The 124,038-nt window shown below is 45.2% G+C and overlaps 23 protein-coding genes across 23 annotated transcripts; 13 read left to right on the top strand and 10 right to left on the bottom strand.

Moving 5' to 3' along the window:
• Positions 1-17,622: 17,622 nt before the first annotated feature.
• On the top strand, positions 17,623-18,108 carry INS49_011372 (uncharacterized protein; the record flags this gene model as incomplete). The annotated part of the gene is made up of 3 exons (XM_043172090.1): positions 17,623-17,655; positions 17,724-17,979; positions 18,029-18,108. The coding sequence occupies 3 exons, from the start codon at positions 17,623-17,625 to the stop codon at positions 18,106-18,108; spliced, it is 369 nt and encodes a 122-aa protein (XP_043023835.1).
• A 383-nt stretch (positions 18,109-18,491) lies between these two features.
• Positions 18,492-19,459, top strand: INS49_011371 (uncharacterized protein; the record flags this gene model as incomplete). Its single annotated transcript, XM_043172089.1, has 2 exons — positions 18,492-18,527; positions 18,620-19,459. The coding sequence occupies 2 exons, from the start codon at positions 18,492-18,494 to the stop codon at positions 19,457-19,459; spliced, it is 876 nt and encodes a 291-aa protein (XP_043023834.1).
• A 1,005-nt stretch (positions 19,460-20,464) lies between these two features.
• INS49_011370 (uncharacterized protein) lies at positions 20,465-22,913 on the bottom strand (the record flags this gene model as incomplete). Its single annotated transcript, XM_043172088.1, has 5 exons — positions 20,465-20,862; positions 20,925-21,637; positions 21,690-22,172; positions 22,243-22,320; positions 22,396-22,913. 5 exons carry the CDS (start codon positions 22,911-22,913, stop codon positions 20,465-20,467), a joined length of 2,190 nt encoding a protein of 729 aa, XP_043023833.1.
• A 4,625-nt stretch (positions 22,914-27,538) lies between these two features.
• INS49_011369 (uncharacterized protein) lies at positions 27,539-28,617 on the top strand (the record flags this gene model as incomplete). The annotated part of the gene is made up of 3 exons (XM_043172087.1): positions 27,539-27,786; positions 27,980-28,206; positions 28,262-28,617. 3 exons carry the CDS (start codon positions 27,539-27,541, stop codon positions 28,615-28,617), a joined length of 831 nt encoding a protein of 276 aa, XP_043023832.1.
• Positions 28,618-29,817: 1,200 nt separating this feature from the next.
• INS49_011368 (uncharacterized protein) lies at positions 29,818-31,447 on the top strand (the record flags this gene model as incomplete). The annotated part of the gene is made up of 2 exons (XM_043172086.1): positions 29,818-30,452; positions 30,517-31,447. 2 exons carry the CDS (start codon positions 29,818-29,820, stop codon positions 31,445-31,447), a joined length of 1,566 nt encoding a protein of 521 aa, XP_043023831.1.
• Positions 31,448-31,839: 392 nt separating this feature from the next.
• On the bottom strand, positions 31,840-33,114 carry INS49_011367 (uncharacterized protein; the record flags this gene model as incomplete). The annotated part of the gene is made up of 1 exon (XM_043172085.1): positions 31,840-33,114. One exon carries the CDS (start codon positions 33,112-33,114, stop codon positions 31,840-31,842), a length of 1,275 nt encoding a protein of 424 aa, XP_043023830.1.
• Positions 33,115-34,060: 946 nt separating this feature from the next.
• INS49_011366 (uncharacterized protein) lies at positions 34,061-34,935 on the top strand (the record flags this gene model as incomplete). Its single annotated transcript, XM_043172084.1, has 2 exons — positions 34,061-34,101; positions 34,179-34,935. 2 exons carry the CDS (start codon positions 34,061-34,063, stop codon positions 34,933-34,935), a joined length of 798 nt encoding a protein of 265 aa, XP_043023829.1.
• Positions 34,936-35,234: 299 nt separating this feature from the next.
• INS49_011365 (uncharacterized protein) lies at positions 35,235-35,494 on the bottom strand (the record flags this gene model as incomplete). Its single annotated transcript, XM_043172083.1, has 2 exons — positions 35,235-35,258; positions 35,345-35,494. The coding sequence occupies 2 exons, from the start codon at positions 35,492-35,494 to the stop codon at positions 35,235-35,237; spliced, it is 174 nt and encodes a 57-aa protein (XP_043023828.1).
• A 440-nt stretch (positions 35,495-35,934) lies between these two features.
• Positions 35,935-36,683, top strand: INS49_011364 (uncharacterized protein; the record flags this gene model as incomplete). The annotated part of the gene is made up of 3 exons (XM_043172082.1): positions 35,935-35,997; positions 36,200-36,536; positions 36,676-36,683. The coding sequence occupies 3 exons, from the start codon at positions 35,935-35,937 to the stop codon at positions 36,681-36,683; spliced, it is 408 nt and encodes a 135-aa protein (XP_043023827.1).
• A 1,132-nt stretch (positions 36,684-37,815) lies between these two features.
• On the bottom strand, positions 37,816-39,237 carry INS49_011363 (uncharacterized protein; the record flags this gene model as incomplete). The annotated part of the gene is made up of 4 exons (XM_043172081.1): positions 37,816-38,205; positions 38,268-38,899; positions 38,969-39,036; positions 39,101-39,237. The coding sequence occupies 4 exons, from the start codon at positions 39,235-39,237 to the stop codon at positions 37,816-37,818; spliced, it is 1,227 nt and encodes a 408-aa protein (XP_043023826.1).
• A 4,072-nt stretch (positions 39,238-43,309) lies between these two features.
• Positions 43,310-45,161, top strand: INS49_011362 (uncharacterized protein; the record flags this gene model as incomplete). The annotated part of the gene is made up of 6 exons (XM_043172080.1): positions 43,310-43,320; positions 43,410-43,479; positions 43,552-43,632; positions 43,694-44,041; positions 44,098-44,523; positions 44,580-45,161. The coding sequence occupies 6 exons, from the start codon at positions 43,310-43,312 to the stop codon at positions 45,159-45,161; spliced, it is 1,518 nt and encodes a 505-aa protein (XP_043023825.1).
• A 1,312-nt stretch (positions 45,162-46,473) lies between these two features.
• INS49_011361 (uncharacterized protein) lies at positions 46,474-55,665 on the bottom strand (the record flags this gene model as incomplete). The annotated part of the gene is made up of 11 exons (XM_043172079.1): positions 46,474-46,881; positions 46,950-48,758; positions 49,025-51,124; positions 51,179-51,264; positions 51,324-51,581; positions 51,732-51,823; positions 52,070-52,541; positions 52,596-54,568; positions 54,662-54,970; positions 55,227-55,248; positions 55,647-55,665. The coding sequence occupies 11 exons, from the start codon at positions 55,663-55,665 to the stop codon at positions 46,474-46,476; spliced, it is 7,548 nt and encodes a 2,515-aa protein (XP_043023824.1).
• Positions 55,666-56,369: 704 nt separating this feature from the next.
• On the top strand, positions 56,370-59,395 carry INS49_011360 (uncharacterized protein; the record flags this gene model as incomplete). The annotated part of the gene is made up of 5 exons (XM_043172078.1): positions 56,370-56,396; positions 56,641-56,890; positions 56,962-57,338; positions 57,394-57,798; positions 57,854-59,395. The coding sequence occupies 5 exons, from the start codon at positions 56,370-56,372 to the stop codon at positions 59,393-59,395; spliced, it is 2,601 nt and encodes an 866-aa protein (XP_043023823.1).
• A 2,684-nt stretch (positions 59,396-62,079) lies between these two features.
• On the top strand, positions 62,080-65,389 carry INS49_011359 (uncharacterized protein; the record flags this gene model as incomplete). The annotated part of the gene is made up of 3 exons (XM_043172077.1): positions 62,080-63,677; positions 63,753-64,965; positions 65,024-65,389. The coding sequence occupies 3 exons, from the start codon at positions 62,080-62,082 to the stop codon at positions 65,387-65,389; spliced, it is 3,177 nt and encodes a 1,058-aa protein (XP_043023822.1).
• Positions 65,390-69,648: 4,259 nt separating this feature from the next.
• Positions 69,649-70,527, bottom strand: INS49_011358 (uncharacterized protein; the record flags this gene model as incomplete). The annotated part of the gene is made up of 1 exon (XM_043172076.1): positions 69,649-70,527. The coding sequence occupies one exon, from the start codon at positions 70,525-70,527 to the stop codon at positions 69,649-69,651; it is 879 nt and encodes a 292-aa protein (XP_043023821.1).
• Positions 70,528-73,492: 2,965 nt separating this feature from the next.
• Positions 73,493-74,044, bottom strand: INS49_011357 (uncharacterized protein; the record flags this gene model as incomplete). The annotated part of the gene is made up of 1 exon (XM_043172075.1): positions 73,493-74,044. One exon carries the CDS (start codon positions 74,042-74,044, stop codon positions 73,493-73,495), a length of 552 nt encoding a protein of 183 aa, XP_043023820.1.
• A 5,251-nt stretch (positions 74,045-79,295) lies between these two features.
• Positions 79,296-80,467, bottom strand: INS49_011356 (uncharacterized protein; the record flags this gene model as incomplete). The annotated part of the gene is made up of 3 exons (XM_043172074.1): positions 79,296-79,857; positions 79,910-80,268; positions 80,423-80,467. 3 exons carry the CDS (start codon positions 80,465-80,467, stop codon positions 79,296-79,298), a joined length of 966 nt encoding a protein of 321 aa, XP_043023819.1.
• A 1,080-nt stretch (positions 80,468-81,547) lies between these two features.
• On the top strand, positions 81,548-82,567 carry INS49_011355 (uncharacterized protein; the record flags this gene model as incomplete). Its single annotated transcript, XM_043172073.1, has 3 exons — positions 81,548-81,683; positions 81,761-82,030; positions 82,218-82,567. 3 exons carry the CDS (start codon positions 81,548-81,550, stop codon positions 82,565-82,567), a joined length of 756 nt encoding a protein of 251 aa, XP_043023818.1.
• Positions 82,568-88,720: 6,153 nt separating this feature from the next.
• Positions 88,721-94,859, top strand: INS49_011354 (uncharacterized protein; the record flags this gene model as incomplete). Its single annotated transcript, XM_043172072.1, has 3 exons — positions 88,721-89,213; positions 89,333-94,581; positions 94,641-94,859. The coding sequence occupies 3 exons, from the start codon at positions 88,721-88,723 to the stop codon at positions 94,857-94,859; spliced, it is 5,961 nt and encodes a 1,986-aa protein (XP_043023817.1).
• A 1,406-nt stretch (positions 94,860-96,265) lies between these two features.
• On the bottom strand, positions 96,266-98,118 carry INS49_011353 (uncharacterized protein; the record flags this gene model as incomplete). The annotated part of the gene is made up of 3 exons (XM_043172071.1): positions 96,266-97,449; positions 97,527-97,982; positions 98,064-98,118. The coding sequence occupies 3 exons, from the start codon at positions 98,116-98,118 to the stop codon at positions 96,266-96,268; spliced, it is 1,695 nt and encodes a 564-aa protein (XP_043023816.1).
• A 2,475-nt stretch (positions 98,119-100,593) lies between these two features.
• INS49_011352 (uncharacterized protein) lies at positions 100,594-101,244 on the top strand (the record flags this gene model as incomplete). Its single annotated transcript, XM_043172070.1, has 1 exon — positions 100,594-101,244. The coding sequence occupies one exon, from the start codon at positions 100,594-100,596 to the stop codon at positions 101,242-101,244; it is 651 nt and encodes a 216-aa protein (XP_043023815.1).
• Positions 101,245-101,492: 248 nt separating this feature from the next.
• INS49_011351 (uncharacterized protein) lies at positions 101,493-103,512 on the bottom strand (the record flags this gene model as incomplete). Its single annotated transcript, XM_043172069.1, has 6 exons — positions 101,493-101,579; positions 101,676-102,313; positions 102,377-102,967; positions 103,036-103,244; positions 103,337-103,403; positions 103,488-103,512. The coding sequence occupies 6 exons, from the start codon at positions 103,510-103,512 to the stop codon at positions 101,493-101,495; spliced, it is 1,617 nt and encodes a 538-aa protein (XP_043023814.1).
• A 1,389-nt stretch (positions 103,513-104,901) lies between these two features.
• On the top strand, positions 104,902-106,051 carry INS49_011350 (uncharacterized protein; the record flags this gene model as incomplete). The annotated part of the gene is made up of 3 exons (XM_043172068.1): positions 104,902-105,031; positions 105,100-105,491; positions 105,620-106,051. 3 exons carry the CDS (start codon positions 104,902-104,904, stop codon positions 106,049-106,051), a joined length of 954 nt encoding a protein of 317 aa, XP_043023813.1.
• Positions 106,052-124,038: the final 17,987 nt, after the last annotated feature.

Below are 124,038 nucleotides of genomic sequence, written 5' to 3'. Positions count from 1 at the left end.
TAATAGCTTTAATAAAATATATAATTAAATTTATAACTTTATTAATGCTTTAATTAATAAAATAATATTAAGAATTTCCTAAATATTATTATTTAAATATTTAATATAAATAATAATAAGTTTTAATATAATCTTTATTATAAAGATAAGCTAGCTATTAAAGATTATTTCTTTATAAATAATAAGCTAAAAGCTATAAAAAAAGAGATTTTTATTATAAAAAATAGCTTAACTTATAAGATGCTTAACTTAAATAAAGAAATTAATAAGCTAATTACTTTAACATTAAAAAATAGTTATTATTTTATTAATAAACTAAACTTATATAACTTAATAAAAATAAGCTTTAATACTTACTTTATTAATATTAACTTATACTTAAATAAATACCCTTATTTTAATTTTAACTAAGTATATTATAAGTATAATACTGCTTATATATTAAAATTATTACTTAAGAAGTACTTAAAAGCTTATTTAGCAATAAACTTTTATATATTTATTTATAAAGCAATTTAAAGTAAGTTAATATTATATATAAGCCAGCTATTAAAAGTCTTATTATTATGCAGCAAATTATATACTTATACTTATATATAAACTTAAAAAGCTATAAATAAATCATTATTTACAGCTTATTATAATATTAAAGCCTTAAGATATACTATTTTTTAAGATTACTTAAAGTACTTTTTATAAGCTATAGTAAATTAAGCTATAAAAGCTAATATTTAAGGAATAAGTTATATTAAAGCTATTAATTAAGCTAAATTTAATATATTTCATTAAGTTATTATAAAGGCTGCTTAATAATTATTATTATATATATTAAAGTATAAGTATTTAATTACTTAAATATTAACTTATTAATAAGCTAAGAGTTTATAATCCCTTATTAAGTTAATATTTTAAACTTAAAAGGAAAAGTTACCTTTAAATGCTTTAATAGCTTATTTATAAACATTATAATTTTTATTAAAGCCTTTAAATAAATATATATAATTAAGATTAATATAAACATTATAATCCCGCTATATTTATATTAAATTATATTAATATTTATTATAAAATTAAAAAAAATATAACCTTTTTATTTTAACTTAAATAAAAAGGTTAAATTAATAACTTAATAAGTTATAATTTTATAAGTATTATTATAATAAATTAATTGCTATACCTTATATATATTTATTAAAACTTTTATTTAAAAGTAATTACTTTTTTTATTTATAATAATATAAAACTCTTTAACTAAAAAACTAAAGTATAAGCCTTTATATATATAATGCTAATTACTTAAAATAAATCCTTTTTTCAATATTTAACCTTTTTTAATTCCATTAATTTTCTTAATAACTTAAATTAAAGTTTAAATAATAAATTTATATAAGATTAAAAAGCTTAAGCAATATCTTTATTAAATAATTTTCTTAAAAAACTATTATAAAAGAATTTTTTAAAGTTTTAAAAGCAGCTTTATATAAATAGCAAGCTAAGGATATTTAAATTTAAGAATTTACTTAAAGTTAAGTTATTAAATAATATTTATATTTATTAATCTTTTAAATCCTTTATTTATAAAGCTAAAAAGTTAATTTATAAATATTAATAAATCTTTAAAAATAATAGCTTTATTTTAATTCCTAAAAATTAATAAATAAAAATACCCTTAATAAATAATTAATAAAATTAAAAGATTAATAAACATTTATATTATTTAAATAAAAAGGATTAAAAGATAATAAATAAGCTTATAAATAACCTTTATTAAAAAGGAAAAGCTAAATAAATAACTTTAACTATTTCCTTTAAATTACTTATCTTTATTATTTAATAAATAATTTATAGTTAATATAAAGGTTAAATAATAATAAACTTATAAGCATTAAATAAAATTATTATTTTTAATACCTATTTTTTATCTTTTTAATTTAAGGTTATATAAAGAATATATAGCAAAAGCTACTTATTTATAATAAATATTAATACTTTTTTTTATTAATTTATAATTTATAAATTTTATTAAAATAAATATATTATTATAAGTTATTATAAATAAAAATAATTTAAGGTAGCAATAATAGGTGTTTATAATTCCTTAATTTATATTTAAAAATATATAAATTATACTTTATAGCCTTATAACTTTTTTATTATTATTTTTATAAATAATATTATTATATTTCTTAACTTAGCTATAAAATACTTATAATATTTATAAGTAATCTTTAATTTATTTAAAATTAAGAATTTAATACTTTTTCTTAAAAAATCCTTTTTAAAATATTTATTTATAAAACTATTTAGCTTTTATATTAATAAACTAAAAATATATAATATTATTAATTAAATTTAAATTATTATAAAGTTATAATTCCCTTTTACCTTATAATAACTAAAAAAATTTATTAAGCTTATAAAATATCTTTAATACTTAATTTTATGCTTTAATTAAAGAATTAACTTATTATAATATAAAAAATCTTAAATATTAATTATTATAAGAGCTAAAGGTAAGCTATTTAAAAGCAACTTTAAAAAATAATATATATAAAAAGCTAACTTTAACCTTATTATAAAAGATTTCCATGCCTTTTATAATCTTTAAAATGCTTTAATTAGCCTAAATGCTTTCTTTTATTATAATCTTATTAAGCCGCTATTTATTTAACTAAATACTTTAAAGAAAGTAAGTTTCTTAAGTATTTGCTTTTAACTTATTAATAAATAAAAATAAAATAAATACTTATTAATATTAAAAACATAGGTATAATTAATAATATATTTAAATAAAATTATTAATATAATTAAAAAGAAATATTAATTAATTAAGCTAAAAATAGCATGCTTTATATAGCTAATTTAAAAGCTTTAAATAATAATTAAGTTTAATTGCTTATAATTAATTTATATCTTAATTAATTATATTATAATTATTAATATTATTAATTATACCTTTATAAAGATAATAAATAAAATAAAGATAAATCTTAAGCTTACTTTAACTTTAAAATACCTTAATTAATACCAACTTATAATGCATTACATATTAAGAATAATTAATATTATTATTAATATATTATTATAGCTATTAATATATTAGCTAGCTATTAATAATAAAGAAGTTTTAAATAAACTTCTTAATTTAGCTATTTAAACCTTATTTAAAACTTAGCTTAACTTAAAATTTAAGAATAATATACTTTAAGTTTACTTTAATAATAAGAAATAGTTTAAAATTTAAAGCTAACTTTAATAATTAAATATTTATGCTAACTTATTATTTAAACTAAATATAAATAATTTCCTTTACTTTAAGAAATATTATAAAAAATATTAATTATATATTTTCTTAAAGGTAGCTAACTTTATTATAGCTAATGCTTATAACTTTAAGCATTATTTTAATAAAGAAAATATTTATTAAAAATTAAAAAACTTATTTATTATTAAGAATTATTAGCATAAAGTATATAAATATATAAATACTTACCTTATATATATTATAAATTAAAATAATAATTAAAAACTATTAAGTAAAATGCAATTTATACTTTTACCTTTAATTTTATTTTATATTATTATAATAAATTTTATTATTAATTTCTTAAAAGTATTAATAATATATATATTATAAGAAATATTATAAGCTTCCTTTTTTAACTCTTTTTTATTTATTATTAATAAATATATTAAAATTATGCTTATTATCTTAAGAAATATTATATATATAGTAAAGAATTAAATAAAAGTTTTATTAAAAACCTTTTATTTTAGTAATTAAGGAATCTTAAAATGCATTATCTTTAATTAAAATTATAAGTTTTTTTTTAAGTTTTAATAAAAATTTTAAAAAAACTTAAACTTAAAACTCCTTTTTTTTATTATATAATATTTATAAATTAATAGCTAATTTAAAGTTAAAAACTAAATAATTAAATTAATTATATAAATAATAGCTATTACTTACTTAAATTATAAATAAATAAATTTAATATTAATATTATAATTTAACCTTAATAATGCTTATAATAAATTAATAAAGTACTTTATTAATTAAATATTATATAAATTTAACCCCTTTATATTATTATTATTAATAAATTAAAAGCCCGCTTAACTTTAAAAACTTTATTAAAAAAAGGCTTAACTTATAATTATTAAAGCTTAAATAATTATTAAGCAATAATATAATAAGAAATATTATTAAATATAATTCCAACCAAAGAATTAAATATATATATCTTTAAGAAAAGAATATAACTTACTTAAAAAGCCATTATATAAGTTTTCTTAATAATAAATAAGCTTATTTAAAATTTAAGAAAAAGTAAATAAGCTAGCTTATTAATTAATAATTTTACCATACTTAAATATATATATAATAATTATAATTACTTAGCTATCCCTAGCTTAATTATTAAGCTTTAACCTATATAAGCATAATCCTTTATTAATAAATATAATAAATATTATTAAAAATAAAGCTAAAAGCCTTAAAGCTTTTAAATATTATAAAATAAAAAAAATTATTTAAAAGCAAGATTATAAAGTAAGCTAAGGCTTAGCAATTACTAAATACTTTATTAAATAAGTAAATTATTTAAATTATTATAATATATAAATATTAATTAGCTATTTATAAATTAAAAAGCTAATTAATAACTTTAAAATATAAAAAGTTAAAATAAAGGCTTTTTATTAATAAGCTAAGCATAATGCCGCGATAAACCCTTTACTTTTTAAGTTAAGAAATATCCTTTAGCTAAACTTATTAGCAAGGCAAGAAAAACTATTAAATAAAAAAGCTAAAAGCAGCTTAAATATTATAATATTATTATATATTAAGCTAAACTTACTTATAAAGCAAGGAAAACTATTAAATAAAAAAATTAATATTAGCTTAGCTATTATAACTTTATTATATTAATATAATATATAAATTACTTAAAGAGTAATTACTTAAGTATAAATAATTTATTATAAATTTATAATAAATTAATATACTTAATTACCTTTTTTATTAATTTACTTTATTTATTTATAAATATATAATATATTTTTTTAACTTTCCTTAATATTATTTATTACTAAGCTTAAATAGCTATTTTACTTATAAATTATTTATACATTACCTTAAAAGCCATTATTAATTTCATTATATAATAATATTTATTATCCTTAGCAATTTAATATTATTATAATTATAAACTTATTAAAATTAATAATCCCATTATGCTAAACTTTTATATAGTTTTATATTTAATAAGTTAAAACCTTAATATAATGCACTTATAATAAAGTTATATATTAAAATATTATTACCTTATAGCTAAGCTATGTAAGGTTAATAAGTTATTAATAGTAAGTTATTATTAAGCTATATACTTATATAATAAAGAAATATATATATTTCTTTATATATATATTATTATAAATTATTATAATAATTTACTTACCTATTATTAAGGTAATTATATATTATAAGCTAGCCTTGGGTTGTTTGCCATAAGGTGTTTAAATAGGGTTTATATTTAAAGTGCAAAGAAAAAGGTTTACTCCTTATTTATACTTATGCTAAAGCTTATTTTTATAAAGCTAAAGCCTATTAATTAATTATAATAAGTAAAGCCTAAATTATAATATATCCTCCTTTTCTAAGTTTTTATAATAAGCCTTAAAGAGCAACTATATAATAAAAAAATAAAAAACATTATAATTTAATTATAAATTAAATATTGCTTTTTACTTAATTATTTAATTATACCTTAATGCCTTTTAATTATATTAAAGGCCTAGCTTATTATTTATAATTAACATACCTTAATCCTTATAATTTAATATATTAATTAAAGCAAGCTAATAAAAAATAATTATTTAAGTATAAGCTAATAGTTAAATTAATAGCATTTTTATAATCCTTTAATATAAGCTTTTTATATAAGCTTTTTTACTTAAAACTTTAAAATTATAAATTTATTATATAATTTATAATTAATTAATACTTAATTAAAAGTAATTTACTTTATTAATAAGAATTTCTTAAATTTTAAGCATTTTTATAATGCTAAATTAATTAATATGTAATTAATTTACTTTAAGCCTAAGTTAGCATTACTTTTAAGCCCTACCTTATAAAAAAAATTTTATACCCCCTTAAATAAACTCCTTTCCTTTATTAACCTTAATTAATAAAAGCTATATCCTTATTTTTTTATAGCAATTAAGATAATTATACTTATAATAGCTAAATTAGCTATATGCAAAATACTTAACTTTACTTATTAAAACTACTATAATATTAATATTTATTACTTTGCTATTTTAAAGTTAAGTATTATTTTTTCTTATTATAATGCTAAAAATACCCTTATATTATTATAAAGCAAAGCAAAAAGCCTTAAATATATTTAGCTATTTTTTATAATTAAGCCAAGCTTTTATTATAAAGGTTAAGCTATTAACTATTAATAATATTTTATACTTATTTAGTTAACTTTAAGCCTTTGCTATATAAATTAATTAATTAAATTAAGCAAGAAATTTTATTATTTCCTTTTTATAGCGCTATTATAATATAATTAAACTAAGCCTAGCATGCCTTTGCTTAAAAGGGTTTTTAAGCACAAGGCAAACCTTTTTTAAGAAGCTTTTTAGCTGCCCCTTAAATATTTTTATAAAATTAATATAAAATAAAAATTAATTATAAAAAGTTTTTAGCTAATTAAATATATAAAAAAATTAAGCTTTTTTAGCATTAATTACCTTCCTATTTATTGCAAACTTAGCCCTTATTTTTATTAATTAAATTGCTAAGTATTCTTAAAATAAAAGTTCCTTTAAATAAAAAAGGGCTTAATAAGCTATTATTATTCTTTTTAAGTCTTATTATATTAAGTTTTATATAATTGCATTATAAGTTTATAATATAAAAGGACTTTAAATATATATTATAAGCTAGCCTTAAGTTATTTACCGTAAGGTATTTAAATAAAGTTTATATTTAAAGTATAAAAGAAAAGGTTTACTTCCTATTTATACTTACATTAAAGCTTATTCTTATAAGGCTAAAGCTTATTAATTAATTATAATGGGCAAAGCTTAAATCATAACATTATAATGCTTTTTAATAAACTTTTTATAAAGAAAAGTATAATAACCTTTTTAATTATAATATTAAGTATAATATCTTTATCCCTTATAACTTTTTACTTAATCTTTTTATTAAGCATTTTATTATTAAGGCATAAGCTAAGTTTATAATTAACTTATACCTTATTTTATATTAAATTAATTATAATTACCCGCTTTACTATAATTAAAACCTTTATAATTTTATATAAAAAGGTAAATAAATATTAAAGAATTTAAAATTAATGAAAAAAGATAAGCAAAAGCATATAATTAACTTTCTTATCTTTAATTAATATATAAACTTATTAAGCTTATATTTATATAACCCTTTTCTTAATAATTAATATTAAGTTACTTTAAGAAATTATTAATTTAACATGCCTTTTAAAAATTAAGTTTGCAATTTATATAGCTAATTTATTTATTAAGATAAAAAGGTTTTAATTATTATTAAAAAGGCTATTATTATAATTTTCATTATTATTACCCTTATTTATATAGCAAAAAACCTAAGTATATACTTAGCTAAGTAAATTATAAGCATTAAAATAAATAAAGCTGCTATTTTAACTTTAGCTATTAAGATTAGCTAAATTTTTAATAAGGCTTAAAAGCCTTAATTTCCCATTAATATTTTTTATTACCTTAACCTTAATCCTAGCCTAGCTATCCTTAATTATAAATATAAAGCAATTATTAACTTCCTTAATAATAATAAAAAGAATGCTAAATTTATATACTTAATTACTTTTAAGTTTAATTATAATAATTTATTTACCTTACTTATAAAGAAAAAAGTTAATGCTACTTAATTTAAAAAGGCTAACTTAGCTATTATTATTACTTTTTTAAAGATAAAGAACTTTTATATAAATATTATTATATTTATAAGTAAGTTTAATAAGATTATTAATCTTAAGTTTAACTTATATTACCTTATTATTATTAACTTAATTAATAGCCATTTTACTTAATATAATAATATACTTAATATTAAGAAATAATATATTATTATTATTATTGGTTGGGTTAACGTACGTTGGTTGATAATAGATTAGTTGTATTTAAATCGGCTATATAGAAGGAAGGAGGGTTGCGGCCGTAAGCTGCAGAACCTCCCTCTGGCTATAAACTATCTTGGGGTGGTTACGTGCTGCCGCACGTAACCCTTGCCTGCCGGTGCTTTAGTGCTAATTGCCCATAGTGCCTATCGTGCCCAGTGCTGCTATCCCCTTATGGCACGTCCATAACCACAATTATCTTTATTTATAATAAGTATATTATAATAACCTTAATTTTATATATTTTTTTTATTAATTTATATAAGGCTATTAATATTTTATAATTTTTTAACTTAAATAATAAGATTAATTACATTTTAATTAACTTTATTTTATATAATTTATTATATATAAATTATAACTTTAGCATAATTAAAACTTATTATATTAATAAAAATAAAATTAACTAAATTAATATTATTTATATTTAAAAAATTAAGTATAATAAGTTCTTAATTATTACTAGCTAAAACGCTATGCATTATTATATAGCTAGCTTAATTAATTATATTAAGATTTATAGCATAATAAAATATTATATATTAATTAATAATAAGATTAATTTAATAGCTAATAGCATTAGCAATAAGGCAATAAATGCAATTTAAAGAGCCGTAAGTAACTTTTACATTAATGGCAATGCCGCTAATATTAATTAAGTAATGCATAATGCAATAGCCTTTATAACTATATAATTATATTTATATTTTATTAAAAAAATATATAAGCCTTATAGATTTAAATAATATGCATTAAATAAAGAAGAGATAGCTATAAAGTATTTTAGCCTTATTTTATTAATTCTTTATAAATAAGAAAAGTTATTTTAAGAATTCCCTTTAGCAGCTAATATATTTATTATTAATAAATTAATAATTTTATAATAATATAAATATATTTCTATAAAAAAGGAAATATATTAATAGCAATAATATTTATATAATTACTTAATTAGCCTATAAATATATAATTATATTAGCCGCGCTACTAACTTAAATCCTTAAGCTATACTTTATAACTTTATAATAAATTTATAATTATATATTAAAGTTTATAAACTTTTACTATTTACATAAATTAAACCCAAAACCTTGCTACCTTTTAATATTACTTACTGCGTAATAATACTCTTTATATGCATTTTAAAATAAATTAATTTATAATTATTTGCTTTTATAAATCCGCTTTATATAATTTATATTATTACTCATTAAGCATAATAAAAATAAATTAAATTCCACCAATATATTAAGTTAAAATATATACCTCTATTTACTTAAAAATAATAATTAGCTTATAGTATTATCTATAAGAAAACCCTTTAATATTACCATTATTTTGCTTTTATTATATTAAATACGCTGGCTAAACTATAATAATATAATTATATATTTAATATCCCTTTAAATTAAGTATTTATAATAATAAACATTAATATATCGCGGCTATTATATAATAATGCAATTAATGCTAATTTATTTACCATTCTTCTTTAACTTATTTACCTTTATTATCCTAAATCCCTTTAATTTATATTAATTACTTTAACGCCTAAGAAATTATATTAAAAGCAAATTATTAGCTAAGGGGAATTTAATATAGTATAAATAAGCAATAATAAATTTTAAATACATTTATTATAAATTTACTATAAATTATAAATTCATAATATTTTTACGGTAAATTCACAGTGAATTTATTATGAATTCACTATATATATAAATATATAGGTAGATTCCCTATGTATTCCCCTGGAATTCACAGGGGCATTGAATTTCATACCTTTGCAACCATTATTTATTAAGGTGTTTTATTTTATAGTTTTTTGCTTAATTATTATAATATATTATTATAATTATTAAGATTTAATAAAGAGTTTTTACTTAGTTTTTATTAAGATTATTTTAAGTTTTTTTTTAAAAATTTTAAATATAAGCTTATTAAGGATTTTATTATATTTTATCTCCTTTATTTAATGTTTTATATTAACTTTATTTTTATTTTATTAATTATTTGCTTTAATATTATAAGCTTTTTCTTTATAATATTTATAATAGCGGCTTTATGCTAAGCTAATATTGCTTTTATTTATTATTATTAAAATTGCCCTTATATTATTATTATAAGAATTTATAGCTATTGCAATAAGGTTAAATTAATTATATTAAGATAAATTTTGCCGTTAAAATATAATTTTAAAGTATTGTGCAAGTAGTAGGGCGGACTTTAAGTAAAATTAACTTTTATAGCATTATTAAGTTTAATATATATTAATAAATAATATATTATAAATATTATTATAAAGAATTAAGTATAATTATTTTTACTTATACTTTATACTTTTTTATCTTAAATAATAATATAAATAATTTTAACATTATAATTATATAAATAAATAATACTTTTTTTATTATTATTTTAATATTTTTAATAATAAAAAAAAAGAAAATTAAAAAAATAAATATTTAATATAAGCTAAAGATAATATTTATTTTTAAAATAATATTTAACTTTAATAATATAAAAATTATTATTATAAAGAATAACATTATTAATATATATTAAAAGGGTTAAAATATAAAAATTACCCTTATTTAAATTACTTTTTTTAATTAAAAATAATAATATATTAAGTAATAAACTTATAATATTTATTTAACTTTTATTTATTAATTAAAAGCTATATTTAACTTATTTATAATTATTTAAATTATTAATTTAAATAAAGAAAATTATATTAAGCTTAATAAAAAGCTTTAATAATAAGCTAATTATCTTAAATATAATATATAATATATACCGCTTAATTTAATTATAATTAAATTGCTTATCTTTATTAATAGTTTTTTTATTAATAATTAAGATCTTAGCTTTTAAATAAGCTTTATTATTACTTTTATTAATAAAACTTAAGGTAATAGCTTTATAAAATTAAATATTTATAATAATATTATTTATTAATCCTTTATTAAATATAAGAAAGTTATTAAAAGCATTTTAACTTTTAAGATTTATAATATAGTTTATAAATTTAATATAAGTATTATTTTAATAGCTACTTTATATTAAATTATAACTTATCTTAATATTAATATTATTTCTTTTATAATTTATATAAATTTATATTCTTTATATAAATATTGAATTAAGCTTAATATAATTAAAAAGAAATGCTTTATAATTAATTTAATAATATTTTAATAGTTATATAAGAAATATAAGATTTTTAAAATTTAATAAATTATTAATAATTATAATTTAATAAATATCTTTATAAAAAATATATTAAATAAAACTCTTAAATAGCTTATAAATATTAATAAATTTAAAATTAAAGTATAAAATTATATTAATTAAGGGTAGTTATTTATTTAAATAAAAAACAAAGCTAAATTAAAACTTAAACTTAAAATTATTATTTTTATTTATATAATAATTAATAACTTAAGGCTATATTAATCTTATATATAATATAAAATAAAAATATTATATTATTATTATATTATTTAATAAGTTATAAATATAATTTTATTTTTTATTTTTAAGATTAAGAAATATATTATTATAAAAGTTAATAAAAAAAGGTAATAAATTAACTTAATTATAATAAGATTATAAAGAAAAGATTATTAAAGTAATTTAATTTTTATATTTATTAATAAAAAGTATATTAAATTAATAAGAATTTAATTTCCATTTATTAATTACTTATAAATTACCTTATAAAATAATATAATTAGCTAACTTTTAATTATATTTTTTTTAAAAATAATACTTTATATTTAAAATTTTAATAATATTTATATATTAAAAGTTTTATCTTTAAAGGTAATAATATAAGCTATTTTTCTTATAAATACTTAAGTTATTAACTTATATTTAATAAGTATTTTTAATTAAATTTTATAATTTAATATTTATATATTAATTTTATAGGAATAATATATATAAGCATTATATATAGCATGCTTATATAATGGGTGCGCTATAAGCAATGCATAAATTTAAAGGTGCAAGGTTTAAATTAGTCTTATTAATAGCAGCTGCCAGCTAGCGCCAGCTGGCTATTAGCTAGTAATTACGTGCCTTGCGCATAAACTACCATAGCTAGCTTATAGCTAAATAAGGAAAGGCTATAACTTTACTGCAACTTACTCTTTATATTATAACTAAATTAATTATATACTTTATTTATTTATTATTAATTATATAAAAGCCAAACTAATATTAATTAATGCTTACTTAATAAGCATAAATAATTAAGTTTTTAAAAGTTATTTATAAGTATTTATAAATAATATAACTTATAATTTTAAGAAAGTTATTTATAAGCATTTATAAGTATAAAACCCTTATAAAAAAGCTATTTATAAGCATTTATAAGTATAAAAAAATAACCTTTAACCCCTTTAATAAATATACTTAAAAACAATATATTAAAAAAGCCTTCCTTATAATATCCTTAATTCCTTGCAACCTTCCTAAGTAAATGCAATTATATATTATTAAGAACCTTCTTTTTAAGCCATTTATAAGCATTTACAAAACCTTAAGTTAATTAATAAAGTTATCCATAGGTATTTATAGGCGCGTGGTAAAAAAAAATCATTTATAATTAATGCATAGCCTTAAAAAGCTTAAAAAGCCCTCCTTGCAATATTTTTAATTACTAACACCTTTACTTGCAATTAGCATATTAAAAAGCCCTCTTTACAATACTTTTAAAAGCCCTTTATAAGGCACCCTTAATTGTTAACGCCCTTGCTTATAACTGCCTTAAGAAGCCCTTATTTGCAATTAACGCCCCTTAAGGCACTCATATAATACCCTTAAGGCCTATAATTTTTTAAAAACCCCCTAAGTACTTAACAAAGCATAAGGCGCTTAAATACTTTAAAGTATTAATAAATAATGTTTCTTTTAAGCGATTTACATATTTAATTAATACGCTTAATTAAATACTTTAAAGTGTTAATTAATAAAAATAAGCGATTAATGTAATTATCTTATTTACTTAGTTAGCTTAAAATTATTAAAGGGAATAATTAAGATTTACTACAAGTTTAATTATATAAATAACTTAATTAAACCTTTAAAATATTTACCTTTTAATAATAATTAATATTTAATTAATAAGCATAATCTTCCCTTTTTTTAATGCCTTTTTTATTAACGCCCTTAAATAAAATCTTAAGCATAAATTGCCTTAAAATTAATATAAGTTAATTTATTAAGTAGTAATAACATTTAAGCGTTATTATTTATAAATAAATAGTTTAAAAGCTAGTTATTAGCTTATAAGCATAGCAAAAAAATATTTTCTTTCTCCTTTCCTTTCTTTACCTTATAATTAATCTTTATAAGATTTACCTTAATAATAATAATGATAAATACCTGCTATTGGCTGTAAGAAAGCCCTTACCCCTTAGCTATTTAACTCTTCCTTAAAACCCTTTAAAAGCAACTACCTTTAAGCGGTATTTATAAGCATTTATAAATCCTTAAGTTATTATAATAATAAAGTTATTTATAAAAGCTATAAATGCATAGTGTAAAAACGTTGTTTGCTAATAATATAATTTAATATTTAAGTTAAAGCATAAGCTAAAGGCATATATTTTTAATACTTATTACAATAAATTAACAAGCAACGCTAATAATGTTAATGTTAATAATCTTAACATTTTTTTTTAATTAATACCTCCTCTTCCTTTTTAATAATTATAACCTCCTTCTTAGCTGGTAATGCTCTTAATGCAAGCCTTATAGCAATAACCTTTTCCGTAATAATAATAACCTCCTCCTTATTAAAAGATATAATGGCAATAGCTACTATTAATTTAAGCTTAATTTATCCCTTAAGCACCTTAGCTAACTTAATAATAAAAAGAAAGAAGCTATTAAAGTAATAATTAATTAATTAAAGCACGGCATTTAAATACTTTAAAGTTTTAAAATATTAACAATTAAACAATTTAATTAAGCGATTTAAGTAATTTAAGCACTTAAAACGTTTAGGTATATTTGCACTTAAATACTTGCACTTAAATACTCGCACTTAAATACTTACACTTAACTTATTAAAGTAATAGCTATAAAGTACTTAGCCCCTTATAGCCCTTTAAAGAATAAGATATTTATATTAACTAAGCAATTTAATTAGCTAAGCAATGATTTAAAGGAAAAACATAATTTTAAAGTGTTTGCATATATATATATAAAAGATTGCTAATATAAAAATAATATATATAAGCATTATATGCAATATGCTTATGCAATAAATGCATTGCAAGCAATGCATAAATTTAAAGATATAAGGTTTAAACTAGTTTTATTAATAATAGCTATTAATTAACGCCAATTAATTACCAGCTAGTAATTACATGCCTTGCATATAAATTATTATAATTAGCTTATAATTAAATAAGGAAAGGTTGTAACTTTGCTATAACTTACCCTTTATACCATAGCTAAATTAATTATATATTTTATTTATTTATTACCAACTATATAAAAGCTAAATTAATAAATTTTATATATATTTTTATTTATTAACTTAATTAATATTAAATAATTTCTTAATAATTCCTTATATTTAACTTTTCTTTTTTATTTAAATACTTTATTTATTAATCTTTATAATTTATTTTATTTATTTTTCTTTTATAATTAATTAATCTTTATTTAATTATAAAGATTAAATAAAATTAAGCTTAAGTTAAATTAAATTAAGGTATATTATAAGCTAGAAATTAAATAATAATATTATTAATTTAAGGATTTAATTTAATCATTATTTAACTTAAGCATTATAAATAATAAAAGCATAAGTTTATAAAATATATTATAAATAAAATATTTATATAATAAAAATAATAATTTATATTTTATTAATTAACGTAATTAAGATAATTTATTATATATAATTATTAAAATAATTAACCTTTAACCCCTTAATAATAACTTAAGCTTTTTTATATACTTACTTTTTATAAGTATTTAATATAATTAAATAAATGCATACCTTTAATTAATTTCATTAATTAATAAATTTAAACTTAATAATTTTATGTTTAATTTAACTTCTTTTTCTTATATACTTTTTAAAAACATATATTAATTACTTAATTAAAGATTATTAATATAATTATAAATATATTATAAAGAAATAATAATATTAAATATAATAAATATTATAAGTAATTAACATTAAAGCATTAATAAGCAAGGGTTATATATAATAATATATAATTACTTTTAAATAATTTATAGCTAAAGAAAGATTTTATAGCTTATAATTATAACTTTCTTTCCTTTTAAATAGCTAATTTAAATATAATTAATTTATTATTAATTAATATACGTTAATTTAATTAATAATATTTATATTTATATTTATATTTATATTTATATTTATATTTATATTTATATTTATATTTATATTTATATTTATTTATATTTATATTTATATTTATATTTATATTTATATATTATATTTATATTTATATTTATTTATATTTATATTTATATTTATATTTATATTTATATTTATATTTATATTTATATTTATATTTATATTTATATTTATATTTATATTTATTTATATTTATATTTATATTTATATTTATATTTATATTTATATTTATATTTATATTTATATTTTATTTTATATTTATATTATATTTTATTTTTATATTTATTATATATTATATTTAATATTTATATTTAATATTATATTTATATTTATATTATTATTTTAATATTTATATTTAATTTATATTTTATAATTTTAATTATTTTAAAATAAAATAAAAATATTAATTATATATAAAAAATAATATATAATTAAATAAAATTTTATATTAGTAATTATTTATTTTTTATATATAATATTAATTATTTAATATAAATATTATAATTTAATTATAATAATTTTTTTATTAATAATTATTATTATTTATAATAATAATATAAATTTATTATTTACTTATTTTATTATTTATAATTATTTATAAATAATTATTATTAATATTAATTAAATTAATATATATTAATTATAATAATAAATTAATTATATTTAAATTAATTATATAAAAAAATTATTAATTATAAATTATAAAACTTTTTTTAATTATAAAATATTTAAAAATAATTATATATATTATATATAATTTTTTATTTATTATTATTATTATTATTATTATTATATTATATATATTATTATTATTATTATTATTATTATTATTATTATTATTATTATTATTATTATTATTATTATTATTATATTATTATTATTATTATATTATTATTATTATTATTATTATTATTATTATTATTATTATTATTATTATTATTATTATTATTATTATTATTATTATTATTATTATATTATATTATTATTATTATTTATTATTATTATTATTATTATTATTATTATTATTATTATTTATATTATTATTATTATTATTATATATTATTATTATTATTATTATTTATTATTATTATTATTATTATTATTATTATTATTATTATTATTATTATTATTATTATTATTATTATTTATTATTATTATTATTATTATTATTATTATTATTATTATTATTAAATAATTATTAATATTTTATTTTATTTAAAGTTTATATAATTCTTTTATTATTATAATTAATATTAATTAAATTAAAAAGCTTAAATATATAATAATTAAAGTTATTTAAATAAAAAATATTTAATTAAATCTTTTTTATTTAAATTTATAATTAAAATATTAAATTTTAATTATTTAAATATATAATTATATATATAATTATAAAAAAATATTATAAAAATAAAAAAATTATAAAATAATTAACTTTTATATATTTTTTATTATTTTAATAAAGTTATATAAAGTAATAAAATATATTTAATAATATAAATATTTTTATTATTTTATAAAAATTAAATTATTTTTAATAAAAAAATTTAAGAAATATATATTTTTATATATAAATAATTAATTTTAAATAATTATAAGTATTATAAATATTATAAAAAAGGGAAAAAAAGAATATTAAAATATTAAATAATTTTTTTTATTAAAAAAAAGTAAGTTTTACTTTTATTTTTATATTTTAAATAATTAGCTCCTTTACACTTATTTATATGCATTTACAGGGGCGTTAATTAATTAATCGTGTATTATTTCATTATTAACTATTTAGGTATGTGATTTAGTGGTATGCCCGTAGGGGTGCAGGGGGTTTTTGGAAAGTCGGCGTTATCGCGCACCATAACCTCGGTGCACAGGCCACCTGCTCCCGTGAGTTTGCTGTAGCGCGAGCTCACTCAACCCACGGCGAGGCCCTTCACCAGCGACTTGTTTTGTGTTTTAATCCTGCGTGTTAGTCATCGAAGTGTTGCCTCAATCCTCCCGTAAGAGGAACAAGCGATGCCTCCGCCAATCGAGGAAGAAGAAGAGATTGTATGCTGCTTCTAGAAATGCACCCTTGATTTACATAGAGCAAATGCCTTGGCTGACCGTCGCGTCAGGATCCGGACGAGGGTTCTTCTTCCGATCAGTTGGCCAGTGATGAGACTGTCCTCAACAATGCAGACGTTTTGATTGATCCATCACGAAGTGTTCAGAGCAGAGTGTCCCCTGAACGTGTCGTCAGTGATATCCCTCTTGTCACCAGCGATATTCAACCAACCAAGGTGACTGCCCCCGCATCCGTATCCCAGGAACTGAGTCGCCGGGAAACTGGCATTAAAACGCAAATCACCTCCAAAGAGGTCCAACTACGGCGTAAGTACCGTCTTCGTTTAATATAGGGATTGCGCTGAACTCGGTGTAGGTGGCGGCGAAACGGAGGAGGGGCAATCCAAGAGTTCTGCCTTGCGTCTACTGCGCTCGTCGACTGGCAAACGATCCTAAATGGGCATGCCACGATGCACTTGGTATGGAACGGCAATTTCTTTGTTTGCCTAATTGGCCAATATGAAATGTGGCCGGTTCTGGTGGTCGTGGGTTATGTAGAAACTCGTGTCTGATCGAAACTCTTGTCTACCAGTTTCTCAAGACGGGAGGCCTGGATATACTGGTAGCAGGTGAATCATTCCAACCATTATTTGTGGTGATTGAGAGCATACTGACATGGCGATGGCTCTAGATGCAGCGAGTGTGTTGGATCACACGTGTCATGCTGCCTTGTGAGTGAACCCCGGAGAGATAATCCCGTATATATAGCTAGAAGGACATATAGCTCATTTGACGTGGACTAGGTACCGCCCAAGGCCGTGGGGCCAGTCAAGGCTCTCATGAGAGCTGCTGAGGAAGTGAACAACCACGATGGCGTGAGTAACCAGAGCAGGGCGGCCGGGCTGGCCGTTGTCCTGCCGCCAAAGGAACATATATCAACATCAGCTAACCACTTCACAATCTCCAGAGTCAGAACATCGCCGTGCTGGCTGCGTATGAAGCGGCCATTGGCCCAGCGCTTCGCGCCATGGTCGGTATTGGTCTGCAATCCCCAGCAAAAGTCAATGAACCGAAGAAGAGGAGCCGGCTGCCGACAAACAAGAAAAAAGACAGCGACAGTAGAGACCACAGCAAGGGACATGGGGCAGCACATGGGACGCTGGCACAAGCATCCGGCAATAAGCCTAATTTGAGGGAGAGCAGTGCGCGGATTGTGGCTGACCACGAGAGTAACGGCCCTCAACGCGTAAATCCGGACCCGGAACGACTCACTAGCCCGTTACGAACAGATCAAGGGCGAGAGACTCCAAGTCTGGATTCCGATGCCTTTTTGAAGAAGGAAAGACAGGCTCTTCGACGGCGGAAAGTCGAGGCGCTCGAGTCTTTGGCACACACAGCGGCACTGTTTCTAGCAGAGTTCATGGATTTCAGACAGGGACGACAGGATCCGCCAGCGACCACATCACCGCCACCGGAACCACAGCAGCACCAAGATGATCCTGGGGCAGGAGAGGCATACGCGGCAGCTGCAGCAGCAGGGATAGCTGCGAGCCTTTTCCGGCCCCTGAGTGAGGAAATCGACCGCGCCGGCTACAACAGCAGCGGGAGCGAGATGGAGCAGCTTAGTAGCAGATACGACAGCAATGATGATGATGATGGCCCGGGAAAGATACCCGGCGAACCAGAAGGTGGTATGGACATGGACAATAGGGAAAGTCACGGGACGCCTTCCGACCCGCTTGCTAGCTTGAGGAATGGAGCGGATGCGGATGCTAGCGAGCCTGGAGTTAAAGTTGAAGAGCATTGAGAGGAAAGATATCAGCAGTCTAGTCTGCTGCCAGGGGAATCCTGAAAATACCTACGCATTTTGGATGTTGAAATCATAGGAGCGCAGGCAACAGCAAGAACATGATGCTTGACTTATTCAATCGTGTACCAAATCCAAACTATAGGACACCCCTATCACTGCATACAGCTCATACAATACCGAAGTAGGTCTCGGTATACCCATCTCCTGACTGACCACGCCAAGACCCATTCTTCCCGAAATGTCCTCACCTACTTTGTGACACTGACTACCCTACCCATTCCTTCCTTGCATTTTTGATATGACAATCATTCCAACATAGGAACAACACCGTTCTGGTGATACAGGAGAACATACCTGGCAAGCACCCAGTTGAGCAATGGATGTTAGGGCTATGACTTGCGTCATCTGGACAAGAGACCCGGTAAGAACTTCGCAGAAGGAAAACACGCGATGTGGCTTGTCGCGGGCAGATGTCCCGCGGATAGTTGTCATGAAAGTGGGTGCACACTTGAGTTGGAGGGCCCAGCTCTACTTTGGACAACATGATCCCAGCGCCTTTCAAGGTCGATCACAGCTTTGTGCACGAGCAAGCAAATCACATCCATATATGCCGTCTGCTCCCTGAGAACCGGTGACTTGAACTATCAACACACGTACTACTGAAGTGACCAGCAGCACCATTTTCTACATCACCAAGCGCCCTATTCTTGAATGAAAACATTTGAATATTGACATTGCGTACAACGCACGCACAGCACGCGTGTGCCTTCTTTGCGCGCTCACATCACCCAATGAGATTCTCGAGAAAGAAGAAAAGCATAACAACCCGTTCGTCGCGTCTCTGTTCCCTTCTAGTATGCAATATGTCTAAAACCGCGACTTGCCGTCTTTCTGCCCGTATTCTGCAAAAGTTTATCGCCGCGTCCCCAAGTATACATGATGATATGTTTCCCAGCCATCTCAGCTTCGCCCATTGTAAATGGTCGTCTCGCACAGACACCCTCAGTCATCCTGGTTGCCCAGCGGCTGATACCTCCCGCTTCTGTTGGACACGCTGCCCGACCGCGCGCGGGACTGCGAACGGCCGACGACCCTCGACAGCCAGCCGGCCACGCCGCCCTCCGCCTGCCCGGACTCGTACTGAGGCCGTCCGTTGACAAAGTTGACTGCTGGGGGGTCAACATCCAGGCCGGGGAACGGTTGCTCATCCGCCAGGAGCGGCCGGCCGCGCATGTCGAGGGACGGCACAGGGGAGCCCGCGCGCACATGAGAGCCATCGACCGGCCCGAATGCTGGGGTACCTGCCGAGGCAGGGGTGCCGATCGTCGTCGTCGCGTCGCCGAAGATGGAGTTCATGTCCTCGAGGCGGACGCCGCTGGTCTCGGGGTAAATGAAGTATACTGTGGTGTCGAGTTAGCATCAAATTTGGGCGGGCCATGGGGCTCGCAGCAGGGCTCCTTACCAATGACAAAACTGGCGGCGCAGAAGAACGCGTGCACGAGGTAGAGACGCCATTGAATCCACTCCTGCAGGACGGGAGTCATCTCTCCTACTAGCCAGTTAAACGCCCAGTTGGTCGCAGTCGAGAGTGACGCGCCCTTGGACCGGATGCTCAGCGGCAGGATTTCAGGCGGGTAGAGCCAAGGGATTGGGCCCCACGAATAGCCAAACGCAGCATTGTAGATCATGACAAAGATCACGACCAAGGTGGGCGTCGCCCTGATATCAAGGAAGATGAAATACGAGATCAATGACAGAGATATCGTCATGGCAACCGCGCCAGAGAGCAGGATGACCCGACGACCCCATGTGTCGACAATGTACCACGGTGGGATTGTGGACAGGAAATAGGTGATGCCGTTGATACCAGTCATGAGCACTGCATCGTGACCAATCCACCCGGCAGATTCAAACACGTAGGGCGCATAGTACGAAATGACGTTGATGCCGTTGAGCTGGGCCAGACCCTGCGCGGACATGGCGATGAACACACGGGTCTTGTAGCGGCGGAACATATCGCTGTACGTCCTCTCGCCCTCCTGGCGCTGGAGCAGGACGTTCATCTTGATCTCACGGAATTCGTCGCGGGCCTTGGGGTTGTGTATGTCACCGCCGCCGTAGAGGTTGGCGATGACCACAATACCCTCCTCGTCGTGGTCGTTGTCGAGAAGCCATCTGAGTTGTGTTAGCAAGACGCAGCGAGTGGGGGCATTGGGGTCCACAGTACCTTGGGGATTCGACAATGACGAGACTTCCAATCCCGAGCAGGCCACCCATGACGCACTGCATGAACAGAGGCACTCGCCACGAGGCGTCACTCTCTATGAAGCCACAGAAGTAATCAACCCACACAGACGTCGTGTACCCAATGATGTTCCCTGAGAACTCTATGCACGCCAGCTTTCCGCGGTTGTGGGGCGGCGAGATCTCGGATTGGTAGACTGGTACGATGGTCGACAGAGAGCCAACGCCCAAACCAGCAATGATTCTGCCCAGCATCATCATAGGCATGCCTGTCGCGAAAGTCTGCAGGGCGCCACCAATGAAGAAGACTATGGACCCGTAGAGGATCGTCCGTCGACGGCCGATAATATCTCCGATCTTGCCCACCAGCAGCGACGATATCAGCGCACCGATCTCGAGGATGGCGACCATGGTGCCTATCTCGCCTCTCGAGGGCTGGTGAAAGTAATCACGGAAGTACGGGCCCCTGGGGGAGAAGACGCCGGTCAGCTACGAGGCTTGGAGGAGGGGGGGGGATGTGGGAGATAAGGTCCTACGTGATAATGCCCGACATCACGCCTTGGTCATATCCAAAGAGGAACACGCCTAATGATACGAATATACTCGTGAAGTAACTGGCAAGTTTGGATCGTCAGCATTCTGGGTCATATCACAGGCATGGCACGCGCGAGGGCGCGGCGAGGACCTACATCAGGGGCTTCCCCGTGAAGCCCTTTGAGCTAGGCATGATGGTAGAGATAAGGCGTGCGGCCCTGGACGGTCTGCGGGAGATGGGCTCGGGGATCTCTATTGCCTCCTTATTAACGACGCCAGCCTGCCCCGAGGAGTGGCGGTGGGAGCGGCGTTGGTGGTGGTTGGGGTCCTCGTGGATGCGGACGTGCTTCTTCTCCTTGTGGGGGTGGTTCCTTGGGAGGTGCTTCAGGCCGGCGAGGGCGGATTCATCGAGGGTGTCGTTGAGCCTGGCGCGCAGAGGGTCCTCGGCGTCGATCTGCTCGCCAATGTCGCCGGTCGAGACCCAGCTCTCGGTGTCGTCGTCCGAGTCGGAGCCGGGCTTGTCAACGCGGTGGCCGGAGTGGTGGGCTCCCAGGAATGACGTCGATTCGTCTTGGTTGTGTCGCGAGGCGGAGCCGGAGGAGGACTCAGCGAGGGTGCGGAGGGGGATGTTAGACGACGGGCGGGTATTTGTCCTTGAGGTTGAGAAAGGCATACGGCATGACCCTCTTTTGTCAACAAAATAAAAAAACCGGCTGGATGCTGGATTGGGGGGTTGGGCGAGAGGAGCGAACGAATGACACAGCAAAGGCGAGAGAGGCTAGCTCGGCGTCTGACTCTGGACGGGGCCGTACAGTGGCATGTACTATGCTATCAGATCAAATCGGGTCGGATCAGACCAGGAAAAGTTGCAGTTGCCGTACGGGAAGTCCTGAGGGAAGGGGGGCGGGTGCAAGGGCAAAGTGCAATGCTATCGGCGTTGCAGCGGAGGTGCAGTGTTGCGGTTGCGGTGAACAATCGTACGTAGCTTCTTCTCAGCTGTCCAAGATCCCCCCGGACCCTATTGACTTGACACGCCCGTCTTCTGAAGGTTCAAGGATGCTCGCCCAGAGCCAGAGGGTTTTGGGCCCATAATAGTGCATGGCAATCCGCCGATCTCACAGCCGGTTCGATACAGAGGTACGCCGATCCACCGCCTGAGCCCGGTGCGCCCCCATGTAGCTTTGATCATTTCCACCCGCGCACACTCTATTTGCAGTACAGTACTAAATGAGACGAGGTGCATTTCCTTCGACCCCCTTTTCTTCCAACAGGCCGAGAGCAGAGGCCACTGAGGAGTCCTTTCAGCCTCATCAAGGTCCCTGGACTGACCGTGTGCGGCTGTTTAACCAAAAAAAAAGAGAGAGACCTGGCCTGGCCCGGCCCTGCTTGACCCGGTTGTCCACACGTCTAATCGTGAAAGCTGTTGGCCCTGGCATCGATCCTTTGTCTACCGTGCTGCGCATCCATCCAAAACCTGGCCCACCCGTCCGTCCAGTTGTCCCGTACCTAGAGCTGTGTGGTGCTGTCATCGCTCCACAGTACTCTCTCATCTTATCTTTTGGGCCGAGGGCCTGTAGGCCCAGTCCTGGAGCACTGCACAGTACCGGTTAGACATCCTACCTAGGTATCCATGCTGATGGGGGAAAATCCACCATCGTGGCGCCCTCCCAGCGCAGGGGATCGCGCGAACAGAGTTTGCACCGGCCGTCCTGTTTGTGCGGTACCTCGACGGTTCCTCGCGGCGTTCCAGGCGAACAACTGACTGACTGCTCATCGGGCTGGCTGGCTTCACTGTGTGCTGCATGTGGAGTCTCGCATGCCCAAGAGTCAGGCAGATGACCTCGAGTCCGGGGAAATGTGTAAGAGCGGCTGCCCACGAGACCCTTTTTTTACTCCATCTCCCCTCTTTCTTGCCGGCAATGGGCCTGTTGCGTTCGAGATCACAGGTTGGCAGCGCCGTCAACCCCAGACCCAATGACGCCACCCCGCATTCAACCCTTCAGGGTCCAGGCTGCTTCGGGCTCGATTCTCGTCGAAAAATAAAAAAAAACCCACCCCGTCCTAACCCACCTTGCCGCCTTGCTGGGACATCACGCACGATGCATCGCCTCGCATCGCCAAAGATCTCGAAGGAACCATCACGATCCTTCCGCGGTTACGGCGCTGAACCGAGGGAAAAAATATCCGTCCACAGGACTTACGAGCGAGTGAGATCTTGCGTGTAGTACCTGCCACACTTTGAGTCGTGATACGGGCCTCCGTTGCTCAGCTGAGGGTAGACACAGCCTAGTGAACAGGGCCAGTACTGCCGCAGCTGACTTTGGAGCCTTGCGCCCTGCAGCTTGAGTGCGCGCACACCACACCTGGCGATGAGATGAACTGTCGCGTGAGATCCGATGGGACGGACAGAGACTCGGGTCTTACTAAGACAGCGAACTTCCTCCAGTTTCACACTCACGAAGCTGCGTCTTCAATCCAAGCCACAATATTGATACTCTACCGCCAACTTCAGCCATTGGTGCTGACAAACTGTGTTGCGCTGAAAAGTATGATTCTCGTATGCTCTTAATTTTTTGGATAATCGATGCCCTTTCGCCCCAGCGAAAAAGCACTCCTGGAGTTCACGGGATATTGCTAGGCAAATCACCTATCTTCAATGGGCACACTATGCCAAAGCGTCCAGTGTGAGGCCGAGGGTAAACGAGCAGAGTGTCCCAGCCCGAATCGGGAAATCCGAGAGCTGGGCGTGCTGTGTAAGGCAGCTATATCACGAAGGACCGGATGCTGATCTCCCTCAACCTTCTTCAGCAAGTCTCTGGAATGTCTGGCCATGTGCTCTCATTTCGACGTGAGTATTTCGACGCCTGCATGACATCTGTCTGCCATATCTTAAGTGTCGTCAACACGCACGACTTGCACAAGGACCTGCGGTCTACGTTCTTGGTTCCGTTTTCGCTGCCAGGAGGAAATCTGCGGCCGTCCCCTACACACCAAACAATTCAAGGACCATCTACGCAACAGAAGCCGGTTGTGAACTGCACTATCGCGGTGAATGCCAACCGTTGAGTCGTCCTCGGGTAGGCGCGCCGTTCAGAAGGGGGGCTAGCCTCGGGTCGGAGCCAAAGACTCGAGATGGGCGTCGCGGAATGGGAGTCCTCGGAACGGCAGCCAGCTAGGGACTAGCACACCGCCCCAGGGGACGCGTTCACCACCTAGATAGAGCGAGCTTCATCTCGGCCGTTGCGTTGAAAGATGAATAGCATGTGGCAAACGGCTAGGCCCGCGCCTGCAATAACACCAGTGGTGAGGAGACGAGCGAGCATTGTCTTCAGCTTGGACGGGCTCTGCAGCCGTGCAGTGATCAGCAGCCAGCAAAGTCGCCAGAAGGCAACGAGTGGTTGCGAAGGCACGGGACCTCTCGAGCCAAAACAGGATTCAGCGCCCAGCCAACGCAGCCGAGAGCGAAAGTGCGCGCCGTCGTGGCAGGCGTAGGTGCGTGTGGCTGTGGCTGAAACGACACGGCGGCCCTGCGGCCCCAGATTCGGGCTGCAGGTTGGCAGGCCTGGCAGGTTGGCTGCATGCGCCTAAGCTATATTTGCGTGCGTGACTAGCGGGAGGGAAGAAGAAGCTCGGACGAGGGATTCGGCCATCAGACTGGGCCTTGTGTTGGTGCCTGTCGGGGTGACGGATGGCAACATGAAGGGAGATGCTATAAAGGGCAGCGGGGGTGAGACGAGCCCCGAGGCTAGGGCAAACCAAGGGTTTAAATATCCGACGTGGGACAGGGTGCAGTATCCCCATCTCTGCGGGTGCTCGATGTGCGACAGTAAATGATAATTCCAAGGTGAAGGTGGCGGTCCTTGACGGGATCTTGGCGCCACCGTCCCTTGCTTCTGTCAGCCGGAGTCGAGGGGCAGGTAGTTGGCTTCCGAGACACTTCGAGCCCGAGCTGGGAATGCCGTGATCGAGTCTGACTGAGGCTGAGGAGCTCCCTTGGCTTGCACGGGGCCACGCGGAGGGTCGAACATGAGCATGGTGAGGCACAAAATACCTGCTTGCCCTTGCTGCCTCCCATCACGGGAAGGTAACATCGGCGAGTGCAGTGTGAGTACCGACGGGCAGGGCGGTCATCGAGTCGGAGAAGGAGAAGGACGGTCGTCCAAACTCGGCACAAGTCAAGGTCAAGATGTGCCCAGGGATGGTGTCGCGGGCGCTGTCCAGCCTCACGGCCATTTCAACCAGCTCATCATGCATGAAGGTCAAATCAAATCAATGGTCAGTGCTTCTGTCGGCCGCGGGATGCTCAGTCATGCTGGATATTATGCTGCTTGCCAGGCATTAATACCGTAGTTATAGTTAGATCGCCAACCCAAATCCGGGATGGGCGAGCGACGAGCGCACACCTGCGAAGGCCCATCGATCCCGTCGCATCGCTGCTGTTAGCGCTGGCAGAGCACACAGTCAGTCTGCTGTTTCAAACTTGCTTATATCTAATCAGGTACCCACCTGCCGCCCGCCCGCTCCCTCACCACGCCTCTCCAGCCATCGTCGACTGCATTCCAAGGCTGGCAGCCGTCCAAAACAAAACGCCCGTCCCTCCCGCCGGTGCGCACTGATGTCAGTGTCACTCGCGACACAGGATCGTCAACCCACACACCATTGCCATCCAGCCAGGCGCCACTGGTTGTCCAGAGTCTTGCTAGGCCCAGCATAATCTTAAATTCTTATTTCCACAACCAAGGTCAATCCCCCGACGACGACCTCCGCGTGCAACTCGCCAGGCCCCCGTCGGCCCTCCAGCGGCCCAATCACGCCACCCGGAATCCGCCCAGGTAACCTTGGTGGTGGAGCCCCCAAGCTCCTGCCACTAAAAACACAACAACCTGCCCAGTAAAAAGAAGGAAGGCGCCTCCTGTTGTAGGTTCCTTCCAGCCTTCCCGCGACCCACCCCCCAGTTGACGGGCAAGGACACTCTCCCACCGCCTTGCTCGGGCCAAAAGAACGACTATTCCACCTGGTTATTCTACTGTGCACACTCAAGCCAACGTTCGACTAGGAGATTTTCCGGTTATCGCAGTGGCCACAACCAGTCAGGAGGTAACCGATTGATCATACTATTGTCAACAAATCGGTTCGGAGGTGTCTGGTGATCCCGCCTTCGACCCGCGATTACGAGATCACCTGGTTATTCCCACTCACCGCCGGGCAAAACGAGGATACCGACCTTCTCGCCGTCGCGACAACATCCCATCCACCGCCAATCGCCCTCCTGGCTGACCGACCTCGAGAACCGACGCAATGGGCTCGACGCAATTTGGGAATTTCGGCAATTTCTGTCGCGATTCCACGCTCCCGGTGTGCAACTTGCTCACCAACAGCCACGACCAGACCGGAGGATGGGGCGGCTGCGAACTCACGGGCATTCCACTGAGCGGCGGGAGAAGGCTGGGAAACCTGGGGTCGATACTACTATGTGGCATCGCAATTGCTACGGCCATCTACCTAATTCTGCGCTCTGAGCGCAAAAAGGCGGCTGTCGGAAGGAGGTACGTTGATTGTCCGGGTAGAATTTCAGAGAATGGCAGAAACGAGGGTAGGAGAAGGCAGGAGGGTAGAGGCATCAGACTGAAAGAGTTCCAACTCGGATTCAGTCTCTGCACTCCTGCCAAACTCCTAACTCCCTCCGTTGGCCCTCTCGCTTCCCTCTCTGCAGGTTCGCGTTACTGACATCGATTCTAGGGAAATGCAATTATTCCTCGTCGGTTATATCGTAATTTCAATCTGCGAAATCTTCACGGTCGGAGAGTTCCCGCTAAGCTCGACGGTTCGGATAGCCTTCACTGGTATCCACATCGGCTTCATCATTGCGACCACCTGGATGCTGATGCTCAACGCCGTCGTCGGGTACCAAATTCATCGACGACGGTACGCCACTGTCGCTCGGCCTCATCCTGGCATCTGCAACCGTGCTGCTGATTGGCACGGGCTACATTGCTCTCGACACGGGATTCAATTGGACAGGCAAGTTCCAGTCGAGCTACGAAGGCCCCAATTACCGAAACATTGCGCTGTACGTGCTGTACCAGCTGGCACCATTGATATTCCTCGTCGCCTTCTACGTCCTCGAAACCGTCCTGGTCTTACGAGTGCTGGGCGAGACAAGGCCCATGGTCTACCTCACTCTGGCCGCTGTCCTCTTTGCACTTGGCCAAATCTTCAACTACGCGATTAGCCCGCACATCTGCAACGGAACCGACGGCAAGATCGATGGCGCATTGTTCCAGACCCTCTTTACTCTACTTTCGGTGGTCATGGTCTGGGTTTTCTGGTCCTCTATCACGGAAGATGACTGGCCCATGCCTGCCAGCTATCCATAGACAATGTGTCGTGATGCGACAAATTTGGAAGAGTTGAGCGAAGCCACTCACCTAATAACATAATGTCGAAATGAGTTCTTTTTTTTTTTTTTTTTAGATAGCACATGACAGCAGCATACCCATGATGAAATTTGGCGATAGCACTCGAAATGATACACCGTTCAACAATATGATACGGGCCAACTCAAACGTGGAGTTACCTCGTGCAAAACATTTCTCAAAATGCAGCATGACCTCCCGAAGACTCGCAGTAACATCGAAGAGCATCGAAGAGCTCTTCCGAGGCGCAGGGTCGTGCCCATGCACTTCTACGCAATTTGTGATGACATGAATCCCAACCGATAACCCAAGGATACACACGGGTGAGAGGAATTCGAATCTTTTGCACATGGGAGGGTATCCTATGACAGACTATCCCAGGGGAAGATATCCTACGGCAGCATATCTCGTAGCAGTCTATCGTACAGGAGGATGGATGTCCTGTGGCGAGTGATACCACAGGATGCCTATTCACTGCAGGTCGTGACCAGGGAGGTTGTCTTTCAAGCAATTGATTCAATGTTACCCTCGCCTCTAAGTATGCTCTGCTCATTGTGAACATCTCCAAAGATACGTGTAGGTTCCAACAGGACTGGCGTGAGGTACGACAACGATCAAGATGCTGTTGAAGGCAGGTACTGAGCCTATCATTCAGATTTACCCCGGAGAAGAAAGTCTGGATTAAAAAGGACAACTTAAAAGTCTTGTAGCAGAACTGACACTGCCCATGTACACAAGAGAGCATGTGTTCCTCCCTTTGGGTGAAGCCGTTCATAAAAAGTAGGGGCTTTTATTTGGGTGAGACGTCATTGGCCGTCGTTGACTTATCCGTCTAAAATGTGCAGTTCGTAGTGCTGTATGGTACCGGGTACATCCCGCCCCACTTGCAAGCAACCGCCTCCAGGGCCGATCTTCTCGCAGCTCGTCCATGTGCACGCCCGCAACCTTCCTCAACATCGCCGGCGTCGTTCTTTTTTAGCACTTTCCTTGATTCTCTGCTTTTGATTACTAAGACTGGAGCGTTCAGTGATCGGTCCCCTACGATGGAAGATTCAGAGACGGTCTAGACAGCCGCCTCAAACCCCGCGGAAACCACTCCCTCCACCGTGTGCGCGCCAGCACGCGCCCTTGCGACTGCGACACCCCTTACCCAGCGGCGACATGGCCGACGATAGCGACGGCGAATACATCGAGGGCCTCTCTGATGATGACTTTGCCGATCACCAAGTAACGAGCGGCCAAGGCCACACCCACGGCGCTGGTCCCAGCGACGCCAGATCCCAACGGGGCGCTGCCGCCGCCTCCCGTAGCGGCCGCGGCCAACGACAACGTGGGCACAAGAGCAAGCACGGGAAGCGCGCGGCTTGGGAGGAAGGGAAGTTCACATGGGACGTCCCAGAGGATGATGAGGGCAACGTCTCCCTCACTGCCCTTCTCGAGGCCGAGAAGCGACGCCGCCTGCTGCGCGACACGACCCCCTTCCAGCGCGGCATCATACGGCACATGGTCTTGGTCCTGGATATGTCCTTTGCCATGCTCGAGAAGGATCTGCTCCCGAATCGGTACATACTCATGATGCACTACGCCGTGGACTTCGTGAGGGAGTACTTCGAGCAGAACCCCATCTCGCAGCTGGGCATCATTGCCATGCGCGACGGTGTCGCCGTGCACATTAGCGAGATGAGCGGCAACCCGGCAGACCACATCGACTGGCTGAGGCACTGGGAGAAAAAGTTCGAGCCTAGAGGCAACCCGAGCTTGCAGAATGCCCTGGAGATGTGTCGGGGCGATCTTTTGTAGGTTCCATGTTCGTCTTACCCTGGTCTAGAGGTTCCCAACTGACATGCTGGGTCTATCTAGTCACGCGCCCTCCCACGGAACTCGCGAAGTCCTCATCGTCTACGGCGCTCTTCTCTCCAGTGACCCTGGTGACATACACGACACCATCGAAAGCCTGATAGCAGACCAGATACGGGTGTCCGTCGTCGGCCTCGCTGCGCAGGTAGCCGTCTGCGCCGATCTGTGCTCAAAGACCAACGGAGGCGATGCCAGTTGTTACTCAGTCGCGATGCACGAGCAGCACTTTCGTGAATTATTCCTGGCCAGTACCACCCCACCGGTGACCCGACAGACGGAGAAGAGCAATGCCAGCTTGCTGATGATGGGGTTCCCTTCACGCACGAAAGCCGAATACTATAAAGGATCTGCCGACGCAGCCAAAACAAGTGGAGGCCCGAAGGATGGCGTGGACGGCGCTGGGCGTACCCCCAGCGAGAAGAAAGACGCGATTAGCTTATGCGCCTGTCACAACAAGCCCTGCCGAGATGGGTACCTCTGCACGCGATGTTCAACGAAAGTGTGCCGTCTGCCAGCGGAGTGTCCCGCGTGCGGCCTAACGCTGATTCTCTCGACCCATCTGGCACGATCCTACCACCATCTCTTCCCCCTGCGGAACTGGGTCGAAGTCCCGTGGAGCGAAGCCGACAAGTCCGTCGCGTGTTATGCCTGCTTGACGCATTTCCCCGAGGCACCGAAATCGAGAGGCAAGGGCAGGGAGCTTCCAGAGAAGACTGCAGGCGACAAGGTCAAGGGCATCAGCGAGAGCGGCCGATACGCTTGTGAGGTGTGCGGCAACCACTTCTGCATCGACTGCGACGTATTTGCGCACGAGATTGTCCACAACTGCCCTGGGTGCCAGAGCGACACCCGAGCAGCAGCTCAGATGGAGGCAGAAATGGATGCAGCCGAGAATGGCGTCACGCATGCCAACGGAAACATGATCTTGGATTAGAGACCGAGGAAGAAGAGAGAAAGAAAAAGAAGACTCCAGTGCGGGTTCCCGAGGAACAGAGAATATTTTGATACCATTTTGTAAGATACAGGTATAGGAGTCTGGATCATATCCCTCGGCGTTCTGGGCGAAGCAAAACCCGACTACTTCACGAGGCGCTGGATAGAGCCTGCTTTTGATGCTCCGGGGTCACGATGTTGTAATCATACATGAGAGGGCAGGTCTAATGGATAGACGAAGGACGAGCGGAAAACGGTTTTTGAAAATGGACTAGGTCCAAATTGAAAAGAATGAACTATTAAAAAAAAAGCTGGTGTGTGCTTCAATCTCGCTACTGCTGTATGCTACTGCGTGTGCTGCCACGCATGGGATCAAGATCATTCGCGTCAAAATCACAAATTTCCCCTGTCCGCCTGCTCACGCTCGATCGCCTCGAACAAGCTCCTGAAGTTGCCCGCTCCGAAGCCGTCGAAGGAGTTGCGCTGGATGATTTCGATGAACACGGTGGGCCGGTCCATCAGCGGCTTCGTGAACAACTGCAGCAGGTACCCGCCCTCGTCGTAGTCGATCAGGATGTTCAGCCTCTGGATGGCCTCGAAGTCCTCCTGCAGCTCCCAGCTCCTCTTCTCCGTCTTGAGCCTCATGCAGACCGTCTCGTAGTACGTGGCGGGCACGTCGATGAACTGCACGCCGCGTGCCCTCAGGGCGGACACGGTGGACAGGATGTCGGGCGTCTGGATGGCGATGTGCTGGACGCCCGCGCCCGAGTTGAAGATGACGTACTCCTCGATCTGCGACCTCTTCTTGCCGAGTGCCGGCTCGTTGATCGGCATCTTGACGACCTCGTTGGAGCTCGACATGACGATGCTCTTGAGCGCAGAGAACTCGGTGCAGATCTGGCTGTCATCGACGGACCAGAACCGGTGGAAGCTCAGGCACCGCTCGTAGAACTCGCACGCCGCCACCATGGCGTCCCAGTCCTGGTTGCCGACGCAGTGATCGATGCGGGCCATCTGGACGTCCGGCAGGGCGACCGTGGCAGTGGGCAGCTTCGCCTCACGGAATCCGGGGAGGAAGATGCCCTTGTAGCCGTTTCGGCTGACGAGCGTGTGCGTCGTGTCGCCGTATGTGCGAATCACCGCAGTGGTCACGGAGCCGGCGTCGCCCTTGTCACTCAGGACAACCGGGGGCTGGACGGACTCGGCGCCCTGAGCCACGGCGCGGCTGTACACGCCTTCCACGGAATCGACCTCGAAGGCGACGTCCTTGACGGCATCGCCGTGTCGCTCCAGATGAGCGTGCATCTCGACGAGGAGGGCCTTCTCGGCCTTTGAGATGGGCTCATCCTCGGGGAGGTGGACGGCCGAACGGATTGGGGACGTGAACACAAAGCGCACGTCGCCATTGCCGACGACGTGGGATGTGAAATACCGGCTCCCCGTCTCAAGGCCTCGGTAGGCTATCGGCTTCATGCCGAAGAGAGTTGAGTAGTATGCGGCGGCCTGTTTAGCGTTGCCTACCCACCAGGTCACATGGTCGTAGCCATTGAAGCTGGGGAGGGGATGGCGGACAGCATAGTCCGCATCTGTGTGTGTTGACGTAGCGCTACCATTGTTATGGTAGGCTACCGAGTTTCGTGGGCTGTCATTGATGGCAGACGGGCTCATTATCACTCAGAGTGGTTCTCTGTAATATGCCCGATATCAATCAAGGTAGATAGATGTTTGTAGTTGGCAGGGGAAGAGTGAGGAACAAAGGAGCCAAACCAAGTTTAGCTGCTGAGATGAACACTTGTGGAAGCTTGATGGAATAGAACAATGGCCGCAGATGTCCAGGCCAGGTAGTGGGTGAAGAGCAGCACGTATATATTCCTAAGCGATGGTAGGCCCGGGAAGCTGGCAGCAGCTGTGAGCGCTCGCCCGCCCGGCCTGGCCATCATAAGCCGACGTTTCGAGTCCGGTATACCCGCGAGCGGCATAGTCCAAGGACTCACGCCCTGTGACTATGACGACTCAACGGCTTGCATTCAAACAAACTCTATCGAGTTGCTCGACACTTACAGGCCGTTCCGTCCTTTGACGCGGAGCGCGGAACTGGCCCGACAGGCGAGGGTGCCCTGCAGCAGCCGTCGCAAAGCGAGCTATCCGACGGTTGCCGCGCTCGGAATGTCCAATCGGCCCCTCCAACTCCAACTCCTAGCTGGTCGGATTACTGCAGCGAGAGCAACACTCGCCTCCCAGGACACGCCGGAAGTTTAACGAGTAGTCTGTCCGTCTTGAATAAGTTCTGGAACAAGGAGAGTGGAGCAGGCGTGCTGTCCAGATCGACTTATCTGCGATTATTCGACTGCAAATAAGCTGAACATTCCACTTAACCGTTGTTTCCAGTCATTGATCGCTGCCATTGCTGAGCGGTCACCACGTTCCTGACGTCTCCAGTCCTTCAATACTGAGTCGAGCTCTCAAGATCGCCGCATCCATCTTGTATCGCACAGATAGAGCTATCGTTCGAGGTGTTGCGGATCTGCTTATGCTCAACTTGACGAAACCTGCTCTGCAAGGTGCCCCGGAGTGAAGTCCCAAATTAACCGTCTGCTGGGAACCGCTTGCCACGATGGCTTCTGTTTCCCTAAGCACTCGAGATCTCAACATTCTGTAAGCTGTGCTGGATAGCTCGCCGAGCTTTCCCACTGATCAAGTCATATAAGAGGCTGACCGCGACAAAACAACAGGGAGAAGATCCAGGACCCCGAATTTGACCCTTCCCAAGTGGTCCAGGTGGACGAGACCCTGCCCAAAGATCCTCATATCACCGATGTTACTGAATATGAGCGGATCGCGACGGAAGAACGGCGGTTGATATTGACAGTCCAGCAAGCAGAGATCCAGCTTGCTGGGCCGGGACCAAAGACCGGTCTTGATTTCCTGAAGACGTATGAAGAGTGCGTTGCTGGCTTGAGTGAGCTGGTGTCGACAAATCCGTCATACGCCAGCGCCAGGAACAACCGGGCACAGGCGACTCGTCGCCTACATGGTGATGGCATGCTCGTGTCGGGTCTAGAACCATCCGACAGTCCCCTTGTTGTTGATTGTGACTCAGATGAGAGACGGTCTGCGGCTCGACGAACACTTTGGGACCTTGACACCTGCATCTCGCTCCTCACCCCGAGCGGCTCTTATCCACGCTTGTCCCGGCAAGCAGCACGAACCTTGTCATCAGCACACACACAGAGGGCGGCAATCTACCACCAGACATCGAAGATGTTGGCCAAGGGCGGTGTGCTGAATGTCGACCAGGAAAGGGCCGAGGCTGGCTGGGAGAAGATAGATTTCGAAGAGGCCGCTTCGCGGGACTTCGCTTTGGGCGGCAGATATGGCAACGAAGTGGCCAAAGGTCTTGCGGTCAGCACAAACCCCACGGCTAAGCTCTGCGGGCAGATGGTGCGGGAGGCGATGAAGAAAGAGTATGGCCCAGCCTTCAGCGGATGAGGCAAGCAGATCCACAGGCACCCAGGCACAGACCAAGCTGGAGTGCAAACCAGCCAAGTAAGGACTGTTCTCTCGAGGCTCAAGCGTATCGAAAAGGGGTAGTGATTTGCCGAATGATAGTTAAAACGTGGGCGTATGCGCCTCGATAACTGGCGTCTTCGTCGACGGTGTCACTGGTGTAAGACGTTGCGCATCTCATCTGAGACGATCAAGCCCAGATCTCCCTCGTACGAGGATGTCAGTCCTGACTCATGAAAGAGGCCAGAATGAATCGATCCCAGCGTTGAGTGGTTTATGAATTATGCTTGGATAGACCCGTTCTCCTGTACAGGGTCAGAATGTGATTATAGCACATGTGAATTTCAACGGGGCATGGCGAGCCGGGAGTCATCATGAGGAGAAAGCACACATGCCTCAGACCAGCGTTGATTGTCTCAGACGTCGACCTGCCCTTGTCCTTCTCCTCGCGGTTGATCCTCGTTGCTGCTGCAGACAACCCAATGAAGAGAGCAAAGATCGGGTCAGCGACCTTGCCGATGATGTAGGTCGGAGCCGGCATTGTTGGTGATGTAGTCTTGAGTGATGAATGCGTGTGTTCTTGGGAAAATTGCCCTCGAGGTATCATTCCCAGAAAGGTGCTCGTCGATATACCCAGGTTTTGGGGTAGTGGTTGCGCCGGTTGATGGACTACGAGATCGTGCAGACAGTGGGTGTGGGTGGTATGGACGAACACAACTGAATGAGAAGCTTTCCCCCATCTCTCCATACAGAGCTCCGGAGCCTCAAAGCTGCAGCGGCAGGGGCTTGGCCCAGGGTCGAGTTGCCCAGTCACCCACTTTTCCTGACTAAGAAATCACGGGACCTGGGTGTCTTGGCGCCATTCAGCCCACAACCGCTGAATTTTCTCGCCTAGACTCCAGCGCCCGTCAAGATTCCGTTATCGACGACCAGCAACCATCCACACTTCATACCCCCGTTGACGACCCGACCGACGCCAAAATGAAGTTCCTCAAGGTTGGCCGTGTTGCCATCATCACCCGTGGCCGCTACGCCGGAAAGAAGGTGAGAAACTCGACACCCCGATTTGTTTGGCGCGAACAACGATGCGGAGCGACGGGGCTTGGGAAATATGGTGGGGATAGGAGGATATGGGAGCCGCGATGACCTCAGGAGCTTGGGACCGGCGCAATTGGGACATGCGGTACACGTCCAGTCCGGTAGTAGCAGAAGGCTGACTTAGGTTCTTTTCTTTCCCGCAATCCAGGTCGTGATCATCCAGCCCGTCGACACCGGCAACAAGGCGCACCCCTACGGCCACGCCCTGGTCGCCGGCATCGAGCGCTACCCCAGCAAGATCACCCGCCGCATGTCAAAGGCACGACAGGAGAAGCGGTCCAAGATCAAGCCCTTCGTCAAGGTTGTCAACTACAACCACCTGATGCCCACCCGTTACACCCTGGAGCTCGAGGGCCTCAAGGGCGCCATCACCTCCGACACCTTCAAGGAGGTCAGCCAGCGCGAGGATGCTAAGAAGACGGTCAAGAAGACCCTGGAGGAGCGGTACACGAGCGGCAAGAACCGATGGTTCTTCACCCCTCTGAGTATGTCAAACCCACACCGAGACGGAGTACCAGCCCGGGACCCCCTAAACACTTGGGCGGGAGCGAGAACGCCACGACACGATGAGGGACAAGGACAAGACGGCAGCGAGTACGATGCTAACGCGGACTTTATCAACAGGATTCTAGATTATTTCTTCCTTGATTTCGGCTGGGCGGGGGCGAAATGGTATGGATGTACACAGCATCAAATCAAAATTCGACGGCATTTGAAAAACTGCACTGCGCTTTACGACCCGAGTCTCATGATGACCACACGGAAAGAAAGGTCGACTTCGTCCCTTTTTGGCGTTCTTCTTGTCGGGGGAAAAGACAAGTGTGACGGCCCCGTCATATCACCATGGAGTGTGTGGATGGAAAGGTTGTCCGTGGCTAGCCACGAGTCGTAGTCAAAAAGAATAATAACTACGGCGTCTGGCTCATGACATACGTTTTTGACCCGTTGCAAGCGAGGACGCAAGTGAGGCAGCCAAGAGAGCGGGAGTCCGGCTGGGGCCACCTCTGGCCCGAGAAGCGGCCACCAAACCTACGAAGAGATCATGTGAAGATACGAGTCTAAGCCTCCTTGAAAACGCAAAACAACACAGTTTCTTCCTGCCGAGTGTGAACATGTCGACCCGGGACTGTTGCGCTCCCACGGCAGTTGTGACTCCTCCAGGGCGAAGCCTATTGGCCACAACACCAGCTGCCGAACGCTCTTTTGCTGTGGATCTGCCGAGCCCAAAAGACGTCAAGTACGTTCGAGACGACTTGGCCCAACCGAGTAATGTGCTCTAGGTATGTCACTGTGGAATTCATGAAGTGATTTTCGGACTATTCCGCACAAGCCACTTTCCAGGAGCCAGGTAGTAGATTTCAATCATTACCTTTTCAATTAAGTCGTCTTGCTATGCTATTCATAGCTTCTATTGAGTTCATGGAGCAAGCCAGCACCCGGAAGAGTCCGCGTCTAGGTACCACATGAACGAAGCTTGTCTTTTATGCGATAGATGACCAGTCTACGACCGTCCTCCGCCCGGATCAAATGCCACCAGATCCAACCAGGTGTGAGACATATACGACCCTCCTTTAGACTCCCATTTGTAATTTGCCCAGAGATGATGACAGAACGAATGAATGGCAAATATGTACGTGAGAAGCTTTGCTTCCGTCGACAAGCCGGCAGGAAGACGCGTGAAGCGCGAGTTTGTAGACGTGAGCATTAAAACTTTTAAGGTTGTACTCGAAAAGAGCTACCCGTGGAGGCGGCGATTGGAGCGTTTTATGAGCCCAGCGAGCTCACCTTGTTGGCAGCCGCGCTCCAGAGCTCGTTCGCGCTTGGAACGTCTGGGACGTAGCCCGGGGCGTACGTTGGGGCCAGGCCGCCAAACAGCACGAAGATCAAAGTAACCGCAGACGCAATGACAATGATCTTGCGAAGCGCCGGTCGGTTGTTTCCGAACTCGGCCCACTGGCGACCGGCCTCGTCGGCGTAACCCTTGAGCTGGTCGTATCCCAGCTTGTAGTAGACCATGCCAGCAAGAGCAATGCTGTAGCCGAAGAACTGAAGGCCGGTAACTTGGGTTCCCCAGATCGCAATAGAGGCGCACACGAGCAGGATGTCCTTGAGGACACCGCAGAGGGTAAGGACCAAGGAAGAGGTCTTGCCAATCTGTGGACGTGTATCAGTGAGCCGCCAGCTGATTGAGGGGCCAGTGGGTGCGATGAACTTACCAGGAACACAACGGAAACGTTGAGGAGGAATGCGACCAGACCGTTCAGGAAGAGGGTGAAAAGACCAACGTGGTAGACCTCTTCCATGGACACCTTGGGGACCTCCCAGAAAATAGCGACCAGGAAGTTCATCACGGCGCACACTGGGGCGAAGTAGTAGAGCGAGACGAGAGGGTCCATCTTGTACTCGGCAGAGCTCAGGAGCCGCTGGACCATCGTGAGACGCATGGCCTCGAAGATGATACCCGCGATCTGGAGCAAGAAACCGAACATGACGAACTTGATCTCGCCAATCGAGGCAATGATGACACCGACGACGATAGCGGATACGTTTAGGAAGACCTTCAAGCTGGGCTGGCTGATGCCCATGGACCAGCTGCAGAGCAGGACAGCCACAGGGGTGGTGGCCTTGAGCATCTGGATGAAGGCGACTGACAGGTAGAGGTAGGTCAGGTTGCCGCAGATCAAGCTCAAGCTGAACATCAGGCCGATTGGCACGATTGCCCTAAGGTAAACCCGACCCGTCATCTTGACAGTCTTGCGCCCATCGAGAAGCGTGGTGTATCGGGCCAGAATTTGCGTCATAAGCGTCGCAAAGGTCAGATGGTAGGTTGTGAGGATCACAGGGTAGTCTGCAGAGTCTCAGAGTCAGCCATACGGACCAGGGAGCTGTCAAGGTTCGTTATCATGATGTGACCTACGGAACTCCAATGTGTCCAGGATCCATTTGTTGAACAGAATGACCGAGGAACTCAAGCTGATCCAGACACTACGGCCATCTGCCCGTCAGCCTCGTTACTTGAGCGAGCGTGTCCAGTGGTGGCTCAACCTACACGACATAGAGCGCTGGGTGGATGGCGGCCTTTGCCGGCTCCGACTTTTGCGCCTCGGGATTGACAGTCGGCAGGACGGGAGAGTCTTGCTCTCGCGTCACCTCGCCCGAGACGCGCGTCTTCTCGTCGACACCCATCTTGGTGGACTGAGCGACCTTTGGAACGGAATAGTAGAGAAAAGGGGGTGTCTGGTCAAGTTGCGGTGTCGCTGTTGCAGAGAGACGGCGTCACAGTACAAGGTCGAGACCACGACAGGCAGAAAGAAGAGAAGTTTGTGTAACGAGGGGGACTGGTTTGGTCAGATGTGAGACCGGGAGAGGAAACCCTCGAGCTGCGAGACAAGGTGGCCGGTCGGAAGATAAACTTCAACAGTCGGGTACGGAGCCGTGCAAGGTCAATGCGCTCGCAACTTGGCTGGGTGAGGCTGATGGAGGAGACCTGGAAATAGGAGGATGGGAATGTGGACGCGGACGTGGGAAGAGGAGGGTCGGAGGCACAGGCGCAGATGAGGGCGAAGGATGATACCGATAAGGCTCATAAAGTTTAGCCTGGGGTGGCCCCAATCAAGCTGGCGGGCGGGTAGGCTGGTAGCGTCGCAGCACCATAATAAGCTGCCAAGAGGGTGAATCTTGCGGCGATCTGGCCAACGAGGCCAACCTTGGAAAGGCAGGAAAAGGGCGGGAAAAAGGGGCTGGCCGCAACAGGGATGGCTCCATTGTTTTTCCCACCACGGCCCCATGCTGAACTTGACTGGCAGAATGGCCACGGAGATGGCAGCCAATGCGATGCAGCGGTCAGCATATTGCCTCTCCTCTCCTTCCCTATCACACGCGTACAGCATAGTACACACACACACACCCCACCCGCAAGCAGAAGATCAACGTGCAAATTGCTTGCCACATGGGGCTTGAGGCCTCAGGGGAGACGAGCACAGCCCCGGGCATTCCCATCCAACGCCCGGCCCTGCAGCCGAATTCACGTCAATGGCGGAGTGTAGTCCACCATGTACAAGTTACCTCACTCCAGCGACAAGCAACACGGCCCTCGTGTGTGCGCGCGCTCGCGGCGTGGCCATGCTGGCAGTCGACCAGAATAGCTACCCCGGGGGGGCCTGGATTATTTTTGCTGTCTACGCTCGTATCGTGGTGGTGTGCCATCACCGGCATACACCAAAACTGGGCTGTCCAGCCATACCAGCCCACATTATACTGCAATGCTTCCAAGGTTGAGGCGACGACGTCCCAATCTAAAATCCTAAAGCTCGGATTCCCGTTGCCAAGAGCATCACGACGATGTGGGTTACCTGAAGTAACACCTGCTGGCCGTGTAGCGATCTGTGCTGAGCCTTGGGCCCCGTGAGCCTGGCCAGCCATCGGCTCCGAAGGCTGCGTGGACGTGCCGCATTGGGGACCGCGGCCCATGGAAGCTTCTTCGGCTTCGTGATGACCAGCTCCCTTCCCACGATGGCGGCGCCGCATGGGACGGGAGAACGCCAAGTTTCGGGAAGACCCTGACTTCACCGACCGGGCCGTCGTGTGTAACCGCCGCAAACAGCAAGCTACACCACCACCTACGCTACCTACATACACCACCAGCCCTCCCGTACTTGGCCACCGGGCCACCTGGCCGGCCTCGCGACAAGTTTCGGCCTCGTATTTATTCCTGCTTTCTCTGATGGCTGCCACTTCCGGCCTTCTAGACCAGATCCAGCGAGACAATGCCATACGTCAGCACCATGTAGCGCAGCGCCCCGGCGGGTGCACAGACTGTGTCTTGCAGGAACATCAAATTGGTCGAATCTGACAGGCCACCCTGCCGACCAAGCCAGACGCATGATCTGCCCACGTTTTGGCCAGATTTAGATGTTCCACGGTAGAACGCCGTGTTTCCATAATACAAGAAAGACATCGGCACCGCTGTCATACCACCCGGACTATCTAGTATGCATGCGGCACACACAATTCGGAAGCAAAAGGGTGCCATCGCCTGGGTGTGTTGCAGCATATGATTAGCACCCTCGAACCAATACCGGCTGAGTCGTACCTGGTCTAAATTGTCCGAGTCATGGGCCGGGAGTTGGCCAAGTTCCAACTTCACCACGAATCATTGCTTGGGTGTGGCACGCATTGTTGTCGCCGCCGTCGACATCTGGGTTCAGCAACCCGCAGCACCACCAGGACCAGCACCCACCACTTCCGTATTCCACCTCGACGAGAACACGAGGGCCACTCGCCACTGCCACTGCCACGGACAATGTGAATAAGAGATTCTGTGACTGAGCGCTGAGCGACTGAGCGCGCCCTGGTGAGCTTTGGTGGAAGTGCATGGTTCCTCGCCACCGGGTCTCGGAGCTGTGAGAGGTAGATGAGGCTGTCTTTGCCTTTTCCATCATTTCATCTCCTGCCGCCTGTCAGGCCAAGGCGGGTGATTACCACGAACGGTTTACCCTCATTTACTGTTATCTCGAGCCGGCACTACCACGATACTATTACAGCAGGCCCTGCTGGCCATGCCACTCACTTCCGCGCATTGCTGTTCCAATGTGGAATTCGGCATTGCCCACGCGCTCGCTGATCGTCGATGGTGAAACGAGATCAGCAAAGTGACTCGCCCCGTCGCCAGGGATGTCCATCTGCTCCTGGTGGGAGAAAAATTAATGACCGCTTCATCACTGCAACCCACATCTTCCTGGCGTCCTACCTGCCTGCCTACCAGACACTGCAATACTGGACCATGTAGCCTCCTGTGTGTGACACAGAGCACAACATGCAGAAAACAATATGTGCCTGTCTGGAAATCCCATCAACCAGCAACCGCCCTGTCGGCATGCTTGCCAAGAACACGTTGCACTCCATGGAAGTGTTGTTTTCTAGAAAGCCACAATTCGACTGCCACAGACCAGGCTATACTCGAGGCATACCCGTCTGCAGTGGGCCATGCCCCTCCGGCGACACCACCGAAGCCATGTCGGCCGGCCGGCCGTGTCTGACTTTTTTTTAGTTGCTTGTGACACGTTCATCCCATCTGATCTTCCCGGCCAAATTGTGCTCGACCTTCCAAGTCTGCAGTGCTCATTTCATGGAGGAAATTGGACAGCCGGGAAGATATCACCAGAGGTTACACCTAGAAAATTTGCAAACTGACGAATCCAACCACGGCGTGCTGGCAGGCTTGATGGAGGAAATTAAAAATTGGGCCCGTTAGCCACGTCGACTATCGCCATCGGTCCTAACTCGACGTGCGTGCTTGCCTAGCACCAGTGCGGACAGCAATATCTTTCTTTTTTGGTATCGTTCCTATCATCTTTGTGAGACTTCGAACGGACGAGTTCTCTTGTAACAACGACTCGCATCCAAACATGTCTCGTGTCGGAATACTTGGCCCAAGCTTTGAACCTTTCGCCAGCGTCGGCTTTCCAGGACCATGTGTTTGTATGTAGTGTAGGTGTGGTGCGGAAGGGGGAGCAGGAGCAGATGGCATGCACGGCACTGCAGGCAGAGTATCACGGGCGTGTTACCGCAGCCAATCCAGCACACACAGTAGCGGACCACGGAGGCGGTGTCGACCACGCATCAAATGCAGAGTTCAAGATCATCGCTGCCGAGCCAGATGGATGGAGCCGCCGTGGGCCTCGAGCACGGCAGACTCTCTGCAGTAATTGGCCTGCCAGCGCCGCCCTCAGGGTCTGGGGCCCAGGGGAGAGCCCCCCATCCCGACAGCAATGCCAAGTTGCAGGCTCATGGCCCCTGGTCTTCGCGGCAGCTCGGGGGGCCCAGGCACAAATTAGCGTGGTCAAGAGATGGTGGGGACCCCAAATCCCTGGCCCATTCATTTTACCGATGTGCAGCAGCTAGACTACCTGCTGTACTGATGTACCCTCACCCCTCCTACCCACCAGAGGTACCTGAGTACGTACCAGCCTACCTACCCAGCTAGGGAAAAAAAAAAGGGGACCTGTTCTTGGTGGTGGTCTGGAAAGGGGGGGAGGAGGGGGACAACCGTCATTTACCAAAGAAAACTGTCCAGATCCCAAGAAGATTTCTTGCGCGTCGCCGGCTACTAGCACCGACCTTGACCTTTACTGTCCTTCGCAGCCTTCGTCTTCAACGCCAACGCCTGCTTCGCATCGCACCCTAAGCTGCGAGCAGTACTAAAGAGTCCTCCTCCTCCTCTTCACGAAACACTCAGTGTCTCTATCCAGCTTTCACAATGGCTGACACGTATGTGTTGTCCTCCCTGACCCCTCCACCAGCTTCCTGCCCGGTCTCGACCACCCGGAGAGAGCTACATACTGACAGCACAACCGCAGCAACGTTGATGTTCTCGTCATTGGCATGGGCCCAACGGGTCTGGGTGCCGCCAAGCGTCTCAACCACATCGTACGCTCCCTTCTTCTCCAATGCCTCGTCGTCGCGATTCCAAGTGACCGCCTACTGACAAACAATGCGTAGAACGGTCCCTCGTGGCTGATTGTCGACTCTGGCAACAAGGCTGGTGGTCTCGCCGCCACGGATGTTACTCCTGAAGGCTTCGTAAGTTGCCCCTTGACTATTCTCCCGCAACAAGACAACCGGGCTAACGATGATGCACCAGCTGTACGATGTGGGCGGCCACGTCATTTTCTCCCACTACAAGTTCGATGACTGCATCGAGGAGGCCCTCCCCAAGGAGGACGACTGGTTCGACCACCAGCGTATCTCCTACGTCCGCTACAAGGGCCTCTGGGTCCCTTACCCCTTCCAGAACAACATCTCCATGCTGCCCAAGGAGGACCAGGTCGCTGCCATCGATGGCCTCATCGACGCTGCTATGGAGAGCGCCGTCACCAAGTCAAAGCCCAAGAACTTTGACGAGTGGATTGTGCGCCAGATGGGTGACCACATTGCCAACATCTTCATGCGCCCCTACAACTACAAAGTCTGGGCCGTCCCCACCAAGGATGTAAGTCACAACTGTGCCTCGCGCGTCTTCGGAATCAAGACTAATTGGACAACCAGATGGGAAGTGACTGGCTCGGCGAGCGTGTAGCTGCCCCCAACGTCAAGCTCGTCGCCAAGAACGTTATCCTGAACAAGACTGCTGGTAACTGGGGCCCTAACGCCACCTTCCGTTTCCCTGCCCGGGACGGTACCGGTGGTATCTGGATCGCCGTTGCCAACACGCTGCCCAAGGAGAAGAAGCGCTTCGGAAAGTCAGGTGAGGTCGCCAAGGTCGACGCCGACAACAAGGTCGTCACCATGGGCGATGGCTCCAAGATTGGCTACAAGAAGCTCATCTCCACCATGAACGTCGACCAGCTCGTCGAGAAGATGGGCAGCCAGGAGCTCGTCAGCATCTCTAAGGGTCTCTACTACTCCTCGACACACGTTATCGGCGTTGGTCTCCGTGGAAGCCGCCCTGACCGCATTGGTGACAAGTGCTGGGTGAGTCAATCCTCAGACTCCTGCCAACAAAGCTTTTGCTAACCAAGATTGCTCAGCTGTACTTCCCCGAGGACAACTGCCCCTTCTACCGGGCCACCATCTTCTCCAACTACTCCCCTTACAACCAGCCTCAGTCGGACGTCAAGCTGCCGACCCTGTACAAGGCCAATGGCAGCAAGGCGGACTCGAGCGAGGCCAAGGAGGGTCCTTACTGGTCCATCATGCTCGAGGTGTCCCAATCCACCAAGAAGCCCGTTGACGAGGCGAACATCCTCAAGGACTGCATTCAGGGCTTGATCAACACTGAGATGATCCTGCCCGATGACGATATCGTGTCCACGTACCACCGCAAGTTCGACCACGGATACCCCACACCCGCCCTGGAGCGTGATGGCGTCCTGAAGGAGCTCCTGCCCAAGCTGCAGGCCAAGGACATCTTCTCCCGTGGTCGTTTCGGCAGCTGGAAGTACGAGGTCGGCAACCAGGACCACTCCTTCATGCTAGGTGTCGAGGCCGCCGACCACATCGTCAACGGCGCCGTCGAGCTGACGCTCAACTACCCTGACTTCGTCAACAGCCGCGCCAACACCGAGCGCCGCCTTGAGCAGTCGTACGCATTCTTCCAGCCCCCCAACTAAAAGACAAAGGGAGTCGGTGCGTGCGCATGTATTACGGAACATATGGGCGGATTTTGCTAGATTCAGGCTAGGAGTTGCATGGAAATTACAAGACGGATACTTGGTTGACATTGCGATGGGATTTCCACTAAGATGCAGTCCCGGGTAGACAGAACGTGGAAGAAAGACCACTCCGTGGCATGCCTCCTCGTCACCCTCGCAAAGCGAGGCGGTGAGAGGATTGAGGGCCTGTATAGAAAGAGATACAGGGAACCTGACCCTGCCTTTGGTACATGGCTCCTATGATTCGATAGACATAGAGATTTTACACCATCCATACCACTTTGCCCTAGTGGCATTTGCCTTCTGAAAATGCCGCCTACCCCGTCTTTTTTTGGTGACCAGAGCCCCTCACAGGCTACCGACGTGTTTGATGAGAGCTCACACTACCATTTCTGATTCCGTGCGATCAACCCCTCAGGTCATCTTAATCCTCTCTTCACTTTCCGCGTCAAAATGCCGCAGGTCCTACTAGTGCGTGACGTCATCGAGCCCAAAGAGCTGGCACATGCGACAGCTTTGTGAATTGTGGCCTCTGAGTCGAGGCTCCATCTTTGGGGGGGGGGGGAGAGGGCCGGCCCACAGTCGGCCCTCCCCGGTTGAGCTTGGAGGGGGCGGTGACCACACGAGGGCCCATGCTGTTGTCGTGGTCGCACGGCCTCGGGAGGATGGATCTCCGAGTCAGGCGGACCGGTCGTTGCAGTCCTGCCAGACTATGCGGAATTAGTACTGTATCTACTTGACTGTATTTCAACGATCGAGATTCTTGTGTGCCATCCAGGTCGTCAGCCCTGCTACAATTTTTCAATGTTCGCACCGACACCCGTCGCTCCAAACGGTGCAAAGATGTCCAAAGACCCTAGTGTTGGTTAGTCGGTAATCTGATTTGTGTGTCTGTCTGTGTGTGTCTCTGTCTCTCTTCTTTGAACCTCCGCTCATGAAAAATATAGACCCCGTCGCCCTCGACGCGCTATGAAGCCCAACAAAACATGCAAGAATGGATACCGTGAACACGTAGCAATGCAAGAGCTGCCCGCTCAGACATCATCCCCCAATTCCATTTCGTGTAGAAACAACTTCCAATCGCTTGTCGTGGGTAGAATAGGAAAATATGGTATTTGTTGACGTCCAGTAAAAAGACGTGCCCGTGGTACCCCAGAAACCCTCCCCTCCCGAGGAGTTACCCTGTTCTCTTTTCACATAATTCAGAATCCCTGCCGTGTGACCTATCTCCTTTTCTCCGTGTCGTTAAGTTCGTGTCGCTTTGGCCACTTCACTGCTGCTCATTCGGATCAACGCTGAGGCTCTCCCTCCTGTCCTGCGGGTTCTTCTTCTTCAATACCGCCTTGGCCTTCTCTTTCTCTTTTCCTTTGCTTTCAGCAGTTCCAGATGCATCTAGGCTCAGCCGGTTCTTCGTCAACTTGTTCCGAACTTTGCCTGCCGCACTTTCTATTGAGCCAGTATCAGACAGTCGGTTGTCACTCGAGGTCCTGCTGGGAGGACCGGGAATGTCTTGTTTGCTCTTCTGGTTGTGGTCGGCGCCGCTGGACAGTAGCTGTTTATTCTCTTTCACCGGAACCAAAGATCCGTTGTGCTCGAGCAGAGACGGAGGCGGACTTGTCGCGGTGGCTGACTGGACACTAGCTACGGATACATCGCTGACTTTACGGTCGGGAGGTGCCTATCCTCAGCTCGTATTAGTACAACATCGCATTTGGATATTGGAGTTCATAATTAGCCATCACGTACCTGACCACCAACGTAGGTGTCCAGTTTCTTTTTGAGCACGTCGGATCTCACAGGCTTCGCCAGATAGTCATTCATGCCAGCAGCCAGGCACTTCTCCCTGTCGCCTTGTATTGCACTTGCCGTCATCGCAATCACCAGGATCTTGCGGACCGCCTCGAGTGAGTCCTTACGGAGGAGCTTAGTCGCGTCATAGCCATCCATCACTGGCATCTGTACATCCATCAGGATGACGTGGTAAGGTTCTCCTTCCAGAGCCTTCTGGCGCAGGCCCTCAACTGCCTTCAACCCGTTATCGTAAGCATCCACATGTTTGTACCCTAGCCTTTGGATGTACTGAATGGCAATCTTCTGGTTGATGGCGTTGTCCTCGGCTATACAGACGCGAAGTGATTCCTTGGGTACCTGTGACAGATCCAGGTAGGGGTTGGGCGACGGCTCCCGATTGACGTTATCAGAGGACCTCCGCGAAAATGTTTCGGGCAGGGCGCGGGGGTCGCCTGCTGTCACATCGGGATTTGCTTTGTCAAATGTGACTGTGAACCACGCAGTGGTCCCAATATTCTGCTGGCTGTCCAGCTCGATCTTGCCCTTCATCATCGTTTCGATCAAGCTCCTACAGATGGACAAACCCAAACCACTGCCGCCGTATTTTCGAGCCGTACTCGTGTCAGCCTGGCTGAAGGGTTGGAAAAGCTTGGCCTTCTGCTCTGCTGAGATCCCAATGCCGGTATCTTTGACCCAGAAAGTCAACGTTGCCTTGTCCTTAGTCTCAGAATCCAAGCGGGACCCAATGGTCACCGACCCGTCTTCCGTAAACTTCAGACTATTCGAGATCAAGTTGCCGAGCACCTGATGGAGACGGATCGGGTCGCCGTAGATGAGCATTGGCGGTAAGTTGATGTCCTTGATTATTTTGACGTTCTGCCGTGTTGTCTTCTCCCGATTACTATATGACTGAGCTCGGACAACCTCGCGGACCATCTCCTCCGGGTTGAAGGCAGTGATGTAAAGCTTCATCTTGTCGGCTTCCATCTTGGAAAAATCCAGGATGTCATTGATGACGGTGAGAAGTAGGTCAGCAGAGACCCTGATTGAGTCGGCCATCTCGAGCTGCTCCTTGGACAGATCCGAGTCCTTCAAGAGCTCCGAGTTTCCGATGACACCATTGAGCGGAGTTCGGAGCTCGTGTGAGACGTTGGCAAGGAAAATGGACTTTGCCTTTGCCGCCTCTTCGGCTCGCTTCTCGTTGCGCCTGGCCTCTGCTTCAGCAGCCTTGGCCTTCGTCTCGGCCTCCTGAGCCTTCAACAAGGCACGCTGCTGCGATTCGATCATGCTAGCATTTTCGCTCGAGACCTTTTCAATGGCCTTCAGTGACAGCGCGTTCGAGAAGCTGATGCCGATCTGGTTAACGAGGAGCTGCAGGACTGTGACATTTCTATCCGTGAACGAATTGGGGTTGCCCTCAAGGTAGAGGACGCCAAGAAGAGGGTTCGACCCATGAGAGATGGGATAAGCGATGATGGCTCTGCCCTGGGGATTCTTCTGGAGCCACTGCTCACTGACGCCGAATCTTTCATCGCTGATGATATCAGCGCTGAAGACCGCCTCCCTGAACCGAGTACAATACAACACCACGTTCTCAGCGACCAGGTGCTGAGAAGCGCTCAAGGGTATTCCGGGCTTGTGGGCCTGTGCTCCCTTTTCGGGGTCCCCGCTGGCGGCAACGCACCACTGACTCTTGTCGTCCACAATGATGGCCGCTAAGGTGGCGGTGCCTCCACAACAGCGCAATACCACGTCCGCCATGGTCTGTGTTTATCAGGTTAACGCTGGGTGCCATGGTAGAATGAGTGTATAAATACAAAAAGGCTGCGCAGAGGCATTGACAGGTATCAGGAAGTCGGGGTCTACGTGGGCTGGGGGAACGATAAGTTCATAGAGTGGGAAATCTCCGAGGTCAGGTCATCGCACGTGGTTTGCCTCCGAGGAAGTAGGAGGGGAAAGCGTGGGACTGAGACTCGAAGGCAAAATGATCATTGATGAGTGCAGGTGAGGTTGAGGTCAGAATAACATACCTTGAGGAGCTCTTGGACGTCCAGGATGGATGAAATCACCTGCGACGATACTAAAATGGCATGCAGATCGATCATGTCCAAAGCAGGCAGGCCGGCGCCGGCCTCAGGTTGGTGCATGGAGCCTCGCCAGGCCCCTATCCTATTCTCTTGAAGCTCGCCCATGGCGACTTGGGTTGGTTGGCCGGGCTCCTCTGCCTCTCCGTCTACATGATGGAACTGTACTGGTGCTGCGTCGCCTGCGAAGTCGGTCTGCGCAGAAGCCTCAGCCGTCCGAGGATTGCGGGTAGGCCCGTGAAGCAGGAGACTGTGTTCCTCTTCAATTCTATCGGCCAGGCCCGTGGCACCCATTAATCGGAAAAGGCCGACAGCGTCCCTGAGTGCAGATTTGGCTGATCTCCGTGCGCCGCGTCTAATGAAGACACCTGCCATGAGATAATTGCCGAGTGCTTCCTCGAACACCAGATTCTGCTCGGATGCATGATCCAGAGCATCCTCATATGCGCGGATGGCTGAGCCATGTTCGCTTCTGAGCTCGTGTATCTGTGCCTGAAGAAAAGTGGACCAGGGCAGATAATTGACATCGGATACAACCTCCCAATCTGTGATCTTCCTGCGTAGCATCACCAGAGTTTCGACCGTCGCTTCGACTTGCTCGTCTATATCGTTGTCCTTGGTGCGCGGGTCCTCGAATTTGCGGAAGAGAAGGCCCGCGAGAGACAAGCCATAGAACAGCATGGCACCCCTCGTGTTTCGGGCAGACCAGATGATGTGTTCGTTGGCAACGCAGTGTTTGCCTAGTTGTGCCGCTTTCTCGTAATGAGAAAACAGGAAAAGGGGTATTATTTCCATGGTCTCGTACCATATCAAAGACCGACCGCCGTTTTTCGCGTTCGCCTCTAGCCATGCTTTGTAGGATGCAGAACTGTGGGAAGTTTGGGTATCATTCATAACCTCATCAGCAATCAAATTTCGTGTCTTTCCTTGTAGTGCTCGAGCAACCTGCCTCACTGCAATGAGGAGGGTTCCGCCCCTCGTGTCCTGGTGCCAATTTGGCACATCTTCACAGCCGTATTGACAGAAAGCTTCAAGGTCGGCACAGTTTTCACTGGCAAAGAATTTGAGCTGGGCCAAGAGTCCAAAGCTCAGGATTGTCGACGTTCGGTCGCCCGCGACGGTTGCGTATTCCACGGCACCTTCGACTTGGTTGACTGCGACGCTCAGAGGGTAATGGATATGACCAACAAAATTGGCGTAAAGCATGTATCCACGAGCCATGGAGAAGGCGTCACGATACTTGTCTAGCAAGTCGAGACAAATCGAGCCCAGGTCGAGGGCCAGCTCTGTCAGACTGTGTCTGCTGAGAGCGACCATAGAAACGTGGAGGAATGCCATCCCGGAACTCGGGAATGCGCCACGACTCAAGTGGACATCTACCATCACCAGTGAGAGATGGTAAAACATGAGGCAATTGCTCCACCAGGCTGAGCTGATGGCATCAGCGAGCACCGCGCCTATAGACGCCAAATTTGAGTCGACCGTGTGGCGCGGGTTGATGATCTCGCTGCGCTCCATCGAGCGGATCTTCGCTGCCAATCTCTCAAACTCCGCATCGCACTTCTCGTATGTCGGATTATCGTCAAATGGTACCCCAAGTTCCCTGAGGGATTGCAACAGACACGCCAGTGCCTCTTCAGCGTCACCTGCCTGCGCGAATATCCTAGATCGCAGCACAGAGGCGGGCGCCTTGTCAAAGGCTGATCGTGCGGACAGGAAGATTGTTCCCAGGAGAGCGTTAGCGGCACCGTGATTACCCATGTAAAGGTAGCACTCTGCCGCCCGGAGGTATAGCTGATTGGTCTCTTCGTAAGACACGTCTTCGGCTTCATCGTTCCACGGGTCGGGCTGCAACAGAGCAACGGCGTTAGTGTAAAACTTCGCAGCAGTCGGTCGAGCACCCCGTTCTGTGCTGAGCTTCGCACAATCGAACAGTAGCTGCCGGTACGGTCGCCTTGTTTTAACTCGTTGTCTGATGATGTCCACGGACTCGCAGATATGGGAAGCAATGTTGTCTTTCGATTTCCCGTCTTCCGCATAATATTTCTGAGCACAGCAGTGTTAGCATTGATCCATGCTGGAGGCTGTAAGGGCAAATACCATGAGGACTTGGGCCACGGTGAAGTGCATTGTACGAGCCTCGCATATTTTCAATTGTCTGGAGGCCTGGGCTAGGTGATCATGGGCTGCACGTTCTGTCAGTCTACCGCGTTGTACACATGCCCGGGACCTGAAGGGAGGTTACCGAATCGAAAGCGATCGTCTACGTCGCCCGGAACAATGATATATGCCTGTATAGCAGCTTGCAATCCTGCCACCGCCTCCTCCTGCGTGTAGGTCTTGTGAATGTGCTCTGCGGGAGACTGCCCACAGGCATCTTGGCATTCGCCGCTGAGGAGGTGACAGATGAGCTCGAATGAGAAGGAATGGCCTAGCAAGGCCGCCCAGGCCAGGAGACACTTCGAAGCCTCTGGCATCTCGTTAAGCCGCCGCGTGATGAAGTCTTTGATACTCGGGTCAGCGAGTTCTCACCAAATGCCTCCGGGACTTATATCTCAGACGTAAGAACTTCGGGAGCGTCCAGGCTCCTAATTCCCTGGTCGACCACGGAAACTGGCTCGTGAAACGCAAAGTGCAGTGAGAAGCTACTTACTGGTGTCCAGCACATCGTAGTTTTGTTTGCCTTGGAACTCCTCAAAGAGCTGGTCAAGAGAAAATTCCCACTGGTTTGTCTTGTAGTCGTACCTGCGCAGCCAGTCAATACTTTAAAAGTCGCTAGAAATTCTTGAAGTGGCGTATGAAAACGATAGAAACAACGTAGCAAATCGACATGAAATATTCCCATATCTTCTGAAGCGGTACGGTGAACCTCAGGTTTACTTTTCAGGTTGGCCGTATGGCGCGAGGAAAAGTGGTAATCCTCAGAGCAATCATGTCCGACTCCTTGAAATAGAAGAGGAAGGGGTCGCCACTTCAAAAATCTAAACTTACCAAATGCACCGTTTCCGGTGGCATGCAGAAAGCATTTCCCGCATGTAAAACGGGTTCCCGCCAGATTTGGACTGGATGACAAGGGCAAGTGGCAGAATCTCCTCTTTGGGTTTGCATAGCGTGGTCGAAACGTATTGGACGATTTCCTCCTCTCCTAAAGGCGATAAAGGTATCCGCGTAACGATTGGTGATCCGAACTTCGGCAGATCCTCGGATTCAGGCGGTGATATGATGTTGTTGACCTTGTCAGGGGACATCTCGTCAGAACGGTAGGTTATGATAATGGCAAGCCTGAGCCTTGCGCTGATTATCTGGGTGATAAGCTCTATCGACTCATCGTCGGCAAAGTGGAGGTCCTCCAGCACGAAGCAGATGAACTTGTGTTGGGAAAACATCCGTAGGACGTCAAGAAAGGTGTTCATGAGCCGAAGGCTTTTGGTCGAAGCACCAGTGCGCAGGAAATCCTGAGAGCCTGATGTGGACATAGTTGAACCTCGATACGAAGATCTCGGGGGGGTCGACGTACCTCCCGGAGATGAACCTCGTCGTCTGAGGGCTCCCGGAGCCCGATTTCTCTGTATCGTGGCGCCCGAAGAATTCGACATCGACCTAGAAACTGTCGCATCGACGGGCCCGATCAGGAACTCGGGAAGGCCAAGGAGCTTGTGCAACATGGGCCAGACTGGGCGGATATACGTCTTCAGGGTCTGGTGGAATTGGGTCTCAGTATTCCGCTCGCCCCACACCTGACGGAAGAGTGAGGAAAGCAGCTTGAGCAAAGGCCCAAATGCAGTCCTCCTAGCCGTGTCGAATTTTGCCGTTGCGCAGTACCCACTCCGCCTAACATCCGCAAGGACAGAGTGCACGAGGCAGCTTTTCCCCAGCCCGCCAGCTCCTTCAATGGTGACAATCTCACACTGTCCCCGCCTCCTGAACTTGGCCGAACCCAACTGCTTGGAAAGACTTGAGGACGAATCCGGGTTTGGTCGCTCTTCTCCTAGACTGTTGACCAAACTCCTCGTTTCGAAAGGGATCGACTGATGCCTCTCCCACGCTCTTGACGCTGTGCGAGTCTGCGGGGTGGAGTTGCCCAAAGACACAGCGTCCCCACCAGGCAGAGGTTGGGATTCAGTCGAATAGAATGAATGGATCATGCTGCTACGAGACTTGGGGTCTGTCATCGTAGTGTAAGAACCGCTCTGCCTGTTTCCACCCTCCGAGCTGGCGCCTTCACTAGATACGTCCCCTCCATCGAGCATGTCGTTCGACCAGGTCGATCCGTCAGAGAATCGGTTTGATCCCTTCTGGCTCATTGCGTGGGATTTTGCGACGCGCTCCACAACCCTCAAGAGCTCTGCCCGTTCCTTTTGCCGCCCGATCATCATGGATGGCAGCATGAAGAATGAGCTAACATCTCGGGACGCTATACGCCACTCTTTGAGTGCCAGCCAGTCATTGTCGTATAGAAACCCCTGCACCTTGACCAGATCGTGACGGAGGCCGCTAGCCGAGTGATACCGGTCTCCCACGTTCTTGGCCGTACATTTCTGGATGATTCTCCCCAGCACATCAGGCACATCAAGTCGAATGGTGGACACATTAGGGACTCTCTTGCCAAGCACGCCTTGTACGATATCCAGCGGAGTGTCACCATCAAAGACAGGGCTCTGCGTCAGCAACATCCAGAACAACACGCCAAGCGAGTAGATATCAGTGCGCGTGTCTGGCTCTGCGGGCATGCGACCCGTCTGCTCGGGACTGATGTGAAGGAGCTTGTGCTTGGCCCCAAGTTCCCTCGAAAGGCTTGACCATCCCGTGCTGGTGAGACCATGCTCGAACGACCGCAGCCCAGAACCGAACGTGATGAGTTTCACCTTATTCGTTTCTTCGTTGTAATGGAAGGAGTCACCGCGGAGTTCACCGTGTATGATCCCAAGACCGTGATGGATCATCTCGAGGCATTGCGTCGCGCCGATTGCGAAATCGAGGAAGAGATTCAGGCTGATGGGCGGGCCCAATTGGTGATTGTCATGTGTGCTTGACACCCATTTATCCTCGACCTTCCTACACATATAGAATGCAGGACCCAGGTCCATTATCTTGGGCAACAAACTCTGTCCTGGTGACTGATATATTGAAACGATAATCTGGCCCCGATCGCCAGGCTGAGGCGCAAGCCTGATCAGATCGAGGGGCATGATAGTGTGATCCTGATTCGGGTCTGCGGTCTGAATTAAATTCTTCATCATGTGAAACGCGCGCTCCTCTCGGAGGACGTGATAAGAGACCCTCGCGACAACGGCCTCTTCGACCACTGCTCCTGCCGTAGAGTCGTCGTTCATGCTGCCTTCGCTCAGGGGTCCATTGGAGGCCGAAGAGGGCGGCTCGCCGGGAGACATGCGGCTCGAAGTCGAGGGAGGGCTCCTGGCAAAGGATGTCGGGCTCGTAGCATGATGGTTACTAGAGTATCTAGGGGCGAAACGGACACCAAATACGTGCCTGTTCATCGTGCCAGCGGTCAGCCTTCTAGCAGCAGGCGTGGGGGCTTCTAGTCTGTTGCCACGATGGGAGCGACGGTGGAGTTACACGTACCAGTTGTCATAGCTCGAATGCGTGAGCGCGGCGGACTCATCCCACGTGTACCCAGCGATCTGGGAGAGGCGCTCAAAGATCCGGGGCGGGGGATCGAGAGTCGAGTCGAGCTGCTCATCTTGGATAGCCGACCCCTCCATGATCGTGTGGAGGGCCGAGCCGGCGAAGCTTGCGTGATCGAGAGACACAGGTCTCAGGTTCTTGATCTCGGTCTCAGCCTGCTTGGACACATGGCTTGGTGGTGGTACCAAGTTGTGAGTCTGTCGGATAATGGCTGCGAGGTCGGTCGCTCGGTGGCTCGCTTGTCCGCTGCACTCGTGGGTAGCGGTGGTCTTGGTGGCGGCGCACGCGTGTATTGATTTGGACGACGTAGACTATGTGGTAGGGATGATGCTGCCGCGGCACAGAGCGCTTGCTATGCCTAGAGCTCCCTTGCAAACGAACGGCGCGGGTAAAGAACGTGGGTGGGTAGTCGGTCTGCTTCCAGAACCCGGACGCGGGGCTTGTTGGGTGCGAGAGGTAAATGTCAGGGCGCAAGGCCGTCTTGATGCCCGTGGTAACTGACTGACTGATGTCTGTATGTCTGTCTGGCGGTTTTTGTTAGTAATCGGGATGTCGGGACTGTGTGTTGTATGTTGTATGTCGTCGGGCTCAGATTGCGCCTTGCGGCTCCCAGGCAAGAAGAAGCAACGAGGTGCACGCGCGGAGACCACGGCAACTGGGCAAGTTCCACATAGACTACAGTCGAGACAGAAGTGGAGAGAGGTTCGTCACCGAAAGATCTGGTAGATGCATACTGTATGGTAATAAATACGGGTGACAAACAAATACCTGGGCCTGGATCTCGGATGGGACTTCGACGATTCCAAGGTTGTTGAAGCAACCCTTGTTAGGCCTAGTACAGCCGTAGAATCCTAGCAGCTTGACACTTCTCTGAGAGGTTTTTTTTTTTTTTTTTTTTTTTTTTTTTTTTTTTTCTCCTCACCTTGTCTCTCCTTCGACATCCGTGCAAAGCCGTATGGTCAATCTGCCAGGGCAAGGAGCGCAGATCTCCATCTTTTTTTTTGGTCGTCATGAGAGCAGACACCAAGGTGCGAGTGGCTCCTGATCGGCCAAGTTGCCCGAGAAAGAGCTTCTTCGCTGGCGCCTTCCGGGTGCTCAGAGATAGGCACAGCAGGAACGCGGGCCAGAACGGCTGAGATGGGTCTTCAGTGTTCTCGACATGCAAAAGACTGCACCCCTGCGGCATTGGCGACAAGAGCTCGATGACACACACCCACATCAACCATGCCAGCCTGCATGGAAGTAGGATGGATATCAGCCCACAACAATACTGAGTGCAAACTAGGTACTAGTCTACCAGGCATGCTGCTGTCACAGCACTCCAGCCCGGCCACCACTAACGAGCGCAACGGGCAGACTGCTCTGCTGGGTGGGTGTAGACTGTGTAGATAGGTAGGCATGCGAATTGATCCCCCACCCTGTTGCATACATATTATAACTCGTTGAACATATCCATGACCTGAGCTTTGAGCGGCATTGTATATTGCTTGGGCCCGGGTATACTATTATCTAGTCCCCAGTACTTACCAGATAGCTAGGTGGCCAGTCAACCCCCCGGTACTCTGGTACCTTGGTACCCAGCACAGCGAACCCTGCCTCTAGGGGGGGGGGAGGGGACGCACGTCACTGCTGACAAGCTGTCCAAATGGCCCGTGCAGCCCCGCTGTCGAAAGTGCTCCTGGGCAGGCTGGCAGGGCGGTGCAGTGCGACAGGGGCGGTCGAGCTGGACAAGGGGTCGAGAGACCACCCACAGGAGGTACCGACAACCACATATTCCAACGCAGCGACAGCACTCCACAGTCCCCCACGGCAGCTCGTCGACAACCTGCTTCTCCTCCAGCTGCACTGGGTGTACCAGCAAAGCCTCCAAACTTCCATCAAGCAATGACCTGATGCTCGAACCCAGCAAGAGATAGGCTCCCTCAAACTCGTCATCGGACATCCCGGACGACCCCGCCACCACCTCCCGCGGACCACGAGACTCCCGATCCGAGATGGACTTTGAGCCTTCGACCGGAGGGCCTTGCAGTCCTTTCGAGGACGATGTCGGCGGCGGAGGCGGCGAGAGGCCAAAGGTCCTGCCGGCGGACTTGCCCACCTCCCTCGATGATAGGCGCATGCCCAGGGAGCCGGTCCCCGAGACAGAGATGTACGACGGTTGGCAAGGTTTGCGGCAACTCCCTTCCTCGCCCGACTGACCTAGGGGCTTTGGATCGCTGATACGTAGCACTGTCAAGGACAATCTCAATTCCTGACCTCTCCGGTCGTTGCGAAGCCTCTCAAATTTAGCGACCTCTCCCTAGACGACAAGAATTACGACGAAGATCTCACAAGGGGCGTCTCTGACAGTGACACGCGGCTGATGGAGATGCTGGCAGCCCAGGCGGCCCACTCATCCGGCCCCGGCTTCGAAGATGAGGCAGCCATCGCGGCGAACGAGGAGCTTTCGGAGGACGAGAAGAAGAAGATGCTGCAGAAAGCCTTGAACATGGCAGCGAGTAATGGCAATGTGACTCAGGTCAACCGGATGTTAGCTGGCAAGGCCAAGGAATACGTGGATATCAACGCTCCAGACGAGGACGGCACTCCTCCACTGATATATGCCAGTTGTTTTGTACGTCTTCTCACCCCAGGAAGCTGACATGACCCGTGGGCTGATGCGGCATCAGGGCCATGAAGCTGTCGTAGAAGCTCTGATCGCAGCTGGAGCCGATATTGACAAACAGGACCGCAACCGTTGGAGCGCCCTCATGTGGGCCATGACCAATCGCCACAAGCAGATTGCAAAGGTTCTTCTAGACAATGGGGCATCTTCAGACGCGAAGACCACTTCTGGCCGTACCGCTGCTGATTTCGTTGCCCCTGATAGCGACATGTCCTTCTACCTACATAGTAACGGGTACAACATTGGCAGTGCTGGTATCGGCGACGATGATTTCTACAAGCCCGGCTTCTCGCAAGACAAGTTTGAGGAGGAGTTGATGGAGAGCGAACTGCGGAGGCGTATGATGATGGAAAGCGCGCGAGACTTGGAAGTTGACCTAGGCAACGTTGGAATAGACGATCAACCAGAGGTGCGCCCCGCCGCCGTCTACTTGTGCCGCGACCGCCACGTGCTAACTTGTCTAGGTCGACGATGAATTCGAGGAGGAGCAACAGGAGTTTGACTGGGCAAGATGCCTCCACGACCAGATGTTTGTGTTCCAAGAAGGCGACTTGGACCGCATTCTGGACATCATCGTCACCAACATGACGCCACAGAGATCAGCTGCTCAAAAGCCAGTCCCCGCGAACATGATCTTCTTGAGCGCGAGATATGCCCATTACCATGCAAGCTCTGACCTCTTGGCAAAGCTACTCATCAAGGCCATGGATAGGATAAATGAGGTTGTCGAGGATCACCAGTGGGACATGACTATCCTGGCGTTCTGGATCTCGAATGCCACTTTACTGCTTCATTATTTGAAGAAAGATGCTGGTCTTGTTGAGGCCACTGTTAACTTTCAGGCCCAGCTTGCTGAACTAATCAACGAGATTTTCATTCTCATCGTCCGTGACGCGGAAAGGCGGCTGGACAAGGTCCTTGATGCAGCAATGCTAGACCACGAGACAATACCAGGTTTTGAGGGCATAACCTTCCAAAACGAGTGGAAGATATTCAAGACCAAAAAGAAGGTCAAGGAAGAACCGCCGGAGCGGAAATATCGGCCACCATCGCCCAAGCAGAGGGCAAAGCCGGCACCCAGGAACGTCACCTCTCTCCTCTCTTCGACACTATTCGTGCTCGACCTCTACGACGTGCATTCGGTCATCACTGCGCAGATCATTGCGCAACTGCTATATTGGCTGGGAGCCGAACTGTTCAACCGGGTAATGTCCAACAGGAAATACCTGGCTCGCACAAAAGCGATGCAGATACGCATGAATGTCTCGGTGCTGGAGGACTGGGCGCGCACCAACAACAGACAACCTGAGCACTACGAGTACGGCGACATGCAGGCTCACGGCGACAACACCATAGAGTCAGCCAGGAGGCATATGAGCCCCATCATCCAACTTCTACAGTGGCTACAGTGTTTCTCGTCGCTTGGGGCTGATGACCTGGAGGCGCTGATTGATACTTTGCAGCAGCTCAAGTCTCTCACCCCACAGCAGCTCATCCATGCTGCGAACCACTACCGCGCCGAGGTCGGCGAAAAAGGCCTCCCCAAGAGCGCGATGAAATACCTCGCGGCGATACAGAAGGAAACGGAGGTGCGAAGGGAGAAGGAGAAAAGCAATCGTCGCAGCGTGGCGGCCTCGCTCTCGTCTCCAACACGTAGCGTAGCCCCCGAGAGCGCGCCCTCCACGCCTCAGCGGAACGCCAAGAAACCTGCGAATGGCGGTGCAGAGCCACAGACGCCCGGGGATGACGACGAGGAGGAGGACGCGCCCGAGAACCTCCTGATGGACCCGGCATACATGCTCCCATTCACACTGCCGTCGGTCACGGACATGCTGGTGTGCTTCGGGGCCGGCTTCGGCGGCGTCAACCGAGAGCGCGAGAGGAAATACATACCGACGGTGCCGCCTGAGTTTTTGGCAAAGCTGGAGGTCGTCGGAGGCGGGAGTAGCAATGCGAGGCGACCTATGTACGGCGAGCAAGACTGGGACTCGAACGAGGAAGTCTAGGGGACACACCTCCACCGGAGACTGTGCTGATGGCGAGCAGCAAGGGATCGGGCGAGACTCGTAGGCCGTCTGTGACTGGCAATACTGGAGGCTGGGATGACAACTTTGAAGGGAGCATTAGCGTCACTATTATTGGTGAGCGTTGTACAGCAATTAATATCGTCTTCAATGCCTTGCGTCGGCCACTGGGCAATTGCCGGCATGTATGAGCAACGTAGCGAATAGAGATCCCCGACATTGTACACCGAGACTGGTGAGTATTCAAGATGTCCGCAGCTGCTGGTCACACCCGGCTGGTATACTTGCGTCACTGGGCGAGCGAGCGATGCGGTGAGACCTGACCTCTTGGGGGACGCAGACATTGTTCCCTACTTTCCTCATCCCCATTGTGGGGACCATTCTGGCATTTTTCCCAGTGTGGCCCCACGACCCGCGCCCGGCAGGTATGATCCTCGGTACTTCAAGAAACCTAAGGGTCTGTCTCTTCCTGCGTGGCCGGCCTGTTCTAACTCAGACCGGCCGACCTCCGGACGCTAGCGGAGGAGCACTTCCGCGGGCGGGTGTCGCGCAGTGGTGATAGGGCCGACCGGTGTCATGCTGGCAGCATTATTGCCGGAGGTGTGAGGCAGGCCGTTCTTCAAATCTGACTGTCCGGATAGATGGGGACTCTTGCAGGTAGCCGGACGGGTTTCGCGAATGATCTTTTGACTCTTCAAGTTGGGCGACGCCGGAAAGTCGGGGACAGACCGTATCTGTTTTCGTTGACTACGTACGTGACCACGACTGCGCCCAGCCTTTTTGTCCTTGTATCATCCTGCTACTGCCCTGCAATTTTTGTTTTATCTTTTACTCGTGGTTTCATCCGCCTCTGCCGGGGCACGCTGTGTATTCACTTTCGCGCGGTGCCGAGCGACCAAGCTACTCGCCCGGATGGCAAAGGGAAATGGCAGAGACAGAACTCGTTCTAGAAGCTCCTCTACGAAGAAGCTTGGGCGACTCTAGCACAGCAGCCTCGTCCCGTGACACAACGATCGATAGGCCGTCAGGCAGTCGGGTAAACTCAAAAAGTAAAGCTAGTCACGAAAAGCTCTCTATCCGGAAACGTACGGTGGTCCCCAGGAGTCTCGAATGGGTCAAGAGAATCGAGCAAAGGGCGTCCCACAATGGAGTCAGGAAAACGAACACGCACAGATTTCGTGACGAATGCGGAGCACATCCTTAACCACAGGTGGTGTGGGGGTGGGCGTCGATCAGGGAAGACCCTTTGAGGGCGTTTGCTTGGCTCTTGCCCGAAGCGGGAGGCGGAGGATGTCGCATCCAGCGCACCAGGCCCCCGGCTGCTCGGTTCGCTGGAGGGCGGAATGGTAAGCCAAGAGATCTTGACGGGCACGACTGCCGCAGACGAGACCCTCCAATCGGGACGCTCCGACAGAGTCTCTGTTCGGGAACACATCCTCCGCACCCCCCCAAGGTCACGCACCCACGACTGACGGCGCTGATCACGGCGCGGCCCATTTCTTCCTGACTGCTAAGAGCGTTCGAGTGACAGCAATGGGTGCTGTCGAGGGTGGCGTTTTGACGCCCCAGTGGTAGGCGATGGGAGAACGGACCGGGTTCGAGTCACGTTGGTTTTCTTTGCGGGCGAGGTGAAGGTGCCATGCACCATGGAAAATCGGCCGGGTGTTGGCATCCCTCGGCGGTGTGTGACAAGTCAGAGATACCCGTCTGCAGGAGATGCTGGCGGGGCAAGGCTGGCAGCATGAGGCCACGTAAGTGCGCCAGTGGGAATTTTCCCTGGTGGCTCTGGCAATATCCGTTGTCTATCCATGGCGGGCTGTGTTTTGTGTGCAGCGTGTTGCGTTGCGTTGCGCTGCGCTGCGTTGCGTTGCTTCTTCTGGCCGGTGCTGAGCGAGTGGTTTGTCTCGGAGCACAGATGACGGTGCAAGGTCGGGCCAGTCACGACGGCACGCCTGCCACCAAGCTTGAGACCGTGTCTCTGTGTCCTCGAATTTGATGCAGAGGACACATCGGCCGTTTCCACCTGTCTCTGATGGCTAGTGCTGTCCGGTGAAGGTCGAGTGGCTAAGAGGGGAAGGGTGACGGGGACCTGGGCTCCTAGGCCCGGGAGGAGGGGAGGTGGTGGTGATGTGGAGCTGGTGTGCAGGAGCTTCTAAAATCTACCTAGGAAGGTAGTCACGTCGGAAGCAGAGCTTAAGCTTGCCAAGTGCCGGCACGCTGAATCGTGGCCAACCTTTTTGTGTCTCATGTATTGTGTAGTAGATCTACCGACTTTCTCTGCCTGGTGGGCGGCGTCCGCCCCGCGCCGGGCAAAAGGTGTGTTTGTTATCTATCTACCTTGGTAGATGTGTGGGTGGACGGGAGAATTTGCTCGGTATATGTAATGAGGGCCATTTCCGCTGCTTCCAGTTCTTCCTTCTCCCGGTCTCTTGGTTTCCGTTATTATTTTTTTTGAAACGCGTTGCGAACAGATTGGGCTCGTCATTGAGCTTGTGCTACCACCCCGTCCAACTGAAGCCGTTGGTATCATCTCGTCACCAACTTCACAATCTCATATATGCACACAGCCAGGGCCCCAAGCAAGAGTGGACTGAACGAGGGCCTCTGACTGATGGTCCAGTTGGTATCGGGCAGGTTCAGCAAAATCATTGTAGGACTGGGCGAGAATGGCACCACAACGATTTCCCAGCCTGCGGTCCGGGAGTACTGGGAGGCCCAGGAGCGAGACGGCGACTGCGACGGGCCCGCACTACATTCCACACACTCCCGTCACTACCACCACCACCACCAATGCCACCCTAGACTCTCAGCCTGAGCCTGCACCTGCACCTGCACCTGCACCTGCACCTGGCCTGATTGCCCTGCCTTACGAGCAGACGGCCCAGGCCCAGCCCCCGATTCTCCTTCCTCCGCCTCGCAACCCCCTTCGAGCCAGCCGCCGCCCGCCTGCCTCGTCCGCCCAGCTCCCTTCCTCACCTGCGCCGCCAGAAATCACCACCGCGACAACCCGAACCAAAACCACAACCACCTCAGACCTGCACGTTGTGCCCCCGCCTGTTCCTGCCCGGGAGCAGCATTTGGGGCAGGCTGACGTTGAGCATCCGCGTCTTCATCTGCGTCTGCATCTGCCTGTGCATCCCGCTGTTCGACGCCAATGCCAGAGCAATCACTCACCTGCATCCTCAACCTCAACCACCGCCTCGACAGCAGCATCCTCCGTCTGCGCCGACTGGAGACGGGATTCGCTCTTGGGCACGCTGTCTTCTGCCTCAGCCACCCTGCACGAAGAGGATGAAGAGGAGGACGACGAAGACGCTTTTCGCTACGACTACCACGTCAAGCTGCATGTAGTAGACACCCCATCCATCTACTCCACCGACGAACCCACCCCGGCCCTGTCCTCTGATGAGCCCTGCACCCCCCAGCACACCTCTCGCCCCTCATTTCAGAGCCGCTGGTCCGTCACCGACTCCGACACGTCGGAAATCGCCTCGGTCAACTTGCCCAGGGACACAGCAACAAAGAGGCTCGTCAAGGGCCTCAGCCTCAAGCTGCCCCCGCCGCCCATGAAGCGCCTGAGGAAGAAGAGCCTGACCGAGGGCGCTGTCGCACCCACTCCTCCGCACTCTCCCCAGTCTCACCACTCAGGCCTGTCCCAGCCATCTCCAGCGCCCCATTTATCCCCCTCGCCTAACGCCCCCGATTCGGTACGTGACAGTCGCCAAGAGATCCGTCATTTTGACAGCCACATCCAATCTCCAAATCCGAGCGGCCCCAGACCCCTATCTGAGCGCCCCCAGCCGCCGCCGCAAAGTGATTTCCACCCCATCAACACAAGCATCCCCGAGGGCCGCTTCCTCGATGACATCGACAGCCTCAACTTCTCCAAGAGGGGAAGCATCTTGTTTGGAGGCAAGCGCGCCGTAAGCCCCCCGAACCCTGCACTTGGCCCCTCCGCGATGCAGATGTCTCCCACGCGCGCGGCGCCAGCGCCCGTGCCGGCTGCCTCCTCGGCCGACGGCGCCCCGGATTCCAAGCCCGCCGCCGCCAGCCTGCAGCCAACACCGAGGGACTCTGCGAGGAAGCTGTCGTTGCCCAACATACGAGTCATGTCAGTAGATACAGAGAGGGAGTCACAAAAGGTGAGATCGCTCTATGAATCTGGCGACTTCGTCAATTGGCAAGATGGGGCTCCTGGGTCACCCTCTGGTGAGCCCGCCGAGTCGGGGGATCAGCTCCCTCCCGATGGAGAAGATATTGTCGCGTATGGTTTTCCTTCGGTACTCCACTCTATGCATGTCCAATGTGTCCGCTAACGCTCAACGTCTCACCCCCGCAGAGAAAGAAGAAGGCGGCAAAGCGTCCGAGCTTTGTACCTCTGTCCCAATACTCCGCTGTCGGCCACTTCGCTGCCGTCGCCACAAGGTAACACACGCCGGAGCGAGTATGAGCTTGCAGGCGGCATCGAAGACTGGGAAAACGTCCAAGTGGACGACGTCGATCGCTACGGTTTCATACACTTCCAAAGACCAAAATCGCGACGGAGCATTCCGGCAGAAACACACTCGCTACACTCTACGGTCGGGAGGCGCAACGGCCGAAATGTGCTGACTAAGAGGACGGATGGGCCGTCGTCGCCGCCCGGGCTGAGCCGGATACCCAGCAGGAAGGTGTCGGCCCGGTCGCTAAACACGCAAACCTCGGGGGTCTCCACATCATCGAGGTTTACAGTCAGATCGGGTATCCGAACTGCAGCGAACCTGCTTCCACACAACCGAGACAGGAAGGTTATTGACGAGGCGGGGGAGATGCTTGGGCTCCCGCCTGGATTGGTGGACATCGAAGAGGAACAAAAGAGTGAGCAGGCCTTGAAAGACGCCCATGAGAGGGAGGTCAAAAGGACCGAGAAGTGGAGGAAGATGGCCAAGACTTTCATCAAGGGCAGGGACGACAAGGGCGTGATGTTCGCCGTGGAGGACATAGCTAAGGTCAAGAGGAGCAAAGGCAGCGAGCATCATTTCGAAATTTTAGGCACGGTGATCGAGTTCGATGTCAAGAGCCCGAAACTGATTGAGAGGACATGGAAAGGCATACCGGACTGCTGGCGCGGAGCGGCTTGGTACTCCTTCCTCTCGGCCAGCGCCCAGAAGGCGAAATCCGACACCACGGAAGAACAGCTCTTCGCCGAGTTCCACCGCCTACAGGATGTGAGCTCCCCGGACGACACACAGATCGACCTCGATGTGCCCAGGACTATCAACAAGCATATAATGTTTCGCAAGCGGTATCGCGGTGGCCAGCGGCTGCTTTTCCGCGTGCTCCACGCAATGTCTCTCTATTTCCCCGACACTGGCTACGTTCAGGGCATGGCCGGTCTTGCAGCGACCATGCTGTGCTATTACGACGAGGAGAGATGTTTTGTGATGCTTGTCCGGCTATGGCAGTTCCGGGGTCTGGAGAGGCTTTACCAGCCCGGTTTCGCCGGCCTGATGTTGGCATTAAAGGACCTCGAGAACCACTGGCTGCACGGAAAAGCAGCAGCCCAGAAGCTGGTAAGTCCGAAGCAGTCCGGTCTTGACTCGCACCTCGCAGCTAACCTTAACTGTAAAGAACGAGATGGGCATTGATCCCACGGCATATGGAACACGATGGTATCTGACGCTCTTCAACCTATCAATACCGTTCGCGGCACAGCTACGGGTGTGGGACGTCTTCATGTTGCTGGGGGACTCATCGCCGTCCCCGGACCCGAGCGCGGCCAAAGAGAAGGAAGCCGAAGCGACATTCAACGGGCTGGAAATACTCCATTCCACCAGCGCTGCGCTCATTGATGGGCAAAAGGAGCTCATCATAGACGCAGACTTCGAGAATGTCATGAAAGCTTTGACATCGGCACAGCCAGTGAAGGACGAGGACAGGTTTATGAACGTGGTGCGGGCGGAGTGGAACATGCACCGGAAGAAAAGGAGAAGCTAGGAGCAATCTTTGGCTTTGGGTAGCCTGTGGAAAGGTGAGGACGACACAGTGTTGTCGGTGGAAACTGGCTCTACAGTTATTGGGAGCGGTGCGTCACGGAGCTGGACCGGGCAGCGTTAGGGGCGGCGAGGCGGCGACAGAGCTGCTCACCGCTGCCTGTCGCTGCCCTGGCAGCTACGTGTGATGCCGTCAGGTTTCTTTTGTCATCAGCAATCGTTGCCTCGTTCGGGGCGAGGCAGCAGGGAGAGTTTTGGTTATTCGGGGTGCATTTGATCAGGACTGTTCGTTATATACCCGCGTTGGCGACCCGGACCGACACTCACCACCCAACCGACCCTCTTCTTATCCGGCGGTGGGACGGACATTGGTTTTCTCCTTCCCCCCCCCCCCCCCCATATTCAGCACGGCATGGTACGCAGTGTCGGGTGCACAAAATAGTAATAGAAATCCTAATGACAACAAAGGGCTTTCCTCTGAGAAACCGGAATAAGACCGTCCCGTGTTTTTCATCCCTGTAAAAAGTGTTTGTTATGCGTTCTAGGTCCATTCCAACTCAGCCACGTGTCGAAGATCGGATGTTAAGGGGATGGTCGGACGAAACCATGCCACTAGCTGACGCTTTGCATCTCGGGCCGTCGAAACTGTCCCGGCCGATGTCCCGTGGATTCATGCGCGAGACACTCGAGGTGAACTGTGGCTGAGGAAGAACCGAACCCGTGCACACACATTGGCAGGCTGGCAGGTTTCAAGTACGACTTGTCGTTTTTCTGTGGTTTGGTGCTAGACTCCTTTCAGGCCCATGGTGGTTTCGTTTGCCCTCTCTTTCCATGGATGGCGCCTGCGTGAGATCCTGCACCCCCGGCCCGGAGGTGGCGTGCCAATCAGCAGGGAGGGATGCCCACGGACCCCCCGGCTCGGCTCGGAGCGGACCGGCCCGCTCCCCTTGGTCTCGGTGCCCCGAGTGTGCCGGGGACTCAAAATTCGGCCGGGGGGAGCCTCGGCTGTTGCATGTAACGGGTTCATGAAGGCGGGTGAGTTCTGGGTATCGTTTTGGGTCCGGCCTGAGCCTGGTTTGCCGCGGTAGGGTAGGCAAGTTCGGGTCCCGGGACTTGGGGCTGGGGCTGGATGTCCTCTCGCCTGATTGTGGTAACTGAGAGCGCGATGGCACTCCAAGTACGTAGTGTGGCGCACGGTCCGGCCCCCATTTTGATCAAGTCCCTCCGGCCCCCGCAGGATGAGGATGGGGGTAGTGGAGAGGCCAGGAGTCAGATCGTTCGCAGGTTACAGCCGTGCGGGTGTGGTTACCCTCTCCCTCCCTCCCTACCTTGGGCCCGAAAGGGAGCTCGACACAGAGCCGAGCCGCAGCGCGACATCAAGCGGGCCGGCTCAGCATTCACCCACACTTCTGCCACGGCACTTATCTACGTCCCCCTCTCCCCCCCCCCCCCACAAAACCTACAGGCCCTCCCCATTAGGCAAGGACCTTGGATGCGGAGCCGCTGGTGGGCTCTGTTTAGCTTTTGTTGGTCCCGGGCTTTATTTCCAAGAGTGTCGTCATGGCATGTCACCAGGAAAAGTATGTCGAAGCAAGCCGGGCCGCCCGGCCTCACCATCCCGCCCTCGGGGGCTGGCTTGCCCACGGTCCCTGCCTGGCGGGAGAGGATTGTTAGGCGCACACAATAGGCCCCCATCTAGTCCTGGGCCCATGCTCAAGTTTTTTTCAAGGTCATTAGAGTACCTGCCGGCGTTGAAACGGGCACAGACGTCCCCGCACGGGGCAACGGGTTGATTTCATGCAGGCCTTTCGTACCCGGCTGCCCCCCCCCCCAAATCCCCCGTCGGAATGTTTTTCTATGTAACACGGAGGGGGGCCGGGCTGAAAGTCGCCGAATGACTTGTGAATTATCCACCCATAATAAATCGAAAACAACCCGTGCTTGGGCGCGCGTGTCTGGCCTCCCGGCCTTGGGTTTTCTCGCCTGAGACAAGCGTGTTCTGCTTTGGGCACTGACAGATTCGCCCGAACGGCATTGGTGATGCCGACTTACAAACACGAGTAATAGATTGGACGAGACGGTGTTGGGGGCCGGAGATCTGACCTTTTTTTTTTTTTTTTGAGTTTGGGTTGGCCGCGCGACTAATTTCTTGTTCGCGCCCATAACTACGTAATAACCCCCCAGACGCGACGTTTCCCCCCCCCCCAGACGGTGGTAGCAGCAGCACATCATTAGAGCTTGTCAAGCTTTCGCAGCGCACGGGGACAGAAATAGGACAAGAAGAGCCTGCCTGGCACGGTGCCGAAAAAGAAACCGAGGGCTCAGCGAGAGCCAGCGTATCCCAGCCGCCGGGGCGTGATTGGCCCTGCGCGAAACAAAGCTTCTTCTTGCCCAGCAACCGGGGGGGGGAGCATGAGCTGGTTGCCGGATCCGGAACCCCAACCAGAGCAAGGGCGCATCTTGCCCTCTATCAGCTGATTTCAGTATTTAGACTATAAGCCTACTACGGGTTCTATTACAGGAGCAATTGGGCCGGGAGCTTACATCAGCGGGCGGGAAAAAGTTTGGCGCAGAAGTCATTACACAATGTCACCGTTTACGTAAATCACGAACAGACTCTGCAGTGTTGGGCGCGTCTCACTGTTTCCGCGGGGCCAGCCGTGGAGCAAGCAAAGGCGCACGTCTGTCCCAGTCTTGAAAGCATGGTCACTGAACACTAGTTGCCGGTCGGTTTGATAGTATATTGTGCAAGAAAGCTTGAGCCTCATGGTGGCTGTAGCCACTGGGTTGTGATATACATTCAGCCCACGCCGGGGGTATCTTAGGTACATGAGTACAGAAGAAGAGCTCCTCAGCAACAAGAGCGGCCTTGCTCGACGTTGCCAGTCCACGATAACCGGGATGCCCAAGTTCATCCAGAAGGACCACCTTCCCAGCCTCTGCCTCGTCCGCGCCAAGACAGTCTGGCTTAGCTCTCTGTTTCCCGTTGTTTTCGTCCTTTTTTCGTTTTCATTTTGCCTCTGTGTGCAATTCTTTCGTAGCATCCTTGCTTTCCCCATGTATGCCTCCGCATTCTGTATATACAAGTAGAAGAGAAAATGGTACAAAACAAACATGCTCGGTCCGGTGCGGGTACCCAAAATGTCGCTGTGTGAGAATGAAGCGGGGAATTGAACCAAAGTTTACCATCCCTATGCCTCGCCATTCATGGCCCGAAGTGAAGTTCCCTAGGAATGAAGAATGAAGGGTGAAGAAGAATGATCAAGGTTGAAGTTGAAGAATAGCGAAGAAGAGTAGAACTGCTCCTATCCCTAGGATGTGCGACGCTCAAGTGGCGCGCAGAAGAATCAGAATGTAAAGAATAACGGAGTGGCCGAAGGGAGAGTTCGCGTAGGCCAGCTGTAATGTTGGCTTCTCCGCAGAGTATCGCTCAGCTGGTGGGCAGGGGTTCGATGAAGATCGTCGGTCGCGCATGCTCAAATAGTCCAGGAGAAATGAAGCCCCAGTCCCTTTCGGCTGAGGGAGACTTCACAGAACACATCCACCCTCGCCTACTCAAAATTCGCGCGGAGCATGCCACAGACTGGGTCTCTTCTGGAAAGCAGCGTTGCTGCACTGCTCGAGTCGCACGTCCAAATCCAGGGGTGCACACCCTCCCTCGAACCCCTCCCAAAAAAGAATATCAAATTTCGTTCATTGCCTCGTTCCCGCGGAGTCGTGGATCCTGCGCCTCCGACTTTGTGCGTCCCTCTGACGAGTGCGGGGAGTTCTGTCGTGAACCCTCTTTGCGTTGCTGACCTCTCGTTTCTGCCACTGGGGCAGTCGGATAGTGGGCCGCTTGCGGCGGATGGTCATCTGAAGAAAGTAGGGATGAAACTGAATGCGCTGCGATTCGCGTCTGCGTCGCTTGCGGCTGCGAATGTGAAGATGGCTCTGCCGATCCACCACCTCTCTCTGTTGCTGTACCGGGGCCTGGGGCAGTCATCGGCGACATACCACGGGTCGATCCAATGGTCTCAGCCCGGCCACGTCCTCTGTATGTCGACGCGTCGCTCCTCTGGCGCGAGTGGCCTCTTCTGCGCCCTGGCGGAGGGTTCGAGATCGTCGAGCCCGTGCTGTGGGAGAACGGGGGAGACCTGAATCTCTGTTGCGTGTTCGGTGGAGGTGCAGCTGGCTGTGGCCCCGTCGCTTTCCGCTTGCGTGGCGATTCCCCTACTGCTTGTTGCAAGCCACGTTAGTCCCCCGACTGTCTCTTTCCCCTTGTTAAGACCGATGTTTGGATTTGGACGCACCGGAAGGTGTTGCCGGCTGATTGGAGCCGGACTGGCTGGCCTGGCTCGTCGGGGGTTGCCACATATGGAAGTATATCGACGGGGACTGCTGCGTTTCCTGCTGCTGCTGCTGCTGCTGCGCCGAGGCGACGCCTGGGTGTGTCTGCGCTGCAGACGCGCCACCTGAGCTTGGGAGCACGCTCGTGTTCAGGCTGGATAGGCCGGGCCCCCCTCCGAGCGGACGGCTGCCAGAGCTTGGCATGCTGTAGCCTCGAGCACGTGGTGAAGAGTTTGGGTGCGTCCCAACAAAGCTGCCATGGGCACCCTGAGCAGATCCGGGAGTGGACGGAACACCACCAGAGCCGGAATAGTGCCCATAGGCTTGCGCTTGAGAGTCACGGCGGTACTCTGGCGAAGCTGGGCCGGGCAGAAGATGCTGCGGAGGCCCACCTTGCGCCTGGGAGTACATGAACTGCTGGGCCCATTCCAGCGCTGCTGGCGGCAGGTTACCACCTCCCATACCAGCAAACACGACCGGGACCAGGGGCGGTGGGACGCCACCCTGTAACGACGTTCGCAGAATGTCGTACTCGGTTCGTCGTTGCTCGAGGCGAAGCCGTTCCTGGCTGGTCCTCTCCTCTTCTTGCTTCCTCTTGTCCTCTTCCGCCTTCGCATGCAACCACGCTCGCATGGAGTCTTCCGAGCCCTGCCACCCTGGTGGCGGCGGGGGTAGTTGGCCCAGATGCTGGCTTTGCTGCTGACCCTGGGATGGCGGAGGCGGAGGCGGAGGTGGACCCTGCCCGAGTGAGGATGCATGAGTTGGGGGAGGATGAGATGCAACTCCGGAAGGCAACGGCTGGCCGAGTCCCATCGCCGATGGAGGGGGCAAGCCACGGTGAGAGCCAGACATGAGTCGATCCGGCGGACTGTGGCTTCGAGGAACAGCGGGTATTGCTCTGTGTGAGGAATCCTGGTACATCAATGGAGGCGAGGGTCGGGATGTGCTGGGCGGCGTCGGTAAATCATGGATCGACCTGTAGCCGTAATGAACTGGCTGCTTGATGGTGAGCATCGTCGTCTACATGCGAGCGACCGAGCTAGTTACAGTGTGGACGCGGGACAGGGTCAATGCCCGGGTACGAGAAGGAAACGATGGAACGGAAAACCTCACAAGGAGGAAAGAGGGCTGAGAAGAGAACAAAAAGAAATGGGACATCCAAAGCCAATTGCGAGGTGAGGATGTGTGGACGGGGTAGAAGGAGAAGAAGGAAGTAGAATTAACCTTTTTGCAAGGAAGCTGGGAGTGGCGGCCAGCCTGGTAAAGAATGGTGAGGACGCAGGCGGGGCGTGTGGTGATGAAACGTCGAAATGAGCCAGCCCAGCCTCATTTGGACATTGCAACCCGGTGAGATATGCTGCGTGGTAAGTACTGTCCGAAGAAGGGAAATGGTCGACCCAGTCGTCTGTTATTTTTCTCCCACAAGCCCAACGGGCCCAGACCCGTGCAAGGTGGAGTGAAGCCGCGTGTGGAGGACGGGGGAGGGGGGCCGACCCTTGTCGAGATCTGCTGCCTTGCTCGCTCCAGAAGAGGAGATTTGATGAGTCTCGAAGTGACTGGGCTGACAGGGTAGGCTACGGGAGGTAATGGCAGCGGATACTATTAGCCAAGGGTAAGGTGAGGAAATTAGACGTGGACCCGATGGACGAAGGACGACTTAGATTCGTTCCTGGCCGGTTTAGGCAAGTAACGGAGGGGAAGAGCACAGCCGGTGGAGCAGACGGGACTTTTTGTTATTTCTTGTGGAAACAGTCTGTATCAGAAGAGATTGACGCCAGGGTTGGATGAAGATCAAGCCTTGGAAGGCGATATCAACCTTGGAAGTATCAGGGTTCTTGCGAATGAGACGAATTTAGCCTTGACCCGCAGTGCAGGACAGCATAGCACTGGACCACGCGACATTGGACGACACCCCAAGTAGCGATAAACGGGCCTCAGACGACAAGTGACAAGGCCGATACCAGGGCAGAGGATGTGTACGTAGAGAGGATGCGGCTTGCGTGCGAGTCTTGACTAGATCGGGCGGTATGCCCTGCCATACCCTGACAGCCACGCAAAAGTAGGGTACATTGTGTCCCCAGCCATGCTCGAGCGGCAGGGGGATAGGGGATGTGGGACGGGGGGGGGGATGAGAGCAGACGCGTGCTGACACCCAGCACGGAGACAACAAGCAAAGCTGTTTGCACAAGACGACGACCGCCTGAGTGCAAAGGATAGGGGATGGAACTCTAGTGCGAGCTGGGGAAGCCGAGTAGAGCAGGAGAAGGAGCAGGGTCACAGCTGCTGTGGCGCGTGAGTTGCCTAAACGAGTTAAGGTTTCCCTTCCGACAGCTCGCAGAGAAGCATCAATCTGTGCGAGATAGGTTCTCCCCGGTCCAGAACGCCTGCGTGTTGTGCTAGCTGTCGAGGCGGACTTAAAGCAGTGCGTTGCCATCCCGAAATTGTTCAGAAGCCCTGGGCGTTCTCGGGGCCCCCTGCGAGACATTTCCTGATTCTGGTGCTGTTTCCATTATCGCTTCCCCCTTCGTCCAATTCCCGGCAGGGAGATGAGGGAGGGCGGGGCCACACGCTGGGGTGGGTTCCCTAGACGCAGGGTAGATCCCTAGACAAGCGAACGGCGAGATGGACCAATGTCGGCGAATGAATCCGCCGGAAGGCGTCTTGACAGTATCCATACGTGCATTCGTGCTGTCCATGATTGCGGCCAGACCAACCCCCCCCCCCGGTGCTTACCACGTGTACAGCACAGTATAGCACGGTATAGCACAGCACAACACATATCAGCGTGGTAATTGCGAAGCGGGGCCTGACATCAGCCCGGTACGCCAGAGCCAAAGCTTAGCTGGCAGATGCAGAGGAGTCGATGATGCTGGGCGATATGCTGTCAGGAGGATGCGACTGTGGAGGTGTTGTACATTCTCGAATCGGAAACAAGCAAGGGGCTAGACGACATCATCTCAAAAAGATGTCGATCGCCTGCGAGAAGCTCGGATCAAGAATGGCTGGCCCAGGCCAGTGTCATCCTGGCAGCAGCCTCAACGTGAGCCTGTGCTGTTGCCTTGCATGCTTTGCCCGTGGGCGGGGTCCTGACTTAGACTTTCCGCCAAGCGCAGCGAGCTCCGTGGCGTCACATCCGTCAAGGTGGAGTAGGTGAGGGCAGCTCTAGAATGTGCTTGATCTGGCGCATCGGTATCATTATGAGCTGAGTGGGAGGGGGGGAGGGAGTGGTGCTGTTGGAGCACGGCCGGCAAGCTGCTGTGTACACCTGCACGGAATACCTTCCCGGTAGAAATTGGTGCGGCGCAGGACGTATAATGCGGTAATGAGAAGTGGGCCTGGGTCGGTGGCAGCACTCTGATTCCTGCATGTGATGGAGAGGGCCTGTGAGAGGGTACATGGTTTGGTATTGTCAGGGGAGAAGACAGCCTGGGCTGACTGGCTGGCTTGCTGGCCGGCCGGCTGGCTGGCTGACTTGATAGACATTATTTCCACCATAGGGCGATGTGCGATGTGCCGTGTGGTAGTGCTACACGGCCGGCAGAGGACTCTGGACCACTACTGTGCGCGTGGTGGGGCATCTGGCCAAGGCGATCTTGCGATCAGTCCGAAGTCGAGATGAATGTTTCCTCCGCGCCCGAGAAGGTGAGGTCCAGAGTCTGGGTCCAGGTCTGGATCTGGCGGCACGCGCTACCCAGGCTAGAGCAGCTAAAGGTAGTTAGCTTAGGAAGGTATTCTGATATGCTGCACATGTGCGGGAAGATGGAGCGTCGCAGTGCGGCTAGGCCAGGAAGGGCTGATTCTGAAACAGCGGATCGCGGTGGCAGGCCCAACCAGAGCCGATGCCCGTCCGGACTGGGAACTCAGGGCCAGGCCTCAGTAAAGTGCAGGTCTTGTGGAGGTGGGTGTGGCTGAGGACCCGCGACATCTCCCAGATGCAGTATAGCACCGCGAGGCCCGTTGGCACTTTGTAGCTGAGCCCCCACCGCCCAGGTGGAAGACGCGGTGAAGTCAGGGTCGCTGCAACAGCATGCGACAGCCACAGGGGCGTGAGGGCCGCCGACGCGACATTACAGTACGTGACCATGACATGGTACGCGGTGCCGTGAGGTGTGCCGTGAGGCGTGCCGTGAGGCGTGCCGTGGGGTGCGTTGCCTCTGCCACGAGAGGGCTTTTTTTGCCATGCTTCGCTTTGCTGAGGCACTGCTGTGGCCGCCGGGTGCGGTCGGGCGACGGTGGTGGCAGCGGGCGGCTGGCAGCTGGTAGCTGACACCTGGGCAGGCAGGGTGGATGACAGAATGCCGATGCAGGCGAGATTGCATTCTGGGAGCATTTTAATTGCGTTGATGCGCGCGCGGTGCATGCAGGCTGGCGGGCTGGCACTGGCAGGGCCGTCAGGTCGGCCGTCAGGTCGGCCGTCAGAGCACAGCAGCATGCACACGCGATGGCAGGATACTGCGAGGAGCAGACGTCAACAGCCCGCACCAAGCCCGCCAACTCTGCAGGGCCAGGGAAGGAGGTGGCCGCTGCTGATCCGATTGATATCGACCGCGGGACAGAGCTGCCCCGGCCAGGAAGGTGCCGCCCAACAAGCCCAGGAATCAGCTCATGTCGCCTAGCCCAGCAGGGTGCTCGGTTACCTGCCTTGGTCCGCTCCTGCCGTACCGTGGCAGACCACCCTCGTAGGGACGTGCAGTAGTCATCGAGAAGGAGCAGTCGGGGTGGAATTGTGAGGTGTGAGGTGCATCACGGCACAGCCAAAGCAGGGGGGACCCTTCCAGCAGCTCCTGCCAATTCAGTGCTACCGTGTGCTACGTGCACCACGACTACGGGGCCTGGGGCCTGGGTACGTGCCTTTTGTTGGTAGAAGTATGGTGGGCAGCCAGCCCGTCTGGCCGTCGAGAGTGTGCCCCAGCCGGGCCCGCTGTTCATTGTAAGGGCATCTCCGATCCTCGCCAATGCCACGACGTTCGGATGCTTGTGCTGTGCCATGCCATGGCATGTTCCGTCGAGAGAGAGCAGCCAACGACCGCCACACAGCACCGCAGCCTGCCAGTGTCATTGTCACTGTCGGTGTCGGTGCAGGCGTGCTGGCGCGCATGTTGCAGGTGCAGGTGCAAGTGCCCCAGCGTCAGTGTCCATGGGACTGACTGCCTAGGGCTGAGGGCACCTCGCACCGCACGGTCCAGCAGAACCGCAGCGTGGGTAACTCGGGTGGGTCCGCTCGCTGATGATCCAGGCTGACGACTGAAACCTTGTACGGCTTGCACGGCTTGCACGGCTTGCACGGCTTATTGACAAGCACCAAGTATACGGACCGCGTGCGGAGTGGTCCAGCCTCGCTACCGTGGACGAGCGCCAACGGCCATAACGGACAACCAGAAAACCAGAAAACCATGCTAGTCACACCAGCCCAGCTCCCTGTCTCCGGCGGCGGCTGCGTCTCATCGAGACTTCCTGCGGGCAATTGTGCTTGCTCACTGACTGCGTCGCCCTTGCTACGGGGGAATGACGCCTGCAACTCGACTGCGCCCGCGACCATGACTGCAGCTGTGACTACGGCTGTGACTACGACTGTGACTACAGGTTGCGGTCGCGGCTACGAGGGTCGAGGGTCAGGGCCGAGGGCGACGAGGAAGACAAGGGCCAAGCCACAGCATCACGCGCATTCAGACACGTACCGCAGTCCCAGTCTAGGAGTAGCAACGTACGCACGCATCGGGCGATGCTTGCTTGGCTTTTGCCAGGTCCGCTGGGACCCGATCGTGATCCACAGCCAAAGGACGTCACGCTTCCTCATCTTGCCCATGGCCACATGGTCCAGTTCAGAACACCGCTTCGGCTCCGCAATGACCTCAAGTTGCCGGAGAGGCCTTCAGCGGGTGAGACACCGGTCTGGCACGACGCACTCGTGGGCTAGGTCGCCCGTTGCAGCTGGCCAGGCCAGGCCAGACACCAGCCACCAGCCACCAGCCACCAGCCACCAGCCACCGGCCACCAGCCACCGGCCAATTGTCACTCCAGCATGGCGCGCGGGTCGTCCCTCGCGCCGCGTCGGCGCCATCGCCTGCCTTGGCTGTCTGGTTTGCAATCGGGTCGATCAGCGTCGAGTCCGAGGTCTGTGTCGCTCGAGATGTGGCTTGCTCGCGGCCGCCCTGCCGCCCACTCCTCCACCTCACCAACCCTCCCAGCACTGCCCTGGCCCTCGTTGATGACTGTGGCTTCGTTGCACTCTGGGCTCTTGGGGTTCGAACCACAGCCTGGGCGACCCCTGTTCCCAGCTGACTAACCCTGCCTGGGCTATATTTGAAACAAGATCCCATTTCTCTCGATGCTACCCTGCAGGGCACGCACGCATCCGTCCCTTATTTCGAAATCGAGCATCCAATCCCACAGCTAATAACAAGCAAAATGAGCCGGCCCCTTCTCAGCTGACCGGGGGCCACTCCCCACACCCGTCTCCTCCCGGAACATCCAGCCAACCGAGGCGTCGGCTTCGCTGAGAGAACGCAGACAGACAGACAGACCTGCCTTTTCTCCGGGCACCACACCGCTGTCACCCGCGACCGACCCATCTCCCCACTGCTGGGCTTTTATCTCCGAACTTGAGTGACCCACTAGTCTGCCTGCGACTACATGACATTTACAGCGTGGACGCGCGGACGCCCCGGCCAGGGCCGTTACGCTGGAGATACTGCACATAACCAAAGCTTATTTCCTTGTTTCCTTGGTCTGGAGACGAAGCAGTCCACGGAGGATTGTGGTACACGGTAGCCAGCTGTCCGAGGTGACTAAGCTCGGGGCTGGTCGAACATGGTAACCATGACCCTCTCATCAAAGCTCGAGGCTGTCACTGTAGGGTTGCAGCCTGACCACTTACACATACCAGTCCCTGGGCTCGCCGCTGGAGCTGTTCAATTTCCGTTGAAACACACCAGAGTTCCTGGGCGTACCCGATTCCAGAGGTCAGAAGCTGCCGCACGTGCGCTAATTTAGGCGGCGCTTCCAATTTCAGACGTCGTCACTCATCAAACCCACCGGAGCCGGTCAGCCCGGGAGCAGTCAGGCACTCGACAAGAAATGTGACCAAGGAGAGATCCCCGACTAATAATAAGGTTGATAATAATAGGTGTATTGTGCTACAGCATCCGAGCTGCTACCTTCCACGGTTGCCCCAGTTCATCTCTCAGACCAGTCGGCCCTGGATGTCACTTGTCAGATAATCTTTCTTTCTGGCTAAGCGCCCCGAACCGTTGATCAACGCGCCTCATCCTGCCGCAAGCGACTTGGCGGATCCGTCGAGTATGACTTGATGGCATGTGGATGCACATGGCTTTGCCGCTCATCACCGGTGGCCACGAGTGAAGGCAGGGTAGGGTAGGCGTCTTCAAACCTCTTCAAAACAATTTCACTTCGTGCACTTCGTGGGGCAGATTGGCCGGAAGTCCGAGCATCCTAATGAATGACCCGAGTCGCCTCACCTCGGCCGCCCGAGCATTGCGGGCGAAGACGTCTGCTGTGGAAGAGGAAGCAGAAATTGAACTTGGCTTGCAAGCCACAGTAATGTCGCCCACGAGGAGGTCCACGCCTCGAACCTGGTCAGACCGCGTCGGCTTCGAGATGTGGACCCATTCGTTTTGAACCAAGTTGCCTGTGACCCGCTGGAGACACAAGTAAATGGATTCAACCGTGACTTGCCTGCAGGCTTATAGGCTCGGCGCTCCACTGACGGGCATGCATGTTGTGGATGACGCTTGTGCGTAGCTCGGCCGGACGTCCTGTAAGTACACTAAAGTTCCGGCTTACTTGCAGAAGTCTTGCAGTCGAGCCTGCAGGACCTGCACCTCTCAGTGGCTGTGATGAGAATGTTGGCTCCTGTTGATCCAGTGGCTGATGTGTGACCACACTTTGGACATAGGTTGAGACTCTGCAGGGAGCACGAGGAACCTCCTTGACCCCGGTTTTGTCTGCAAGCCTGTGATACCGTTACACAGCGACGAGAAGCAAGCCCTGTAGTTCGACAGCTCACAGGTGTCCTAATGGCAGGGTTCTGTGGTCATTCTCGGGGGCGAATCCGCTGGGGAAGCCAAATCGAGCTTGTTTGGGTACCACAACAGTCGAGACCTTTGGTCCGGGTCTTTGGTTGCTTCCTCTCGAGAGACATTCTCACTAATTGGGGTTGTTGGATCGTTGATGTTGGGCCGGATAACGTCAAGTCATTGTTCTTGCCATTTTAGGTTGCTGCCGAAGGCTGACTGTCGGGATACGCAGCGTTGACCATGCCCTTGTTCAGCTCCTCATCTTTGCACAGGGTTATTTCAACCTGCATACAATTCCCGTCGGGGCTTGTTCGCAGCTGGCTATCAAAGCCCGTCCCGACTGCTCGAGTTCGAAACTACCGTGGAAAAAGAGACGATGGCACACAACGTGGAATTTGAGCCTCAATGCTCCTGGTCCCAACAAGTCGGTGGAAGCTCGTTACTTGTCCCAGCCACGTCGTCTCGATCACACACGAGACTCATCGGATCACTTCGCCGAGCAAATGGATTGGTTCTCGGCCGTCCGTCCTGACGCATCGGGATCCTCTATCGACCCAGCCTCCCTGTATGGCCTCTGCCTCGTGGCCCGCGTGGTCCAGATGCAGCATGTGGCTCGCCCGCAGGCCAGAGCCATGTCTCAAACTTCATCCCGCCTGGGCCTCACTAGGGAACTTCCCTTGGGGTTTCTTTTTGGAATCACGGCCCACCTTTAGATACTAGTGGCAGTGACGCCGGCTCCACCTCTTTGCTTTTCCTCTCTACGTGAGTGAGTGGATGACGAGATCCCCAGTTCGCATGGGCGACTGAACTTGAAACGAGGCCCGCGTCGATGATTTCCAGCCAAGAAGTTTTATTGCTTCCAATCTTTCCAGAAAGTGCCCTCAGAGGCTCGGACAGACCTTGATGCATCGCTAGGTCCCTTTGACTCACCAAAAGGGACCATGTTCAAGTTTCCAACTGCCACCATGTCATGCCATTCAACGTTGAGGAGGCATGGCTTGCCCTGCCTCATCACGCGGTCTTGCACCTAGGCTCTTCCTTCCAAAGTGTGAGCTCTGGAGAGCTCCCCTGACTGCGGCTATCCTCTGAGTTGATCCGGCCCAGTGGCTCGTCAATCAGTTTCAGGGGCCGGTGCGTATCCGAACTCACTCGAGGTTGACACAAGAGTGCTGAACCCTTGCCTTGAACAGGGCGCCGGGTAGCTGAGACGCATGAGAAGGTCGTCAATATGTCTTGCAGTCTGTTGCATTCCATGGGCCTAAAGTCGTTGCTGGCTTCGAGAAGCATGGGATGTTGACCGGAAGAGGCCGGGCTGGGAAAGTCCCGCCACTGGTGCAAAAAAGATCAGGTTATTTGGTTCCGTCTAGTGACTACAATGTGGTCGCAGCGGTGTCTTCTTACAGCACAGCACAGGAGCACTCGAGTTCAGCTGCATGGCTAATAAAGGAATGCTATTTGCTCGTCCATGCGCGAATCGTGAGACGTGATGGAAGGCCCGTCAAGAGGGTGCGGTAGGTCTTAGAAACACAAGGTAACTTTATCTCACTAGTTAGCGCGCTTAGAGAACACGCGAATCCTCTTCACTCCTCCATCGGGTATCATGGTCAACTTGACATGTGTAAAGGGCTTGTCCTGAATCTTGGAAGCAAATTCGTGCTCTTGGTCTGGCCCGGTCTTGCTGGGCTCCACGACCACCTGCCATGCCTCAGCCGTAGCCGGGGGCTCTCCGGCGTCCTTCCACTCAATGGCGTCCACCTTCACCTTCTGAGGGAAGTTGCCCCTGAAGAAAGCAGTGTCGACGACGAGTCGCTGGATGAGCGCGGGCGCACCGAGGCGGATGACAGCCCAGTCGACATGGTCCTTCCCACGGGAGCGCTTCGTCTCCCAGCCGTCACCCATGTCCTTGCCCCGGCCCGGCAGGTTGAGGTTGTCCTTGGTGCCGAAGTGCTGGTCGCTGCACGAGACGGCGACGCCCCCGTTCTGGGCGGCGGCGAGGTCGAGGATGGCGTCCCTGTCGTCGGGGAAGACGGGGACGGCGTGGCCGAAGAGGCGGAAGCGGGCGATGCCGCCGTCCGGGTACATGTTGAGGCGGACGTGGGTTGTAGCGCTTGCCCGTGGGCCGGGCCAGCTTCCAGGCGAAGCGCTGCGAGGGCCCGCACTCGCGCACGCCGAGGATGGGCTCCCACGCGCCGCGCGAGCCCTTCCAGGAGAGGACTTCGGCGTCGTCGAGGCTGAAGCAGCCCTCGACCGAGATGAAGGGCGCGTGGTTGCCGGAGAAGTGAGCCGTGTCGACCTCGATGCCGTCGACTGTGCCCGAGGCGACGCCCAGCCGGATGACGACCCAGTCGAAGGGCTCTGTGTTGTGCCGGCGTGTCTCCCAGCCGTCGTACCAGGCGCCCGTGTACACCATCTTGCCCGGCTGGCAGATGGGCGGCGTGGGCGTGAGGAGGTTCGCGGCCTCCGCGAACCACTCGTCCGAGAAGCCGAGGACCTTTCCTCCCAGGGCGGCGGAGACGATCTGTGTCCCGGTTAGCCTTCTGTCATGGGTGGTCTGAGGTCTTCGACGCGGAATTACAGCCCCGGCGTGTGGTTTGATGACCTCTCTAGGCGCCTGCTTCCGTACCTATGCTGGACGAGCGGAATGTCTGGTCGATGTCGTCCGAAGCCACGACTGTGGCCTCGACGTCGTCGAGCTTGTACTCAATTTCATCTGCCATGTTTGCCTTGGGGATCTGGTCTGGTTGTTCTGGAGGAGGAGGAGCGTACGGTGCAAGAAACAAGGCAGAAGTTCGGCCGTCAGCAGAGGGGCACGGGGACTCAAGATGTGTTGTGTTGTGTATCTGAGCTGGTAGCAACCAAGTGATAGGCGACGTCTAATGACAAGAGGCTATCGAGTAATGGGCTCCGGCCCCGGCCCGGAACGAATCGGCAGCGGCCGACACCGCTGGTGTGGAGCCCGGGTCTTGCTCCAGCCTCGGTCGGACATGCATTCAGGCGTGTCCGCCCTCCCCCAATTCTTTATTTGCTTCGACAGCCGATTCTCGTGACCTCTCGGAGGGGAACTGCCACTGCAAACACCATGTTTCGTCCGACGGATCATGAAATGTGCGCCAACGCTGTCTCTTAACCCGGAGCCGAATGGTTTTCCTACAACAGTCTAGTTTATTAACATGCCCGCGCTTGGTGGGCGAGCTATGATTATCTCGATAATCCGACGTCTGCCCCAGCGCTGCTGCTACCTGGATCTGCCCCGCTCCTAGCGGTCCCATGCATTGCGTCGGGGGCTGGAGGTGGTGCGGGGGGGACAGTAATGCAGCACCTCTCATAGGCCAATGGGCACCTCCCGCCGAGTGCTCTCATCATCGACTTGTATGGCATCAACACAATTGTTGCCTCGCCCGCAACAATTGTTGTCACTCTCTTGCCTCCTTGGGGCAAAGACAACGAGCCGTCGCGCCCATGGGATCCGTAGCTAGGGTAGTCGGATGGCCCTAAATCCCATCAGGTGCCTGCTGGTAGCCCGCGGTAGGTCTGTATATTCTGTCATTGATAGATAGGTACTTAAGCCGCAAGCTCGTCTGGGATCAACCCCTCAGGCCCTCGCCCGTCCTACCTTCCTAGGTAACCAGCCTCCAACGTCAAGGTTGCGCGTCAGCCTCAGCTCCAGCCGGCTTCTTCATCTCCGGACTGCCCGACAACCTCTTGTCTCCGTAACAACAACACCAAACCGCTCTCAAAGAAGTTGCAGAGCAGCGCCGTAGAGACAGCTTCCGCTCCCAAAGACGCACGCCTCCAAGATGGCTTCAGCAACAGGAATACCGGAGCACCCGCTAGGGAACAACCACGAGGCAGGAGAGTCCGAGCCTCTGCTCGGCCAGCCGGGAGATGCCCTCCAAAGGCCAGAAGAATCAATATTCCACAATCTCTACAGAGGTGCGTGTTCCCAGACACAACCCACCCATCCTGCCTGGATAATGACAGATGCTGACCGACGAATCCTCAATCTCTAGGTACCGGCTGGCTGGCTCAAGGCGGCGCCTTCCTGCTCGTCGCCCTCGTCTGGTCCTCCGTCTTCGAGCACCCACCGTTCATCCCGCTCTTCAGCCCGCACCCGCTCCTCCAGAGCGTCGGCGTGCTTGTCCTGGCAGAGGCTATCCTCATACTCCAACCGACGTGGACTGCCGGCGAGAAGGTTCTCGGTGCCCGCGCCCACGCCTCGCTCAACCTCCTGTCCTTCGTTATTTTCGCGGCCGGGGTGCTGATTATCGAGGCGAACAAGAGTAAGCAGACTCAGCAATGACGCGGTTCCCCTCTTGGACAATATGGGGTCTGGGGGTGGTGGCAGTTGTCTCGTGTGGAACAGGCTTGAGGAACCAAACCACCTGCCCCTTCCACCCGCCCATAGCCTCCAACATCCTGTTTTCCATCCGACAAGTTACGGGGGATTGTTCACTGACAGATTTGCAGTTAAGCAAGGCCCTGACAGCCATTTCCATTCCGTACATGGCTACCTTGGCGTCCTCACCAGCGTGGTCCTCCTGGTGCAATACGTATTCGGGTTCCTGATGTGGGGAGTTCCGGGCGTGTTTGGTGGAATCAACAATGCGAAGGCGCTGTGGAAGTATCACCGCATCAGCGGCTACCTCCTGTTCCTTCTCATACTGGCCACCGTCATCAGTGCCGTATGGACCGATTTCAATGTCAACGTGCTCAACATCAAACTGTGGGCGGTCCTGGTCGCCATGGCGCTGATCGTCCTCGGGGTTTACCCCAGGCTTCATCCCAGGAAGCTTGGGTTCAACATCGGTCGCCACTGACATATGCAAAGAAAGAGACTGTGAACGCAAGGGTGTGGTGCAGTGCGGTTTTGTGGGAGGAGGTCGTTAAGGGCAGCCTTCCGGAGTTTGGTGTTTGAAGGGGTCTTGTGGTGCGTTGCGGCTCCTGGTTGACCATGTTTCTGGCTTGTACGTTGCGAGGTTTCGACACGTCTGAGTCTATCCCCAACCGGCTTCATGCTTCTAGTTGGGAGACTGACAAGAGCGTTTAATGGCCGAGCTCTTTGCATTGGATTTGACAGCGAGACGAATATAGTTTTACACTAGTGCACAACAAGACTCGATTGACCGGATACCTGCACCGTTATTCGTTTGCCTCGTGTCATTTAAGGAAGGAAGCGTGACAGCCAAGCTGTGTTGTCATCGTTTGCAATAAATTTCCTATTCGCCACCTGGTCCCCCACCCACCAGCTCCCCGGATAACGAAGTTGGGAGCACCTTCGGCATGAACTAGATAATGGAATCAGGTAAGCGGGAACTTGTGTGTATATAGTGAGGTTTCCACGGAGGAGGCGGGGAGGGGGTTGTAAAACATATGAGGCAACGTCTGAATCATATCTTCTCCAGGGGAGGGGGGTGGTGAAGGTGACACTTCCCTTCAGAACAGTGTTCCTCCAACCAGGCGGATTTACGGAGGAGTTCTGGCACTCGATATGAGTCGTGCCGATCCCACTGCCGCCACACCTCTTCAACATCTTGCTCCATCCTGCCGTCTTCTGTATGTGAAGTTGCGTAAAAGATTAAGTATACAAGAGAAGACGGCGGAAGCGAGCCAGAAACGAGTGTCACAGCTCGAACAGACATCTCAAGAGAACCCATGCCGGGGACCCACCTCTAGATGTGGTAAGATACCATCCCATATCATGTACAACGGCGAAATGTTCGTGCGAGCTGCCTTGGGGCCAGCCATCCACGCCAGGAGGACATCCTCACAATGAATCATGTCTTTGATCGACATGGGTATTTGAATTCCTCTATGCATACCCAAGCCTGAGCGATACCAAGGCTCACAGTGCTCACATACTGGCTGCTGTGATCGCTTCAGGGAGAAACTTTACTCACTCACTGCATGATAAATATTATCTTTCAATTACTAATCTATTTCCTTGATCCTGCCTCGGTGTATCTTGGGTGCGTGCCCGGAACCAGCTCGGAGTACTGTTCGTCACATCTCTGCGACGTAAATTGGTCCAGCGCACCAAAGACCGGTACTAATTTGCCAGGTACAGATGGCTGGTGAAATAAACCAAGATGGGTGGGAGCATGGAGGCCATGTATCGAAGCTCCTTTGACCTCTCCGTCAAGCTAATACGTTTCTGGTTCAATGTCGCCAGTGCCTGTTGGTTTGGGCCTCACTTCTCAGCTTTGACAAGGCTGGTGATAGACGCGAGAGCCGAAATGCCCACAATATCAATGCCATTGGGATGAGTGAAATCCAGAGGCTGGTGAAGATGTTCATTGCTCAGACGAGTCCTCCCAACTTGCCAGAGCGAGGCGTCCAGTGAGTGGTCCTTGGCAACAAGAGAAAATTACCAGCTCATCCATAGATAGGGTTTGACATGTTGATTTCATACGGGTTTGGATTGTCTCCGCCCGGCGATCACCATCACATCAAATGCCGTTTGCTCCTCGCCAACCTTCTCGCACCGTCCGAGCGCCATAGATCTGTGTGTCCTGATCAGCACCTGCTGTGGCATTTTAGGCCGCGGGGACCTGTCGAGGTGACGCTGTACCTCGACATATGGGTGGGAGCTTTGGACAATTTACACGTAGTTGAAGGCGCCCCTCCTGCCAGGTTGTGATCACCATACCCCCATCTGAGCCACCGAGTTTCCCGGTGGCCTGTCGAGGGTCTGTCCGCCGAATTCCCGACGGATAGAAAGTTTGCCAGGACTCGAATGGTGTTGACCAGGGTTTGTTCCCAGTTATTGTTGGATATACAAATCTTGGTACCCTGTTGGAGAACGGCACAGGGACTCACTCCGGAGACAACGCCAGGCACATAACCTCGGACGTGAAACTTTCCCTGCTGCTGTTCTCCAATGTTCGATAGCCAAGTGAGTCCCTTGTGGGGATGCGCAGGACGACCCGATAGTCGCAAGGGCTTGAGTCCTTTGACGTGCATGCGAGGCTCCTTGGATGGTTTATGCGAATACACCCACACCGCTTGGAGGGCAGTGGAGATATAGCACGGTTATACTAGAGCACTTCTCCCCTGATGATGATTGCCTGAGATGTAGGATTCGGTCATCGCCCCTGCTGGTCTCGCACACCATCAACTCTTATGTGTCCCACCCTCCCTCAAAGACACGAAAACCACACGAGCGAGGATTACAATTGGGTTTCCGACGCACCACCCTTCCGGGTCGAGGGGGAAAGCGACGCGAAGGAGACTGTTTGCTCGAGTTTTCGCGAGACGTTGGCGGTGTCGTCAGAGTGAATGACGAGCATATGCCTGATGCTCTCCAACCCCCCCCCTGTGACCATGAGTGCCCTGTTCGGTGAGCAAATCTGTTGACACTGTCGTATCAAACTAGACGTAGGCGGGAGTTGTGCCCCATCCTGAGAGGTCGTAGAAATTTCAAGCTGCGGTGAAGCTAACAGCCCTGACAGAGCCCTGTCCGTTGCCCTTATTATTCTGCTGGATCCCGGGCACAACAGCAGAAAGAGAGGCATGTCTCCGATTTGTGTGGCCGGGCCTCTCGAACAGAAATCGGCACAGTTGCGGCAGGTGGGGTGCGGGCTAGGGCAAGATTTAGGGGTTCATCTCCGACGTGATCTTTGGACATCAGAAATGTGCCCCTCCAGATCGCGTAGGATCACGACGATGTGCCGCGGAGGGTGATCCGGAGCAACGTCGTGTCCCCACTCTGGGCGACCTGCTTACCCACCGCTTACCTCGTCCTGACCTCCCCATGCAATGCTTCAAAGGATTGCACCAGCATCCGTCTCCCTTTTTTTTTTTTTAACGCCTGTGTAAGCGAGAAGTGGAATGCAAGGCGGACAAGTGCCATGGGGCCAGGGTAATCACCGGAGCCGCAGCGGTTCCGTGAGGCAGGCCTTCTTCTGGCTAGACAACCCCTGGTGGGGGCAGAAGTTGGCCGAAAGGAAAGATGCCGTGCAGTGCGTGCGTGCGGCAGAGGGTTACAGAGGCCGAGACGTCAGACCACGCTCATTTGCGCAAACAGGGAACTGTGTCGCAGTGGGGCCGGGAGGATCGGTCTGTCGGGAAGGCTGCTCGAGCCTTTCGAAGCTCTCGCAGACGGCCGTGGAGAAACGAGGCTGTCACAGAAAGAAAAATGGCTCCCCGCCGAGGGCAGGATTCCCGGCCGAGCCTTGGGATTCTGGTGAGCGCCTGGCCAGTGGAGGGACATTGGACAGGGTAGGGTGTTTCATGCGCAGGGCCATCCACCGCCTCTCTCCTCGCCTCTTCCTCGCGTCTGCGGCTGCAGCAGCAGCAGCAGCGCAGCGCAGCGACAGCACAGTGGCAGCGGCCGCCACAGTTTGAGCGATGAGGCACGTGCATGGGATTTCTGTCATTCGAGCGGCTCTCCGTCCCGACGTCTGTTCAGCTGCGGAGCTGACTCGGACCCACCTGGGCTTTCTCATCAGGCGGGTATGGATGAATGAAAGTTGCCTAGTGTAGACGCATACCCAGGCACGTCCATCATGGGGGAGCAATTGCGTCGCAGACACTGTGAGGCGCACACGTTTTTTGTGCGCGTGCTACATGTCTTCTTGCTCCTGCCGGTACGCACAGATACTCCAACCAATACTGTGCCCGGGTGTATCCCAGTGACGTCCACCCTACGTCATCCCTGAAGTTTCTCCATATTCGGCAGGGATTGCCGCCAGGGACCCCTTTTTAACATGGTCTACCTAGGTAGTCTGGTACGCACGACGCAGTATCTACTGTAGCACACGTTGACCGCGCAGCGCCCAGAGGGCACAGTACTTCGCGTCGACGCCCGTGGTGCAACCACGGCGTCGGTCCCACAGCATCGGCGACAACAACCCAGCCCCTTGTCTCCCTTTTTTTCCAACATCGCTTGCTTGCTCGCCTGCTCGCCTGCTTGCCTCCCGTCCTTCCCCAGCGCACCCACCACCTCGCGGTTCGGCCTGGGATCGACAGCTGCAAGCAGCAATATGGTTTGCTCGCGAAACGTTCAACGAACAGACTGAAAACCTACATTGGCCATTCCCCGTGTGTGGCATTGCCATCATCAAGTCGTGCACGTATTGCGGTGTTGGCTGTCAGCACAACGCCCATGTTTGGTCTTGATCTCGATGGAACGGCGAGTCAGTGTCATCCCGATGCTCAATGCGCTTGAGAGGCTGCCTGTACGCCTACCTGCGCGGGGACCTTCAGGCACGCCGCACACGGATGGATTGTTGGCGGTTGCGAGGTGGTAGATATCATGTTCGCAGAGCCATGGATTGAACCAACTTTGTCGATCCCACGTGTGCTCCCCTTGACCTTGACATTGGGCCTTGTCCTTGGCTATGGCATCGTACACACATCTTGAGGAGTTGCGGAAGCTTAGTGGAATTCCACAATCTCAGCCGTGAGAACAATCCTGAGCAATCCGGGAGATGAAGAGGCTCGTCGACGCTTGTTCTTTGCCATGAGCAGGTGACCGTGACGAGCCCAACGGCTGGCGGTGACACCATGATGCTGATTGTGGCCGGGTTGCCGGTACTAGCAAATGCTGGAGGTACATAGAGTACGTACACGTGTAGTCGGGTTCCCCATGATTCTTGGGGTTGCTTTCGACGATCCTCCTGTAGCTTTTGGGACCATCGATAAGAGTAAGGACAGAGACTTTTCCTGAAGACTCCTAACCCTGTGGCCTGAATGCCGGCACCTGCTCTGTGCAGGAGCTGTCTGCAAGCTCCGAGACAGAAGCTCAGTTGAGACGAAAGGTGCCCACACGGGAGACATGGCCGCCCTGTGACAAATCTCGACTGTCTACATGTGTAGTAGTGGGTGAAGGCCTCGACGAGCGCCCAGGAAAAGAGTCGCTACTGGGTAGTAGGGAGTAGCGTGCGTAGGCGAAACAGGGAAGGGAAGCCTCAGAAACCTGGACAGGGCGGCATGGACCCACAGCCGCGAAAAACCTCCAGCACCAGCACCAGCGCCAGCACCTGGCGACCTACCTAGGTACTGTGGACTAGCTTGCCCTGACACTGTTACCGTGGTTGGCCTTGGGGATTTGTTGTCCCAAATTCGAATAGCATCCCGCCCGGGCCAGGCATCACATTACGGTAATGCTGTGCCAACCTTGTAGTACCTAGGTAAATAACAATAGGCGCCGTGGTGATTTCCTTAGCAGCCTGGACCGCGTCTGTCTTGCCAAACGGGTCCAGTGTATCCGTACACCAAACGAAAGCCGCATCGCCCAAGCGACAGCAGCAGCAGCAGCACTACTCGCCCGGCACACTGACGGCCCTGGTGGTCCTTGGAGTCCAAGTCGAGTGGCGGCTGCCTCCTCCAGCCGCCCGTGCTGCCCTAGCCTTGCTCCGTGCTGCCCTTTCCCTCTTTTATTTTTAACAGAACAGCCGCACACCTACGTCATACCGACCGCACCCAAAACCACCCGCACTGGCTGTTGCCCGTCCCGTTCAATTCAGTCAGGCCGACCCTGGACGTGCTTCCCGCCTTCCAGCTGCAATTGCTGCATTGCAGGCCCGGCCTACTACCTGTCTGTCTACCTGCCTGCCTTACCTCGTTTGGTCTTCGTTCGTTCGTACCTCGCCTGCCTCCAGGAAACCAACAAAGCCAGACTCAAATCCCACCTTTGCCGCCGTCGTCAGCTGCCTCTGACTTGACTTGCCTATTGTCTTTGCCTTGCCCTGCCTTGGCCTTGCCTCACCTCGCCTTCTGTCCTGACTTGCCTCTAAACCCTTTTCTTGACTTCTACTACTCCCACCTGCTCATCCTCGCGACTTGTGTTGCCCAGTTTTGCCAGGTGCAAATCCGACGTGCGCCGCCCCTTCTCCTTCCGCCTTGTGCCAACGACCTCTACGTACATGCTGTAGAGCGACCACGACCACCCAATTGCGACGACCAGACTGCCGCGCCCACTACTTCAGACTGTCCCCGACGCCCTTCCAATGGAACAGCACCTATGAGGCATGCCAAGGTCGATTCCAAGCGCTGAGGACCGGGAGAACCTGTTCGACACGCGCCACTCACCCAAACTTCCGCCGGCACCTTCACCCGAGCCGCAGGAGAAACAGCCTGGACACTCAGATGCGTCGCCGACGTCGCAGGGAAATGAGCGAGCCGTGATGTCAGATCGCCCAAAAGCCGCAGGAGAGGGCAAGCAGCCTCTGCAAGACCCGAGGATTCTGGCCTTCAGCAGGAGCGCCTCGAGCTCCCCTGGTGGCAGCGGGAAGTCGGTCGGGGGGCTTGCATCCCATGCTCGGGACCAGTCGAGCAGTACGCCCGAGACTGCACGCAGCAGTGGTGATGATGGAGCGAGCCCGCTGGAGTCTAACTCCCCCAGGTCCTCCATGGACTCTGCCAGCCAGCTCAGCCAGTATCGCGAGAAGCTGGCCAGGGAGATTCAGCGGCAAGGTCTCGGCGCAAAGCAGGGCCCAAGCACCGGCCCAACAGCCAAACAGAGTCTCGCCTATCCTCGAGGACGCCGCTGCCGCTGCGACAAACACACCCAGCCCGGTAACCTCGTCTGGGCCGTCTACCACGTCAACTAATGCCTCGACAGAATCTAACCAAACAATCAGGGGTGGTCACCCCCGGCTTCGTCGCCAAGACACCGTCATACCCGTTCCCCCGGATGGCCAGCAACCCCGGATACGTCCCTTCGTCTTTGCATAGGCCTTTCACGACGTTATCACCGACCGGAGCGGCGTACGAATTGTCTTCCATGTCGGCTGCGGGAACTCCCGGCCATGGCGCCTCTCGACCGCAGGATAAGATCTTGTCCAACCCATCAACGCCTGCATCTACGATAACATTCCAGCCCACTGGTGCGGCCCACGCAGGTGATGACCCGGACTTTCCCACCCCGAATCTTTACGACTTGTCGTTGATGATGTCGGCCGAACCGGGGCTGGAGGCCTGGTGGAAGACTGTTGTGCACATCATGACCGTTTGCTTCAAGGCTGAGAGGCTGACATTGTCCGTACCCGCTGACTCAACTGACCTGGAAAACGTTCCGTGGGGCCAGAAAGCAACCTACAACGCACGGCCAGAAGATAGTTTGAGCATGGAATACATGGCCAGGGGTAGTAGTCTCGTACCCAGCAGCATAGGTGACGTCTCTGAGATTGTGTCATCGATGGATGAGGACACCCTACGGCTGCAGGCCCCATCACGCCCCCACATTCATACTCGCCACTCTTTTACGGCGTTTGAAGAAGAGAAACAAAAGGATACGTCATCAGCCAAGCCGCGACCTTTGTTCAAAAGACCGGGCGTTTTGGCCCGCAGCAGGAGTACGTATCCTGAGACTCCGACACCGCACACGGGATTGAACCAACGAGCCTTGGAAGAGCACGATGCAGGAGCACCAGAACTGGCTGGTGTATGGGATGCGCCTGCGCCGGAGAGGGAGACACAAGGGAGAGTTTTTGAACTGCTGCAAGCCTTAGACTACGAGGCGGATCCGCTGATCGACCACCACGGCGTGACAAAAGTGCTGGAGCGAGGGCGCGTGATTGCCCTGACACGAAGCTACCCATACCTCGAGGATGTGTCCCAGACCAAAGCCACGGACACCAAGGCACCTGGTCGTCCTCACTCGCCGGACGGCCTCAGAAAAAAGGGCAGGTGGATACGGCACGACTCTTCCACGAAGTTGTCTAACATCCTGAGCTCAGCCCATCCCATAAGGAGTCACCCTAATGAAAGGAGGGCTACGCAAAATATTGACAAGATGATTTCTGAAGGAGAGCCTAGACGACCACCGACTCCGAAGTATGAGGAGTATGAGCAAGCACCCCCATCTCCCTGGTCACAGTCGCCGGCTCCCTCGCCTGCAATCCGAGCTGATCCGAAGGATAATCCTTTCTTCACCGAGGCCATAGTCGACGAATCATCTTTCGATCCCACTCAGGGGACTCCAGACTACGCTGCAATAGGGCCACAAGAGGCCATCGGGGTAGACAATGCTTGGACTGTTCTGCATATTCCCTTGAGACACCCACTCCTCTCGAAGCCATCCAGCGGGTTCAAACTGGACACTACGCTCATGGAGCAAAGGTCGTCACGTCGCGGGAAGGAGAACGCTCCAGATGCTGAGAAGCAAATCGACCCGGACGCATTCCGGAAAGAGAAGCAAACCCCCGTGGCCATCCTGTCCATACTCAGCCCCACCATCCCCTACCCGTCCAATCTTCGCTACTCGCTAGAGCATCTGTCACCGCATCTCGCAACCTCATTTGCGCTGTGCCGCCATTATAGCAATCTGGAAGCCGAAGTCAGTAGAATGCATCACCGGAGGCCAAGAGTCGCTGGATTCGGCGCCGTGGATCCCGAGGGCCGACCGATTACAGATCCAGCAATCATTAACTACGCAGCCCCTGAGGAGGCTGCAGACAACTCGTTGGCTGGAAGCATGACAAGCCCGAGTGAGTACTCTACGCAGTCACGAAGCGTGACGGGCACTCCTGGGGGCACACCAGGCTGGGAGTCCGCTGGCTTTGGGACCATGATGGATAAACGACCTCCGGTCTCAAGCCCCGCGCCTGTGGGCGGTGACAGCTACTTCACAACCAAGTCCAAAGCGAACAGCAAGTCCGAATTTTCCTCTGCTATACAACAGCGGGTCAGACGCAATTCCAGGAGCAGCACGACGTCAGAGAAGCGCTCCTCCTTACGATTATCTGGTGGAATGTCAACGGAGTCTGGTCATTTCAGCCCCGATGTCAACGAGGATGACATACCTGCAGAACCTGCGATCAAGGCACCAGAGGACACCGCCCAAGCAGCCTCCACGAAGCGTGTGACGGGGAAGGAAGCACCATCAGAAAGCAAAGAAGACAAACCAGTCGAGACCAAGGGAACCAGGGCGTCATTTCAGACCCCTCATCGCCATGTCAAGCTCCATTCTTATGGGGGAGACTTTGCTACAACCTTTCAATCATTGCCTCCGGGCTCGACCATTCCCATAAGGGGTACACCATCTCGAGCCGACACCATGCCCACAAATACCTCTGAGATGGCTTTGCCTACGGACAAGCTGAAGGACCTTATCCTAGATTCCATACCAGCGCAGCTCTTTGTGACTCTGCCAAGGACTGGCGAGATTGTCTGGGTGAACAGTCGTTATCTTGCCTACCGTGGGCAGTCTCTGGCAGAGCTTCACGCAGATCCCCATGCAAGTTTTCATCCGGATGATCGTGAGACCTATCTCAAAGCTTGGGGTCGTGCAGTAAAGACGAGTACGGACTTCCAGATGAATGTGCGGATTCGCCGGTTTGATGGGGCTTTTCGATGTTTCTCGGCAAGGGTTGTTGCGTGCAAGAACAAGCGCAACGAAATCGTCTACCATCTGGGTTCATACACGGACATCCATGAACAGACCATGGCGGAGCTCAAGGTTGTCCGGCAGCAGGAAATCGAGGCCTCAGAAGCCAAATACAGATTCCTCGCGAACCTGATCCCACAAATCATTTTCACCGCCACCGAGGATGAGGGAATAACTTTTGCCAATGAGCAGTGGCTCGCTTACACTGGGCAGAGCGAAGGCGATGCTCTGGGCCTAGGATTCATGGACTACGTGCACCCTGACGATCTGGCCAAATGTCGGATACCCTCAGGCCAGCATTCTGGAACACCACCGCTCGGTCGGGCCAGGATGGGCAAGAGAAGCCAAGAGGGGCACAAGGACAACAAGCCATCCGAGCATTCAACCCCAAAGAACACGACCCATGTTGAGAGCAACATACGGGGTGTGCACCACCCGCTTTCTCGACAGAATAGCTCAAGCAGCGACTCGGTCTATGAACTCCCTTCTGCAAATTTGACCGAGCTGGCCAAGGATGGCGTCGTCAAGGTGGGAACGGATAGCAACGGCAGGTTGTCATACTCGACCGAAATCCGGCTTCGTACAAAGACTGGTGAATATCGATGGCACCTCGTACGCTGTGTCGAGATTGACAACATTGGGAATGGTAGTAGTTCTTCTTACTTTGGGTCGGCAACAGACATCAATGACCACAAGCTGCTTGAGGCGAAGCTGAAGGAGGCCATGGAATCAAAGAGCCGCTTCTTGAGCAACATGTCGCACGAAATCAGAACACCACTGATTGGGATCTCGGGCATGGTCAGCTTCCTCCAGGACACCACTTTGAACGAGGAGCAGCGAGACTACACAAACACCATTCAAACCAGCGCGAACAGTCTGCTGATGATCATCAACGACATCCTTGATCTTTCAAAGGTAGACGCCGGCATGATGAAGCTCAACCACGAGTGGTTCCATACGCGTGCTCTGATCGAAGACGTGAATGAGCTGGTCTCGGCCATGGCTATTGCTAGGAGACTGGAGCTGAACTACATTGTCGAAGAGGATGTTCCGACGTGGGTCAAGGGCGACAGAGTGAGAATCAGACAAGTGCTTCTGAATGTGATTGGCAACGCAATCAAGTTTACCGACACTGGTGAGGTTTTCAGCCGATGTAGAGTCAGGACTGATGCGTCAGGGCTCGGTGAACGGCAGGTCATGCTCGAATTTGCAGTGATCGACACCGGAAGGGGCTTTACAGAAGAGGAATCGAAGCTCATCTTCAAACCGTTCAGTCAGATTGACGGCAGCAGTACAAGAGCCCATGGCGGCAGCGGTCTTGGGCTCGTCATCTCACGACAGCTTGTGGAACTTCACGGCGGAAAGATGGACGGCACAGCTGTGCCGGGACGGGGTGCGACCTTCACATTCACGGCCAAGTTTAGCTTGCCGACGGCGGATGACCACCCCGACGTACCCACCAGCCCACAGCTACCACATACTCCTGCCGTCCTTGAGGATATCCCCACTCAACCATTCCGGCAGTTCACCATCACAAAGCATCGCTCTTCCACGGCTGCTAGCCCAAGTCATGCCGAGCAGGAATCCTCCCCGGCCGTCGCATCCAGTGGAAGCTCGAACCCGTCCGTGACATCGACCGGAACGCGTGTTACGGGAAGATCGTCAATCTCGTCCGTGAATGTCGGTCTGGCCCGGTTCAGCGAGGCTGCTAGGGCCAGTGGGCAGGATCTAACCCAGATGAAGTTGGAGATGCCATCAGGGCGAACTTCACCCGGGCAAACGCCAACTCCCGAAAATCCGGGCAAGGTCGTGGCTGCCAAAGAGTTCCGCCCGCCGATGTTTTCAATTCTGGTGATCTGCCCTCAAAAGTACAGCCGTGAGGCCACCACGCAGCACATCGAGATGACTTTGCCGAAGGATGTGCCTCATCAGATCACCGCACTTGCGAGTGCCCAAGAAGCCAAGCAACTGATCAGTCGCGACGACCCGGTCATCTTCACACACATACTCATCAACCTTGCGTCTTCCGAAGAGGTCCTATCATTGATGAGCGAGATCAGCAGTTCGACATTGCTCACCAAGACAAAAGTCGTCTTGTTGTCTGACTCCCTCCAGCGACAAGCTCTGACGAAGCTCGTCGAGGACAAGAATCTCGCGGAGGTGATCTCGGATAGCAGAGTCACCTATGTCTACAAGCCGGTGAAACCATCACGCCTGGCTGTCGTTTTCGATCCGGCCAAGGAGGGAGATATGAGCGTGGACCGTAATCGGTCCACCGCCCAGCAGATAGTCGAGACGCAGAAGAAGAGCTACCAGGAGGTTGAAAAGCGAATGGGAAACAAGGGCTACAAGGTGCTACTTGTTGAAGACAACCCCGTGAACCAAAAGGTCCTCAAGAAGTACCTGATCAAGGTTGGGTTGGAGGTTGAATTAGCTGCAGACGGCGAGGAGTGCACAAACAAGGTTTTCGGCCATGATCATGGCTTCTACTCCTTGATACTGGTTAGTACCAAAACCCCTGGCTCATGTTGTGGCTCCGCGGGATATTGACAGCAGGCCAGTGCGATCTTCACATGCCCCGGAAGGACGGCTACCAGGCGTGTCGCGAAATCAGAGTCTGGGAAGCCAAGAACAAGCATGGCCATATGCCCATCATTGCACTCTCTGCGAACGTCATGTCAGACGTGCAGGAGAAGTGCGTCGAGGCAGGCTTCAGTGACTACGTCACGAAACCAGTGGACTTCATCGACTTGTCAACAGCGTTGTCAAAGTTCTTTTGAGCCTGAACCTCAGTTGAAATGCCAGGCTCCGTCGAACTTGGCAGAAGCACCGCTGAGAAAGACACAATAAACGAATAGATGTCGCTTGCATACTACTGGCGTTACCATTGAGGTAGTTCTATCTACCAGAGAGCATCATACGCTTGTGGCCAAAGGGTTTACGCAGCGAGTCAGCATTTTTCATTTCATATTCTTTTTGTATAAACTCCCCTGATACCAATTCACACGAAATATCATTTTCTCTTCCAAAATTTACCAACCCAGGTACCAGGCGAGCAGACGATGCTGAAGATGGGAGAGACATGTGATCATTGGGCGCACAAGCAACATGAGCAAAGGATGATGGGCACGTCGTTGGCAGTCAAGTTAAACATGCCCCAAGCGTTTCCATGTACGTGTATGTGTGGGCTTACGAGGACGTTTCGGGAAGCCTACGGTCGCCTTTCATCACGGGATCTCATTACTACTTCTTGGTCACTGTCCCTAGGCTGGTCTAGCATCGTTCTTCATCCTGCTACTGGTACTGCTGGCGCTAGACTGCAGGTATGACTGTCTCGTCACCGGGCACCAAAATGGCAGGCATTATTGATAGTTCTCGTTGAGTTTGGGCGCAAGCTGGTAAGACTGGCGGCCATTTCGGTTTCCCCAGCGCTTATCGAATCTTTAAAGAATTCTCGATGGGAAATCATTTCGGAGTTACAGGAGGGCGGGGTATTGGGCTGAAGGAGGCACAGATGGTTCGGGCGTGGGGGAAGGGGGTCATCGGCGATGGGAGAAGAAAATTAATGATCTTTGGTTGTCTTATTCCCCTCCGCGCCATTGGTGTCTTGCACTTGTTAGGCATCTTCCGCATTCGTGGTAAATGAATCAGAACATAATATTGTCGCAGTACATTAAAACGGCATGCTGCCTAGCAGCCCTCTGATATATGTGACGACGTGAAGACGCCCTTCCCGGGAGGGATTTGTCTGATGGTCAATTGCAGGGCAAGTGGCCTGCTAGAAGCAAGCATGAGTTTGCCTCGTCGATTGCGAGGCCGTCGCTCCTGGCCAGAGACGAAAGGCTCCATGGAATAGGCTCGCACACCTATCAGACAACGCGCATCTCTTCCGGTTCTCGCCAGGGACTGTTTATCAGAAATGACATGATCTCAAGTGTTCATAACTTCATATTGTACTTGGTTCTCATTCTACTCGTAATGCCCGACGTCTATGCATGTTCTGTCAACGCGTGCTTATCAATCTGGCGGCGATGGTGGTATCTCCTCCGCGAATATGCAAACTGTCCATCCCCAGCCCGAAACGCCGAGTCTCCAAAAGAAAATCCTTTTCGTAGACGCACCGTTGCCCAATTGACGTAGAGATATATAGACAAGGGGAGCCAATTTAAACAGCAACACGTAAAATCTAGTAAACGCTCCCCTTGATTGAGCGATCCTCCCTCTCAGCTGTGTCAATTTCGGCGTCGGATATTTCATCCGCGTCATCCTCGTCACCATTTCCCTTTTCTCTCTCGTCGTCCGCATGTTCGTTCTCATTGTTGTGCTCGCCCAGCTGGTGATGATGCTCCTCGCAGCATCCTGAGCTGCTGCTCACAGGCGAGTCGCCTAGCCTGTTGGCCATTGTCCCACGTCCCATGCCCGACTGGTCCCGCTTGCCACTGCCGGGCGCGCTGTCCCCGTCGGCATTAAGGCTCATCTCGGCGACGCGTGACGTGACAACCTTCAGCCCTAGGCTGCTCTGTTTGCGCTGCCTGGCCCGGTCGTCCTCTGACGAGTCCACGTCGCTGCTTTGACCGCTGTGCGTGCCACCAAAGTCTCGTCCTCTCGCGGACAGAAGCGGTAAGATAGCCAGGGGCGTCTTGCCGTTGGCCGGCGGGCTCTTCATGTCCTGGGCGCGGAGGCGGTCGTCCACGGAGATGAAGCTCGGCGTCCCGTCTGGGCTAGAGACGGTCTCCTCGCGGGCCTTGGCCACGTCTATTTGCGGAGTGCGGTTACGCTCGCCCTCAACGTCGGAAGAGGATGAGTCGTCTTCGGACTGGAAGCGCCTTGCTGCTGGGCGTCGGGTGCCGAGATTGGAAGATGGCGTGGATGTACCGTTGGTGGTTGGGGGTGTGGCAAAGCCGAGAGCAGCCAGGGAAGAACTGGCACTGACAGTTGTCGTCACCGGCGACGGGGCGGCGGAGAGGTTAGGATGTACAGAGGTTCCATCACGATGCACCAGCTCAGCGAGGGCGGAGCGCAGCCGGAATGACTTGTCGTGAGAGCAGCCGTTGGGACAGCCGCCCCATCTCCGAGGCGGTTTCACCGGCGAGTCTGCGGACAGGGCCTTGTCGAGCTTGGACGTGTCCTTGCTGCCTGGGGTGCCAGTGTCGGACTTCTCCTTCTCCTTCTCCTTTCCTTTCTTCAGCGCCCTTTCTTTGCGCAGCTCGGACCATGTCCGTAGGTTGTTCTCCAGCACGTACTTGCCACTATCCTGCTTGTTCATGATGAGGAGTTCGCAGTGGTTGATATTTCGCAGATCTTCAAAGTACTCGACGCTGAAGTGGTACCATTTCATCAGGAAGACGCGTGACATCAAACCATGAGTAACTGTTAAGTTTTTTTGGTCAGTCTCGTTCTCAAGGTACCAGTGCTGGCTGCATATGTGAGTAGGAAGGTGGACATACCTAGAACACACACGCTGGCAAAGTCGTCCTCGCCAAACTGCCTCCAGAGACTCTCGTTGAAGCCGCTGATACGGTCATAGGCATCCGCCGCGCTCTCGCCGTTTGGTATCCTGTAGAAGAAGTGCCCATAGTCGGCGCGCTCCTGCCACATCCTCTCCATCTCGGCGGAGCATGGCTGGAAGTTTCCAAAGTCCTGCTCGCGAAGCCGAGGCTCTTCGTAGACCTTGATGTTGTTCCGCTTGAATGGCGAGGGCTCGGCCTCGTCCGAGGTCAGCGTCGCCAGGATCCCCTCGGTGGTCTCCCTTGTGCGGCGATAGGGTGAGGTGAAGAAGTGCAGCGTGTCGTCGGCGCGGAGCATCTTGCGCAGGCGCCTGCCTGCATCGTAGGCTTGTTGCCAGCCATCTTGGGTCAACTTGACGCGGTGGTCAGGAATCGTCTGGTGGATTTCGCGGTTCTCTGCAGGGGGCGCAAGGCTACGTCAGCGACCTGTGGTTGTGGGCCAGGGCAGGTAATTAGGGGTCCAGATCTCCGACTTACTATTCCCTTCGGACTGGGCATGCCTGATAAGGATGATGAGCCGAGGCTTCGCCATGGTCAGCTTGCTTGCCTAGCCTGGAAAGAGCGGCCAAGTAGTGTACAGGCGAGGCGAGGCAAGACAAGACAAGACAAGGCAGATATATATGTACGGGGCGAGGATATAGGGCAAAGAAAAATTGCAGACTGGTAGCAAATAAATGGCTGGGTGTCAGGTGGAGCGCAGGAGAGAGGTGTATATTGGCCAGGGGCAAGAGGCGACGATCTGTGCAGCTATTTTGAGACAAAGGAAGTGAGTGCGATGGCAAGGCAGGCGAGGTAGGCAAGGCCAAGAGAGTGTGGGGGAAGGAGCGTTGTGGACAAAGGGTTGGCTGGCAAATATCATATGTGTGCACAGTGCAGAGACAGGCGGATGGATGGTTGGGCTAGCGGGTGAGAGGAGCAGTAGGTTCAACGGTTGGTTTGTGTGGAATGTGTACCCCTTTGCGCTGCGGACGGACAGGAGCCATCCGGTCGAGTCTATACAAGCCCAAGGTCGGTTCTGTTTGGGCAGAGAAAAGTGTTGGGACGGACGAGACGTGATGGTGGCAGGTGCTGTCTGTGGGGGACGAAGTCTATTGATGGGATGACAGAGACGACTGAGCTGGTCCGTTGAACGGGTGGATGGCGTGGTCTGGGACGGGATCGTCCTGCTGCTAGCGGTGGTGATGGCCTGAGGGCGAGAGACAAGAGACGGTCGAGACAGAGACAGAGACAGAGACAGAGACAGAGACAGATACAAGAGACAATGCTGCAGCAGCAGTGGCCGACACGAGGAGGAGGAAGTGTTGCAGATGCGGAGTGTGGAGTGCAGAGTGCAGAATGCAAGTTGGTGCGCTGCTGAGGGACCAGAAGAGGCGAATAATGTGCGACAGGGCAGCACAGATTAGCAAGCATCAGCGGAGCAGCCTGTACCACTCCGGTACCTAGGTACTGTAGTCTACAGCATGGTTCATTCTGGCCTGGTGCGACTCTGGGTTGCTTGTCATGCGGGAGTGGGTAGCGCAGGCCGGGGGGCAGAGGTAAGGGGGTGCTTGCCCGTTTGCCGCCGTCCGGAGTTGCCCCTGGCCAGGTTTCGATTTCCAACTTTATTGTTGGCGACGGACTAGTCTGCGAAAGACTACGTATAGTTATTAGTCACTTCACACTCTGGGCATTGGAGATTGGAGAGATGGCGCAGTGCATACATACATAGATACTTATCTACATCGTAAGGTCGTGCGGACTGCCCCGTCGACGGTCGAGGCCAAGACGCACGAGGAAAAGGATACTGACCGTCCGTGGCCAGCCCGCCCGACCGTTCGTTCGTTCGGTCGTTGGTCCCTGATCGTGTCATGGGCCCGATGGTCCCTGCCGTGATCGCCGAAGTCCGGAGCAGCGGATCGCATCATTTCGGGCGGCATCATACTTAATAACCTCGCTAACATAAGGCTGAAGGCTGAAAGGAGCCGGCAAATCGGTTAGGCTATCGATCCACCCACCCCTCGCCCCCCCACCCCCGCCACCCCCCCCCTCACCCTCTTCTTTGTTTCAATCCCCGTTTCGTTTTCAGGCTGGGCAGTCGAGTCTGGCCCCCATGTCCATGCCCATGTCCATGTCAACGTCAGCTGTCGGCGAGGGATGTCATATTTCTGCGCTTGAGCAGTCCCTGCCAGTCAAGTGACGGCCACATGCAGACAGGAAGAGAGAGGGAGAAGGGAACGAGAGAGGAGGAGCAACAAGGTACACGGGCGGCAGATGCGGTAGATGCGGGGGCCAGAGTGCGCGGCTATCTCTCGCCCTCGCCCTCATAAGCGCCAACACACGCACGCACGCACGCACGCACGCATGCATGCATGTGCAGATCCAGACCGATGTGGCAGTTTGTGGGCAGACAAATGAACTCACGGCATATGGCTGGTTCATCCGCCGTTGGGCCAGCATGACACCAGGACAGATAATGTACGTACAGCAGTCTACAAACATATAGCTTATCTACTGACCTGCCCGTACCTATGTGCCTCAACCCAAATATCTGAATGTGACGTTGGGTTTAGATGCATCACATGCACCCGTAGACTGACCAAGTCCCAGGTTGTGCGTTTTCATCTCGAGGCGCTGGTAAATTGCTGGGTGGGTACACAGGTACTTGTTATCGCCAGCTCTACCACCCCGTATCAGCGGGCGGTAAGCTTCCCAGGCGCGGGCCGGGGCGCTCGCTCAATTTCCGCCGCAGCGGCTCCCAGATTCTCACTACGGCCCATCCAACGTTGGTAGTCTATCTGCTTTCGTTGTCACCTGTTCACACGTCGAGCTAGCCTACCACGACAAGATACATCGCACTCGCCGCAAACCAGCGCATCGCAGCGCATCGCATTGCATTGCATCGCAAGCCAGCTCTGCATGGACCAACCCCCCACAGACCAAGGCTGCTGACCACACCCACACCCACATCCACATCGACAACCACCACCACCAACAACAACACCCACCCCCCCTTCCCACACCCGCAACCATGTCAGGCACAGGCCCGGATTCGATGCCCACCTCCGCGGACCCCCGCTCCAAGCGGCCCGTCAAGAAGCGCGCCCTCAGCCCGGCCTCGGCCCAGGCCAGCCAGCTGGAAGCGCTCTTCGCCAGGCCCGACCAGGAGATCCGCGTGCCCCCCTCGGGGCCCCAGGACCCGGCCCGCCGCCTGCCCCTGCCGCCCGAGATCGTCACCAACGTCCAGGGGTCCTCGGCCGGCGCCGGGTCCGGCGAGTTCCACGTCTACAAGGCCGCCCGCAGGCGCGAGTACGAGCGGCTGCGCGTCATGGACGACGAGGTGCGCCGCGAGGCCGAGGCCCGCGAGTTCGCCGAGAAGAAGACCGAGGCCGAGCGCAGGGACGACGAGAAGACGCGCCGGAACCGTGAGAAGAGGGACAAGATGAAGGCCAGGAAGGAGAGGGCCAAGGCCGCCGCCCACAAGAACGGCTCTGCTGCTGCTGGCGGCGGTGGTGGCCTCAAGCCAAGGCAGGACGGCGCAAACAAGCAGGGCCAGGACCAGGACCAGGACGGGGACGGCAAGCCGGAGAACGGCACCAGCAACGCGGATTCTAATGCCGCCGACTCCACCGCGGCTGCCGCATCGAGCGCTCCTGGTCTGGTCATACACGACGACGATTGAGCGGCAGCGCCGAAAGAAACGGTCGTAGCAATCACGCATTATGCAGGCAGCAGCACATCACAGTTCACAGTCCATACAGGAGAGACAGGCATTCGAGCCGCCCGGAGTGCTTGCGATTATGTCTTTTCCCCTACCTGGACCAACGTCTATGGGGGTTTAATACACAGGGTATGATTTTGCCGATACATCAATCTCCACCTCACTATAATGCGCACCAGGTCTAATCTCACATTTCCTCCTCAGCAAGCTCAGTCATCGCCCCCGCCGGTACCGACACCTTGTGGCGCCTTCTTGGCAGAGCAGATGTCGTCGACACGCAGCAGGAGGCAGGCAGCCTGTGAATAAAACATGTCAGCTTGGCCAAGGATTTTGGTGAGGGTGGGAGGAAGGGATAGCGGGTAGCTCTTCTCAGGTCGCCATGCAATACATACCTCAATCGCCGTCTTGAGACTCTGCAGCTTGATAGCCTGTGGCTCCCACACACCGTACTCCTTCATGTCGGCCAGCGCGCCGGTGTCGCCGTTGATGCCCCACGAGCTCTTGCCCTCGGCATGCTTGGCCCGGAGATCCGTCAGCACGCGCACGGGGCTTGCGCCCGCGTTCTGGACCAGGGTCCGGGGGATGACCTCCAGCGCATCGGCCACGGCCTTGTACGGCCACTGTTGCACGCCCTCGATGCTCTTCGCCTTCTGGCTCAGCCTGACAGAGACGGCCATCTCGGTCGCACCACCACCCGGTGACAGGCGAGGGTGGAACATTACGTTGCGCGCCACGCCCATGGCGTCCTGGAGGTTTCGCTCAACCTCGTTGAGAACGTCCTTGGACGGTCCGCGGAGAAGGACGGTGCAGGCCTTGGGGTCCTTGCACTTGGTGAGGAAGGAGAAGTACTCGTCGCCAATCTTCTCGATCTCAAAGAGGCCACACTTGGTGCCGACATCAGACTCTTGCAGGTCTTCCACGCGGTTGACAATGGTGGCGCCCGTAGCACGTGCGATTCTGTTGTTGTCCGTCTTTCGCACGCGACGCAGTGCAGTGATGTTTGCCTTCACAAAGTAGTGCTGTGCCAGGTCTGGCAACATATTGTCAGTAATTACCCATACGTTAGAACTCGTCGGAGTGTATCGGCACTCACCTGATACTCCCTTCTCGGTGATAACGAGATCGGGCTTGACAGCCAGAATGGCGTCGCACATGGCCTTGACCTGCTCCTCTTCGATCCGCAGTACGTGCTCCCAGTCCTCCTCCTTGGAGATCTCGATCTGTGTCTGCGACTCGCCCTTCTTGTACTCCAAGGGGCAATCGAGCAGGACGATTCTTGGGTTCTCGATCTTCCTCCGCATCTTTGGGTGTGTGATGTCCTTGTTGAGCATAACACCGTCCAGAACCTTGCTGTCCTCGATCTCTCCGCCGGGCACCTTTTCCACACGGGCATATCTCTTGGTGTCAACCTCCGTCTTGCCGGTACCAACCTCCCACGACACTGTCCGCACGGCCTGCAGGGCAAGGCCGCACATGAGCTCTGACCACCTCGAGACGAACTTGGTGCCGATGGATGAGGAGATGAGGCCGTACATGGCCTTGTCGTCGTTGATATCAATCGGTAGGGAGATCTCTTCGATGATCTGGAGGGCGTCGGACAGGGCGCGCTTGAAGGCGGAGATGATGACGACCGGGTGGATGTTCCGCTCGAGTTGGGGCATTGCCTGTGCCAGTATTTCACCAGCTTTGCAGGGGGTCAGCGTCGTCCCTAATGCCCTTCTGTACCTATGAAATGGAGTAGCTCGAGCTCACCGAGAATGATGACAGTCGTAGTTCCATCCCCAACCTCCTCGTCCTGGGTCCGGCTGAGCTCGATCATGCTCTTGGCTGCTGGGTGCGACACCTCGATCTCTCGCAGGATGGCATGACCGTCATTTGTGAGCACGATACCTCCCATAGGATCCAGGAGCATCTTCAGCATGGCCTTGGGGCCGAGACATGATCGAATAATGTCGGCGACGCTGCACAGGAGGCGGTCAACAAGCTGTGTCTCTGACGCTTTGTCCATAAGGGAAGAAAGGGGCAAGATGGGATGGGATATGATGCTGCTCACGTCTTAGCGGCATGGATGTTGGACAGCTGGGCCTGCCTTCCGGTCTGCCTCTCACCGGTGCCGGTGTCTGCAAAAGCGCCATGGCATCAGTCTCTGTCCGCTGTCTCGATCTGTGTAGCTCCTTGTGAGCCTCGTGGCGGGGCCAACGTACTCATAACCACGACTGGAGCCTGCATCTTGGCTGTTCTCTGGGGGTGATCGGCCGGAATTCAGGTGTGCGACGCGGGGCCGGGGTTGTCGAGTGTCGCAAGAGTTCGAGATGCCGAATCTAAAGTAAAGACCGACTTTGGCACTGCCTGTTTACTTCCAGGCTCTGGACCCCTCGAAAAAAGCTCCTTTGAGTAGCTAGCCGATAGGCGATAGCTGGCAATGGGTTAGGTAAGCAGGGTGTGTGGGTGCACTGTCCCCTGTTGGCGTCCCTCATCGCGGTAGTAGGTGAGCTGGACTGAGACGCGACCACAGCGCGTTTGATTCTCGGCCTCACCAATGTCGTGTCATGCTAAGCAAAGCATATTGCACTCCATATCATGAGGCTGGCACTCACACCTCTACGCGTACGGCACACATTGATCACAAATTACCTATCCGTCTATTGAATCAAGGGCGGTTCCCTGCCCCAGGCTCTTGACCGACGACTCCGGCTTGCCCAACGAAAAGAATCATGAGCCAAGGAGAAGCTCCGCAGTTTCCAAGGACAACTAGCTCTGGCACCTGCAATTATTTCTGGCTACTGCGACGACTTATATATCCACTATGACATCAGACTAACCTGACTGCATAGGGAGTTTTGCCTGTGTCAGCGATGTTCAAAGTGGCGCTGGCCTCGAACGCTTGCTCAACTTGTCTCTTGACTGTGGCACGAGAAGTCTCGCATACTTTCGCAAGGCCGCATGTCAAAGTTGCGCTCCGTAGATGCCCTCTCCTTCCCTTCTTAGGGGCCTCATAGGCATGACAGCCACAGATCAAGTCTGTGGACACGGTAAGTGACTGACCAGGCTTCTCTGGTCAGGCCAGACAACTGGTCCTGAAAGAGTGTGACCGCCCTTGGACATAGATCTGAATCTTCGAGGGGCACCACTCTTATCTCTCTATTCGTCAAGTGCAAGGAAAGAGCATTGCAAAGATAGCGTGGACTTGATAGACGGGGGCAAGGGCATCTTGTCTTCGACCTTGCACCTTCCCCTCACCTCGCACCCGGAGAATCTGAGCACGAATCTCAATTGATCTACTTCCTGACAAACTTGTCGACCGGTCCCGACACATTGTACTCGCCGTGACTCCAAGGCAGGATTCTTGTTGTCGAGCCGTCCACAGCAAAGCCTACATGCCCGCGGTCGCCGGCCCGGAATCCCAGAACCGGACCGGCGAATGGTATGTTCTTGGCGCGGGTCACAGCCGGGCAAAAGGTCTTCGCTGATAGCGGCACCGCCGCTTAACCGTCTTCTTATACGACTCCTTCCACATCGAATTCCACCATCCCAGAAGAACGGTTGATTCAACAGAATAATATCACCATCCGTCTTCTCCCTAGCCATTTGATCGTTTTTGGACAATTCCTGGACAAAATGGCACCGGCAGCAGTATCGGAACCCGCCCCTACGGCGACCCTCGCCGTCACCAAATCGCAGCCTGCCGAGAAGGTTGAGAAAGAAGTGACCCCGCTTGAAGCCATATCACACGGAGATGTCTTGCCCAGTAGGTGAAAACCCTGCGACTCGCGTCAACAACAGCTTCACAGTGTGAAAGTGACTAACATCAAATAGACATTCCTACCTTCCCAAGCTACACAGCAGAGCGGAGACACATCCTTGTTCATATGGCCGCTGTCTTCAGAAATTGGTCTCGGATGGGCTATGCCGAGGGACAGTCAGGCCACATCTCCGTCCGCGACCCTGAGTTTCCCCAGATCATGTGGATGAATCCTCTCTCCCGCCACTATGGCACTCTGACGGCAGGCGACATGATCCCGCTGGAGATCGACACAGGACGCATCGTTGGGGGAAACCCGAATCCCGCTACCGGCAAGATCACTTGCAACAAAGCCGGCTATTACATCCACAGTGCCGTGCACAAGCGACGTCCTGATATACACGCCATATGCCATGCACACACACACGCCGGGCGAGCATGGTCCGTCTTTGCTAAGCCCCTTGAGGTAAGCAGCTTCCGAATACATTTTTAACCTTCTCAAGAACAAACATGTCCCGTAGATGGCCTGGTCCTCCCCATATACGGATGAAATCTCTTCCTGGGTGCTTTCATAGCTGACTCCTGATGCTGCAGATGATCACTCAGGACGTTTGCAGTCTATACAACTGCCATGCCGTCTACTCAGATTACGGCGGCATCGTCTTCGCCTCAGACGAGGGCGAGCGAATCGCAGACGCGCTGGGGCAGCACAACAAGGGTGCAATCCTCATGAATCACGGCTTGTTAAGCGTGGGATACACAGTCGACGAGGCCGGCTTCATCTTCGGGCTGATGGAGCGCAGCTGCGCCATCCAGCTACAGGTTGAGGCTGCGTGTGCCAACGGCCTGAAGAAGAGATACATCAGCGACGAGGAGGCCGCCTACAACTGCAAGATGGCGAGTGAGAACCATGCTATGTATCGGGAGATGCAGCCTGACGTGGAGCTGGAGTTGGAGGCTGCGGGCGGTGAGGAGGTGCTGGCGAGGGGTTTTGACAGCCTGAACGCGAGCATTTCGTTGTCATAGTTATGATTCCGGGATACCACACCGCGTCAAGCCTATACCATATACTCTCAGGCGAACTAGAATGTAGAGCCACATTTACCTCCTGATCGTTCAAAACGGGGACTGCATTGCCATCCCTATGGTGTGGAAGGCTACAAGTGCCGTGAGGGTTTGAAAGCATGATTATAAAAGCATTTATCTCCTAAGAGTAATGTAAAGGGAGGAAATAAAAGAAATTTAGCTATTTAAGCACTTTAAAAAGTAGTTATAAACCAGGGTTAAGGATATATATATATAACATACCCCTTAATTAAAAAGTAATTTTTAACTTATTAATTACCTTACTTTTTTAAATAACTTATTTATATATAAAAATATTAATTATAATTTATTAAATAATTAATTATTTAATTTTTTTTATAATATATATAATTTATTAAATAATTAATTATTTAATTTTTTTTATAATATATATATTTTATTATTTAAACTTTAATTATTAATAATCTTATAATATAACTTATAATTAATAATTAAATCTTATTTTTAAACTTTTAATTAATTTTATAATTAAAAATATTTATTTTTATTAATTTAATACATTTTCTTAATTATATTAAAAATAATTAAAAATAATAAAAATATTAATAATTTTATTAAAATATTATTAAATAATACTTTATTATAAGCTTATTTAAGGTAGTTTATTATAAGGTGTTTAAATAAGGTTTATATTTAAAGTATAAAGGAAAAGGTTTATTTTTTATTTATACTTATATTAAAGCTTATTTTTATAAGGTTAAAGCTTATTAATTAATTATAATAAATAAAGCTTAAATTATAATATATCTTTCTTTTTTAAATTCTTATAATAAGCTTAAAAAATAGCTATATAATAAAAATAAAAAATATTATAATTTAATTATAAATTAAACATTACCCTTTATTTAATTATTTAATTATATTTTAACACCTTTTAAATATATTAAAGGCTTAACTTATTTTCCATATTTAATGCACTTTTAACCCTTATAATTTAATATATTAATTAAAGCAAGTTAATAAAAAATAATTATTTAAACATAAGTTAATAATTAAATTAATAATATTCTTATAATCCTTTAATTTAAGCCTTTTATATAAGCTTTTTTACTTAAAACTTTAAAATTATAAATTTATTATATAATTTATAATTAATTAACGCTTAATTATAAATAATTTACTTTATTAATAAGGAATTCCTAAATTTTAAGCATTTTATAGCACGAAACCAGCTAATACGCAGCTAGCCCACTCCAAGCCTAAGTCGGCACTAAGCCGGCAACACTCCAAGCCCCACCCCATAAAAAAATAATTACACCCCCTTAAACAAACTCCTCCCCCTTGCTAGCCTTAATTAATAAAAGCTGCACCCTTATTTTCTTATAATAATTAAGGTAATTATACTTATAATAATTAAGCTAATTATATATAAAATACTTAACTTTATTTATTAAAATTATTATAATATTAATATTTATTGCTTTATTATTTTAAAATTAAGTATTATTTTTCCTTATTATAATATTAAAAATGCCCTTATATTATTATAAAATAAAGTAAAAAGCCTTAAATATTTTTAATTATTTTTTATAATTAAGTTAAGCTTTTATTATAAAAGTTAAGTTATAAATTATTAATAATATCTTATATTTATTTAATTAACTTTAAACTTTTATTATATAAGTTAATTAATTAAATTAAATAAAATATTTTATTATTTTCTTTTTATAATATTATTATAATATAATTAAATTAAGCTTAATATACCTTTATTTAAAAGAGTTTTTAAGCATAAAATAAACCTTTTTTAAAAAGCTTTTTAATTATTCTTTAAATATTTTTATAAAATTAATATAAAATAAAAATTAATTATAAAAAGTTTTTAATTAATTAAATATATAAAAAAATTAAGCTTTTTAATATTAATTACCTTTTTATTTATTATAAACTTAACTCTTAATTTTATTAATTAAGTTATTAAATATTTTTAAAATAAAAGTTTTTTAAAATAAAAAAAAGCTTAATAAGCTGCAATTATTTTTTTTTAAATCTTATTATATTAAATTTTATATAATTATATTATAAGCTTATTTAAGGTAATTTATTATAAAGTATTTAAATAAAGTTTATATTTAAAGTATAAAGAGAAAAGTTTGCTTTTTATTTATATTTATGTTAAAGCTTATTTTTATAAGATTAAAGCTTATTAATTAATTATAATAAGTAAAGCTTAAATTATAATATACTTTTAAAAATAAGCTTTTTAATAAGGTTTAAAATTAATTTTAAAGTATATATTAATTTTTAATATAATTATAAAGAATTTTTAAGCTTATATAAATAATTTAAAGCTTAAAATAAAAAAGCTTTTTAAAAAAAAGGTTAATATAAAATATAAAGAAAATAAATATAAAAAAGCTTTAAAAGATTAATAAGCATTATATTTCTTATTTTTTTATATTAAAAGTTTTATATATAATTATAATAATAATTTTTATATAAATTATAATAATAAAAATAATTATTATTATTATATTAAAAATAATTTTTATAAATTACTTTTAATTAATCTTTTTATTAATTAAATTAATATATATTTATTAATAGCAAACTTAATTATATTTAAATTAATTATATAAAAGAAAGAAAGGTTATAATTATAAGCTGTAAAACCTCCCTTTAGCTATAAATTATTTAAGGGTGATTATATATTGCTATATATAATCCTTGCTTGCCGGTGCTTTAATGCTAATTGCTTATAACGCTTATTATACTTAATGCTGTTATCTCCTTATAACACGCTTATAATTACACTTTTAATATTTATATATTATTTTTATTATACTTAATTTAATAATTTCTTAGCTTTTAAAATTTTTTAATATATTTTTAAAAAAAGGCTTTAAATATATATAAATATTAAAAGTGTTGGCTGGGTTACGTATTGCAATATGACGTTTGGTTGGGGTTGTGGTTGATTGTTATTAATTATGGAAGGAAAGAAGGTAAAAGGCTTGATTGTGCTAGCTATTTTATATGTAGTGCTAGGGCTGTTGCTTGCCGAGCATCTTAATAAGCCAAAGCTGCTTAGTCTTAAATAGTTCTTTATATAAATAATACTCATTATTTCTATATTGACAATCTTTATTTTATAGGTATGTATTATTTTTAAAAAGTATAAAAGAAAGGAAGGTATTAAGTTAAATTAAACTTAAGGTTAAGAGGTAATTAATTAATTGCATATATAAGTTAAATTATAAGTACGCTATTATTTTGCTATGTTATATTATTATAAAAGGTAGGTATATAAAAAGGCTTAAGTTATTATTAAGGGGTTAAAGGTTAGTTAATTTATTAAAGTATATAATTAATAAAAAGAAGTTAATTAAGTATATATATATATTAAAATATCTTAATTATATAAAGTTAAAAAGCTTAAAAGGTTGTAATTATTATATAAATGTTTTATTTATAATATATTTTATAAATTTATGCTTTTATTGCTTATAGTGCCTAGGTTAAATAAGGATTAAATTAAACCCTTAAACTGCTAATGTAATTATTTAATTTTTAAATAATTAAAATTTTTTAATTTAATTTAACTTAAGTTTTGCTATGCTTAATGCCGTTTATTAAATAAAGAAATTAAGAAGTATGATTAAAGAATGGGTTGTTAAAATGGAGATTAATAAGTTATAAGGATTAGCGAATAAGGTGTTTAAATAAAGGGAAAGTGGGGTATAAGATAAAGAATGTTAATTAAGTTAATAAATAGCAATACTTTTAATTTTAATGTATAGATATTAGATTGCAAAATTTAATTAAGGATGCTTATTAAATATAAGCTGGTAACTTAAGTGTTTATAGGATAGTAGTAATCCTTATTATTTAAATTCTTAATATATAAGCATTATTATAAAAATCTTAAATATAAGGTTTGCTTTTAAAAGGGATATAATTTAAAGTTAATTAATTATATTGTATTATAAGGTAATTTATAAGTAATTAATAAATATAAATTAAATTTTTATATTTTTGCTATACATTGCCTTTAATTAAAAAAGTTGTTTTATTATCCCTTATTAAAAACCTTTAACAATCTTTTTATTTTTATAATTACGCAATATATATATTTAAGTTAATTATATTAGTGTTAATATAATAACCTTATAATATATAATATAATGATAATATTTAGGGTTATATTAACGCGGTTTATTGGTAAGTTGTTAAACCATGCTTTGGCGATTTAGGTTTAAGCCTTAATGTGTCGTGGTTTTCTTAACTTTTTTTTTTTTTTTTTTTTTTGGTATTTAAATAGTCGCCTTGTTTTCTTAGCCGCGATTTACGTAGCCTTGTACTTTAATTGTGATATTGTTTATATTTATAAAGCGTTAAAGAGTGTTATTAAGGGTATTCTTTGTAAAGGCGTTAGTTAGGTTGCAGTTTTTAGCAAGCTAATGGATTTTAAAGATTTTATGCTTTTTATATAACTGTTAAAGAGCTATAATATTAATTATAAGGCGCTTTTTTTTTATTATGCTAAGCTTAATTAAGTATTTATATAAGGAGTATAAGTTAATATATATTATAAAAGGAATTGTTGTAATGCTTAAATATATAGTAATTTAATATAAAGTAGCTGTTAATATTATAGCTATATTAAAATTATTAATTATGCTGTAAATTTTTAAAGTTAAAATGCTTTAAGTTATTTTTTAATACTTTATTAAGGATTAATAAATAATATTGCCTTTAATATTTTATTTAAAAGCTTATAAGGTTTATATTTTATTTATAAGTATAATAATAAAGTTAATTTATAAGCTAAGGTCCTTATTATTAGTAAATAAGCTATTAATAAAGACTATTAATTTAACTTAAAATAAATTTAAGGGTATATATTAAATTTTATATTTTAAATTATTAGCTTGCTATTATAGCTAGCGATTTAGCTTATTATAATTCTTATGAAAAGGCTTTTAAATTTAAGCTGCTATTAATAAGTTAAATGCTGCTTTAAGTTAATAAATAAAAGTAAGGTATACTTTTTATATATATTGCTTTATATATTATTAAGCATAATTATTAGCCTTGCTATTAATAAGTATAATCTTTTTATTTTAGCCCTTTTAATAAAGATATAAAGTGCCTTTATTAAAGATGCTTATAGTTATATTATTAAAGATAAATAATTTATTAAGGGTAAGTGTTTTTTTTAGCTTATATTAAATGTTTGCCTTTTTAATTTTTTATTCTTTTAGCTTTAAAAATATTAAAGTATTAAGGGATTATAATGGGCTTAGGCTATTACCCAAGCCATAATGCATGCTCATGCCAGGCTTATATTGCATTTAACCCTTTTATATAATAAGGCATATACTTAAAAGATAAATTTAAAGTTAAGCCCTTTTAAAGTTTAACTTACTTTTTAAATATTATAATTTATAACTCTTTTTAAATACCTTTTAGTAAATGCTTAAGGCTAACTTATAATATTAAATTATAATTTTTAAATTATATTAAGGAGGATATTTATATTATAAAGGTAAATAATTTTATATTTAAAATATTAATTTTTTTATAAAATATATAATTAAGGATTTCCTAACTTACTTTAATATTAAGTTATAAAAATGCTTAAAAAGCGCCTTAGCCCTTTTAGCTATTTATAGTAATGCTTATTAATATTAATAGCAATGCCGTTATATCTTTCTTTATAGCAATACTTTATTAATTTATAAAGCTTAAAGTATATATAAACCCTTTTAACTTACCCTTAATTTAATGCAAGTTGCTTTTAATTAAGCCTTTATTTAATAATAGCTAAGATAGCTTTTTAGCTTAAAAGATTATAATGTAATATAAGTTATAAATTAATATAAATTTTATTAAAAATTTTTAAAAATATTAAATCTTTTTATAAAGCTAGTTATTTATTAAGATATAATTATGCATTATAATATTTTATAAGTAAAGTAAGCTTTAAAATGGCTTTAATATAAATAAGTTCTTTAAATACTTAAAGTATTATTATAAAAACCTATATTAATAAGTAGTTATTTTAGCTAAGCTTAAGATATTTTAAATATAAAATTATAATAGCTTTATTTAATTTTATATTTAATTTAAATAGCTAATAATATAAATTAAGGGCCTTAAGTAATTAAATAAAGTAAAGCTAAATTACTTTTATAATTAGTTTTTTTTATAGCTTTATAATAAAGTTATTAAGGCATTAATTTTATATATAAATTATAATAAGGCAATAAATATATATTATTAAATTATTTATAAGTTAAAAGCATAAAACCTTAAGCATTAATAATATATAAACTTAACTTTATGCTTTTTAAAGCTCTTAGCTTAAGAATAATAAGTAATAAGTTAAAATATAGTGATAATAAATATAATTATAATAAGTATAATAAGGGGCTAAGGCGCTAAGAATAAGGCATTATAAGAGCATTAAGGTGCCTTTTCTTTTTAATTAATTAATAGCTAGGCTAAGGTACTTTAAATCTTTAAGTTTAAGAGGAAGGCTTGATAAGAGCGCGGGATATGTTTATATTATAGTTAATAAGGATACTTTATAGCGGATTGCAAACTCCTTTTTATAGCTATATTAATTTAAATTTAAATTATAAAGCTAGCTATATTTTATAAAAAGTATTTTATTAGCCTTAAAGAAAAAGATTAACTTTTAAATAAAATCTTGCTTAAAAGCATAAGCTTTCTTTATAAGCTTAATTTATATAAAAATAATATTAATAAATATAAAATAAATTAAATAAGCTTTTTTTTTTAATCTTTATTATTATAAATTATAAGCATATTATTACTATTTAAGTAAATAATAAATATAGCTATTATATTATTATAAGTAAGTAATAAGCATAAAAGATAAAATTAAAGCTAATAGCTTTATTTATCTTAAGAAACTTAAAGATAATTATTAGCTTATTATGAAATTAATATATTATATATATAATATAGCTTTCTTTAAATATTAATATATAATAAGCTTTTATTTTAGCTTATATGGTTTTAAGTATAACTTATCCCTTTTTGCTAAGCCTACTTTAATTATATTATTATAATATCTTATTAAACCTAGCTTATAGCTATATAATAATTAAATGCGGCTTAAGAGATAATTATAAAAAAGGAGGGTTAGTAAGATATAAGTAATTTAGCTTAGTTAATCTTTAAGGTGGCTATAAAGGCATAAATAAACCGCTTATCCTATAATAAAATAATAAATATTACTTTAATAGAAATAAGCTTAAGTAAGGTTATATAAATTTTTTAAGCTATAGCTTTTTAAAAAAGAAATAATAATAATGCCAAGCAATATAAGGCTAAGCCCTTATTAAAGAAGATATAAAACTTTATTAATCTTTTTAATAAAGATTAAGCTTTTACCTTTTTATTATATTAAGATTAATTTAATTATTATATTTATTTATTATTAATAAAGGATAAGTTTGCATTAGCATTATTATAAGGCTTATTATATAATATGCTTTAAGATTAGCTACTTAAGCTATAAAAATAAGTTATAAAACTTTATAATAAGGGCTAAGTAAGGGCTAGCTCCTTACCTATAGCGGCCCTGGTTCTTTTAATATATAAGGTAAATAAAAAGTAGTGATTTTATATAAACTATTATGTCCTTAATAAGATAACTTAATAGGATTGTTATCCCCTCCCTTTTATTAAGGAAATATTATGCTCCCTTTTTAATACTTAATAGTTTATAAAGTTAAATATTTATATAGCCTTTTATTAAATATAAATAGTAAAGGGGCAAGAATATTTAATAGCATTTTAAACCTAATTTAAGTTATTTAAATAGCTAGTTTACCTTTTTAATTTATTTAATGCACTTATTATATTTTAATAATATATTAACTTAATCTTAGCTAATATCTTAAAAAATTATATAATAATATACTTAAATAATGTATTAATATTCTTTTTAAGCTTAAAAAGGGATTATATAAGAAAGGTATAAAAGGTTTTATGCTGCTTATAAAATGCTAAATTAAACTTAAATTAAGATAAATGCAAGTTTATAATAAAGAAGGTAAAGTATTTAGGCTTTATTATTATAGCTAAAGTAAGCGTTTAAATAAATTTAAAAAAGGTTAAGGTAATTTAAAAGTAAAAGGCATTATAAATAATTTACGGCATTTAAAGCTTTATAGGGTTTATAAACTTTTATTATAATTTTATTAAGAACTTTTTTAAGATTATTAACCTTTTCCTTTATTTTATTATTAAGGGAACTTTTTTTTAATAAGGAAGTAAAAAGAATAAGGCTTTTCATTACCTTAAGGTAGCGTTTATAAAGGCATTAATCTTAGCTAAATAAAATTTAAATCTAAGTATAGTTATAAAAGTAAATTGCTTAAAGATAGCTTTTAGCGTATATTTATTAATTTAAAAAGAAGGGGCCCTTTACTTAATTACTTATTACTTTATAAAGCTTTCTTTAATATAATAAAATTATATTATTTATAATAAGAAGTTATTAGCAATAATTAAGGCCTTAAAAGCATAATTATTTATGCTTTAAAGTATATTTCGCTTATTTATAATACTTATAAATTATAAAAGCCTTAAGTACTTTATTAACTTTTAATTTCTTTTAAAAAGATAAGCTTAATAAGTTAAAACTTTATCCCTTTTTTATTATAATCTTTAATATTACTTAAAGATATAAGCATAGTATTTTAATGCATTATTATAATAGGAATAAAATAAAATAATTTTAAAAAAGAACTGCATAATTAAAATGCTTTAATTAATCTTAATAATAATTTTTAATGCTTATGCCATTATACTTATAAGGCCGTAATTATTTAATAAATTAATATTAATTATGCTTTAAAATAAAAAAGTTTAATAAAACTTATAATATAAAATTTATTATAAAGTAATTATATTTAGCTAATAGTAATTCCCTAAGGAAGTTAAAATAATGGTTTAAATTATTAATTATACTCTTAATATATATAGTGCGTTTTAATTTTAAGGCTAGTTATAGCTTTTAAGTTAAGAATTGCTTATTATATTAATGCTATAGCAAGCTTATAACTTTTTTATAATAGGGTATTTAAAATAAAAAGGAAACCTTTTAAATCTTTTTATATAACTTTTATTAAGATAATATCTTATAAGTAATTTAATGTTTTATTTAAAATTACAATATATATTGCTAAATCTAGCTTAATTAATAATTATAATAAAGCTTGCTTTATTTTATTCCTCCTTTAAATTACTATTAATCTTAAATATTTATTAACTTTATAATAAACTTATTAGCTTATAAAGGCAGCCTATATTACTTAATAATTATTATAAACTACCTCTTAAAATAAATTTTCTTAAAAGCAATATACTTTATAATTATAAAAGACTATGCATAACGCTTTATTACTTTATAATAGCGCTATTATAAGTTCCTTATATTTATTATTAATAATTAAAGCTTTAATTAAATAAAGGCGTTTTAGGTTTTTTTATATGTTTAGGTAAGCATAAAACGCCTCTTATTTATAATATACTACCTTAAAATAAATAATAATATAAAGTAAATAAATTAAAAAGTATAAAAGTACTTATGTAATATCGTTATTTTTTTGTAAAATGATTAGGCTAATTACTTTTTAGCTTATTAAATAGCATTAAATAATAAGGATTTAATAATAATTAGCTAAAGCTTAAATTAGCTGGTAAATAAATTTAATATATAGGTGGTTCTAGGCTTTTTAAATATAACGGTATTTATAGCTAATCTTAAGGACTAGGCGATTATATTTTTAAACCATTTTTAAATTAAAATGGATATTGCTTAAGCTGCTATTATTTTTACTTAGTAATAATAAGAGCAGGTAGTTAATAAATGTTATTAAATGGCGGAAAGGTTTTATATTAATAACTAAGTATGGCTATTCCTAAGGCATTTTTAAATTACTTAATTAATAAAAAAGCTTAATTAGCTATATTAAAAATATATTATAATAAATATCCTTATGCCTTAAATAATTATTTTAAATATATTAAGCTAAGTTTACCCTATTTTTAATATAAATTAAATTAAATGCATTATAAAGAATTTACTACTTATTTAAATATTTATAAATACTTAGTTAAATGCTATATTAATTTTAAATAAAGTAAATAAGGGTTAAAATAAAAAGTACCTTATAAAGAAAATCTTAGTAATTAAAAATGCGCTAAAGTACTTATAAAATGGTTTCCCTAAGAAGTAAATTTATATTAAATGAAAAAGCTGGAATATATTAATATAAAAACCCTTTAAGAACTTATAAGGATTAATGGCCCTTAACTTATTTAAAGTATAATAAGGGAATGCCATTACTTATAAGGAATTGCTTATTTAGGATAATTGCAAGATAAGCCTGCATTAAGCCTAATAGGCTTATTTAAAGGTATATTGCAAGGCAATAAGGGTTATAAATAGGAATAGAATGAAAATAAGTAAAATCTTATTATATTATTATAAGCTATTTAAATAAGGCTGCAAGGTAAGCCTTAGGTATTTATTATGCTTAAGCGGGGCATAGTAATGGTAAGATTTAAACCTACAACCTTATCTGCATATAAACGCTCCCAACCAACTAAGACTCATTATACACCCGCTTAATAGATAAACCAAATCCCTCTCTTATAAAAAAAAACTAAGTAATATATTAAGTTAAAAGAAAACTAAGCCATATAATTAATTTCCTGCAAAGCAAGACCATATTAAGCATACTACCCTCTTAAAATTCCTCTATTATTATTCATTTAAGCAAACATATTAAAAATATTTAATTATAAAACTAAAAACTATAAGGGCTAGCAATAAAGCCATAATAACTTAATAATAATAAAAGTTAAACTTATAAATTTTCTATTTAAAGATAAAGCTCTTAATTACTTAAACTTATTATAGCCATAATAATAAGCTAAGCTAATTAATATTTATAATAAGGGGCATTGCGGCTAAAGGAGGGCAAATCCTTAAAGTCCTCCTCCTTATCTTCTTGCTTTTCTTCCTTAAACTTATTATAAGTATAACGATAATTTAAACCACGGCTACGCTGCTTAGCGCTAAAAACTTAGCTAATAAGGGCATTTAAGGCATTAATCATTACATTAAACTTCTTATAATAACAATCCTTAAATACATTAAAGCATACTTAAGGCTAAATTAATATAAATATAAGAAAACAATAAGGGGGGTACTTATATTAAGAGCGTATATATTATTAATATAATAACTAGCTTTAGCTCTTTAATTATTATTAAGGGTTATAAAGGTATTTATTACTTTTTAAATAAAGTAAATTAGCTAGTAATTATTAATGCTAATACTATTAATATAATGCATAATTATATTAATATTAATAGGAAATAAAAATATATTAATAAGCTATAATAAGGTTAAGAGTATATCTTTAATGGAATTAATAAGGATATTAATTAAAGTTATGCTATAAAAATAAGCATAACTACTTAAGTAAATAGTAAAGGCGGTAAAAGGCAGCTTTATTAATGCAATGCTTATAGCTTTATAAAAATTAATAATAATATAGTTAAAGATTAAGGTAAATATAGCTGCATTATTATAGGTAAAGGTAGTAAACTTAACTTACTTAGGGATAAGGATATAGCTATTATTAATAGCAATCACTTCCTCTAAGCAACGCCATACATTCCATAATAGCAGCAAACCAATAAACATATATATATATTAAATACACTTATACTTATAATAACAGCAGCTAATACAGGATGCGCTATAACTACTAAGGATATAAGTAGGCAGCTTGCTAATTTTATAAAAAGTTGCAATGCATAATCTATAAGGAAAGGGCAGCTACTTAACGGGCTGCTAATCCTTATTATTAAAATTACTAAATACCTAATATAATCCCATAACATAATATCCCTACACTTAATTAATAACTATAATAAATTCATATTAAGAGAGAAATAAAGCAACCTTAAGGGTTATATTGCTAAAGCAATAAGGTAGCTCATTATCGCTACCATTATTAATAGCGGCCATATTAAAGCCGCCATGCTAATTATTAAAACTTACAATAAAAGCCATTTCTTATTCTTCTTTTTATGCAATAAAAAAGGAATAGATATTAAGAAGAACATTAAGGGATTAAGATAATATTAATAAATTAAAGGAAAAGCGCTTAATAAATATAATATGGATAAAGAAGGGTGCATTAAGGAGCTATTAAGAGATTAAAAGGGTATTAATATATTAAAATAATGGCTTCTTAATAAAAAAGGGCGGCTATAGGGAAAGCATAATAAGCGCGAGGGAAAATAGCTAAAGGATTGAATTATAAGGAGGCTAAGGAACTATATAAATATTAACTATATTAAGAAAGGCTTTTTAGCTAAGGGTAAGATAAAGCTAAGGGGGTAATTAATATAAATAAAGAAATAACTATAAGAGTAATAAGGAGGTTATGTAAAGGTAATAAAATGGCATATATAATAAGTACATTATAATGATAATATAGTATTAAGAAGAAAGGAATTATAAAAAAAAGTATAATTATAGGGAAGTTATTTTAAATAGCGATAATAAACATAATATAAAGGTAATAGCTATAATAAATAACGTTAATATATTAATAAGGGCATGCTATAGTTTAAAGCTGGCAATATATATAGCCTATATATAATCATAATATATTAATAAAGAACTATATATATAATAGTAATATTATTATATTATAATAATATATAATATGCATAATATGCACTTTATATTACATTATATTAAGCATAATATATAAATATAGTTAATATAAAAATAAAATAAATAATTATTACTCTTAAGGTAAATAAATATAACCTTAAAATAAGTATGCAATAAGGTAAATACATAATTAATATAATATTATAAGAGCTTTAGGTTTAATTCTTATTATGCGTAATATAAGAGTAGGAAAGGGGCTATGTAATGGACTTAGGCTATTGCTTAAGCCGTAATGCATGCCTATATTGGGCCTATATTGCACCCAACCCTTTTATGTAATGGGGTATATACTTAAAAGATAGATTTAAAGTTGGGCTTTTTTAAGGCCTAACTTACTTTTTAAATATTGCAATTTATAACTCCTTTTGAGTACCTTTTAATAAATGCTTAAGGCCAACCCATAATAGGGATAAAGTATTGTTAATTTACATAATAGTAATAGTAAAAACATTCTTTTTTAATTTATAATTAAGAAGCATAGGTTATATATTAAGATAATTATACTTAAATTATTATAATAAAACTTATAATAGGTTGCTTATTAGTATATATTAAATTTAGCAATATTATATAGTAATTTAATAACTTATATAATGGTTTTAAAAGGGTATTTATTTTAAATCTTAAGGGGTAAGTAATATAAAATAGGTTGCTTAAGCTTAAATTTTAATTAAGGGTATGTTTAAGTAATATCTTAAAGCTTTAGTTAAAAGCCTTATGCTAAAAAAGATGGGGCTAAAGTAATTAAAAGCTTTTAGTTAGCTTTTTAAATAGTTAAAGATTATATAAGGATATTATGCTTATTCTTATTATTATATTTAATAATAATAAGCCGTGATTTTTTATATAGCTTTTTAGTTTTGCTTTTAATTTTATAAATAATATATAACTTAAAAAGCTAAATATTTTTATATGTTTTAAGATTAAAGTATTTAAAGTAAAAGATATTATTATTAATTAACTTTATAATTTCTTTATAATTAAATTCCTTAAATGAGTTATTTAAGGCGTTAATTATATTATTATATTAAAGCTTTAAAGAGAGATTATAGTTTTTAACTTTTCGCTAAGTAAAATATATTTCTTTTAGCTTATTTTTTAATTCCTTAGGCTATTTATATTATTAAGGTTATGGCAATTTTAATATTGCTAGGATTGAATTTAGTTTAAATTAAATGGGCTTATTAAGAGCATTATTTAAGTTAAAAACCGGCTAAACATTATTTTTACTATTTTTATTTTAATAATATAGCTAAATTAATATTAATTAAAAAATTATTAAGTTATTTAAAAGATTTAATATAAGGTTATGTTTATTAATGCTAAGTAACTTATATAATCTTTGCTAATTATACTTTTCTTACTATACTTATATATTACTTTGTAATAAAAGACTTAATACTTTTATAATATTTAAGCCATTATAAGTATTTAAAGTTATGTTAATTTATTATTTAATATAAACTTTATATAGCTTTTTTATAGCTTTTTAAATAACCACTGCTTTTTTAAGAGTTAAGGAAGTTAATATAAAGTTTTTTATAAGTTTTAAATATATATTAAAGATAAGGAGTATTAAAATAATGCCGTTAAGATTAATTATATTATTTATTATTTTAATGGCTATTTATAAAATAGCTTTCTTAATATAAGTTCTTAAGAGTTTAGCATAAAGAATATTAAAAGCTTGTTAAAGCAAAGTATAATATCTTTTAACCTTGCTAATAAATTAATATGCCTTTATTAGCATTTACTTACAAGTAATGCTTATAATTTATATAATGCTTTAAAATTTTGCTAAGATAAAGTTAATTTTAATATTATGAATAATATAATTTAAAGGTTTTAAATAAATATTTATTTAATATTACTAAATAGCCTTTTATATATCCTTTATAAAAAGAAAGATTAAAAAATATTTAACTTAAAAAAAGATTGCTAAATTAATAACTTATAAAATAAATAAAGTAAGTAAATATATAATATTTATAATAATTTTATAATTAAAGTTAATATTATTTTAAAAGTTAAACTTAAAATGTTATAATATTACAAAATAAAGTTAATAATAATAATAAAACTTAAAAATTGCTTTTAAAATAAAAAAATTAATATTATTATAATTAATATTAATAAGAAGGCGTAAAAAATGGTTAATTAAAGGGTATTTAAATTTATAATAAAGTTATTAAAGCTTTATTTTTATTAAGAATATTACTAGCATATTATTGCTTCTTATATTAAGGAAAATCTATAGATATTCCTACTTTTAAGTAATTAAAAAGGTTTTCTTTAAGTATTTATTTTTTTATTAAACTATTTTATTAATAGTCTTTTAAAGGAAGAAAAAGTTTTTATTTATATTTTAAATATAAAAAAGAAAGGAAATAGGCTTATTTATAATATAAAATATTAATAGCCTTATTAAAGTATTAATTTATATTATATTAAGCGATTTAATAAATAAGCTTAAGCTAAATTATACTTATTGTGATGGGCTTGGGCTATTGCCCAAGCCTTATATAGTGTGGCTAGATAATCCAAGGGAGCTTGGATTATTACGTACCTTTTGGCTTAGTTAAAAGGTTGCTGCTTTTGCAGCTTATGGGAGAAGGCGCTAGCCAGCCTGCAGCCCCTCTGGGGCCGAGCCCATAACACTTATGCTTTGCTAGCTTATATAATATTTAAATATATAAAAGATATTTAATATTGCAAAGCTTGGAATTGCTTATATTTAATTATTAAAAACATTATTATACTTATATTTAGCATAATGCCTTAATATTATTAATAAAAGTATTAATCTTAAATAATAAATATCTTTATTAATAAATAGTTTTTAAAGTTAATATAAATATTAAAGCTGCCTATGCTGTTAAAGAAATTATAAAGGAAGGCTTGGTTTATTAAAAAGGTATAATAAGTATGCCCCTTTTTGCTATTATTAATAGCTAAAGTTATTATAATGCTAATAGCTTTAAAGTTAAGACCTTTAAAGTTAATAAGGAATATATTAAATTTATTATTATTAACTTATTATTTAATATCTTTATATATATAAATATATATAGCTTTAACACGCTATTAATCTTTAAGTAAATAATTTATTAATTAATATTTTTCTTTATAGCATATAAAATACTTCTTCTTTCTATATTATATATCGCCATTATTGCCTTTATTAAACTAATATTTGCTATTATAACCATCTTTATAAGGTTCTTTATTATAGCTACTGCCTTTAAATTAATAAGGCTAACTTAAGTGGAAGTTTAATTAAAAGCTATTACCCTTAAAAGAAGGTTAAAAGTATTTTAAGCATTAATTATTATTATTATATTGCTTATTAAAATAATATTGCTTTTTAATATTTATAATAGCTAAATTATTATTATTTTAATTATTATAATTATTAATATAACCTTATTTATAAGCTTATTAATTATTTCTTATAATTATATATTGCAATATAAAGTTTTAAATCTTTAATGCCTTAATATATTATTATAAAATAAAGTAAAGTTGCTTAATATTTATTAACGTTATTAAAATAGCATAGTAAAATTTAAAAATGCCTTATATTACTTATAAAATTATGTTTTGCAAAGGGTTATTTTTATAAATAATATATTTAAGTGCTTTATAATAAAGCTATATTTTATTAATAAGCATTTAAAGAATATCTATATGGCTTTTATTTAAGTTTCTTTATTAAAAAATAAAGAAAATTAAAGTATTTTAATTTATAAAATAATTATAATAATTATTATTTATATTAAATTAATTCTTAAGTTTCTTATATATTTAAGCAAATAAGTCCTTTTAGTTAATGATTTAAGTATAGTATATTTTTGCTAATTCCTTAAGTATATATGAAAGAGCTGCTTTAAATTATTAAGGCTAAATTTATAGGTTGCTATAAGCTTTATAAAAAAGAAGGATTTTATTATTAAGAATATTATATAGTTTTTTAATAAATATCTTATTTTTATGGTAATATTTGCTTAAGTTAGCTATTATATTTAAGTTAAGTAGGAAGTTTTTTATCTTTATTAAAGGCAAAAGGGTATAATGATTATATGCTATATAAAAGTTATTAATTAAAGAAAGGTTGCTGCCTTTTCTTAATAAATTAAAAGGTTTTAAAGGGCTATTATTGCCTTTGCTATTATTATTAAATAAGTTAAGCAATTTAAGTAGTTTAAAATTAAGAGAATTATTATTATTAAGTAATTCCTTAGCTTTTATTAAGGTATAATTAAAGTTAGGAATAATATAAATACTTAAATTATAGCTTTAAATTTAATTAGTTTTAAATATAATGCGGTATTTTTGCTTTTAATTTATTAATTATTTAAAATAGTTTAGTGCTTTAAGAATATATATAAGTCCCTTTAAAGTATTCGCTCCTTAAGTATAAATGCTCTTAACTTAAAGAGTTTTCTTAATAATATATAGTAAGTTTTTATTAACTTGCGTAAATATTAGCTTAATTTAGTTATAAAAGTTTTTAATAAACGCTTTATATGCCTTATTACTTAATATATATGCTATAGCTTAAATTTAGCTTTAAATATAAGTATTTAAGTATTATTTACTATTAAGAAATCTTAAGAAATTTATTTATATTAAGGGATTAAGTATTTTAATAATGCTTTTAAATATAAGAGTATGGTTTATTATAGTTAATATTAATAAACTATTTTAGCTAGTAGTATTGCTTATTATATTTATTATCTTGTTGTTTTAATAGAGTGATGATAAGGATATATTTAATTTAGAAAAGGGAGTAGTGGAAAGGGGAAATGGGTAGTATTAAGAGAAAAATAAAGAAGTTAAGGGTTATTTTTATAACTTAGCTATTAAGAGGTAAATTGGTTTCTTTCTTTATATTTATTTATATAATAAGATATAAGTAAATATATTATTAATAAGTATAAATATTAATTTAATTCTTTTAATTATGGCTATTAAATTTAAAAGTTATTATTAAGGTTATTTAAGGTATAATAAATATATATATATTAAGGGTAAGGGAGTTTATTATGGTTTCTTGCCATAATAACTACCTTTTTATACGTTAAGTATTATTATTATTATAAATTGCGCTATATAAATTTGCAATGTTAATAATGCTAATTAATATAATTAAAAGGTTATTTCT

Source organism: Diaporthe citri (assembly GCF_014595645.1).
Source record: "Diaporthe citri strain NFHF-8-4 chromosome Unknown scaffold_5, whole genome shotgun sequence".
NCBI lineage: Eukaryota > Fungi > Ascomycota > Sordariomycetes > Diaporthales > Diaporthaceae > Diaporthe > Diaporthe citri.
Note: the sequence above shows the minus strand (reverse complement) of the source record. Positions and strands in the feature narration are given on the sequence as shown.